The sequence below is a fragment of the Dromiciops gliroides genome, chromosome 1 (genome assembly GCF_019393635.1).
Source record: "Dromiciops gliroides isolate mDroGli1 chromosome 1, mDroGli1.pri, whole genome shotgun sequence".
Classification (NCBI taxonomy): Eukaryota; Metazoa; Chordata; class Mammalia; order Microbiotheria; family Microbiotheriidae; genus Dromiciops; species Dromiciops gliroides.
Window position 1 is genome coordinate 327,603,294 of NC_057861.1, and position 144,179 is coordinate 327,747,472.

At 35.5% G+C, this 144,179-nt stretch overlaps 1 protein-coding gene and 1 pseudogene across 1 annotated transcript; one reads left to right on the plus strand and one right to left on the minus strand.

Moving 5' to 3' along the window:
• Nucleotides 1-26,576: 26,576 nt before the first annotated feature.
• LOC122748828 lies at nucleotides 26,577-77,984 on the minus strand (annotated as a pseudogene).
• A 7,406-nt stretch (nucleotides 77,985-85,390) lies between these two features.
• LOC122735885 (60S ribosomal protein L28-like) lies at nucleotides 85,391-85,708 on the plus strand. The gene has a single exon (XM_043977733.1). It carries the CDS (start codon nucleotides 85,391-85,393, stop codon nucleotides 85,706-85,708), a length of 318 nt encoding a protein of 105 aa, XP_043833668.1.
• The last annotated feature ends 58,471 nt before the right edge of the window (nucleotides 85,709-144,179 follow it).

Sequence of the window (144,179 nt, forward strand, 5' to 3'; positions counted from 1 at the left end):
CATTCTCATTCATACCATATGCAATCAAATATCTAATATTTTTGCTTCTATCTTTATAAGATCCCTCATATATACCCTTTTGATTATGTTAAAACAGGTAGTACAGTCAGTCATCATCTCTCCCCTAGATGATTACCATAGTTTCCTAGATGGCTTCTATTCCTCAAATTCTCTCCACTTTAATCTATCCTCCACACTTAGTCATCAAATTAATATTCTTATAGCACTACCATGACCCTATCATCACTCCCATTCAACAAAACCCAGCATTTCCCTATTGTCTTGTAGATCAAACATAAACTCTTATTTGTTATTTATCAATTCAAAACCTGGCCTCTTCCTACTTTTCCATTTTTCTCACACATTATTATTTCACATACATTCTGCAGTTCAACCATAGTAGTCCAGGTATAGTTTCTCACATCTCCATGTCCATCTCTTATCTATATGCTTTTTAAATTGTCCATCCCCAAGTCTAGAATGTTCTCTCTCCTAACCTCTGCCTGCTAGAAACCTTATCTTCCTGTAAGACTCAGCTCCAGTGCCATATTCTACCTGAATCTTTTTTATCCTCTAACAGTGTTTCCTTTTCTTAACCACTTTGAATTAATTGAAAAATATTATATAACATATGAATTCATTTTTCTCCACTATTAGAATACAATCTCCTTAAGAACATGAATAGTTTCATTGTTGTATTTGTATCTTATTCTTCACCCTGGGACCTGTCAAATACAAAGTGTTTAACAAATGTTCGCTGACTGAATAATGTACACATGGAAAATACCACTAAATATGATAATGCCAAAAAACTGACATGAAACAGCATCTTTGGGGGGATATAGTTAAGATCTGCTATGCTGCTTTCAGGCTTTCAATCCATTATAATCACTTCTGAATAGAACTAGGTATTATTTCCAAGTCAAAGAGGGATTAAAACCAAAACATCTTGTTAATCATTTAATGTACATAGATGATATCAAAGTGTAGGAAATACTGAAAATGCATTAAACTGGCAGGCTATTTGGGGGAATCTTTCTGCAAAATATCAATGTATCATTTGGAATCAATAACTATAAACATTTCAGTGTATACCAAAGGAAATTCAGAGGTAATATTATAAACAGTGGATGAAGGCATTACCTTTAAGTACCCTGATCTTCCCCAGGCAACATACAATATTAATAAATCTATCAAAGAAAAAAGTTGTGTCTATGAAGGACAACAGAATTACTGGAATTTTGAAATCAAAGCTGAATGGGAAGAATACATTTAAAGTAATTGAAAGTTAAGCAGTACCATTCTAACTGCATAGTTTCATATTTGTTAAATGAACCATAACAAATTTGGAAAACATCCTCAACAGAAACTATTAAATATTAACAACACTCAAAGTCCATTAACCTAAGGTGGCTATAGAAAAATTCATACTTCTTCAAGAAAAAGAGGAAGTGTGCTTACAAACCTATATAAAAATTTTTGCAACCAGCAGATGTCACTTACTGAACAGTTAATAAGGAGTGAAAAATAGGTATATGATATTACCTTTTCCAATGTACCTGAAAGTCATCTTTCTTTAGATTGACCTTATGAAATAATTGAAACTCAAAAATTGAATCTCAAGGTTCTGTATAGACAATATCTATATGAACTCAGCCAACACTATATCACTAAAAAAGATAAATAAGTACTTTGAATTTATTTGCTGAAGTGTGCTTTATGCTGGCATTTCAGGACAAATTTATTGCAATAAAAATGACAACAACCTAGAATTAGTGGCCATTGTATCTTGTGCAAGGGAATGGTAGATATTATACAAAATATAATTTTGGCCTATAAAAATTAGCATTTAATGAATATCTTGTATAAAAAATAACCAAGTGGGGCAGCTAGGTGGCGCAGTGGATAGAGCAACGCCCCTGGAATCAGGAGTACCTGAGTTCAAATCCGGCCTCAGACACTTAACACTTACTAGCTGTGTGACCTTGGGCAAGTCACTTAACCCCATTTGCCTTACTAAAAAAAAAGAAGAAAGGGAAAAAAATAACTGAGTGAAAAGATTTACACATCAAAAATGCATGATTTTCTTGCACAGCCGTATAAAAATATACTATAAATAGAAATTAGAAAGTATCATATGGACTTTAGGTAATAAACTATATTTCTTTTTTTTAAAGTGAGGCAGTTGGTTTTAAGTGACTTCCCCAGGGTCACACAGCTAGTAAGTGTTAAGTGTCTGAGGCCAGATTTGAACTCAGGTACTCCTGACTCCAGGGCTGGTGCTCTATCCACTGCACCACCTAGCTGCCCAATAAACTATATTTCAAATGGATCATTTTCATAGAGTTTATTGTTGCTTATAATAATGAAGCATGTCCTTTTCATCTGGGGTATGCTTTTGGGCCGCCGAAGCATTTGAAGTACCCCATGGGTGTTCACCAACCAGAAAATATTGTTGACAAAAGTGATAATGAGGAAAGGTTTCCATTTTTGTTAACTCCTTCAAGTGAAAGGGTATTTTCTAAGTCTAAGTGCATTAGTTCAGTTGACTAAAGCATCATGATAAAGAGACCAAGGTCACATATCAATCCCACCTTTAATTCAGTAAACTCAATACAGAAAAAAGTTCTGTTGTTAACCATGTCAAACTTTTGACATACTATACACACAGACACAGACACACTCATGCAGGTGTAAAAAAACACTTGAGAGTATATAAACCATCTTGAAAATATGTTCCTCTCATCACAAGAGGGTGGGGCAAGTAAGAGTGATATGTATCAAAGTTTTTCATCAGCACTACTGGCAAAACATGATTCTAATACAAAGCGTTGTACCCCATAGAATACTGAATGCATAGTGGAAATTGCATTATTAGACATCTTGAATTGAACTCATCAGGAACTTAGAGAGAAGCTGGTGTTCTGGGAGTCTTGACTTTGCCCTGAAAACTAAGTGGAAAAATCAAAGACTTCAGCAAACTAAGTATATTCCTATTGTTTCCCCTGAGAGACTATAAGCCCCTTTAAGGAAAGTATTGTTTTTAGTAATGTATCCCCTCTTCATTGATTAATTGTTGTATCAAAGCACTTGGCTCTTTCCTTCATGCTAGTGGCCTACCTACTTTTGGACACCATATTCAATTATACATTTCCCCTCTCTTTTTATTTACCTAGTCTAGTTAAGTGACATTTCTCCACGTTTTGGGCATAATCTATAGCCTGTGCATTAGAAGTAGAGAACTGAGGGAAGAAATGAAGGGACATTATAGTAGAGAGAAACAGTATTCACAATGTCAATCCTGTAGCCTGAATGACAAGAATTGTATTGGCCTCAAAACCTAAATCTTAACAATGAATTTTTATTATACAACCCAGCTCATCAGCCCCTGAATTTCTATCCTTTGTTTCAGAGATATCCTTTTAGCCATCATTCCTAACTGTGCTGAGGTAGATAATTTCCTGTATCATGTATGGTTAATAAACCAAACTATTTGGCCTTTTATATTTACTGCTAGTCTTCCAGTGTTTACAAACTGATATCTGTCTTGAGGATTCACTGGGTCCACGGCAGGGTTACTTCCAAGGAGACGTGTTGGCAGCATTTCTCTTCATTATGGTTCTAAATGATGTCATTTGCAAGTCTGAAAGTGACTTTGGTGGCAGTCTCCTATCCTAGGCAGCCCCATTGTCACCTCTGCTGATGAGAACACTCTCTCCAGGAGCCCGACTTCAGCTCTCATTCCCAGCCAAGATAACTGATGAGCATCTGAAGACCCAAGATGTGATGAATCATGAATAGTGGCAATGAGGAGAGCAGCCTGTGGAAGTGGGAAGACAACGAAATTGGACAAGCAGGTGCTTTTGATCCAGGTGGCATAAGAATTGCCTCTTTAACTACTAAGGGAAAGCCATCCTTCTGTTTATGGCACTAGCAATGAGCATGCTGTTATGAGGAGAGGAGTTATAAGGCTCCCTGGGAGCAGTACCTAGAAATCCTAGGATAAAAGGATGACAATTTTTTTAAGGAGTAAATGTTCTTTTTCCCCACCAATGTCAATGTTTCTGGAAAATTCATTTGAGAAGAATTATCGCTATCTCTTGTCCCTAAGCTTATAAACTTCATCAGAAGAATGTTGGCCTCTTGGGCAGAGACAACAGAATGAAGGGGGACATTTTACAAGAAAGGTCTCTGCTCTATAATCCAAAATACTGCAGGTATTACTATTTAATATTTCCCATTTTGGAACCAATAAAGAAACTTCCTAGTCCCTGTCAGTAAAGTCTGCTCACATGGGGCCAGGCCTAAACCTGTGTGTGTGGCCTTGTTTGGAAACATATGGACATGTTAGCTAAGGCTCTATGTATCAATGTCTAACTTTGCAGCTTGAGCTAACAGTACATGTTATTTAAAAACAAACAAACTAAAACAGCAACCATGCAAACCCATATGTGCTCAGCTGATTTTTTTTTTTTGCATTTTTCTCTCTGGATCTGAGCTGTTTTTGTCATAATCAGAGCCTATATGAATATAGCCGATCTGGAGAAATTGAAAGATAATCAAAAGCTATTGCCTTACTATTCCAGGGCTTCAGAAATTCTGTCAGATAAACAGAGAATACAGAAGTATAGAATTTTGGAACTAGAAGAATCTCAGAAGGTCATCTTGACTATCCTGTTTCCTTTTGAGCTGTGACTCATGTTTGTACATTTTCTTGTTAAAAATCTCCTGAAGAGGGGCAGATAGGTGGCACAGTGGATAGAGCACTGGCCCTGGAGTCAGGAGGACCTGAGTTCAAATCCAGCCTCAGACACTTGACACTTAGTAGCTATGTGACCTTGGGCAAGTCACTTAACCCTCATTGCCCAACGAAAAAACAAAAAAACAAACAAAAATCTCCTGAAGTGATGTCTCTATAGATCCTTTCTATACTCAATGTGTGTATGTATATATATATATATAATATATACACATACATATATATATATATATAATACATACACAGACATGCACACTATAATCTACTTTAAAAATTTTTTATTTAGAATTTTATTTTTTTCCAAATTATATGCAAAAACAAATTTTGATATCAATTAAAAAAAAACTTTGTGTTACAACATCTTATTCTCCTTCCCTCCCCACCTCACCCCCTGAAAGAAGCAGGAAAGGGTTTAAGGAGTGGGGGAAGAGATGGGGGAGGAATGGGGAAGTGACTGAACCTTACACTCATAACACTTAGCTCAAAGACCTTAATCTCATCAGAGTTGGCTCAAGGAAGGAATAACATACATACTCATTGGGTAGAGTAATCTATCCAACCCTGCAGGAAAGTAGGAGGGGAAGTAGATAAGGAGGTGTGATGTTTAAAAGCTAAATTGTGGTCGCCTTAAATTAGAAGCTTTAGCACCAGTCTTTGGGCATTAAACATTTATTAAAGCATACAGGTATTAACATGGAGTTCAGAAAGTTAAGAAAGGGCCTATCTTGCATAGAGTTCCAGCCTGGTTGGGTTCTTCCTCAAGTCCTCCTCCATGAGCCTGCTTTAATCAGGAACTCCCCAGCAAGCTGATTGTGGAAGCTTTTTATAGGTCTGGAACAGAGGCAGTCCTTACTCACTGCTTCAAGCTGATTGGTTGGTGTCATCAAAATCCATTGCCTTTTTTTTTTAATTAATAAAGTATTTTTTCCCTTTATGTATAAAGATAGTTCTCAACTTTTGTTTATACAAGCTTTCCAATTTCAGATTTTTCTCCCTCCCTCCCCCTCCCCTAGACAGCAGGTAATCTGATATAAGTTACATATATATATATATATATATATATATATATATATATATATATATATATATATATACACACACACACACAAATACATACATATATATATTAAAATTAAACATATTTCTGCATTAGTCATGCTATAAGAGAAAAATCAGAGCAATGATGAAAAACCTCAAGATAGAAAAACATCAGCACCAAAATCAAAAGAAATAGTATGGTTCCTTCAACATCTACACCATAGTTCTTTTTTTTTCTGGATTTGGAGATCCTCTTTTATCATGAGTTCCCTGGAATTCTTCTGTACCATTGCATTAGTGAGAAGAATATAGTCCATCACAGTAGAACAACACTCAATGTTGATGATACTGTGTACAATGTTCTTCTGGTTCTGCTCATCTCACTCATCATCAGCCCATTCAAGACCCTCCAGGTTTCTCTGAACTCCTCTTGCTCATCATTTCTTACAGCACAATAGTACTCCATTGTATACATATACCACAACTTGTCCAGCCATTCCCCAATTGATGGGCACCCCCTCAACTTCCAATTCCTTGCCACCACGTAAAGAGCAGCTATAAATATTTTTGTACATGTGGGTCCCTTTCCCCTTTCCATGATTTCTTTAGACAAAAGACCCAAAAGTGGTATTGCTGGGTCAAAGGGTATACACAGCTTTCTCACACTTTGGGCATAATTCCAAATTGTTCTCCAGAATGGTTGGATCAGTTCACAGCTCCACCAACAATGCATTAGTGTTCCAATTTTTCCACAGCTTCTCCAACATTTATTATTTTCCTTTTTTGTCATTTTAGCCAATCTGATAGGTGTCAGGTGGTACCTCAGAGTTGTTTTAATTTGCATCTCTCTAATCATTAGAGATTTAGAGCATTTTTTCACATGGGAATAGATAGCTTTGGTTTCTTCATCAGAAAACTGCCTGTTCATATCCTTCGACCATTTCTCAATTGGGGAATGACTTGGATTCTTATAAATTTGATTTAGTTCCCTATATATTTTAGAGATGAGGCCTTTATCAGAAGTACTGGCCACAAAAATTGTTTCCCAGCTTTCTGCCTCCCTTCTAATTTTGGATGCGTTGTTTCTGTTTGTACAAAAAATTTTTTAATTTAATGTAATCAAAATCATCCATTTTACATTTTATAATATACTCTATCTCTTGTTTGGTCATAAACTGTTTTCCTTTCCAAAGATCTGATAGGTATACTATTCCTTTCTCTCCTAATTTACCTAGGGTATCACCTCTTATGTCTAAATCATGTGTCCATTTTGACCTTATTTTAGTATAAGGTGTAAGATGTTGGTCTATGCCTAATTTCTGCCATACTATCTTCCAGTTTTCCTAGCAGTTTTTGTCAAATACTGAGTTCCTATCCCAGAAGCTGGAGTCTTTGGGTTTATCAAACACTACATTACTAGTGTCATTTACTACTGCATTTCCTGTGCCTAGCCTATTCCATTGATCTACCACTCTATTTTTTAGCCAGTACCAGATAGTTTTGATGACTGCCGCTTTATAGTAAAGCTCCAGGTTTGGTACCGCTAACCCACCTTCCTGTGAATTTTTTTTCATGATTTCCCCGGATATTCTTGACTTTTTGTTTTTCCAGATGAATTTTGTTATTATTTTTTCTAGCTATATAAAATAATTTTTAGGTAATCTGATAGGTATGGCACTGAATAAGTAAATTAATTTGGGCAGTATTTTCATTTTTACTATATTAGCTCTGCGTATCCATGAGCAATTGATATCTTTCCAATTATTTAGATCTGATTTGATTTGTGTGAAGAGTGTTTGGTAGTTGTATTCATAGAGTTCCTGGGTTTGTCTTGGCAAGTAGACTCCCAAGTATTTTATATTATCTACCGTTACTTTAAATAGAATCTCTTTCTATCTCTTGCTGCTGGACTTTGTTGGTCATGTATAGAAATGCTGATTATTTCTGTGGATTTATTTTATATCCTGCTACTTTGCTCAGGTTAATTTTTCAAGTAATTTTTGAGTTGATTCTCTAGAATTCTTTAAATATACCATCATATCTTCTGCAAAGAGTGATAGTTTTGTTTCCTTCTTGCCTATTCTAATTCCCGTTCGTGGCCCTACAGCTGTCACCCTGCCCTCCTGGCCAGTGCAGGTAGAGTTTTCCACTGTCCTTCTTAGCCACCAGATTTTTGAGCCAGGTTCCAGGGGCCTCAGTTGTTCAGCTGTGGTCTGCAGCTCCTGCTGACTTCCTCTGATCCCCTTGGCGCTGGGCTACTGTCCTGCGCTGGGCCTCCCTTTTGCCCAAGTCAGACCGACCTTTTCCTGAAGTCTTCTAAATTATCTCTGGTTGGAAGACTGTGTCTCTCTGTCTCTTTGCAGGTTCTGTAGTTTCAGAATCCATCCAGAGACTTGATTTAATGTTCTTTTTGAGGGAACAGAAGGAGAGCTCAGACAGCTTGCTGCTTCCTCTCTGCCATCTTGGCTCTGCCCCCCAATCCATTGGTTTTGAAGTTGTTCTTAAATTGAGTTCACAGTCTAGCTTCTGAGGACACCTTCTTAAGGGATAGCCAGGTGTGATTACAATCCAATTAACGTGAAGTAGGCTAATCAGCAGCCAATCACCCTCACTTGATTCAATCAGTCTAGATTAATCCCCAGGTGGGTCTTTGAGTATCTGCAAAATCCCATTATTTCATCACAGAGGGAAGGGAGAAAGAAGGAAGGGCAGGGTGGGGAAGGGGCAGTCAGAAGCAAAACACTTTTGAGGAGGGATAAGGTGAAAGACTATAGAAAATAGAGTAAATATCATGGGAAGGTAATAGGATAGAGGGAAACAGTTAACAATAATAATTGTGAAAATATTTTTGAAGCAGAGGCAAGAGTAACGTAAGATGGTGATGATTATGGATGGATTGATGATGATTGGAGGCAAATAAGAATTGATTGATGATGAGGACTGATTGATAATGAGGAATATTTTATGAAGAAGAGACATTGATTGATAATGAGGATTGGCTGAGTCTAATGATGAAGATCAATGGATGATACTTGATGATTGATTGATGATGATTATGATTATATGACTATGATGATGGCAAAATGTATAGTACTTATTTTGCTGGGCTATTGTGAAGAAAATTCTTTGTCAAATTTAAGGTACCATTTAAAAGTCATCTATTACTGTTGTTGCAATGATCAACCTTAAGGGTTCATTTTAAGGAAATCTCTCTTTAAAGTACTATATAAATGTAGTGTACTATTTAAAAAATCATGAGCTATACTATCAGAAAGACCTGGAGGGACCTGTACGAGCTGATTAAAAGTGAAATCTACTGTATACAAAATAACAGTAATATCGTGAGATGTTCTGCTGTGAATGACTTGGTTATTTTCAGCAACGTGATGATCCAAGACAATTCAGAAGGTCTTATGAAAAATGAAATCCATCTACAGAGAGAGAAGTGATGGTATTTGAATACAGAATGAAGCATAACTATTTTTGTTAGTTACTTTATTGGAAACAAACAAAAAATGATGTGTAGGATGCTATCAGAAAAACCTGGAAAGACCTGCATGAACTGATGGAAAGTGAAATGTACTGTATACAAAATAACAGCAATAGCATAAGATGAACTGCTGTGAATGATTTGGTTATTTGCAGCAATGCAATGATCCAAGATAACTCTGAATAACTTGTGAAAATTGCAATCCATCTACATAGAAAGAACCAATGATATCTGAAAACAGATTGAAGCATAATTTTTTGATAGTTCCTTAACCTGAAGTTTTGGTTTTGCCTGTTTTCTTTCTCAACTTGGTTAACATAATCTACTTCTATATTATAAACACTCTAGGTTTAGGCAATCCCTGAATTCCAGGCGAATGGGAGCATTTTAAAGAGGAATTGGCTCTCATTTTTATCCTATCCTCAGTGTCTCAAGCAGTCCACCACATGGAATTCAATAAATACTTGCTGAATTAAATTTAATTGAATTCTTACAAATGTTTTCCTATGTCAAAATAAAAGGGGAGGTAGCATAATGTAGTAGAATCAAAATAGGACTAGCAATTGGTTTTAGCTTTGTTGTAATTTATCACTATTACTAACAATTTCTGTCTTTGTACAAGTTTACATCTGTCTGGGCCTCAGTTTTCTTAAAAACAAAACCAGGTCAGTGAATTATAGGACCTCTAAGGTCTTTTCCTCTATTAAATTCAATAAAATCTCTTCTTATTAAACATAGTATATTATTTGTGTGTATGTGCTTATGAATTTTTAAGTTTAAGAATATCCTTAGTAAAGAAAACCCCCTCTACTGTTAAGCAATTTCTTCAGGTTAAATAGTCAGATTATATCAGAGCAGAGGCTTGAACACAGACATCCTAACTCTTAGGCTGGTTTGCTATTTGCTATATCACTACACTATTTTTATTTTCTTTCTGCTTGTCTCTGACTGTCACATGCATATATATACACAGAGAGTTTAAAGAAAATCAGCATAACTAGATTTACTCTTATTTTTTAAAAATCACTTTTAGTTAAAATTACTGATCTAGCCACAGTTACTCTGATGTTTGGGTGCATTTATCTCAACCATTTTTCTCAACCATTTGCTGTATTATACTACTGTCTTTTTTCAATATGCCCTGTTCCACACCTAGACTGTAAGATTCTTGAGACTAACTACTATCTTCTACTTCTTATAGAGAGATAATTTAGCAGTGCCTTGCACATATTCAGAGCCCCAAAATATTCGAATATGATGAAGTCACATCTTAGCTTCCTTTACTCCAGCTGAAACAACCCTACTCTATAATCTAGACTCTTAGAGAAGATAACTTTAAACTCACTCACTCACACACACACACACACACACACACACACACACACACAGAATGTACCTGTGACTTTTCCTTTCCATTTTAAAATTTATTCTTCAATAAAAGCCTTCCTTAAAGATGAGCATACCTTTGACTATCTAAGGCCAAGCCTGTCTTTACTTCCTTCTGAACCCCAATCTCCCAGTCTGGATGAAATAATCATAAAATGTTCATTCTGTTTCCATGCAGCTTTAAAATGGATGTACAATGTGGTGACCACATAGTGCAGATAAAATAATGATGTTATGGAAACTCACTTTCTACATCTACAGAGAAACATTTTGGGGTGTTTTAATTTTTTTTTTTTGAGTTGGAGTTTCCTTCAGATGCTTTCTGGCAATGTTGCAGAATCTCTGTTTTTGTGCTTTGCTTTTATTCTACAAATAGGACAGGGTTCAGAGGAGGTCAGGGTCTTATTTGCTCCCAAAGAATTCTGCCCATTCTAAATATCTTTCTTATCCTGGTTTGTTATGGGTCAAACATGCCATACAATTTCTTGATACTATGTATCTGATAAACAAGACACTCGGGACAAAAAGAAAATCTATAAAATATGAAAATGAAGATTCTGGCAAGCTTTTTTTGTTTTTGCCATACAGAAAATAAAACAATATTTTTCTCACTGACTCTTCTTTACTTAGGCTTGAGTAATTATGATGGTTATGTTATGGTAGAGAAAAAGAGGAAAAAATAATAATGTTTTAATAAAAGTAGATTACAGGGAGGAAAAGAAATATGTTTTCTTAGGATTACTGTAAATACCAGTATTGTGAAATGTATAGAATAGGACAGAAGTTTAAAAGCAGGCTCTATCATCCAGCTGGAAAAAATGCAGATAAATTAATAAAGTAAATTAGAATATTTAAATGCATATATACAAACCAGATTTGATTATTTAAAAAGAAAAAAAAAAGATAGCCAATCTAAAAGTTTCAGGAAGGCAAGGAATGATCTCTTGTCTTGGAGCAAAGGGTAGCTTATAGTTTGGCAACACCAGAATGAACTAATAGAGTTAAAAGTTAGCCAAAAAATGAAATGATTACAGAAAATGAATATGGTAAGATTGGGAAAATATTCATGTAAATAATGAAAATTAAAAAAAAAACAAAATGGAAAAAATAAAGGAAATTGTGCAAGGGAATGTAAGAGATGGGAAACATGACGGCTTAGTGTGTGTGAGAGAGAGAGAGAGAGAGAGAGAGAGAGAGAGAGAGAGAGAGAGAGAGAGAGAGAGAGAGAGAGGGAGGGAGAAATAGAGAGGAAGGAAGGATCACTGGTTAATTAATTCATACTTTTATCATGCAATAAGAATCTTCCATTTAAATTTTTGTTCATTTTTATTTCTTTGAGGGGAAGGGGCTAAGTATATAAAGTGCCAGAATCAAGAAGATCCAAATTAAAATCCTGCCCCAGACAAATACTTGCTCTGTGACTTGGGCAAATCACTTAACATCTCTCAACCTCAGTTTCCTTATCTGTGAAATGCAGATAACAATAGCACCTACTTCTCAGGAGTTTTGTGAATATGAAAGGAGATAATATCTCTAAAGCACATTACAAATTTTATATAAATGTAAACTCATTATTGTTTAACATGATAGCCCTTCAAATATTTAAATACAGGAAAATGTATCTGTATTTTTTATACACTCTTTCTCTGTCCATATCTTTTCCTGTCCTCTTTTTTACATGCTAACTTTTCTGGCCTTCCTAATAGGTGGTTCCCGGATCTAAATACATCATCTAAGATGTTGTCAAGGCAGACAGTATCAGATCTATTACTTTCTTCTTTCTGGACACTGTCTTTCTTAATATAATCTAGATTAATATTAGGTTATTTTTTTTTTGCTTGTTTGGTTTGATTTGGTTCTATTTTTACCTTCCCTATCACACTGTTGATTAAATTGAGATTGCAAGCCACTAAAACCCCCAAATCCTTTCAGAAGAATTATATTCTACCTGTGTCTTTCTCATTTGCCTCCAGAGACACTATTCTGCTGAGGCCCTGATAGATTTTAATGCTCATTGTTTCCCTTTCTAGAAAGACCTAAGTTCAAATCCTTCCTCAGATACTTACAAGTTAGGCAAGTCACTTAACATTTTTCAACATTAGTCTCTCTATCCATAAGATAGGAATAATGATAGCACCTAATTGTCAAGGTTGCTGTAAGGATGAAATGAGATTCTTTGTGCTTTGAAAAACTTAAAATCACTATATAAATGCTAACTATGTTAAAGCTCATGAATCTGATGATGATGGAGGTAGTGATGTATTCTAGAATTTTGCGAACAAGATAATTCAAGCTCATCAATTTCTAGTTTGCAGAATCTACTTTCCATATTTGCAAAATTTGAATGACACTTGTCTTCTCTAAGGCCAGTGCCTCTCTTGATACTATAATTTCAGTAAGTTAATAAGCATTTATCAAGTGGCCATTATGTGTCATACTCTGTGCTAATGTTAGAAATACAAAGAAAGGCATAATAAATTTTCTGCTCTCAAGAAGCTCATAATTTAATAGGGGGGGGAAATAAACACACCTATACATACCTATATGCATGTGTACATACATACATATATATATACACATATAAACAAGCTATATACAGAATTAATACACAATAATAAACAGAGGGAAGGCACTAAAATTAAGAGGAAATGAAAAAAGGCTTCCTAGAGAAGATGTTTTTTGCTGATACTTGAAGGAATACAGAGAAACCAAGAGGCAGACATGAGAAGAAAGAACATTCCAGGCACAGAAAGCTGACAGAGAAATATGTCTGGAGAAGAGAGATGAATTATTTTATTTATGAGACAATATAGAGGCCAGTAAGGCAGCTAGGTATAGCAGTAGATAAAGCACTGGATATGGAATCAGGAAGATTTATTCTGAGTTCAAATCTGGCATGAGACACTTTCTAGATGTGTGACTCTGTGCAAGTCACTTAACCCTATTTGCCTCAGTTCCTCATCTGTAAAAGGAACTGGGGAAGGAAATGGCAAGCTACTCTAGTATCTTTGCCAAGAAAATTACAAGGGAATTCACAAAGAGTCAGTCATGACTGAAATTACTGAATACCCTCCCACACACCAAACATCACCACTACCAAAAGAGTCCAGTGTCATTGGATGGAATCATACATGGCAAAGGTGAGGGTGTATGCTCCAAAGATACTTGAATACTTATTAGAAGATTTTTTAATTGATCTTGGAGGTGATAGGGAGATAGATACCAGAGTTTATTGAGTAGTGGCATGATATGGTTGGACAGGTACTTCAGGAACACCAGTTTTGTTGCTGAATGGAGTATGGACTAGACTGGAGAGACACCTGTGGAAGGCAGACTCACCAGGAGGCTATTGCAATAACACAGGTAACAGAGAATAAGGACCTGCACCAGCGTGATGCAAGAATCAGAGGAGAGGACAAGATATATTCAAGTGATGTTACAAAGATAAAATCATCAGTAATTCACAACGAATTGAATATGGGGATTGAGAAATAGCGGGCAAGCCTGGGGGACTGGAAAATCCCCTGTAACTAATGGGAAAACTTAGAAAGGGAGAGGACATTGGGGGGAAGGTAATGAGTTCAGTTTTCAAAATGTTGAGTTTAAGATGATTATTGGAAATCTAGTTTGAGATTGGCAACTGGAGATGTGAGACTGGGGGTCGGCAGAGTCGTTTGGGCTGGAAAAGTAAGTTTGAGAATCATCAGCATAGGAATCATAAATTACTCCATGGGAACTGATGAGATCATCAAGGTCGGTATCATAGAAGGAAAAGAGAAGAGGACTAGGGGCAGAGACTGCTGAGAGTTTGAAAAAAAATGAGGACTGAGAAAAGGCTACTGGATTTGGATTTCACAGAAATGGACAATGGCTCAGCAAGCATAGATAACAGTTCTTTCATAACTCTAGGATGTCATTTCTACTGCCATTGTGAATCACTGTTGAGAAAGTGTAAGTGTTGTCTGAAAATTCCTTTATATCATACATGAGGAACCTGAGAACCAGACAGGTTCAATGATTTGCCTATACACATAGCTAATAAATGGCAGAGCTGAAATTTAAACACAGGTGTGAGGGCCAAAATTTGATATATGGAGTGTTAATTGGGTGACTCACCAAAATATTGGGGTCCCAGAAATATGAGGGACATTTAGGTTCACCCTCCCCTTTGAACTGCCCTTTTAGATATTTATCTAGTATGAAAATAGCAGACACTTAAAGTGATAATCAATTTATCAAAAAGAAATAAAACTTCAGTCACCAAAGCTCAGTAATTGATATGTTCATTGATAAATCAAGCAATAGGTTTCAATAACCCTTTTAAAAAAAATCCCATAAACAACTCATCAAACCCATGGTTCTTTAAAAAAATCGTGATAGCTTCTGAGGTCCAATGGCCGCACAACATATACTTAAAATGATTGAAAATACAGTTTTTTCCTATTTCACCATGATAACTAGGTTCATCCCTATACTTCCTAAACAGAGACTTATAACTAATATTTGTATTTGTAGTAAGTTTTATTGGGAATTGACCAACTACCAGTCAGTTTAGTCAAATAAATGAATGACAAAAAGTTATTAAGTATTTATTACATGCCAAGAACCCTGTTAAATGCTGGGGATATAAATACAAAAACAAAGTCAGGCCTGACTTCAAGGAGTATACAGGATCAGTGTCAAAAACAGTGTTTGTTTATATATGTGTATATGTACATGTATCACATACACATAGGTCTGTACCTTCACATATATAAATAAACATGCGTATGTGTACATGCACATAAACTCACATGTGTACATATACACACATGTTTGTGTGTATAAATATACACATGTTTATATGTGTGTATGCATATGCATATTTTTGCTTCTTCTTTTTCTGGGATAGGCAAGAGCTAGCATGTTTTCTTTGTCAACATCTAGGAGTGAAATAGAAAGAGCAGTAAACCAAGATAGCCACAAATCCATAACCAGATTAAAGAGATTTGTGTGAAGGTTGGGACATTGGCCAGAGAGAGGATTACATATGATAATTACCCAGGACACAGCAGGTACAGCTATTATAGAAGTGATTCATAAGTTTCATCATGGTAATGATGAATCAGAGGCATTTCTAGCACAAAGCAGATAATATCACATGAGTTGTTTATTATCTTTCCTAGGTGGCTGAAAGGATATCTGCCTCATGTCATGTATCTGGTTTCATAAATGATGGATGTCCTATTGCTATGTTATAGAGGTAGAAGAAACTGGTAAATGAAAGCAATGGTCTTCCTTTTCCCTTAATCCTATCCCTCAAAAGGGGGGGGGGCATAGGAATTACTAAATGGAAAGGAAATTATACGCAATCCTAGAATCAGGAAAAAATTTGATTGTAAATCATGGAGATCACCATTGACTTATAGAAGACTGTTTCCTGGGAAGGGTGATAAGAAATGATCAAAAGGTGGAAATAATATAGGAAATGTTTATTAAGGTACATTTTAAAAGTACATGAAACATGATAATTTGTGTATAATTTAAAACTTACTTTGCAGTAAATTTAAAAGTTGAAATGACTTTTATATGCAGAATATCTCTCATTTGTAGTTCATTTGGGGAAGAGTGCTCAGAACAAGCAGAGGAAACCACACAATGCAGGATATGTAACATTATTCATTAAAAATGCTGAATGTGTAATATTGGGGGCAATTTGCAGATGATAGGGGTCCAACAGTATGTGAACGTCAGCATTCCTCTCATACTGGAATGTGTTTGACTATCCACCAATCAGTAGATATCACATTGACTTTGGCAGGTCTATCTTATTACACATATCCAACCTAAATAGGACACTTAAATGAATAGGTGAAGGGATGAAATGTGAGAAAAAGATGCATTCAAATAAAACTACATCAAGTCAAGTTGTTTAAGTAATGGTTTTCATGAATACAAACTGAATTCAGTAGTAATACCTGTTTGGACCTATTAGGATTATACTTTCCTAGCTAACACATTCCATTGTAGTTCCAGGACAGTCTAAAACCTCAATCAATATTTTAACCTGAAGTGCTGTTGTTGGGAGAAATAAAGACAATAAAGTCTAGCTAAATTAGGATGGAAATGATGGGACCTTTTGATTGATGTGGTTTCCAGGAAGTGAATGAATGTCTTTTTTTTCACTGATTATTGACTATTTTGATTTGTCCAAGCTGCTTAGCTTGCTCATTTATAAATGGCACAGACCTACTTGTTTTGTTTTGTTTTTGTTTTGTTTTTTTGGACTTTAATAAATCTTAACTACCAAATGTTCTATTTCAGACACACTGGCCTATAATAGCTTGCTTTTTGAGTATTCCCTTAGACTTGCTGTTTCTAAGACTTTTTTTTTTTAGTAGTCTTACCCTTTAATACTGTATTTTGTAAATATCTTACCATATACAATCACTCTAACATAAAAAAGAAATACAGCACAACAATAACAAAAATAATAAAGATCCAACATCAATGATCAATGAAATCTCTCTGGAAATGCACTTAAATGATATTACCAGGCTGCAAAGTGTCAACCTAACACAAAGGTTTTCAAAGCCAATTTGTAATCCTCTGAAAACAGACTTACAAAATATTCATTAATGGCTTTGACAGTGTTTAGTCAGGGTTTATTGTAGCTTTTTTTACACTAATGATATAGTGGGAGGGGGGAACATAAGTGGTTCCAGTTTCCTTCAATGTTTCTAAGACTTTTATTCATGACTCCCATTCTATATTCTTCATGACCTTATCAAAAACTGAACCATGCTTTGGAGCCCATGGAAAATATTCTTGCTTTATAACAAAGATGGTTAACAATGGGTCCATGAATTTGCTTTGCTTTTAATGTTTTGATAACTGTATTTCAATATAATTGGTTTCCTTTGTAATCATGCATTTTATTGGACACATTGAAATACATGCACTTGTTCACTGCACTCCCCGCCCCAGCCCCTGGACTCCATAGGGTTCAGCAGAATACCAAAGAGATCCATGATAAAACAAATTTTAGGAACCTCTGATATATGAGCACCTATTCTCCAGTAATTTATCCCACTTCTGAACTCTTGCTATACTAGATCACTAGCCAAAATACTCATTTGGTTCCATTCTATTGAACCAACACTCATTAAGTTCCTAACATAAGCAAAGCACTATGTGAGGAGCATTAGACACAAAGACAAAATGATAATAGCATCTTCCTTCAAGGAGATTGTATTCTACTGAACAACTGAAAGCATATTACGTGTATAGATGTAATTTTTCTTTAGGTGCAACAAACATTTATTTTATTTTTCCCGTTATATGTAAGGGTAGTTTTCAACATTTTCATAAGATTTAGAGTTCCAAATTTTTCTCCCTCCCTCACTTTCCTCCCCCTTCACAAGACAGCAACCAATCTGATATGTTATATATGTAAAATCCACAAGTGCTCTTTTTATCAGTTCTTTCTATGGGGTTGCATAGTATGCTTCATCATTAGTCCCTTGGGATTGTCTTGGATTGTATTGCTGAGAATAGTTAAGTCATTCACAATTGCTCATAGAACAATACTGCTGTCACTATGCACAATGTCCTCCCAGTTCTGCTCACTTCACTATACATCAGTTCATATGAGTCTTTCCAGGTTTTTTCTGGGATCATCCTGTTTGTCATTTCCTATAGCACAATACCATTCCACTACAATCATATACCACAGCTTCTTCAGTCATTCCTCAATTGATGGGCATTCCCTTGATTCCCAATTCTTAGCCACCACAAAGAGTTGCTATAAATATTTTTATACAATTTTCCCCCATTTTTATTTTTCTTGATTACTATTGTTAAATGTTTCCCTCAATCCTATTCCCTTCTCCATGATATTTACTCTATTATCTATCTTCTTTCATCCTATCCCTCTTCAAAAAGGATTTGCTTCTGCTTGTCCTCTTTCCCAATCTGCCCTCCTTTCATTTGCCCATCTCTCTTTATCCCCTTCCCCTCCTATTTTCCTGCAGGGTTAGAGAGATTACCCAATTGAGTGTGTATGTTATTCCCTCATTGAGCCAATTCTGGTGAGATTGAGGTCTTTGAGCCAATTATGATGAGTATTAGGCTCATTTGCTGCCCAGATTAAATATTCCCCTCACCCCTCAGTTTAACCCTAAAGATGTCATCATGTGGCAGCTAGGTGACACAGTGGACAAAGCATCCACCCTGGACCCAGGAGGATCCCAGCCAAAACCCAGCCTCAGACACAAGACAGTCACCCCCTTATAGATATAAATGAAAAGGAGTTTAAGGAGTGGTGGTGGTGAGGGCAGGGGAGGGGGGAAGGAAGAGATTAGGCAAGTTGGTCCACAATAAACTTGATTGTAGATCATGTGCTGCTTTGTATTATTCCTTTTCTTGAAAAAAAAAACAATGAGTTCTGCAATATCACTGCTAAATTATTACAGAGCAAAATATGCAATCATCTTTTGTTGTTTTTCATTTCTTTTCCTTCAGTGTGTCTGACAAATTTGTTATGTGAAAGTGACTCAGAAATACTTCTCCTTTAATTGGGACATTTTTCATCATGACCCCAGTGGAACTGGACTGGTGGACTATTCAACTTTTTTTTTTTTGCTTGCCTTTAAATGAGGCAAACTGGCTGGGTCTCCTTCTTTCTTCATTATTCCCCCTCCCAAAACATAGACACTCAAATGCCATCTTGGTACATAGAGAGAGCGACATTTCATTCTCCCCACCCCTTCTCAATTCTTTCCTCAAGCCAGGTTTTCACTTTATTTCAGCGGGGAAAAATTGCTCCCATAAGGCCCACAACCCCCATGGTTGCAAGTTTCCCACATGGATCTAAAAGCTCATCGACTTTCATTGTCTCCTGGGTCCTTTTCAGCTGATGTGTATGTTGTGTTGTTGTGTGTGTGTGTGTGTTTTTTTTTTTTTTTACCAGCTCTGGGGAAAATAGGATTTCCTCACAGTTAAAGGCAAGAACATCTGCAGTATTACTTATAGAAACTAAAGACGGCATGGCATTAGGCAGCTAAGAAATATGACATGACAATAAAGAAAGAAAAAATTCTTTTGGAAAGAGAAGTAACTAGTGAAAATAAGACAAAGCTGAATTTTTGATTATGAAGATTAAGATGAGGATGAGGTTGATGCAATTTTAAAATCTTTTAAGACTTCAAAAACTGAATAGTAATAAAGGATGTGAAAAATATGGAAACTCAGCTTTTTTTTTTCATTTTAGCCCAAGCAACTTAGGAGAAAAGAAGGGCAAATTACATATGTAATATGACTTCTATGTTCTTTTAAAATATTCCACTCTACTTTAATTTTTCCCAGTGGGGTTTTGGAGAGGTTCTATTGGAGGTGTGATGTTTTCAAATAACATTAGATTTAAATATCAGTTTCTTTTAATATTCTTTGCTAAGATTGTTATTTTCAATATTGTATCAAAGAAGATAATTCTGCATGTCACATTCTTGGATGAACTGAGGCCATTAAATGAATCATCTTACTCCTATTCTGAGTCATTAGGGAGGCAGGTTGATGAGAAGAAGCAGCACACTCCATTCCAATCATTTTAGTAAGGCTGCTAGACACCTAAGCCATTAGCCAATTAAAATCAGCACCCAACAGATACTTCCTCTAAATTTTCTGAAAGTTCTGTTTTGTTTCTTTTTTCTTTTTTTTTGGGGGGGGGGCGTGGAGTAATGCAGTTGATATGCTAAAAAAGAACCCCAAACCATAGGAATAAGTAGTGCTGGGTTAGGGTCGGGGATTAGGGAACATATGAGAAGTAAAATAATTTCAGAACAATATTTTCAGGGAAATCCAGATATTGATAGACACATCTCTCTCCAGAAGGAAGTTATTATTATTTGATGTTATCACTTTATTTTCTTCAGGCATAGGATGTAGCTTGATAAGAGGAGTGAGCTACTGTGAGTTTTAGTCTCATTCCTCTTCTACTGTATGCTCTCAGCTTCATTGAGGTTCCGCACTAGTTGTCCACCAGATGTTCAATATTCTATCTCTACTGAAGGTTGTGACAAAACCCCAGAGAGTAAAATGACAGCAATCTGTCAGCTAGTCGTCATTGCCTTTTTTTCTATTTTCCATTATTCTGCACCTTATGTCACTGTTTTCAGTGTGTAAATTGCTCATTGTTTATTTCTGCTCATTTCTTCCATCAGTATTTTTAATTTTAATGACATTCAACTGCTGAGTGAATTCTTTGGGGCAAAGACACCCTTGCCCCAGTGCAGAGAAAGACAACAAGGACATATCCATTACTTCAAGAGAAGAGGAGTTGCAAGATGTGAAAACACCAACAGCATGATTTATAATAAATGTCCCGATTTACATTTTTCCCATTGGACTATTTCTGAAAATTATGATAGAATGATTATTTATCCCCCCACACACACACACACACTCACACAGAGTTCACAATTTAGTGGAATAAGATGGAAACTTGATCATTCAGAAATATGACAGCTCAGTAGCAGTGACTAGAATGGCAGCCTAGAGTCAGGAAGACCTGAGTAGCAATCCTTAAATATTTATCCATGTGGCCCTGGACAAGTCACTTAATCTCTCTCTTCCTCACTTTTTTAATCTATAAAATATGAGGATAATAATAGCACCTACTCCCCAAAGTTATTGGGAGGATCAAATGAGACAGTAATTTTAAGGTACTTATACTCACTTAAAATCTCTGGATTTTCTTTCAAGTAATGAGGTTTGATGTGATGGTACAAAAGAAGTGGAATGTATAGACAGAGAAGTTACTAAGGTAGTAATTAATAGCACCACAAAATGTTTCTTCAAAACATTTTAAATTCTAAAGTTCTAGTATTCTTCCATTTCTTCTTTGTCTTCCTCCTTACTTTGTCTTCCTTAGCTACTCTGTCAAAAAAGTGTGATCATTAATTTAGTCACCTTATAAACTATAATTCTGTTTTATTAGGGAGATAAGTTGGAAGGGCTATATTCCAAATGGATCATTATCATAATGCTTCTAGCCTTGCATGCATGACAGGCTTGAAAAACCACATACTAAATGTGATAGTGAAGGAAGAAAGTAGAATGAAATCTTGAGGAATGCTCTTTAGAAAGAGAAAGATCAGTTATAGGAAAACAACAAAACAAATGCACAACATATATACAGATATATAGCATTTACATGTGCAGCAAAATACAATGCATATATACATATATACATATGCAATACATATATATGTGCAGGCACAATCCATACACATATATATGTAGATCCACATACATGTACATGCATACAGGCATGTGTGCATATACACCAATATCTTTGTATACATATATGCATACATGTGCATGTGTCCCAAATCATTCTTATCCCTTCACCTATCTATTTGGTCCGACTTCTGATTTACCAGAATAGACAATCTCACAATTGTGGAAACTTCCTCTAATGTTGCAAGTCATAAAGATGTTCATAACATATTCTTAGAGTCTTTCCTGAAGCTGTGACTGACAAGTTAAATGATGAGCCCAAAGTCCTAGAAAAGTATGTGTCAGAGGCATGGTTGAAATTGAAGTTGTTTGGCTAAGAGGTTGGTTTTCTATTCATTACATCATTTTTTTTTTTTTTGGTGAAATATGAGGCAAAGTCCTCAACTTAGGGGCTAGGAAGAGGAGGTATTGTAGGATACTTGAGGATAGAAGAAAAAGATTTGGAATAGCTGTTGTGGTGCATGAAATAATTAAATAATTAAAAAGTATAAAAAGATTGCCAATTTATATCATGTCTAACTTTGAGAGACAAACTACTATTAATGAATAGCAGAGCATTTAGAGTAATGGAACCTGACAGAGCTAGAGCTCTGGCACTAGCTGATGTGGATATTGGGCAGATTATTTAACCCCTCAGGGACTCATTTAGTTCATCTACAAAATAAGGATAATTGCACTGTCAATACCTACTTTACAAGGTTACTAGAAGGAAAGCATATTTCAAGGTAAATGTGAACTATTTCTCTATCTTCCCCTTCTTGATTCCTATTGGCTCTACTGTCCTGACAAAGCCCATTAGAGCCACTTGGAAAACAATCCCTTAAAAGGTCTTCCTGTCTACATCCAATTCACTCCTATTCAAAAAGTTATTACCAAATTTATATTCTGTAAGCATAGATCTTTGTATGTTAATCCTTACTCAACATTCAAGAATTTCCACAATTTCTCACCATACTCCTTTTTTTGTTTTGTTTTGTTTTTAGGGCAATGAGGGTTAAGTGACTTGCCCAGGGTCACACAGCTAGTATGTATCAAATGTCTGAGGCCACATTTGAACTCAGGTCTTCCTCAATCCAGGGCTGATGCTTTATCCACTACACCACCTAGCTGCCTCCACCACACTACTTTTGTTCATTAATGTCAAACAACTCCTTATCATGTGGTTTACATTACAGAAAAATGGAACTACTCGACTACTTTTTTTTTTTTTTGGCAGGGCAATGGGGGTTAAGTGACTTGCCCAGATTCACACAGCTAGTAAGTGTCAAGTGTCTGAGGCCGGATTTGAACTCAGGTATTCCTGAATCCAAGGCCAGTGCTCTATCCACTGCGCCACCTAGCTGCCCCCATTCATCTACTTTGAACATTCCTTCTACTTCTACTTCTACACATATGTACATCATCCATGACTCTTTTGATTCACTTATTGATATTTTACATCATGGTTATGTATGTATCATGCCCTCCTACTAATTTATAAGTACATGTATGTATCATGTAAGTTTTCTATCCACTCAAATTCCTCTACTGTGAAATATTGGTTATGCACATATATAGGGGATTTTTTTTAAAGAAGCCCTTGTCTTTCAGAGGACATTCCAATCAAAACAAAAGAAAATTTAAACTAAACTCAAAACCAACAGTATACATTTATAGGCAAAAATAAGTAGAATGTTTATAGAAAATTACAGACAATTATTTAGGAAAAACTTATGACAGTTTAAAAAATATTTTTATAAAAGATATTTGAACCTGGTGTATCTAATCTAATATCAAGAGCTCAAGCTTTTCTTTCTTTTGCAAACAGAACATGATTAGTGAAACAAAGAGCATAGAAGCATGTTGGTCATCAGATTGTTTCCTCCTTTGCCAAAGAGAAAGCCATAATATTTAGATTTTTCATGTTGATCCAGTTGACCTATTTCCTCCATGTTCTAGAATTTGTGCACAGCTTCATTCTTCTGGTCTTTTAGCCACTTCAGGCAAAGAGGAGCAAATATGAAATGCAGAAGATGAACATTTTCATGGATATAATAAAATTTTGTCTGAGTATATCCAAATCAATGTACCAAATCAATGACATTTTTTTCTGATTCTTTTGAGTTACTTTACTATCAGCTTTCTAAGGTACCTGGATGTTGAACAATAGAGCCTGAGTCAATGTCAATAAACAAGAAACAGGCCTGTAAGACATTGAACAAATCAATCATTCAGCAACTATTTGTGGAATCCCTATAGGTGTGGTAATGTGTGATAGCAACAAAGACATTGTCATTGTCAGATATTTGGGATCCCAATCCAAGCTCCAATGTTTTCTCCTGCTAGGCCTCAGATTGTTGGTATTGATAAAGTACTTTTGTGTGTTGTTGTTCATACCTGAAAACAGTATATAATTATGAGGTATTATTAATATTATGTGCATAAGCAATTATATGGGGATATAAAAGTCAAATATTTTTATCTTTTCTCAAGGAACTTCCAAAATAGTTGGCAAGAAGAGATATACATTAATAAAAATATAAAATGATTGTACAAGATGAAAACAATGCTGTTTTTGTTTTAGATTTTAGCAATACCTCTTAAAAGTCTATGTTGCTCTTTTACCATGGTGGGTAGGTAATCCTATGTACTAAAAGGATCTACCAGTGGAGGCCAAGTTCTATCAGGTCCCACCAAAGCAATGTATCTCTGATCCAAGGACTAACATAGCCATTGTGTTGAGTCGCTCATCACTGCAAGGGATATCTACTAGTTGACAATAGTTTATGGATAAAGTGACTGAAGAAACCTGGTCACTAAAACATAGGGGTGGTAAGTTTTAATCTGTGATGGTAGAGGTAGTGCCTACACACACACACACACACACACACACACACACACACACACACACACATACACCCCATACATTTATTAATGCTATAAAGTAATGAAGTAAAAGATAAGAGGCAAAGAAGGCTGAAAATTAGTTAATATCTAATTTATACCCTTTAGAGAAATGATAAAAACACATTTAAATTACAAGGATTTGGGAAAAGGAACTCCATTATACCACTGGTAGTGTTGAGAATTCATACATTCAACTACAAAATAATTTGAAAAGATTCAAAGAAAGTGACTAAAATGTCCATAGTCCTAGCCTAAGAGATTCCCATCATTAGGAAAATGCTCTAAAATGTCAAATGCAGAAAGAAAACTTATGTAGACACCAATATATTCCTAGTAATGCTTTTCTAATTTTTTAGGAGCAAAGAATAGGAAGAAAGTATATGACCATTAATTGGAAAATAGCTAAACAAATTGATGTATTTGAAAGTAATAGACTATCACTACAATGTGCACAAGTCACTTCAGAAAATCATGGAACCACTTGGATGAATTGATGCAGTTTGAATGCAAGAGAACCAAAAAAAACCAAAACAAACAAACAAAAATCCACATACCAACTACAACTACAACAATGTAAATGGTAAAAGAAACAAAAAAAGTCACACCATATGATTATAATGACCAAAGAAGAAGTGAAAAAAATGAAATCTACCCTTTTTTCTGCAGAGATTGGAGAAAATGCATATATTACAGCAATCAGTTTAAGTTAATTTAGTTGTTTCTTTTTATATCTTTATTTTGTTATTATCACTTCCAAAGTAGTTTCATTTGGTAGGGGAAGGGGAATACAACTGACAAAAGATATAATTTATAATTTTAAGGGTAAATTGACAGATGAATCATATAGTCATATAAACATAAACGATAACTAGTACAGGGCAATTGGACCTTGGTCACGGACACCAATATTTAAAGAACACAGCAATTTAAAATAGAAATTTAAAATTGCATGTTTCCATTTTGATAGCACTTTCACTCAGTAAAATGTTTTGGTTTTTTGTGTTTTTTTTTAAAGGTCCCCCCAAAACATGTATTTTTACTCCAACTGTTCTGCAATCACAGCAGTGAGAGAGAAGCTGGGAAGGGGCTGGAGGTCCAAGCTCACAGCTTGAGTGGGGCCTACCAGAGCTGGTCCCCTTCCCAATCCCCCAGTGCTTTGGGGACCACCTGCTGCCCCAGGGCCCAAACCTACAATTCAGCCTCCCAGGAGGTGGCCGCCCGACCCGGAACTCAGGCTAGGCAACCCCCAGTTCTCCATCTGCTCAGGCCTGGGAGGCAGGGGACCACAACAGAAGTGCTTCAACTGTGAGGTGAAGCTTCATCTTCAGGAGTGAAGTGAGGCCCAGGACGCTGACCCTGGGGGAGGTGGTTTCTCTCCCAAGGACTAACTCAAGACAGTGCTCCTTCTGCTTTCAGCATGGCTCCCCAATGGCCAGAGGACAGACATAAATGCTCAGGTCCTTGTTTACCTGGGAGTGTGGGGACTGGGGGTCAGGGGAGGAAGCCTTCATCATGGAAGACTCAGACAAGACCAGAGTGGTGGGTGATGAGGACAGGGGCCTCCAGTGGCCCTATGAAGTGGTGGGTGGGCATCTTTAGGGCTTGAGGGGACAAGTGGTTTCTCTGGACCTTTCCCTCTACATTCTTCTGAATGAAGCCCCCACCTCTACCCAAACCCCCTCCGCCCCACCCCACCCCCAGCGGAGAGGCGAGGGAGAGCTTGAGCCAGGAAATAGGTGGTCAGCAGCCCTTGGTGAAGTCCACGCGGTTGTTGACTGGGTCAAATGTGGTGCAGTACTGCCCAATGAAGATATCACCCAGTATCCAGAGAGGCTCCGTGGATGGGGGGATGTGCATACCTATGATGCTGCTCAGGCATACAGTCTGGCCAGCCTGACTCACATTAAGGATGTACTGCTTGCCTGTGAGCTCAAAAGCCTTGTTCTCCGGAACAAAGGAGACAGATGGGAGGCTGGTCACCTTCTCACAGGGGAACATGTACTTCCCCTGTATCAGCATCACAGCCCCCAGAGCTTTGTGCAGGCTCTTGATCTCTTCTTTGGGGCTGGTGATGAGGGAGGTGCCTCACAGCCATCCTTGCACAGGGTTAGGTCACTTTTCACCTTCACCATCTCCATGTGGACCTGACATTAGGCCTGGTGGGTGATGTTGAGGTAGGTGAAGTCACCCTTATAGGACTTGCTGTACCTGCCTCTGAACATCAGCTCTCCTCCAGGCTGGGTTGTAGGGTCCCTGTTCAGGTAGAAGGAGACCACATTCTTCTCCGCCAGCTTCTGATTCATGAGGTTGTCAAAGACCTGTACAACAGGAGGCCACCATGATGCTGGAGAAGGCCATGCCCAGGATGCTGTCAGACTTCGTGGTGATGAAGGTGACACCCCACTGCTTTTAGGCTTTCCCAAAGATCTGCTTCTTCACCATCAGACTTTCCTGAACCTTAGTCCTCTGTCTCTCAGGAAAATGTATAGAAAAATGAGGTTAATACATAATTCTCTAAATTAATTGGTTAATATTAAAACTCCCACATCACTACCTCTTTTTCACCTCCTTGCAGGCACATATCAAGTAAGCACCTCTCCTCAATCCAATTTCCCTAGGATGTGTTCACCCTCACATCACTGCCCTCAATGATAATGTTGTGTTCTTGTGTCCCACGACCCATATAGGGGTTCTTATTCCAAGGTTTCTCCCTTTACCCAGCAGAAATCTTAGGGTTTCTCTAGTGCCCTAGTATTACAGGATCTCTCACATCTTCTATCATGCCCCAATTTGTCCCATCTCCTCATATTATTTTTTTATCAAACTATAAAGTCAACTTTTGGGCACATTTTGCACTACTTGCCCTAGGAACTAAAATTGCTAGTTGGGAGTTTTTCAATAAGTGCTATGAGTCGCAATAAGTTTTTCTGAAGTGTCTTTACAAATTATGTCAGAATATATTAAAGAAGGAAGGAAATGACAAGGATCTTGCTCATAATTTATCCAAATATCTAATCCTTAGACTGGAATTCCACTATCATTTAAATGAAAATGAGTATGTTTTCTACTCCAAGATTTGGAGCTCCACAGGAGTCCAATGGATTTGTGTTGATAATGAAATAATGCTAATACAATGTATATATTACTATAATGATGCTTTGAGGTATTATTAGCAACATTAATATCAAGTATTCATCAGTGGCCTCTGTTGAAATAATGCCCTAGGCTTTGCCCAGGACATTTGCATGAGATCGAATTCCTGCCTATCTTGTTCTCACTTCATTTCTTGAGACTCTATGAAAATCAGAGCCATGCTGTAATTTCTGCTGTGGTTGGAAACTCTAAAGTAGCATATTGAATGTAGATGCAAATTGAGTCTGCCACTGAAATTCTTCTGCTTACCCATTCACTGCAGACAGGATTTCTCTTGAGCGTGCATTACAGCGCTAAAAATGGGAAGTGTAAATTTAGACCTGCTGTACTGTTGTCTGTGATCATTATAAATAAGAACACCAGAAACCCTGGAAATCAGAATAAAAAGTCCCCACTGGGCCCATTATCCCTGCTCCTTTTGTTTGCCTCTTCTCCAATTCCCCATTATTCGCTCACCTGCGATTACATATCATAGCTCTTCCCAACCCTTAGCTGACCTCTCCAGTTAGAGAGTAGATAAGGTAAACTGCCAAAAGACAAACTAAATATGTAGATTTTTTCTTTAACACAGAGAGAGTTTTATCTCTAAAAACCAGTCAGCTGTGAAAGGCCCAGAGTAATGATGGGTTCCAGACCACTCCACAGAGGTCAGGTATTGGATCTGGTCTGCCTCCTATCTTTTCTTCAGTGAAAGTTATTGCTTCTCTTCCCTAGATATTTCTCTTAACCATGATAATGAGGTTGCATTAATTTTATTCCAAGATCAACTAGGGAAAGGACATGCGGTGTTAGGTTTTGGCACTGGACTCTTCTTCATATTCATCCGCATGCATTAACCTTCATCTTATTTGTGGAGTTATTTGGCTCTTGGTGAGTCATGAATAATTTCATTACACATTAAGAATTTACCCACATTGTATCTTTGTGCATTTTTGCTAATATTTACAGTTTGTAAATGGTGAATAAATATGTAATAGGTGGGGCAGGGTTTCTAAGGTTTTAATAATGGTTAAGCCTGTCATGTACTATCACCTTTGTGGGCTTATATAATATTCAGCTCTTCAATTCAGCATCAGAGCTCTTATCATATGTTGATGGGAAAATAACAACCATGTTGGGGCTATCCAGTCACTAATAATTTCTATTTTGATTTGATTAGCATATAAATGTTCTTGGATTTATGCAGAGTCGGGGGAAAATATATATTAAAAGTTCTTTTCAGTGTTTTCTCCAGTCTCTTTTTTAAATAGGGAAGGGGGAGAAGAAAAAGGGAGAGAGGGAGGGCAGGGGAGATAGAAACAGAGACAGAGAGAGAAAAAGAGAAAGGAGGGAATGAGTGGTAGGGGAGGAGATAGAAGAAGAGAGTCAAAACATGGGGAAATTTTTCACTTAATTCAGTTGTCATAGGTTATGTGCAAATACTGTTAATTAGGGAAGTGGGTGGTATAGTCCTTCTCAGTGTCTGCTGAAAGGGTTTTCAGTACATTTATAAAAACTGGTAAGGTGACCTAGATTCTGAGCACCTATACCTAAATTCTGATCAGACTAGGCACCCTCCCTCATTTATTAGATCAAATTAAGCAGAAGTTATTCCTGGAGCTGTCTAGACACTGAGAACTAAATCAAGAAGTGTTATAAAACAGAGTTCTCTTTTCTACACTATACCAAACTGAAAACATCAGTTTTGTAGTCTTGTAACCTTGTTCATAATCATTTATAATTCCTGGGCCTGTTTCTTTCTTTTTTTAAAAAGGACTTTGCACTACATGGACTCTGAATTTCCCTTCAGCACTAAAGATCTTAAAACAACTCCTGAAAAATACATGTTTGTGTTTTTGTAATTTATTTGTTATAGTAATAATAACACAGGCTCTGAAAAAAAATATTGTATATGGTAGAATGACAGAATGGAATGTCCATGCTTGATAGTGGTAGGAAATTGGGTTTTAAAAGTAGGTGAGACCATATCCCATAGGATCTTGATTTCCAGAAAAAAGTTGGACTTTATCATGAAGGGAGCAGCTAAGAAATGCAATGAATAGCACTGGGTCTGGAGTCAGGAAATCTTGAGTTCAAATTTGACTCCAGACAATTATTGACTATGTGACCTGGAGCAAATCACTTATAACAGTACCTAGCTCTTGGACTTGTGACAATAAAATGAGATAATAATTTTCAAACACTAAGCATGGTGCCTGGCACATAGTAAGTACTATAAAAATGCTAGCTATTTTATTGTTATGATTATGATTGTGATTATTTGCTAATCTTCTTATTAAATTTTGAATAGTTATAATTTGTGTTACAAAATATTCTGAGTTTCTCCTTTATTGCTCTGTATACATCTTGTTTATATGTGTGTTTTGTCTTTTGATCCTCTAAATTCTAAGAAGGAGACAACTGAATCATTATGCTCAGAAATGGAATGGACCCATTCAACAATAACAGTTTATAAAGCATGCTAAGCGTAGCATACTGAAGCAAATTCATAAATAGCTAAACTATAAATAATTTTCAGAGCTTGTCTATAGTCACCACCATCTTAGTTAAGTCTTGATGGCAATTTAAAGTTTTCAAATTCTCTCTCTATCTTTATCTCTTTCTATCTACCTATCTGTCTACCTACCTATCAATCATCTATTTATCATCCACTCTTATTATTTAGCAATACAATAGAACGTATAGACAGAAAAATATAATGCCACATATAAAAAATGCATAAAAGAAATACAAAATACCATGAGATCAGAGGAGAGATAAGATTTCTCAAGTGGAGGAAATAATAATGATAGCTGACATTTATATAGCAATGTAAGGTTGACAAAGTGTTGTATTTACTATTTGTCTTATTTGATCCTATCAGCAACTCTGACACAGGTATTATTGCTCCCTTTCAAAAAGCTGGAGGTGGTAAAGATAGAATTAAAATCCAATTTTATTTACTGTAATCCAATGTTCCTAGTGTAAACATTTTGAAACTAACAGAATTTTCTAATTGGATGGTAAGTAACCAACATATTTTAAACTATCTAAGGTAATGACCTTGTCCTATGTGTATGCATCCCTTTGTGTAGAGGAGATTCCTGTACAGTAATGGATTGGATTAATCCATGTCATATGGAATGAAATATGAATTTGTAAATCTCTCTCCTCTCTCTCTTCTTTCTCTCTTCTTTCTCTCTCTCATTTCATTGTTCATCTATTTTGCTTATTTATTTTGGATTTCATATCTTTATAGGATCTATGATCTTATTTGCCTTAAGAACATGCTTTAATCAACTAAACTTACTATGCCAGCCTCCCTTATATTTTTTTGCTTCTTTTTAAAAGAACAAGTAGAAATATGGAACAGTGTGTGTAGGCCTCCATCAGTCCCGGACAACCATGGATCAGCGCCTTGAAGAGCCACAGGCCACAGTGTGGCTGTGCAGTCAGATATGGGAGCTGCAGCTCATGAGTGACTTATAACCAGTAACTGCCGAATTCCGTGTTGTATCTACCCCATGAGGAATAGCTGGAGTGTCCTCTCCAGGATGCTGGCCTGGGTGGATCAATATGGAAAACAAGCTGTTGCCCATGCAGCAGGTTTTCCCTCTCCGCAACACTGGTGGATCCAAAGGAGAGGCAGGGCCAATATAGTTTGGAACCAGTGCCACTGCAGGAGTTGCCAGAGGGATGTGATATCCAACATCCAACTGCCTAAGGGACTCCGAATCCTGATTTTTCTTTGGGTTAACTCCAGAAGCCTTTCCCATATATGGGTATAGCTGCAAGGCAGCAGAGGTTTAAAATCAGGGTTCCTTCCCCTAGGTGGGTTGCCTGCCAAGGCTAACGAGCCCCACCTGACTGAAGCAACTGGTTTTTAAGGTGCCAGTGACTCGCCTTCGCCCCTTCTCTTGTTAGTGGAAACAGTTCTGCCAAGAGAAGGCCAGTAGTTGGGCTTCGGTTGTCAGAGGCTATTTTAGATGCAGGCTATTGGAGCATTTTATAGAGAGTGGGAGCTTATCCCCACTCCCACCCCTGCATGACAAACCTTTGCAACCTGAACAGTGGAACTGGCTTTCCAGATCAGTGGGCATGAAGTATATAGCACTGGGGATATTCAGCAGAGTCAGGATCATCATCTGTCAAGGATTCCCCAATTTGGTGGGTAGTTCATATACATAACTACTTAAAACCTATTCTAAGATCTAGAATCCCTTGGTCATTTTCTCTGTGGCCTCCAAAGAGGAATGCAAATACTACAGGGAAAACAGAATAGCCTCTTTTTTTATTAAGTTCCTCATATACTGTCTTTCATAGGGCAATCCTTTATAGAATTCTGCTTGAGACATGAGAAAGCTAAGCATTCCAACTCTGTGAACAACTTGTTGTTGTTTTATCTATGCCTCATAAAAAATCTACCAAAGACAATGAGAAGAGGACACTATTTACAGGTAAGCTGGTAATAATATAGATATTCAAATCTAATAATTCATTGGGGAAAAAATTCCTCTTGCCTGCCCAATGTCTGTTGTTATTTTAAAAAAGCAAATACAGATGGATCTTCATACACCCACAACCTACAAGGGTGTGAAAATTATGACAACCTCCATTTGCTTTGAAGAACAGAAAAGCAGGAATTTTCTTAGGCTGCTAATTGTACATCAATTTGACAAGAACATAAGTTCCTAGATTTGGTGTTAAGACCACAGAATAACAGACTGGGAATCACAGCTTGTAAATTTGGGATGGCAAGCAAAACTTTCAGCACAGGAGAGCAGTGGGTCCCAGGGTCAGTAAAACTGCTACTCCCATCCTTCTGGAATCCCTCAGGTCAATCTATTGCAATTAATCAACAGGTTTTTATTGGTTGTCCTTACATATATACAGCCTTGAGAAATCAAGATATGGGAATCATAGAAGTTATATTGTTACATTCTGTCTTGCCATATATAGCTATATAAAATAGACATACTTTTGCAAAATTTTTCATGATACCCACATTCATTTATGTGATTCCATAAGGGTTCATAACCAAGTTTTTAAGAAACTTTGCCCTAGACAAATAATGTTATCCAAAAAATAGATACAAGTTTGATAAAAACAATCTAAGAGAAGTATTGTGAAAGATAGAGGGGTGGGGTAAGAGTATTTTCACTCCCCTCCATACACAAACACACACACACACACACTCCAAGGAGTATAACTGTAACTAAAGATGTTTTTGTGCTTGATGTAAATTGTTTATCATGTTTCCCTTTCCTCACAATAAGAATTGTTCATCTCAACTATAGTTATAATAAAAGATGTGGTGGCCTATTTCCTAGAGGCAAAACTCCAATAGTAACAACACTACCATGACAAGATTGATCCCCTAACACGGGACTTGGCAAGTGGCAGACTAGGTGGTAGTATAAGAAGACAGAACCCAGGAGAGGAGTACCATAGTAATAGCACTGTGGTCTGTAGCTTAGTGCCAGAAGGGAGAGTAGATGTCTCTGGTCAGAGGATTTCTCAGAGAAAGAATCTTCACTACACAGATAAAAGTGCTTTAGGAAAAAGCCCCAATCAGCCTATACTAGTGATGGTTCAGCCATGGTTCAGTGATGTTTGTGAAAATTTAACCAATGAGTTTGTTGACCTGTTTCTCCATATATAGAGACAGTGTTGTACACTGGATTCATTTTCCATTTTCCATTTGCTACCTCTTTGACCATGGGTAGGTAATTTCTCTCTGGATACACATACACACATACACACATATGTACACACACATGTCAAATGAGGGAAGTTAGACAAGATGACCTCAAAAAAATCATTTACATTCTATGATTCTGATAATATATTCAGGGACTACCTAACACAATGGGGGCAGCTTGGTGGAACAGTATATAGAGTGTCAGATATCAAATCAGGAAGACACATCTTCCTGAGTTTAAATCTGATTTCAGACACTTTCTAGTTGTGTGACCCTGGGCAAGTCCCTTAACCTTGTTTGCCTCAGTTTCCTTATCTTTGAAATGACCTAGAGAAGGAAATGACAAACCACTCCAATATCTTTACCAAGAAACCCTAATTGGGGTCACAGAGTATCAGACATGATTAAAAATTACTGAAATCAATCTATTTCTAGTCCAGTATTACCTGTCTCTGAGAAGAGCAGAGTGGCCTATAGGACTGAACTTCCTACTTCCTCTCCTGATAGGAATGAAAGTTTCCCTTTGAGAAGGGTAATAGGAAAGAAGCAAGAGATGTCTATTATGGGTCCCTTTGAGACTTGGGAGGACAGCCCTTCCCTCAGCTGGGCTCCCCCTTACTTGTGGGGATATTCCTCATACAAATAATCACTGACATGTACTTGGTTAGAGACAGGAGGAAGGAGAGATTTGAGGAAAGGAGACTACTAATTTCCTTCACCTCTATTCATCAGTTCTTATGTAGAAGCAAAAGAGTGGGGCTAATCAAAGGTTGGGGTCTGATTAGTGATAGACAGGGGCCAAATGATTTGAAAGTTAAGGATGATGTAGTGTTAAATTCATTTATCCAGGGTCAATTATAAGGAGAATGTAGCTAGGTAGGACAAGGGTGGTGGTTTAGGAATATAATGAATGATGGGGGGAATTGGAGATAATATTAAGAATAAAGAATAAGTTTAGAAGTAGCAAGGCATAGGGCACAATGAGAAAATTAAAGATTATGATAATTTAAAGGCATGATGCATCCTCATTGTGAAAAAAATGATTTACATATATGAATCAGTTCCTTTTTGATTATTTCTAAATTTGAATCAATTCTCCAAGCTTAGTTATCCTTGATTGAACTAATAAAAAACAAACAAACAAAAAACATGGAGTCCCTAAACCCAAACCTAAGGACCAAGTCTTGGGCCTGGCATCATCCTCACAATATACCTACAGATCCATGTTTTGAACAGATAGAAAGCTGCTACCCATCAGTAGTTTACCCACTATGCCTCAAATATTTTACTTCATTCAGGCCAGCCTTTTTAAAGTTCTTTCTGAACCCCATTCCTAATTCTACCTCAACACTATTTCTCATGTTATTCCTCATTCTTGTTCTCCCTACTATTCACCTTTACCATAACTCCTCCTCTTTGAGTATTCACAAGTTCTACAAAATAGATGAAAACTATCCTATTTTCCCAAGACTGTTAGACATGTCTCCTTTTAAACCTCCTGTGACACTCAGGGTTTTGCCACACTTGAGAATCACTGGATTATAGAATTAGTCCTGGACAGAAACTTGGGAATGTTCTTGTTCACATTTGATGATCTAGGTATTGTACTATTCTCCAGTTGTTTTGTCTGTTAGTCTTCTCTTCCTCACATTATTATAAGCTTCTTGAGAGCAGACTAGTTTATTTTCTGACATTTTCCTTGTATCTCCCACAGTGTCTAATTGAGCACCTTGTGTCATGGGAAGCACTCAGCAGAGACTGCTTGACGAAGTAGTTGATCCTACTTCTACTTTCTAATGACTTGGGACTGAGAGGCCAGGCTGAGACTTTGGTAGGGAATAAACTCTACAGGTAAATCTCAGAGTCCACGATGGTACTTTTGTGTCTATCAAAGCAATTTGTTCCCTAGTTCTAACACTTATCCATCACAATTAGACTTTCCTTTTGTGTACAAAGCTTGTGATCCCAGCTCCTTGAGTTGTTTCAAATCCACACAGCAAATATTGAACTCTGTGCACAGTTTGCTATTAGGAACTGAAATGGTTATTCTTGTTTCTGTTCACATATTGATATGGCAGCATATATTGATTTGTATGCTCTGCTTATCACAATCAATGACATTAATCCTTATTAATACTAATGCGGCTTACCATAAGTCTAATTAAGATTCACCAGGATAAAAATGAGATTGGGACAATTCTTATTTTGGCCCAAACCAGATTGTCCATTCCCATTTGTCGGTCATTTCCATACTTACCTTTCGGAACTGTGGCTTTTCATTAACCTTGCATAATAATGTAGCTGTGTGATAGAACAGTACCTAAGAAATCAGATAACATTTTAAAAGTTGCATTTGTTAAAAATAGAGAAAAATGAGCATGTATAATAAGTCAAATAATATTATTAATGATATTAATAATGATGATTAAAATAATGCATTTGTATTTTATGTACTTCACATCAATGGATCACAAACTACAACCGTGCTGGCTCTAATTCTAATGGGACTAGTGCTAAATCATCTCCATTTGAACTTTTATATAAAGTCAAATGACATATTGTGATATCATGCTGAATAAATAGATGACAGACCTGGAAATTAATAACAAGGTAAAGTTTACATGAGAACACTATGCCAGATATTTGTTTTTATGTATCAAACCTTACTCACAATGTAAACTATGTATTTCTGTAGAAGCAGCCCAAGAATTTGAGTTCCTAAAATGAGTTCCCTTAGTATAAATCAAAAAAGTTACAGTCTTAGGAGAAACTTTTATGGACAACCAAATGTACCTCTCTGCTTTGGGTATAATCCTATTTAGAATGCTTCCAGAAAAGTGAGTGTTTCTATATAGGGGTGCAGAGCTTTCTAGAGGAAGAAACAGACCTCTCAAAGAACCAAGGGACAGAAGAAAAATCCCACTTAACTGTGGATCAGGTCCCTATGCACTTGATTCATACTCAATAAAGTCAGTGAAACTGCTTTGTATCATGCCTGTAAAAAATGGGATTCTCTTGAGAGGTCTTGACTTCAGGAGATTGTCAATCAAGATATAAGAGGCAAGAAATAGAAGCAAGTTTGAAAAAACCACTGGACTGGGTACCAAACTTTCTGTGGTTCATTCAAACTGCATCTATCTAGCCTCCCCCGAACCATTAGTCATTCTTAGAGAGGCTGCTTGCTTTAAAAGATGAATGAGAGATAAATGTTCTAGATATTAATCCTCCACTGACCTCAGGACCATTCAGCAGCACGTTAACCAAAGTTTCTCCAATATTTTATTGTTAAAACAATGTATTTATATCATTCCTGTAATAAAGTAGGTGATCAGCCTTTTGATAAAAGGAAATAAAATTAGTGTTGTGAGAAGTGCATAATTTTCTGACTTTACAAAATTGTCTGTGATTCCCAGAACTCTAGAAAACATTATTACATGTTGAATAGTCAAAATCCTCAGCCTATAGTTTGAAGAATCCACTGTCATCTATGAAAACTAAAGCAAGATCTAGTCATATCTTGAATTTTACATTCCATACCATCATCCTTGATTTTTCATAGACTGAAAAGCTCAGCTGAGCAAGCTCAGAAATTATCTCTATACATTCTTTCTGTCACAAAGTTATTAAGGACTGCTAAGTGCTCCCTTATCTCTTCATTTATTCTGAATTTCCATTTCTAAGAAATAATTTTATTTTATATTTATTATTTTGAAAATGATTCTGCTTGATATAAAAAAAGGAAAGAAAACAAGAGTCGAGGAATTAATCATTATTTTTCTTCATAATGTATTTTTATCTTATCTATCCAAAGAAATTGCTAGATTCTGTGATCTCTTCTTTGGTCATCCCCTTACTCTCAAAATAGCTTCAAATAAATTTTGCTATGTTTATCATTCATCATATGCCTTAACTCATTATGGATTTTATTGTTCATGACATTATTTTTATGACTGGATCATAATTATTTTAAAAATTATTTTATTTATCATTACTTGTTTTATCTTTTTAAAAAAATCAAGTTTTGGGATTGATATGTTCCATGTTCTTCTAAGTCAGTACACTGCTTCCCATTTTCTATGTCATCAGAATAATTTGTGTTGGATTGTCAAAATATAGTTGCATTTCTATGGTCTAGCTGAATCCTTAGGAATTATGTTTCTATCCTACTGACATGGAAATTGTTTTCAAGGATTACTAAGAGACTATAGCCATTGAGTTCTCTGTTGTCATTAACTGCAGAACCCAAGTGTTGCAGAAAGGAGAATTGGTGAAATGCAATGCTAGTAAAAATGCATCATTTTGGCAGCAGCTAGGTGGCGCAGTGGATAAAGAACTAGTCCTGGATTCAAGAGTATTTGAGTTCAAATCCGGCCTCAGACACTTGACACCAGCTCTGTTACCCTGAGCAAGTCACTTAACCTTCATTGCCCTGACCCCCCCCCAAAAAAAATGCATCAGCTTCCTAGAGTACTAAATTGCACAAGATCTTTTTCTTTTTTTAGTATTTTGTATCTATTTAATCTAGAGCCAAAGAAATAAAAGAAAGGGTGAGAGAAGATAGACAGGAGAGATATAGAGAAAAGCATGTGAATCTAGTCTTTGCTGAGCTTGAGGCATTAACCTAACAACATTAGCCCTGAAAGTCCATGGGATTTGCATCCAGCTTTCTGCCTGGCCCTGAGCTTTAATGCTGTGTTTTGTTATCATTGGCACAAGAGAAATGAAGCAACATTCTTCAATAGGGAGCCATAGCTTTAGAACACAATACTAGGTGATTTCAAACATAAACTGCAAACACATGGACTTTTGCCTCTCACCAGGTCATTGGAGACAGTATACCATTTGGACTGATCACTTACTTATTAGTTCTAATGACCAGAAAATAAAAATGTAGGAATCTCCTTTGGAAAATGAACGTCCATTTTCCTTCAATTCTAGGAAATCCCATTGTTGTTATCTTAATCCCTTCAAAATTTCCCTCATTATTATGTCAATATTTCTATACTTGAGAAGAAAAGACACAACTGCATTGGATAGTAAACATTTTTACCTCAACATAGTACTCTTACACTATTCACAGGATCCATAGGATCATAGATTTATAGTTGAAAGTTACTTTAGAGTTTGCTGAAAACAGCATATCCAACTTTATAATTTCATGAATGAAGAACTGAGACCCAAAGAAATTAAATCACTTGTCCAAGGTCACAAATGTCAAAAGTAGCAGATCTTTTCTGAATTCAATACAATTACTGTTTAATACATTATATACAATTATTCAATAAAAGAATTCAATACAAAGTCCTTTGATTCTAAGGCAAGCTCCTTTTCCTTTGTACCATGTTTAAAATCTCCTTAAATTAAAACCTCATTTGTAAACTCATTTAAAAAATACAAATAATGTAAAATGATCCCTTTCAAAGGGTGGGGGGGGTAGTGGAAATAAAAAAATCAAATGACCTAAAATGATTTCTAAAAGTCATATAATCAGTTCTTCACCATTATCATGAGATAGTTGTTTTTTATATATAAAAAATGATGCAGTTGACAACTACTCAGTAGCTATCTATTGGCCATTATTATTTTTTGGTTTTGTTTTTTTTGTTTGTTTTTGTTTTTGTTTTTTTTGTGGGGCAATGGGGGTTAAGTGACTTGCCCAGGGTCACACAGCTAGTAAGTGTCAAGTGTCTGAGGCCGGATTTGAACTCAGGTCCTCCTGAATCCAGGGCCTGTGCTTTATCCACTGCGCCACCTAGCTTCCCCTTATTGGCCATTATTATTACAATAATTTCATCCACAATTGATAGCGCTGTGATCATATAAAATATTCCCTCCAAAAGAGGACCTCTAAGTCCTCACTGACATTGATCATTAAGTATATTTTGAACACATTTTAAAATCAACCTAGACCTCATCTAATTTTGAACCAAAGTTTTTAGTCCAAAAGTGAGTATATTACACTTTCTGATTTCTTTCCTTCACAGTGAAAATAAAACTGGGCAAAACAAAAGATAGTGGTGGTATAAACTGCTAGGGCAAAAACATTATATTTCTAGCAATGTAGTATATGATTTCATTAATAAATTTTCTTTGCAGGGACAACTAGGTGGCACAGTCGATAAAGCATCAGCCTTGGATTCCAGAGGACCTAAGTTCAAATCTGAATTCACATTTGACACTTACATGCTGTATGACCCTGGGCAAGTCACTTAACCCTCATTGACCCACAGAAAAAAAATGAAATATGTACATTTTCTTTGTTTTACTAATGAGGATTTTGGAATAATTTTATTTTTTAGTAAATAATTTTGTCTTGTGATGATGATCATTATCTGTGTAATCACTCAAAATGAATTACATAATATTTCATTTTAGATTTTTCAATAAAATGATATAGCATTCACAACTTAGAACATATCTATCTACTTTTAGAACATTTTAGAAAGAATTTTTTTTTCTTTGTTGCTTATCTTAATCAGCTAATGGTTTAGGAAGATTTTAATTTCAAAAACTTATTTTTAGATTTATCATAAAAAAACTTTTAATATCCAAGGTACTTTACTACATCTCCTCTGACATCCACTTTTTTCTTTTGAATTTGTTCTAGAGCTATTAATTTTTCAGTCATTTTAATTACATACTAAATTCTGGATTTTTTTCTATTTTGTTAATATAAGTTTACAGGTATATAGATTGTTCTTTGGGAATGATTTTATTTGTGTCTCATCTTTTTGTATTTCATTTTATTGGTATCACTATCTTTTAAATACATATTTGTTATTATTATGAATTTTTTCCTTTTGCCAACTCATTCATCAGGGTATCATTACTAGCATCCATTTTGGTCTGCCTTCTTATTTGTATTTACTTTATTCCTTTAAATTTTTATTGTGCAATTGTGTGTACATGATATCTTTTACATTCTATTGGTTGTTATGTTTCCTTTACGACCTGGTCCATGATAATTTTAAATCATGTGTATTTAATAAATAGCATTAGTTTGTATTTTTAGCATGAAAATTCCTGCAAGAATATTATATGATTAAAAGTCATAATCTTGAAATATTCAAAGTAAAACAGAAAGATGCATGATGGGTGGAGTTGTACCTCAACATTACAAACATTATATATTACATTGCAAATGAAAATTGCATAAGAATAATTGTCTAAAATATATAAAAAGAAAAATTGGGTCAAAATATTTTGTGTGTCAGCCATGTAATGAAATCTAGAAAAAATGAAGGGCAGAGTGTATGGTCCTGGTAACCATGAAATATAAAAAAGAGCAAAATGAAATTCTGCATTGGTATACATAAATGCCTTCCTTTCCCACCACAGTGGAAGATCCATGAGAGGAACAAAACTCTAAATTTTATAGAAAAAGAAAAGATTTATTGATGTTTCACAGGAAGATAGAAACACTGAATCATAGCGTATAACCTGAACTAGATAATTTTAGAATTTATTTTGTCTAATTACAATATGAACCTTAAGAAGTCATCCACCAGCCACTACTGAGAGATTTTCAGTGATGAGGAACTCACCAGCTATCAAAGACAACACATTCCATATTGGCCAGCCCTAATTATTAGAGTTTTCTTTTTTTCCCCTTAGATTGAATTTAAATATTCTTTTCTTTAGATACTTCACCTTCCTTTCTATTACTTTTCTCATTCTATTAATTCCACCATTCCTCCAGCCCTCTCTAATCAGAAGATCTCTGCCTGGGACCATCATTTCACAAAATACTCAGATCATTCATGCTTACTTCTCCCCAAAGTCCCAATGCTCTGAATGTTTCCACTTCTGCCCCATCCCCCCTGCCCCACCCAAATCCCTGTTCTGAGTTCTTCCCCCCCCCCATTAAAGAAAATCCTTGAGGGTAGGCACCATCTTTTGCTTGTATTTTATATTTGTATTCCCAATTTAGCATACTATGTCTAGAGCATGTTAAGTGCTTAATAAATTCTCATTCCCCCTCCCCACCTTCTTCTTTCTTATTGTTTCTATTCGTCTGTCTTTTCTGTTTCTTTGTCTCTCATCCTCCCTGTTTCCCTCTCTCTCTTACTATCTCTGTCCCTCTAAATCTCTATTCTGTCTCTTTCCCTGTTGCTCTATTTCTCTGTCTCTCTCAGTCTCTTACCTTCTGCCTATTCTATTCCTTTTGTTTCTGCCATATGGGGCCACGAAGAAACAATTTGAATCCCATAGACCACATAAAAATCCTATGAATACTAAAAGATAGCTATTGTCCCCAGTTTCAACTCTGTGCAGATTCTTTATATAATGTTATAATTTTTATTATATTGGTATGACCCACCCATGAGCATTATTTATCCCTTAAATTAATTTGATTTCTCTTTATATCTTTAATTTGATGTGGCAATGATACACATTTACATAAGTACTCTTAGTAGGTCAATTTCTAGTTATTTTATGTTTTCTACAGTTTTAAAAATGAAGTCTCTGTCTTTTATTCCTGAGGCTTTTTTTTTTTAGTAATATATAAAAATGCTGAAGATTTTTGTAAGGAAGCCAGGGAATATATTGTTTCAGCCTCAATATTTTCAGCATTTTGAACATAAATTATTTTTATATTTTATTGAGGGATTTTTCTACATATTTTGAAATTACATAGTTTTCAGAATATTTATCATTACAAAGGATCATTTATTATTGAAATATATTATTATAAAGTATCTTCACAATAGATGAAATAATTACATCTGAATATTGGTCCTATCTATAGGGGACTTTCCAGGGGTCCTAGAAAGCATTTATCTCTGTCTCTGATATGTTCCACCTGTGTGATGATGGGCAATTCACTTAACCCTGTGTCTTAGTGAAGCAATAATTTAAAAATAAGTTGCATGATTAAATTGAATTTCATATTAGGAATTCCATAAACCAGGTATAGAAGAAATAGGATTAATTTCACTAATTTTAGGTTCATAGCTTTATCATTAAAAGGAATCTTAAAAGTCTTCCCATCTAGTCAAAACTCTTCATAATAAAGATGAGGAAAATTAAGTTTGGCAACATTAAGAATTTTATCTGGTATCATTCAGCTAGTTATTGTCTGAGGTAGTATATGAACAGAGGCCATCCTTGCTGTTACATCCAGAATTCTCTTAAGTGTGTGACATTGTCTCATTGAACATGGGGTATACTCACTGTATCCTTGATATTAATTAGATTGTGAGTTTCTTGAGGGCATGGACTATGTTTTAACCTTTGTGTCCCCAAAACTTAACACAGTTCCTAGCAAGTGCTTAATAAATGCATGATGATTATGATGAAAATAAATCCAACTTTATTGTCATGAAAAATTAGGACATATTTTATACTCTTTGAAAGAAGTTAATAGAAACATTTTGCATCACTATGTATTTAGAATATTTAAATACTTTATTTTTTCTTTCTCTGATTTATATTCTGCTCGTTTGGGTGAAAAAAGGGGTTTTAGAGATTACTTTGCTTCTCTATTTTAAAAACAATTATGTAGCATAAATCTGTGTCTTTTCTTATTAAGTAATCTCTCCATCTCTGTCTCTCTCTTTTGCTAATGCTAGAAAAGAATATGATTGAGGGTGCACTCCATCTTCATCATCCCATCATCATTTGTAATGTCTTCATCTTTTGAAAAATGTTAATTCAGTTCTACCTTATACCCTTTTATCTTCTAGGATCAGATCCCCATATCTGTACTTTTCCTATAATTTTCCCCTCTTTTTAAAATTTCTTTCAGTCAATGTGAACCTTTTAAAATGCAATATCATAGTACCATCACCCTTTACTTAACTGAGATAAGAAAATCATCCTGAAAAATCATCTCTTTCTTTCTTTGAAAGGCCTTCATCTTTGGAAATCTCTTCCTAGATATAATAATTTAATAATATAATATTAAATACATTGGAAACAACTTTCTCACAAGACATATTAAGGATTTTAACCAAAATCTGCTTTCTTCCACTAACCACTTACATGGCCTAGAATAAGTCAATTCTCTCATCTTCAAAATAAAAGACCATATGATATTGAATGACCTCCCTTCCCCAATTCTGTGGTCAGCATAATTCAGATTGTTTCACTTATATATGAAGGAACCAATCCTGGTTAGCAACAAGATTATATCTTTTTTTTGGGGGGGGAGGGGGGAGGCAATTGGAGTTAAGTGACTTGCCCAGGGTCACACAGCTAGTAAGTGTTAAGTGTCTGAGGCTGGATTTGAACTCAGGTCCTCCTGAATCCAGGGCTAGTGCTCTATCCACTGCACCAACTAGATGCCCCTAAGATTATATCCTTAATGCTATTACTCTGGCACTTGTCTGTTATATATCTAAGAAAACTGAATATTTATTTCTGTCAGTGTTAGGTCGATTCTAATTCTCGATTGTTTGCCAATTGTACCTGGTGCTTCTAGGCAAATTTCACAAAACAGAAAAATTTGAGAACTGGAATGGAATTCTAAAAATGAATCCCACTATAACATACCCAACCAGTATTCATACATCTTCTGCTTGAAGCCATGAAAGAAGGGGAAACTTATTACCTCTTAAGTAATTCATTCCATTTTTTACAAATGATTTTTTTGGAACATTTTCCTAATATCAAACCAAAATTTATCTATTCAAAACTTTTTCCCATTAATGTTGCCTTCTAGGACTAAGCATAAAAATTTAATTCCTTCTCTATACAACAGCCCTTCAAATATACAAAGACAGCTAAATCTTTTCTCCAGTCTAAATTATCTCTGTTCCTTCACTTTATCTTTGCATGTTATGGACTCAAGGCCCTCCACTAACGTCAATTCCTTCCTCTGGATACTCTATGGTTTTTCCAATTCTTTCTTAAATCATGGTGTCCAAAAGTGAAAGCCATGCTTTTGATGAGATGTAATGAGAAGACAGTAAAATGAAACCTAGAAGGTTTCGATATTTGACATGGCATCCAGAAAGAACTTTGAGCCTGTAACCCAGAGTCAGATGCTTTAAAAAATTAGTGGTCATTATGTAGATACTACATGTCAATACATAACAATTCAATAAAGGTGTGTGCATATTTTGTCATATGGGAATATTATTTTATTCTTAGTTATAAATAAATGTATATGGAGAAGCAATAACCACTATATACAACTACTTTATTGGGATTGCCTTTTAAGGTTCTTAGAAATACTTAAGCCCCTCTTTTGACCTTTAATCTAGAAATATTAGGTGGCTCTACATGCAGTACCTGACTTGAGAATAATCTAAATCCTGAAGAATGGAAAATGTCTATAATTTTTTCAACGTCTACTTGCAGAGTCTCCAAGTGTCAAATTTATATTCCCTGTTTTTTCTTAAGTTTTGGATATTATCTGTGAAGATAAGGAATCAGCTTTTACTTTGGTGTACTTCTAGGACAGTCACGTACAATATTTATAATATTCAAGAAGCCAGGTTTACAGAGAGCCAGTCCATTCATATTATTTATTAATATAAACACTTCTCTTCTATGTTCACCAACCAGCCTAGGTATTAGGTTTATTTTTATAAATGAACAAGATAAATAATTGAATATGAAACTCCCCCTGCTGTTCTGTCCTTAGCCTCCTGCTGCATTAAGAATTCATGTTTTTCTTGACCCACAAGTTTCCAGTCCTATTCAAGCAGCCCTGAATGGTGTCTGTGCAGACTTGTCACTTGGGTGGAATTGTATAGTGCTTTTCTGATGTGCAAAATGTTGACCCATAGGATGCCTCCAGACTCATTTTCATTAGTGACCTAAACACATTTTGAGAAAGTGGTGGGGAGCAGGGGAGCAGATTATTTGCCTCTCAGCATGGCAATGGGACCCTTTATTGTCACTGCCCACTGGCTTTGAAGAAATCAGCCTTTTAACAGTTTTGGATGCTCTGCATTGCAATGGGCCAATTTATGCTGCAATCAGGTCCCTCATTACCATCCTTCTGTGCCAGTTTTCAAATGATTAATCAGCCAGGACAGAGCACAGAATCACTGTTGTGTTCTTTCCTCACTTCCCTTCTTTCTGGACTCTGTTCATTCTCTGAGAGTACCTGCCTAGTCCTACTTCAGGGTATGTGCTGGGCATGCATGGTCAGTCAGTTTCTAATATCCAACAAGAAATTCTTTTTTGTGGATTTTCAAATTTGTGTTTTATTATTTATTTATAATGGTTAGGGGTTAGTAACAATACATGTTTACAGTTTGTTTTGTAGGGATCAAATTTATTATGGGAAGAATTAATTGGGTGGCTCGCCATAAGTTTGGGGTTTCAGAAAATAATGAGGGATCTCTAGGTCCAAAGTTTCTTCCCTTCCAAACTGCCTTTTAAGTTATTTTTCCCAGGCTAATAAGAAAGGAGATTATCAGCCTCTTTTCTACAAACAACCCAGATTTTATTAATGGGAATAAAATTTACAACAAAGGTAAAGTTAATAAAGCCAGGGACAAGGGAGATAAAGACAGATAAGCTCCCTAGCTTTAGCAAAGACTGACTCAAACCCCAAACTTGCTTCCAATTCAGCTAGTTCAAAGAGATGGCCTTGCTTCTAAAATCTCACCACCTGTGGTCCATAGTTTCAATGGTAGGCAGCTGTGCAGTCCCTCTCCAGGTATGCTCCCAAAGCTCACCAAAGGGAAAGAGAGCTTCTCAGCCTCAGTGTTTTCCTTTCTACTTTTTCTCTCCCTCACCCAAAGGGAAGGTCCTTCAAGCTGGATTGACTGAGAGTGGTCCCCTCCTGACATCAGCATTACACCAACATGTCACTCAGGGCCGGCCAGGTGTGACTACAATCTAATCATCCCCAAGTAGGTACTTAATCAGTTTCTCATTCTCACCCAGTTCAAACAATACTAAATCAATCAGATGGGAACCCTGGACATCTGCTAAATTCAATTATTTTATTGCAGTTTCTTTCCTTCCTGTGCTGGTGAGTTATTTTTCTTTTCTCCAAACCTACCTTGAAAATGTGGGTTTACATGGAGTCAATGTGGGTACAATTTACCTCTTTGCAATTTGAAACACAGTTTTTCTTTGTTTTTGGCAATGTTCTTGGTGACTATAACTAGTAGAGTGACTAGAAGATGTATGCAATTTATGGCCAACAAACTTGGACTCTGGGATTTAGCTAATGTTTCAATCTTAGGAGAATTTAGCAAAAATAACTCTCCTTAACTTTTTATTATCTTTACAAATTTTCTTTTTGGAACCTTCAGATTTTATAGCTCATTTTAAGGTTTTTATCAATCTTGAGGAAAGGGGTCAGTTTCCATCTTTGCACTCAAGTTAAAAATGCATAAGAGGAACAAGGTAATCTAATTTCACTTCAGTTGAAATGTAAATATAAGGAACTTAGAGTATCCCATAAACAGTTAATGCAATTTTCCTCCCCTTTTTCATGAGCCTCATATTCCATCCCAGGGACCTATAAAGGAGCAACTCACCTTTACCCAAAATACTCCAACTGTCTTTGAATAGCCATTCTAGGGTCTTGTACTGTATAGAGTCCCAACTTCTTCATTTTATAGATAATAAAGGCTCGTATGGGAAGCAATCTTCACAAAGTCACATAGCTAGTAGTAGAACTCAAACACCAAAGCCAGTACTCTTTCCATTATACTAAGGTATCTATATTAGATTATTAATCCATTTAGTGGTATACATTTGCTTTAGAGAGACTTTTTATGTGGTATGAAACTCCTGGAAGTATTACAACATAGTATAACAAGTTCCAAGGTAGGAAGAACAAAAGAAAACAGAATTCTGCAGTGAAATGAAATACTAAAACAAATATTAAATCTAATTAGAAGCACCCAACAAACAATATATGAACCTGAATAACTCAATTAGTGAGACAGACTACAGTACCATTTATTTGCTGGAGGAGTTTTTATATATAATGTTAATGAAAATAATAGCAAGAATATGCAAAATGTGTGTATGGAATGTGTACCACATATGCAAGTATGTATATAATAGTTGTATGAATGTACAAGTAAATGTATATATACACACACACAAAGAGAGAATTTTTAATCTCTTCTATATTCTACATTCTTTGTGAGGGAGATTTATTTCATTATTTGTGCCAGGTAGGTTTTAGATTATAAATAAATATTTTTTGACGATCACTCTGTCCTTTAATAGCCCTATGCTAATGGACAATTCCTATAGGAATTAAACTCTATTGGTATTAGTTTTCTCATCTGTAAAATATGGAAATTAATATCTATACCCTTTACCTTTCCGGTTTATTATGGGAAAGATCAATAAGTAAATTTTTGTGATATCAAATTGAGAGATAATATTAAAAATAATTTCTGATAAGGTGCTTGAAAAATCTATACATGGGGCAGCTAGGTGGCACAGTGTATAAAGTACTGGCCCGGATTCAGGAGGACCTGAGTTAAAATCCAGCCCTTGACACTTACTAGCCATGTGACCCTGAGCAAGTCACGTAACCCTCATTACCCCTGACCCCCCAAAAGAAAAACTTCAAAACAGAAAAAAAAAAAGAAAAATCTATACATGTTTGTAAAATAGTATTCCAATGGAGGATAAAAAACATGGGTCAATATACCCCAGGGTGATAAGGGCACCTCATTATCAACTCAGTCATTATCAAAGAGGCCTACCGCCAAACATTGTCATATTCATGATGCCTTTCCTAATTGCAGCAAAACCTTTTGTGTCAATTTTGTAGTGCAAGGCTTAATTACTATAAATGTATAACATAGATTTATGTTTAATGAGGACAGGAGAGTATTTGATGTTCACATGAAACTAATTTCTTTTTAAAACATTATACTAACATCATATATGGTTCTGTCTAGCTTTAATTCGGCATTGTTTATTTTAAATATGACTCCATATGGCTTTAAATTATAGAGTCAAACTAATGTGTTTTTTTAATTAATCACTTATGTACAATTAATGATATCAAGGTATATGGCAACCATAAAAACACATGGAGCAGCACCTTTATCTCAGTAGAATCTTTTTTCAATGATAAAACTTACCCTGGGGTCTTGATAAATGTCAAATCCTTAACATGCCAAGGAATGATAAAGACTCAAAGCTTTAAGCTTGTTTCTATAGGGAAGATTTTAAAATATGGATCAAGGAGATACTTATAAATACATTGGTCTTCAGCAGGCAAAATTCATTGCACATATAGAGGAAAGCCATAACTTTAATATTTCAGTGACTTATTGGCATCTTGAAATCAAAGCTTAATAGCAATTTACATTTAAGGCAATTGAAACCAATGAATATCAGTCTTGATAGACATTTTCCCAACTACAAAATGAATTAGAACAAATTTTGAAAGGGCGCTACTAAAAATACCCAAAATATAAATGAATCCCATTGACTATTATTCTAAGCAGCTACAGGGAAAAACTAATATAAAAGGAGAAAGAATCTTTTAAGACATTGTCAGAGAAGATGATAAATACATCAAAATTTTATAGAAATTTTTTTTTGGAATAAGGAGACTTCACTGAGTAATAGGAATGTTGATTACATTTATATAGCTTTGGATTTTAGCAAAATAAATGAAAGATTTTTATATTTAGATGGAATTTATGAAATGACCAATATCAATTAAAGGAATCATATGGGCTTCCAACAGCATGGTTACTAATATAAATTCAGCCAATAATGTGCTGACAAAAAAGTGTAGGACAATTGACAGTCAAATTTCTTCATGAAAAGTCAGAGTTAATTTAAGGCAATTCAGAGCCATGTTATAAACCCGCAAAATTCCAGAATAATTATTATTTAGGAGCACCATTTAATTAATGATGCACACTGTTTAATATGACTCTATCTCACCTACTTCAGTGGCTATACTGGACATTTTGTTTTCTGCCCAAGGCCTTCACTGTCTCCCATTTTAGTACATATTCTCACACTTTAAGGAGCATATGGAGGCTACTACCATGAACTGATTCTTCTCCCTTTACCTTTTCTCACTATCTTTGGGCATCATCTACTACTTTCTACTTTACTTTGATCTCTCATTAATCCATCCTTCTAAAAGTCAGTTTTTTCTAAGTAAGTATATCCCTTAATTCCATCCTCTGTGTTCTTCAGCAGATTGGGCCTACTAACATCCCCATCCATACTTTCTTTGATACTCAGCCTCCCTCTATCTACTAATTACTTCCCTACTGCCAACAAATACACATACATCTTTCCATCCTTTATAAAAAATAAATTCACTAGATTCTAATGTCCCTTCTAGCTACCATCTTATGACAGTCTTCCTTTTTCTTAGCAAAACCCTAAAGAAAATTACCTATAATCATTTCCCCTCTTCTTTAGACTCTGCAACATGGCTTCTGACCCTCATCTATATCAACTGCTTTTCATAATATTCCCAATGATTTCTTATTGTCAAATTGTACAATGTGTATATACATGTATGTGTGTACACATATAGATATACATGTATGTGTGTACACATGTATGTATGCATGCAGGCATCTATTTCTCAGTCTCTATCCTGACCTCTCTACCATATTTCACTACTTTCTGTTCTTGAATTTTCCTTTCTCTCTGGCTTTTCATGCTGCTGCTCTCTCTTGGCTCTTCTTCAATTGTCTAACCAGGCTTTGGTCTCCATAGCTGATCCATATTACACTAACTATGGATATACACATATAGATATATAGATACCTAGGTTAATTAGGGTCCTGTACCTGAACTCATGATAATCTGAGATTAAATTTATACCTCAGATACTTACTTTGTGTGTGACCCTGAGTAATCCATTTAACCTATGCTCAGTTTTCTCTTCTCTAAAATGGAGATAGCAATAGTACTTATTTTCTAGGAGCTTTTGTGAATATTGAAGGAAGAAAAGAAGGAAGAAGGAGAGTGAGGGAAGGAAGGAAGGAAGGAAGGGAGAGGAAGAAAAAAGTTTTTATTTAACACCTTCTCTGTATCAGGCATTGCGGTAAGAGCTTTAGAAATATTATCTCATTTGAACCTCACAGCAATCAAGAGAGGTCATTGCCATTATTATCCCTTTTAGAATTGAGAAAAACGAGACAAACAGGGGTTAAGTGACTTGCAGTATCCCACAGCTAGTAAGTGTCTAAACACCTTCTAAACCTTAAAGCATTTCATAAATTCTAGCTATTAGTATTAGCTAGTATTACTTCAAGGTTCTGTCCTAAACCTATGTAAGCAAAGATGTGAAAATTGAGAGTCTGAGGTCTTAAGTGGCCTGTTCAGGGCACCACAGAACCAGGATTTAATTTCGGTTATCCTAACTCTAGAGTCAGTGAATGATATTAAAGCATACCAAGGTAAGGACTTTTTATGTGGCCATTCTTGATTGTATGTAAATTTTGTCATTCTGTCTCCTGACAGTAATTTTGTGTTGGTGGGTAACTATTAGTGCCAGGGGCCTAATCACATTCTTTGAAGGAGTATATTTTCTAAGCTTGAATACTCCTTTAGGACCTGGGGGGGGTGGGCAGTAAGTCACTTTAACTAGGGCTAAACTCCACAGACAGGACCAAATAGGTTCAGGAAAATGATGGGAAGGGACTTGACAGAGGGATCTTTCCTCATATAAAAGGAAGGAGGCAGCAGATACCCTTGAATCTGCAACAGTTGTATTTTGTCTTCTCTTTTCATCCATTAACCACCCCCAATTAAAAAAAAATAGAAAACAACGTAAATAAAATGTTCAAAGTCCATTTGAACACAGAATGCTATAATTTCTAAATTGTCAAAGATGCAGCTTCAGCAATGAATGGGCTATCTTGCAAGGGAGCTGCAGAACACCACCATTAATCTGGTCTATAGATACTGTGGGGAGAATTTATCAGGACAAAGATGGCCTGCTGAGCTCCCTCACCCTACTTCCCTACTGTCTTTCTTCTTTCCTGGGCCTTAAAAGGAGCTTCACTTCACCTGAGGTTTCCCTTTGCTTGGGCAAACAGAGAATCTACCCATAATCTGGTGGCAATTGGGTCACAGAACACAATTCAATTTGTGAAGATGTTACCAAGTTCTAGCACTCCAGCATCCCAGGACAAGGAGGTTTTACTCTTTCCCTGATGTCCCTATATGTCAAGAAGAAGGTGGTTGACTCTATTTTTTGTCAGTTCCACCAGTGGTTGGTTTAAACATCATTTGCCTTTTTGGGGCCTGGTAAAATTCATGGAAACCATAAGGGATGGGTTTCTGTATGAACAAGAAGTCGTTCAATGGCTTTGAGGACAGAGCTCAGAGAAGAAAAAGAAGGGATTTAGCCACCACATAGGTAGGGGGTAGGAATAGGCTGTTTAGTTTATAACTCTCTCAGCACCTCATTTATAAACTCTGGTCTCTTTTCTTTGACAGGGAGAATATTGCAGTAATTTGGGAATTTTTAGCTTGGCATTCCAGACCTCAGAAGAAATTTAGAAAGTGTATATACTTTTATTATATGCAATGTAACACGTAAGGAGCTAGGAAAGGTACAATGATGACTTCAGAAATTTTGGATCATTAATTTAATTCTGTAAGTGATCTGAAAAGGCAACAAATATAACCCCTCCTTTATACAGAATAGGAAACTGAGCTCCAGAAAGAATAATGTTTTATCTTATTACCTAATTATAATATTGCCTTTTAATTTCATATGCATATATGGCTCATGAATTATACTATATGTTCCATTACATATCACTGGTCTAGGGGACATAATTTTTCACTTCAAGTTGCTCTCCTGATCAATATCCTCTTTATTGGGGAGGGTGTATCCCAAGCTATATATGTCCAATGGCTTTACTATCTCCTACCAGATTTTAGTTCTTTAAAGAACACACATAGTAAAGACTGAATAAACCTATTCATCAGCGTGCATAACAACAAAAAATAAGATATAGTATACAAAGGAGGTTATCTAGTACTTACTATGTTCCAGGTAATTTCAATTTATTATGTAATATAATCACAACAATTTTGTGAGATAGATGCAATTCTTATTATTTCCAATTTTTGCAGGTGAGAAAACTGAATAAAATAGAAGTTAGTTATTTGCTCAGGGTCATATATCAAATAAGTATAAGAGGAGAGATTTGAAATTTTATGTTTCCATCACTACAGGTCCAGTGCTTATCAGTATTCCACCTGACTGTCCATGATCCTGTTACATATGGAGTATAAGGGTGTTTCACAAACAATATTATTGTGCCTTAGCAGGTATACATGGTTATTTTAAATGGAGATTACTAATTTCCTCATGGATTTTTGGGGGGCAATATACAAAAATGCTTATCATTAATATGATTACAGATTTGCTTAATATTCTACAATTATGGGTAGGTATTGTTTCTATTATTATATTATATTTTATTTTTATATATTATATAGTTTTCACTTAGTTAGCTGAGGTAAACCATTATATCATCAACAAAAGTGATAATTTAATTCTCTTTGATTATTCTAATTTCTTCAGTTTCTCGTGATTCTTTTTTATTTAGTATTTCTAGCAAAATATCAAATAGTTTCGATAATGGGACCACCATTTCGTTTATCTCTGATGTTATTAGAAAGACCTCAAATGTATCAAACTTACAAATAAGTACTGGTTCTTGATTTTAATTAAATATTATTTCTCATATTGGGAAATGGTCAATTAATTCCTGTATTTTCTAGTCATTAAAAAAAACTATGTGTGTTTTATCTTCTCAAAAGTTTTTGGGTTTTTTTAAAAATAGATTTCATTATTTAATCATATGATATTTTGTTCTTTTTTTTGTTTTAACATAGTGTGCTTATAATATTGTTAGTAATGAACCAATCTCACATTCCTGGCACAAATTAAAAATTATTATAGTGTATTATGTTTTAAATATTTGTTGTAGTCTCTGTAAATATTTTTCCCATATTTTCATGTTTCAATGTTGATTAAGAATATTGTTGTTTACTTTTCTTTCTCCTTTTTAAACTCTGATTTAGGTATCAACACCATATTTGTATCCTAGAAAGATATCTTCTTTATAGAAAGAATCCTTTGTAATTTTTTAAACTGCTAATGTAATAATGAAATTAATCATTTTTGAAAGATTGATACAATTCATTTGTAAATTAATTGATCATGGATTGAGTTTCTTTATGGCTTGTAATTTTTCTGGTAGATATAGTTATTTGATTGTGGTCCTTCTTATTCTGTTATTTCAGGGCACTTTATATTTTTTCTAAATATCTATCTACTTACTCTAGATTTTTATTTTATTTTCAAGTAATTGGGCAAATTTAAAATTAGTTCCCTTTATTTACTAATTGACTGTGATGTTCTCATTTTGAAATTTAACTCGTTGATATATGTTCTGGTACATGCCTTATTTCTCAAATATATAAGAAACTAAGCCAAATTTATAAAAAAATAATAATCTTTCCTAAACTGATAAATGATTCAAAGGTTATGAACAGGCAGTTTTCAAAAGAAGAAACCAAAGTTATCAATGGTCATCTGAAATTGCTCTCTAAATTGCTACTGATTAAAGAAATGAAAATTAAAACTACTCTGTGATTTCATTTTATACTTATCAGATTGACTAACATGCCAGAAAAGGAACATGAATAAATGCTGTAGGGATTATGGAAAAAAAAAAATGAGACACTAATGAACTATTGGTGGAGTTGTGAAATGGTCGAACCATTCTGGAGAATAATTTGAAAGTATTACCAAAGAAATGTAAAACTCTGCATTTCCTTTGACCCAGCAAAAAACACTACTAGGTCCTGTAGCTCAAAAAGATAAGACAAAGGGGAAAAGACCTTTTCATGTAAAAGTATTTATAATAACCCTTTTTGTGTTATCAAAGAAATGGAAATTGAGAGGATGCCCATCAATTGAAAAAAGTTGTGGTATATGATTGTGATGGAAAACATTTCTCTATAAGAAATGATGTGGGGGTAGGAGCCAAGATGGAGGAGAGAAACAGCAAGGCTGCCTGAGCTCTTCTTCTGTTCCCTCAAAAAGAACATTAAATCAAGCCTCTGGACAGATTCTGAAACTACAGAACCTGCAAAGAGACAGAGAGACTCAGTCTTCCAATGAGAGATAATTTAGAAGACTTCAGGAAAAGGTCGGTCTGACTCGGGCAAAAAGGGAGGCACAGCACAGGGCAGCAGCCAGTGCCGAGGGGGTTGGGCAAGTCAACAGGAGCTGTGGGCCACAGCCAAACAACTGAGGCCCCTGAACCTGGCTCAAAAAAATCTGGTGGCCAAGAAGGACAGTGGAAAAACCTACCTGCACCAGCCAAGAGGGCAAGTCGCCAGTGACAGGGCCAAGAACAGAATAGGCTGAGTGACCAGCAACACAGAGGCAGCGCACTTAGACAGGAAGTGCGGGGGGGCAACTGCACACACTATAAAGGCCTCAGAGTAAAAAGCTGGTCACACAGCACCTATACCCTGGCACAAGAAGCCCAAAACAGGGACCCTGGTGCCCTCAGAGCAGACCTTAACTTAAAAAATAAATAAATAAGATGCAATAATGAGTAAGAAGCAAAAAAGAGCCCTCTCCATTGAGAGCTTCTGTATCATATGGGAAGAAGGCCAACCCAAACTCAGATGAGGACAATACCCTCAAATTTACTACATGTGAAGCCTCACGAGGGAAGGTGAATTGGTCTCAAGAACAAAAAGCTTTCCTGGAAGAGCTCAAAAAGGATTTAAAAAAACCAATTGAGAGAGGTGGAAGAAAAAATGGGGAGAGAAATGAAAGAAAAACAAGAAAACTATGAAAAAAGAATCAGCAGCTTGGAAAAGGAAGCACAAAGATTGACTGCAGAAAACAATTCCTAAAAAATTCATCAGGCCAAATGGAAAAAAAAGGTGCATAATCTCATTGAAGAAAACAATGCCTTGAAAAAATTCATTTGGCCAAATGGAAAAAAAGGTGCATAATCTCATTGAAGAAAACCATGCCTTAAAATTAAAATTGGACAGTTGAAAGATAAGGAATCTATGAGACCCCAGGAATCAGTCAAGCAGAATCAAAAGAATGAAAAAATAGAAGAAAATGTGAAACACCTCATTGGAAAGACAACTGATCTGGAAAACAGATCAAAGAGAGACAATCTGAGAGTCATTGGACTGCCTGAAAGCCATGACTGGAAAAATAATCTAGACACCATATTCCAGGAAATTATGAAGAAGAACTGCCCTGATATCATAGAATCAGAGGATAAAATCATCATTGAAAGAATCCACCAATCACCTCCTAAAAGAGACGCCAAAAGGAAAAATTCTGAGGAATATTGTAGCCAAATTCCAGAATTATCAGGTGAAGAGAAAATACTCCAAACAGCCAGAAAGAAGCAATTTAAAATATCATGGAGCCACAGTCAGGATTGCTCAGGACCTGGCAGCCTTCAACATTAAAGGACCGCAAGGCTTGGAATATGATATTCCAGAAGGCAAGGGAGCTTGAATTGCAGCCAAGAATCTATTACCCAGTAAAAATGTTCATTCTCTTTCAGGGGAAAAGATGGACATTTAAGGACATTGGAGACTTTCAATCTTTCCTGACTAAAAGACCAGAACTGAATAGAAAATTCGATCTTAACATACAAAACTCAAGAGAAGTTTAAAAAGGTAAACGGAAGGGGGGAAAAAAAAAAAGGTTACTCAATTAGGTTGAACTGTTTATATCCCTACATGGGAAGATAATTCTCATAAGTCTTAAGAATTGTAAATGTATTTGGGCAAAGAGAAGGACTTTACACAGAGGGTATAAATATAAATTGTCTTTGATGCGATGATACAAAGAAAACTAAGGGGTTAAAAAGGGAGTCTATGGGGAGGAGAGGAAAGGGGAGGTGGAATGGGGTGAATTATATCATATGAAGAGGTGAAAAAACCTATTACAGTAGAGGGAAAGAAAGGAGGGTTGAACATTGTTTCAATCCTACTCTCATTAGATTTGATTCAAAGAGGGAATAACATAATACCGTTCATTGGGATAAAGAAACTTAGTGCAATTCTTAGGGAAGCAAAAGGGGAAGGGAAAGGGGGGATTGATAGAAGGGAGGACAAAAGCAGGGAGAAAAGGGTAAAGAAAAGAGAGGGGGGTGATAAAAAGGGAGGGCAGATTGGGGGAGGCAGGGGTAAGAAGTAAAACATCGGTGAGGAGGAATAGGGTGAAAGAAGGGAAGAAAAGTACAAAGGGGGTAAATAGAATGGAAGGGAATAGACGGTCATTAATAATAGCTGTGAATGTGATGGGATGAACTCTGCTATAAAATGGAAGCAAATTGCAGAATGGATTAAAAACCAGAAATCCTGCATATGCTATTTCAAGGAAACACATTTGAAGCAGAGAGATACACACAGAGTAAAGGTAAAAGGCTGGAGCAGAATATATTGTGCTTCAGCTGAAGTAAAAAAAAAGCAGGGGTAGTAATCCTTATCTCAGACAAAGTGCAGGCAGAAATAGATCTCATTAAAAGAGATAAGGAAGGAAATTACATCTTGCTAAAAGGTACTATAGATAATGAAGTAATATCAATATTAAATATGTACGCACCAAGTGGTATAGCATCCAAATTCTTAGAGGAGAAGTTAAATGAGTTACAAGAGGAATTAGACAATAATACTATACTAATGGGGGATCTGAATCTCCCCCTCTCAGAATTAGATAAATCCAGCCAAAAAATAAATAAGAAAGAAGTGAAAGAAGTGAATAGATTACTAGAAAAGTTAGACATGATAGATGTCTGGAGAAAATTGAATGGGGATAGAAAGGATATACCTTTTTCTCAGGCAGTACATGGCCATTTTCAAAAATTGACCATGTATTAGGGCACAAAAACATCATAGTCAAATGCAGAAAGGCAGAAATAGTAAATGCATCCTTCTCAGATCATGATGCAATAAAAATTACATGTAAGAAAGAGCCAGGGAAAAGTAGAATGAAAATCAATTGGAAACTAAATAATTTCATTCTAAAGAATGAATGGGCCAAACAACAAATCATAGAAACAATCAATAACTATATCCAAGAGAATGACAATAATGAGACAACATACCAAAATCTATGGGATGCAGCCAAAATACAGTACTTAGGGGTAAATTTATAGCTCTAAATGCTGACATGAATAAAAAAGAGAAAGAGGAGATTAATGAATTGGGCATGCAACTTAAAAAAGCTAGAAAAGAACAAATTAGAAATCCCCCAATTAGATACTAAACTAGAGATCCTGAAATTAAAGGCGAAATAATAAGATTGAAAGCAAAAAAAAAAAAAAACATCGAATTAATCAATAAAACTAAGAGCTGGTTTTATGAAAAAACCAATAAAATAGATAAAATATTGGTTAATTTGATTAAAAAAAGAAAGAAGAAAAAACCAAATTTACCAGTATCAAAAATGAAAAGGGTGATGTCACCACCAATGAAGTGGAAATTAAATCAATAATTAGGAATTATTTTGCCCAATTGTATCTCAATAAATTTGACAATCTAAATTAAATGGATGAACATTTACAAAAATATAAACTGCCCAAGTTAACTGAAGAAAAAATAAAATCCTTAAATAAATCCACATTAGAAAAAGAAATTGAACAAGCCATTAATGAACTCCCTAAGAAAAAATCCCCAAGACCAGATGGGTTTACGGGTGAATTTTACCAAACATTTAAAGAACAATTAATTCCAATATTATACAAATTATTTGGAAAATAGGAGAAGAAGGAGTTCTAGCAAATTTGTTTATGACGCAAATATGGTGGTGATACCAAAAGCAGGCAAAGCAAAAACAGAGAGAGAAAATTATAGACCAATCTCCCTAATAAACATTGACGGTAAAATCTTAAATAAGATATTAGCAAGGAGATTACAGCAAATGATCACCAAGATAATACATTATGACCAGGTGGGATTTATACCAGAAATCCAGGACTGGTCCAACATTAGGAATAACTATTAACATAATTAACCACATCAATAAGAAAACTGACCAAAATCATATGATTATCTCAATAGATGCAGAGAAAGCTTTTAACAAAGTACAGCACCCATTCCTAATAAAAACACTAGAGAGTTTAGGAATAGGGGGAGCTTTCCTTAGAATAATAAACAGTATCTACTTAAAGCCATCAGCAAGTATTATATGCAATGGAGATAAATTAGAGGCCTTCCCAATAAGATCAGGGGAGAAACAGGGATGTCCATTATCACCCCTATTATTTAATATTGTCCTAGAAATGTTACCTTTAGCAATCAGAGAAGAAAAAGCAATTAAAGGAATTAGATAGGCAAGGAGGAAACAAAACTATCACTCTTTGCAGATGATATGATGGTATACTTAAAGAATTCTAGAGAATCAACTCAAAAATTACTTGAAACAATTAACAACTTTAGCAAAGTAGCAGGATATAAATAAATCCACATAAATCATCAGCATTTCTATACATGACCAACAAAGTTCAGCAGCAAGAGATAGAAAGAGAAATTCCATTTAAAGTAACAGTAGATAATATAAAATACTTGGGAGTCTACTTGCCAAGACAAACCCAGGAACTCTATGAACACAACTACCAAACACTCTTCACACAAATCAAATCAGATCTAAATAATTGGAAAGATATCAATTGCTCATGGATAGGCAGAGCTAATATAGTAAAAATGACAATACTGCCTAAATTAATTTACTTATTCAGTGCCATACCAATTAGACTACCTAAAAATTATTTTATAGAGCTAGAAAGAATAATAACAAAATTCATCTGGAAAAACAAAAAATCAAGAATATCCGGGGAAATCATGAAAAAAATTCAGAGGAAGGTGGGTTAGCAGTACCAAACCTGGAGCTCTACTATAAAGTGGCAGTCATCAAAACTATCTGGTACTGGCTAAAAAATAGAGTGGTAGATCAATGGAATAAGCTAGGCTCAGGAAATGCAGTAGTAAATGACACTAGTAATGTAGTGTTTGATAAACCCAAAGACTCCAGCTTCTGGGATAGGAACTCAGTATTTGACAAAAACTGCTGGGAAAACTGGAAGATAGTATGGCAGAAATTAGGCATAGACCAACATCTTACACCTTATACTAAAATAAGGTCAAAATGGATACACAATTTAGAAATAAGAGTGATACCATAGGTAAATTAGGAGAGAAAGGAATAGTCTACCTATCATATCTTTGGAAAGGAAAACAGTTTATGACCAAACAAGAGATAGAGTATGTTATAAAATGCAAAGTGGATGATTTTGATTACATTAAATTAAAATTTTTCTTTTACAAAGAGAAGCAATGCATCCATAATTAGAAGGGAGGCAGAAAGCTGGGAAACAATTTTTGTGGCCAGTACTTCTGATAAAGGCCTCATCTCTAAAATATACAGGGAACTAAATCAAATTTATAAGAATCCAAGTCATTCCCCAATTGAGAAATGGTCAAGGGATATGAACAGGCAGTTTTCTGATGAAGAAACCAAAGCTATCTATTCCCATGTGAAAAAATGCTCTAAATCTCTAATGATTAGAGAGATGCAAATTAAAACAACTCTGAGGTACCACCTGACACCTATCAGATTGGCTAAAATGACAAAAAAGGAAAATAATAAATGTTGGAGAAGCTGTGGAAAAATTGGAACACTAATGCATTGTTGGTGGAGCTGTGAACTGATCCAACCATTCTGGAGAGCAATTTGGAATTATGCCCAAAGGATGATAAAGCTGTGCATACCCTTTGACCCAGCAATACCACTTTTAGGTCTTTTTCCCAAAGAGATCATGGAAAGGGGAAAGGGACCCACATGTACAAAAAATATTTATAGCTGCTCTTTACGTGGTGGCAAAGAATTGGAAGTTGAGGGGGTGCCCATCAATTGGGGAATGACTGGACAAGTTGTGGTATATGTATACAATGGAATACTATTGTGCTATAAGAAACGATGAGCAGGAGGAGTTCAGAGAAACCTGGAGGGTCTTGCATGGGCTGATGATGTGAGATGAGCAGAACTAGAAGAACATTGTACACAGTAACATCAACATTGAGTGCTGATCTACTGTGATGGACTATATTCTTCTCACCAATGCAATGGCACAGAAGAGTTCCAGGGAACTCGTGATGGAAGAGGATCTCCAAATCCAGGAAAAAAAAAAAGAACTGAGGAGTATAGATGCTAAATGAACCATACTATTTCTTTTGTTTTTGATGCTGTTGTTTTTTTTTTCTATTTTGAGGTTTTCCATCATTTCTCTGATTTTTTTCCTCTTATAACATGACTAATGCAGAAATAGGATTAATGTTATTATGTGTGTGTGTGTGTGTGTATATATATATATATATATATATATATATATATATATATATATATATATATAACCTATAACATGACTAATGCAGAAATAGGATTGATGTTATTATGCGTGTGTATATATATATATATATATATATATATATATATATATATATATATATATATATATATATATATATATAAAATCTATATCAGATTACCTGCTGTCTAGAGGAGGGGGGAGGGAGGGAGAAAAATTTGAAATTGTAAAGCTTGTATAAACAAAAGTTGAGAACTATCTTTACACGTAATGGGAAAAAATAAATACTTTATTAATTTAAAAAAAAGAAATGATGTGAAAATGGTTTCAGAAAAACTGGGAATTTACTGAACTCATTCAGAGTGAAGTGAGCAGAACCAAGAGAACATTGCACATAGTATAACAGTATTTTAAGGATGATCAGCTGTGAAAGTTAGTTACTCTGGGGTAGCTGGGTGGTACAGTAACTGGCCCTGGATTCAGGAGTACCTGAGTTCACATCCGACCTAGACACTTCATACTTATTAGCTGTGTTATCCTGGGCAAGTTACTTAACCCTCATTGCCCTGAAAAAAAAAAAAAAAAGAAAAAGGAAAAGAAAGAAAAGAAAAGAAAAAAGAGAAAGAAGTTAGTTCTTTTTATTAACATGATGATCTATGACAATTCCAAAGGACACATGATAAAACAATGCTATCAACCTTGAAGCATGCTTTTTATAGTTTAATTTTCTTGTGTGTGTATTTCTTTTACAACATGGCTAATACGTAAACATATTTTACGTGACTTCATATATACATATTGTGTAATTTAAGATTCTAAATGTGGATTCTAATGTGTTCCCCCAGTTTTGGGGAAACTGACTAAAAATCATTGATAAAACGAGTTTAGGTTTTTAAGGGTTTATTGGAAAATAGAAAGAAAAGGATTGAGAACAGAATTCTAACAGCCTGGCATTCCTATCTTTCCTCAAATTTCCTGTGAAGTCCTCTGCCCCCACCACCATCAAGTCCGGAAGCCAAAAAGGCCAGTGTTCTCTGCGCAGGCTCCCTTTCCTCCTTCCTGTCTCCTCCCAGACCATAGGAGGCTCGTCCAGTTGATTGGCTGGTAGACTTGATAGACAGCACTTGATAGACAGCAAACGTCATTTCCTGACGCCAAGGAAAAGTCACAATGCCTCTGAGGCATTTTCCTCATGGTGGAGCTCTCCACAGCAAGTCTCCAGCAGGTGGCGTCATTCCAATCATTACAATATATATATATAAAATTTATATTTCATTACTTTGCTTCTCACATAGTTCTTATCTTGTTCAGTTGTTTGCTTTTGTTTTAACATTTATTTTTGTCTCATAAACTCATTATCTTCTGTTTGGTCCTTTATATTTTCCAAAGTTCCCATGGCTTGAATAAGGTTGTGTACATCTTGTGCTAAGCTTTTGATTTTCTTTTCAAGTCTTCTCTCTAGGATTCTGACTTCTTTTCTGGTTCTTTCTTCTTGTGATTTTATTTCATTTATAAAATCGTTTTTCTTGATTTATTTCTTCTAATCTGTGTCCAAACAATATATTTTCTTTGATGTTTTAATTGTAAATGTTTTTGAATAATTTTCTATTTCTAGGTTTATGTTTTGGGTGACATTTTCACCATAATAGCTTTTTATATGAGTTAATTTATGTTCATTCTTATATGTTACTTTACAAAATTGGATTTTTATATTAGGCACTGCAAACTCCTGGAATGTATGTCTGGGTCTTATTTGATCCCAATTTGTAATTTCTGTTACCTTGTTTTGGCTTTCTCTGAGAATTTATTGGTATATTCTTTTAAAATTTGAGGAACACACACACAAAAAAACCTGGACCCAATGCAGCATGATTTATGATGATGTCTAATTGCTTCTCTCTTGGTCTGAGCTATTTCATACTATTGACTGTGGATTAGGTATGGGCAACCCTACTTAAGTCTCTCTTCCATTTGAAGGTCTAATAATTTGCTGCTTGTTTCTAGTTCCATGCCAACTAGTTGGGAGACTCTGCAGGTCCAGAAAAACAAAATTGCAAGCTCCTCTTAGGGCTGAACTTCCTACCCTGATCAGTTATCTATAAAGCTCAGGGTTGACTAAATGTTGAATTTCAGATCCCACCCAAAAAACAGAGCCACACACCTGATGCTTATTTCTATTCTACCTCCTTATCCAGTACAGTACACAAACCACAAACACTCCTATTTTTTTGCTTTATGTAGTCTGCCATTTCAAGTTCCAGGTCTCATCCTCAATTCATTTTGTATCTATGACACATCCTGTGTATAAGGGAAAATGGCATCAGATGATTCCTGTCCCTGTGTCTTCAGTCTGGTAACTGTGGCATAGATGACTTTGTTCCCTAATTCACAACTGCTGTTATCAGTTTTGTTCTTTCACTGGAAGGCTGGTAACATCCTGGCTATAACCTTCCCTAGTGTTCAAAGATCTTTGTCTCCCTATTAATCTGGGCTAGGATAATGATTCTGTGTCATTTTGCTTTGGATTTACCAATAATGACCAAGTCTCATGTTGGAATAGTTTGGACAGAAGCTGGACTCTACTTCTTTCTCCTATCTCCTAATATATTTGTTCATACAAAATTTGGAATGTATGTATGTATATGGGTGTGCATGTGTAAATATGTATATACTGTGGAAATTTATTTTGATTTGGGGACCCTACCTTTGGGCTGAGATTGGAAAGCCTTAGGCCCTCAGGGTCTCTTCTGTGTGGGAGGGGCTAGTGCCCCTCCCCCTCTGCTTCAGCTGAGCCCAAAAGCCCGGTGGGCTATACAAGTGGCCAGGTCAGACAGCTGGGGGAAGAAAAAGGCCCCAGCTCCCTCCGACCTGAGCGGAGCTATCCGAGAGATCCTGGATACCCTGTGCTGAGGGACGAGCTGCTAGAGCACACCCCACCCCCCCAGCAGCAGCCCTGGCTAGCAGATTAGCTTGGTCTGTTGGGGCGCAGGAAGCCCCGAGATTTGAGTGGAGATAAGAAAGGTATATAAAGACCTGGATTCCCACATTCTTCAAATAGCAGTTTTCAAAATCATTTTTTCCCATGAAAAATTCATTTCTAAAATTTCCATGCTGTGCAAATGTTACTTAAGGAGGGGGACACCTAGGTAGTGCAGTGGATAAAGCAGGAGCCCTGGATTCAAGAGGACCTAAATTCAAATCTGGCCTCAGACACTTGACACTTAATAGCTGTGTGACCCTGGGCAAGTCACTTAATCCTCATTGCCCTGAAAAAAAGGAATGAAGGTCAAATGAGAAACACACACACATATATACATTTATACACATAAATCAACTTCTGTAGTCATTGGTGTGAATTTTGCTCAGAGAGGATACAAGCTCTGTGCACTAAATGAAACTCAGGATGTTTTGGACTCTCTTTTTTGAATTTTCACCTTTCCCCCTCATTTTTTCTAAAAAAATACTCTTAATGTTGTCAACAATTTGCATTTCTGCCATGCTTTGCAATTTATGAAACACTTTCTTCCCAAAACTCCCATTGAGGTAGATAGTATGCACATTATTATTTCTCCTTGACAACTCAGAAAACAGAGGTTCATAGAAGTCCATTGACTCTGTTAAAGACAGCTACATGGTGCAATACAACACGCAATGAATAGAACACTGGGCCTCAGATTGAAAGCACCAAGTTCAAATCCAACCTGAAACACTGATTAACTATTTGACCCTGGACAAGTCAATTCCCCTTTGTTTTTGTTTCCTTACTGAAGAGGGGCTAATAGAAGTACCTCTGTCCCTGGATTTTTGTGAAGACCACATGAGATATTTGTAAAGATCTTAACAGGGAGTCTAATACATAATAGGTACTTAATAAATGCAGTTTTCCTTCCTTCTAAAACACTCTTATAAAGCATCTAATGCATTCTAAGTGATAAAGAATGATAGATTTAGGTGGCAGCTAGGTGGCGCAGTGGATAAAGCACTGGTCCTGAATTCAGGAGGACCTGAGTTCAAATTTGACTTCAGACACTTGACACTTCCTAGCTGTGTGAGCCTGGACAAGTCACTTAACCCCAATTGCCCCATTCAAAAAAAAAGAAGAAGAAGAAGAAGGAGGAGGAGGAGGAGGAGGAGGAGGAGGAGGATAGATTTTAGATAATGTACATGCCATGCCTTCAAGGAACTATCTAGTATTAGACCCAAGATTCCAAACAGGGTCTTCTGTTCCCTGGGGCAGTGTGTTTTCTATTATATCATGCTACCTGCAACAGGCCCCTAAGATTCATATATACACTCATACAAAGACGATAACAAATAAGCTCAGGCACAAATAATGGGAATAAGAGCATATGGTTGGCTAGAAATATTTTATATAGACCTATGCCTACTTGGAGCCCTGGGGAATTAATTGGTATGAAATGACATTACTTATGCTATTGTATTAATGTGTTTTCTACAGTAGTTACTGAATTAGTTTTAGATGGAAGTTGTATCACAAAAAAGACAAAAGTTATTTAGCTTGTTTATTCACACCTTTCTATGTATCATTATTCAGCCCATAAACTACTTGAAGGAAGGTAGATTGTGTACCCTGGACAAGAGAAGGTAGTAGGCAATAGAAGAATCAAGTGCATAAGCACACACACAACACATAACACACACACACACACATACATACATGTATATGTAAACTCATGCATACATATATATACATGCATGCGTATATGAATACCAACTCATACATACACATACATATTTGTATATTTATGTATGTGGTTTAAAACTAGTCTTGTTTGCTAACTTTTTTTGGAATATTAGATGCCAATGTGTTCACCATTTCCTTTAGCACTTTTTTTCCTAGTTATATTTTGAAGCTAGAGAACATTTCATTTTTATTCTTCTATATATAATGGCATTTGGAAATTTACCTCTTTCCTGTTGTAACAAATACTTTTCTTTAAAAAATTGGAATGCTAAACAGCATTAAGTTTTAAAAGAAACGTACCATTTTTTTTCTTTTTGTTTGTTACATTTTTGGACTACCACAAAATCTATAAAAAGAAATGTGAGAAGAGTTCTGGATAATATTAATCATGGACACCCCTTGGGAGTGTTTCTGCCTAAAGCAAGTTTTGAGACTTAGTAAAGGAATGGTGGATTTCCCCCTCTCCTTTCCTGTTTCCCCCATGAGGGAAGAGGAATCATTCTCTTTTCAGTTGTAGCAGGTCTAACCCAGAGAAATGAATCAGGAAAATTGGGGAGAGGGCTATTATCATTTTATTGTTGTTACTGTTTTATTTTTTATGCTTTCCCCTTGCTTTTATTATGATATGAACTCTAAATAGTACTCAAAAATAATTCAGCATTTGTACCTATTTTCTCACTCACCAACCAATTCACCTTACTCACTGCATTTACTCACTCATTTTTTTCATTTATGAAACATTTACTATAGCACTGGGTTACTATTTTGGGAAGAAAAATGTAGCTAATTACAAGGATACTCATAAGGGTTAGAATCTTAATCCCTGACAAATTAATTCTCTTCTATCGTTACCCTTCCAGGTCTTTCACTTGACCTTGTCTTTCTATCTCTTTTCACCACAGGCTCTCCACTCCAGCTAATTCAGCATAATCACAAAATCTCATAAGGAAAGGGGCTTCCTTTGTCATTTCTCCCAATGCCCATATGACCAGGAACTTAAATATCCCAAAAAAGTGGTCATCTAGCCAACTCCTAAGAACCTGTAGGAATGGAATCTCTCCCCTTTGCAGGTGAATCTGATTACTAGGAAGTTGTTCTAATTATTAGAATTAGAATCTAATTCTAATGGTTTCTAACAAATCATCTTAATTTTATCCTTGGAACCCAAATACATACATTCAATTTCTCTTCCACTTGATAGTCACATATATACTTGATGGCAACAGTTGTGTTACCTGAAGTCTTCTGGTACCCAGAGTTAAACATCTAAAATCCTTCAATTGATACTTGCAGGTCATGGTTTCACACCCCTTGCCATACAGGACTGTCTCCTTTGAGCATGCCCTATTTTGTTGATATTATTATAGCAGCAATTATTGAATGCTATACTGGTCAGATGATTTTGGTTTTTGCTAAACAGGTGGAACTCCATTTTATTTCTTAATATGTTTTTTTTGTAATAAATCCCAGTAGTGCCAAAAGTGGCCCTACCAAGGTAAAGTGCAGTGGGATTACTGCCTCCATCATTTAGCCTATTCATTTTTTATTACTCATGATTACATTAGCTTTCCTGCCTGCCATGTGTCATTGTTGATATAGAACTTGTAGTCATTATGATATTCAGGTCATTTTCATAATAAGAAGTAACATTTACATGGCAATTTAATGTTCTAAAAGCACTCTATATGTTATCTCATTTTATCCTTGCAACAACCCTATGTGGTTTATACTATTTTTATCCCGTTTTTGAAGGTGAGGAAACTGAGGTTGATAGATGTTCAGTAACTTGCCCAGTTTCACAGAGTTATTTTATTGCAGCATCAGGATTTGAATTCAGGTCTCAATTACAAGCTTAAGACTGTATCTATTTTACATTATATCTAGCTGCAATTTTGGTACAAAATGTTAATATAACTTACTTTGGAGTCAGAGGACACAAGTTTGAATCCTGTCCTATTACTCCTTGCATAATCTTGAGAAAGTGACATGAACTCACTAGATATCATTATCCACATCTATAAAATGAGAGAACTTGACTAGATAGTCCCTAAAAGTCTCTGTTGGCTCTCTAACTGTGATCCTCCAATTCCATGATACCTCTACATGATTTTTTCAATTGATTTTTAAAAATGTGCTTCTAGTTTCCTTTTCAAAAAAATTAAATTCATATAAATATACCTCCATAATATTTTTTAAAAGTCCTTTTCTTTTAGCAACTTTGAGATAGAAGTAACAGAAATATTATTCTATTTTAAAAAAAAAATTTTGCAGGTCAATGAGGGTTATATGACTTGCCCAGGGTCACACAGCTAGTAAGTGTCAAGTGTCTGAGACCAAATTTGAACTCAGGTACTCCTGAATCCAGGGCTAGAGCTTTAACCATTGCACCACCTAGCTGCCCCCTATTCTATTTTACAGAAGAAAAAATTTAGAAACAAAGAGGTTAAATTATTTGCCCAAAATCACAAAGCAAATAAGTGGAGGATTCAGGACTAGAAATGAAATCTGCCATGCACTGCTCATTTCAACCTTTTTAATATCAAGTAATAAGAAGGCTTTTTTTCTCAGAAGCAAACTAAAATATGTGTAGTCAAATGTTAAGAATAATAATTCCTTTTTAGGGTCCTGCAATTCTTAGTTTATGTTCATTTGCATTATTTGACAAAATCTGCACAACAACTCTACAAAATAGGTATGGAGATAATTTTATCCTCATTTTAAAAATGAGGAAATTAAAATTTCTAGAGATTTAGAAACTCATCCAAAGTCAAGTATTTAAGAAGGGAAGGAACTAGACTTAGAACCCAGGAGTCTGTTTATAAAACACATGGAAAATCAAATTCATATGTTTAGGCTTATTTTATATAAAGCTGAACATATTTTATTGCTTTAATCAGCTACATTATTCACTAGAATTGGTTTGACATTACTGCTGATTGTTTCCAAAATTAAAATTCCACCTCAAATGACTTATAATTCATTTTTCCTTCCTTCCTTCCTTCCTTCCTTCCTTCCTTCCTTTATTTTTCCTTTCTTCCTCTCTCTTTTCCTTTCTTATCATCATCATTATAATTGTTATCATTTTATCATCATTATCAATAATAAAAATACCCAGGTGCCAAGGGCAATTTCTGAAGAGGAGTTTCAACAATATTTTGATAAATGATAGAACCATTAGGCAAGTATCTTGCTTCCCAAGGTTACTACAGGGTGAGTCAAAAGTCATGAAGTCATGAAGGAGTTTCAATATTTAATAACTCCTTAATTTTTTGTTTTCATTTTAAAATGCCATGGCATCATATACAGTACATAGGAACCAAATATATCTATACATATTTATGTCCATATAAATGTATGTATGTATATAAAAGAAAATAATTTTCAAAAAGTTATTAAAATATCAGGCCCCTTTATGACTTTTGACCCATCCAATATTTTGAGGAATTAACCCTCATTTTGATTGGTGAACTATGCAATAGTCCTAGTAGTGATGGTAATGAGTATCAGTAATGACAAGGTTCTCTGGTGGAGGTAAAAGCAGCAACAGTAGTCACAGTGGTCTTAGTAGTGGTGATGGTATTAGTACTTATTATTGTTGTGATGATAGTAGTTGACGTCCCTTTGGTAGTGGTGATGATAAGGCTCACATTTTTATATAGAATTTTAAGATCTTGAAAGGCATTTTTATAGGTAAACTTCTTTGAAAAATATCTACCTCACCTTTATCACTCCTTTACATTATGTCTCTTAAATAGTTTCCATAAAACATAAGCACATGAAAACTGCAAGGGGAGACTTTTTCTATTTCACGTTCAAAGATGTTGCATCTCCATTGAAATCTGTTGGCCTGAGCTAAAGGTATTTCAGTCAACTGATCACTCCTACTACTGTCCAAAAGCATAGCTGTGCTGGCCTTCAGCCAGTTTGGAGAAAGGCACAGTTAGTTCAAGAGGATTCCCTCAGACAGACTAACCTCTACAGACACTGAGTTCTTCCCTCTGCCTGACAATATGATAATGAAGTTACAAAGGTCATGGTGTCAGTACTGAACTGAAAATGTGAGTACTTGGAATCCAAACCATCTCATCCCAGTATGTAAATATAATTATGCATCATAAAATTTCCTAGCCCCTTTTTCAATACAGTTCTGCAGGATTTAACTCTATGACCTGTTCTCATAGTGAATACTAGGAGTTAAGTACACACGAGTGAAGAAATGACTTCCTTTTATTTGTTCTGAATTACACAGACATTAACCTCTTGTAGTAACCCTTTGTCTCTCATGAACGGGAACATTATCAAAGCAGAATAATGCATCAGTCATTACTGCACCCTTTCTAGTGGTGAGAAATTTCCTGAGGGAGAAAAATCCTCTGGAGACACTGCCTGAAAGAAGTTTAAGGGTGAAATGCCAAAACCAGGGACTTCATCAGATCTCTCTGAATTGTATAATACACTTAGCTTCTAAAAGCCTCCATATTGTCCATCCAGGAAATCATGGAATGATACTGGGGGTTTCTGGAAAGTACAGGCCCTGTAACTGCATTGGGGACTATAGGTAGCATTATTTTCTGTTGACTCAATTTTCCATAATAAAGTAGGAGGGCAGTTTTTTCCAAGAGGAATAGAAAAAAATTCAGTTCTAATAAGTCAAGTAAAATGCTGGCTGCCATCTCAAATGCAGTTCAGTCAAGTTCTCAGGCTGAAGTTCTTGTTCTTCTGTCATCTTTTTAGTGATTTTAGACTCTTTGTGACCTGATTTTGGATTCTCTTGGCAAAAATATTAGAGTGGTTTGCCATGTCCTTCTCAAGTTCATTTTGCAGATAAGAAGACTGAGGCAAACAGGAGTAAGTGACTTGCCAAGAGTTACATAGCTAATAATTGTCTGAGGTTGGATTTGAACTCACATCTTACTGACTCCAGGAATGATACTCTATCCACTGTGCCACCTACATGCCCCAGGCAAAATACTGAATGGGAAATAATATCAAGTTTTCTATAACACACTACAGCATAATTTACATATTGTTCACCATACCAGAAAGGCCATTTTCTTAGACATCAGAACAGTCAGTCAATTCTGTAGGGTTGGCAGGTCCTCCCTGGAATTAATAAAAATGCAAAAGAAATGTTTTTAACTTATTCGTGTGCAGGCCAGACTTCCTACTTCCCTTTTGAACAATCTTTGGAATTTTACTACCTATTACTGTACTATCCTTATAATTGCAAGAGCTCCAGTGTGCGTTCAAGTCTAAGATCTTCCTCTAATGAGCCATGTGTCCTTGGGTTAGATTCCATTTCTCTGTGCCTCAGATTTCTCATCTACATAATGAAGATCTTGGCTAGGTAATATCTAAGATACTTTTCATCCCTTGGACTCTACTCTTTTCTATATCTATTCTTTTATAATCTTGTAAGATAGATTCTACTAAATTGTGAAGTAGCCATGTTCATTTAAAGATATCTATTATCTTTTCTCTAGGATTCCTGTCTTTGCCCTAAAATCCATAATTTTCAGTATTCCTGACTTCATATCCTGACTGTCTATCCAGTGTTAAACTAATGGTGAGACCTACCAGCCTCTTCAAATCTTTGCATGTTTACTAACAAATCTGAAAGCCCACAGCACTTTTAAGATAGCAATGAATTTTTATGGGGAGATTTCAGATTCCAGGGAAAATCAGTGGGAGGGATTAGTAGGGTGATTGGAATCTTCACAGTCCCCCTCAAATTACACCAGATAGTTGGCTGCCTACTTTTCTTATTTGTAAAGAGAGATTTCATCCTATTTTTTTTTAAACTACTACTGTACACTTCCTGGAGTTTGCCTGGGTAATTAATTACCAGGTTTTAGGCCCTGGGGTCTCCAAAACATTCTTCTTATTTTTCTCTGGGGCTCTAGAAACCATCTGGCCACATTGAACTAAGGAGTCACGTTCTCAGGGCTAAAGTTAAAGGTATTTTAGGGTAGAAAGACCTTCATATCTGAGGTAGGTAGGTTTGTTTTTCTTGGTTTGGAATAGCCGAAATTAATCTCTCTTCCTTTCCCTTGTTGCTTAGGGGATAATGCCTTAAAAAAACAAACTGTCATTTGAGTGGGGCGGATGGTTAATTCATCTCAGAAAAAAGAAATGGATCTGCAATATATTAATTACCTGAAGATGGCTATTGCAAGTTCTAATTTATTTTCAGGTGTTCAAAGATTTGCTAATATGCCCTTTTTGTAAAACCTCCCTACCATGACCCCTTAGTCAGAAACAACATCTGTATCCACACATCTCTCATAGCATCTGGAAGAGGAAGTCTCTCATCTATGGTAAATTCCAAATTTTTGATATTCATCCTCTTGTCGCCCTCACTGTAGAAGTTCTTGGCTCCCTCCAACAATTCCCTAAATCCCCATGGTAGTTATTACAAACCTTCTTTTCCTTCCTCAAGCCTCCTGCCCTTCTGCATATCCTCTATTTTTCAGTTAAACTTTACTTTTCTGTGAAAACTACCCTCATTCTCTTTATCTTAAGAATTCTTTGATGTCATCTCCCATTGTCTCTCCCTGTGCCCAAGTCTCTGAAAAACAGGTGGCTCTTCTCCTTACTAAGGTCAAAGTTACTAAATGAATGCTTTATCCTATTCATTCCTATTTTATCCCAAAAAATAGCATGCTAAAATGATCCCTCCTCTTTTTGTCCCTACAATTTCTGCCATTCAGTGGGTTCCTTTAAAAAATGTTGAAATATTTTACTCTTAAAAACAACACAAACAAGCAAACAAAAACCCTTCACTAGATGATACCATCTATTTAAGAAATTGACTTTAATCTTTCTTCCCTTTCTCAGTCAGACTCTGAAAAAGGTTCTACATTTGCTACTGCCACTTTCTTTCCTTTCATTCTCACCTCAACACTTTGAAATTTGGTTTCCAACTACATCACTCAACTAAATGCACTCTCCAAATTAAACAATGGGCTTTGAATTGTCAAAACTTATTCTCAATCCTCATCCTTCTTAACCTATCAACTGCAATTAATTCTTGACCACACTCTCCTCCTGGAAACTCATCTTTGGGTTCCCCTATTCTCTCCTAGTTCCCTTCCTATCTGTTTGACCTTTGTTTTACATCTTCTTTGTTGACTCACCTTTCATATTATCATCTCCAATAAATATGAATGTTTTTCTAGTTTCATTTCTATCCAACTTCGCTTTCACTTTTCTATTTTCTTTCCTAATAATGGATTATAATTACATTTATATCCAGATGACTCCCAGATCTATATATCCAATTCCACTAACTCAACTGAATATGAATTCCATGATTCCAATTGAATATAGGACATGTCAAACTAGAGGGTCTAGAGATATCTCAAACTAAATATGTCCCAAAGAAAGCTCATTATCTTTTCCCAGAACCCCTTTTTTTCTTCTAATTTTACCTCTTCTTCCAGGGCGCCAGGTTTCATAATTTTGGCATTATCTAAACTCCTCTATCTCATCCCACATGTTATATTGGTTGCCGGAATTTGCCATTCCTATCTCCCCAGTATCACTTGCATCTGACTCCTTTTCTCTACTCATACAGCTACCACTTTAGTTTCAGATCTCATCATCTTTCACCCCTCTCATTATGATAACCTCTAAATTTGCTTTTTCTCCCTGGACTTTCTTTTCTCCAGTCCATTTTATACACTGTTTGATAAAAAGCATTAAGCAGATCTGATCACCTGACTCTCCTATGCAGTTGCCTCCAGGGGCTTCCTATTGCTTCTGTGATAAAACATGGACATCTCGGATTAGCTTTAAAAGCCTTACACATCCTGCACACACCCTATCTTTCTAGCCTCATTACACATTATTCTTCCTTGCACACACACTTCAATATAGCAAAAATTTCCTTCTTTTTTCCCTCACACACTTCACTCCAAATCCAGAGTCTAAGACTTTTCACTAGCTTTTCTACAAGCCTGGAATGCTCTCCTTCCTCATTTAGCTCTTATATAATAAGTAGTTCAAGTATGATATACTTGAAAACTCTTTTGATCTCCTCTATTGCTAATGCCCTTCTTTCCCAACCACCTTATATATAACTACTTTGTAAATAACTGTAAATGAACACCCTTAAACACAGAATGTGTATATAGATAGATATGATTTATATATTTATAGAAAGAATACGTGTAGCAAGTATACATACGCACATATACATAGATGCAGAAATGCATATATACATACATACCTGCTCTCTCCACCAGTAGAATATATACTCTTTGAAAGCAGAGATGCTCTTATTCTTTGTACTTTTATCTTCAACATCTAACAGGGCCTGACACATTTTAAATGATAAACAATTGCTTGACGATTTGTGTATGCCTTTGTTTCATATGTATTATGTGTACTTTCTTCATTGAAAATCTCTGTGATTTCATTGGTATATGGAACACCAAGTGAGAAATGCTGATTCTATCATTGATGATGCTTCAGCAAATTAGAGCCTTACAGTGTCTAGGGTACTTCTAATTTATGTCATAGTTATTTATTCTTTTTGATGAGCAGTTAGATGGTAAAATGGATATAGTGCCAGGATGGGAGTCAGGAAAATATCTTCTTGAGTTCAAATCTCGTCTCAGTTCCTTACTAAATGTGTGACTCTGGTCAAGCCATTTAACCCCATTTGCCTCAGTTTCTCCTTTGTAAAATGAGCTGGATAAGGAAATGGCAAACCACTCTGGTTTCTCTGCCAAGAAAAACCTAAATGGTGCCACAAAGAGTTGGACACAAAACTGAAACAATTGAACAATGACAAAAATTCTCTATCATATTAGATTGTGAACTCTTTCAGAATAAGAATTCTGGCTCACTCATCTTTATAATCTTATTGTATAGCAGAGTGTTTAGAATATAACTGTCTAATAAATGTTTGCTGAAATTTTAAATGGAAACTCCAGACAATTAAAATGTCTTGTACTAAAATAACAAATTATAAACAGATGAGAGGCACTGTAGCTTATTATAAGAAATATTTTTGAGCAACTATGTTTTTGTTAACAAACAAATCATCTGATCTCAAGAGCCATCCTCCACTCTCATTAGTGGATAACATCAACCATCATTAGGTAACTCCCAAAAGATGTTAATCATACCAATCACCAGGATAGCAATTTGAAAGGACAGTGAAAGAAATGCCAAGATGTGGTGATAAACATGGGCTTATAATAATGAGATAGTGATACTTCACACTTGAATCACAAGCATATTTGTAACGTGATTTACATATGTAGTTGCGAAGAATTGGTTCTTATTCTAGGTCCTAGTGATACTATCTTCAAAACAAAAGATTGAAGAATTAGTAATGTGCTAGGGTTTTAGATGAAGTTTTCTTTTTAACTTTCTATATCCTGTTGTTCCTTTATAAAATATGAAGATATTTCGCTGATAAAATTAGAAGGGTAGCTTACAACTTTCTACAATTCTAGTGACTTTTAAATAGCTAAATTTCCCACCTCTGGAGACATTTGATATAACAAAGAAGTAGGAAACAGCTTTGTGGAAAGTGAACACATTTCAAATAAAAAATGTATCTGTACCAGAGGAGAAAGAAAGAGGGGATTACTATTTTCTCTATGCCCACACCCAAGGACAGTTATGGTATTTTTCAAAAAGACTTTATTCCAGCCTATAGTGGATTTAGGGAGCAGCAGAGACACATTTTGACACAGTGAATGACGGGAAAGAAGAAGCTTCAAGGAACATGACCTCTGGTTGTAGAGGAGAGACTCACCTATTGATTTAAGAGAGCATTGACCATGGAAGTTGGGAGTTAAACTGTAGAAAAGGATAGACTGAGAAACTTGCTTGGAAGAGATGCTGTAACCAAGGGGGAGCTGAATGAGAATGGCATGAAAAGAGAAATGATATTGCAACCCTTTAGTAGCATGAGTGTGAGTTGCTTTGCTACTAATGCATTCTAAGTTTGTGTCCTCTTCCTACAGGTGCTATGTGTATTGGGAAAAAAAAAACTTAACCCCAGACTTATGGAAGGGGTATTTTGTAGCTCTTATAATCCCTTTGTAGTAATTGCTTTTGCTTCAAGTTATGTCTACTTGGTGAACAATTAAAGGAAATCTGCACTGGGTGGGACTCATGAGTTATAATTTTAGTAGTTTAGGAGTTTAATTCACAGATTACCTTCAAACATGGGGTGGTAGCAGTTGCTTTCTTCATATAGATTCCCAATCCATCATTAAAATGCAAGTTTATGAGGTCACTCTTTGAAGGGATGCTACATGCATTATTTCATTTGATCCAAGAGTGCCATAGGGTACAGAGGAGGGCTTGGAGTGCAATGGCAAAAATGTTCCATTTGAAGCCATGGGATTTGTGTTCTGAGGCCAGCTCTGGAATTAATAGTACTACCTATTTGAATTGGGATATGCTATTTAATTTCTCTGCTCTTCATTTTCCTCATCTGATAAGTGAGGAGACTAGATTAGATAGAGAAAGCCCCTACCAACTTTAAATCTATGATTCTAGGATGCTATGGAGATGATATATCCTGAATGATGGCTGAGAGCCCTTGCCCACCAAAGCCTGGTCGGCTACATGTTTCACAGAAACAAAAACAAAACTCATTAACTTGGAGTAACCTTCTTACGGCATTCAGAGTGAACAAAAACAAGGACAGCCTTAGCAACCTCTGTTGTAAAATATCCTGGCTGATTTTCCCCCTCCCCCCTTTTTTTTCTCCCATTTCCTATAGCTATAAAAGTGGAGGACAAATCTGTCATTAAGTATTTGCAAATGATCAGTTACCCACTGCAGCTGTTTGCTAACCAGATTGCCATGCCAAGCACAGCTGCTCAGAAATGCTGCCATACCAGTTTGCCTGTGCCTCTCTCCGCCCCACGCAACTGCCAGTGGGGAAGACTGAACCCCCAACATGGCAAGGACACGTTTAATTGTATCATCATTTCTCCCTTTCCCCCAAACCCTTGGATTTCAAGATTGTTAGCTTGCAGACCTCACCTCCAGGGGGCATCCTGCTATCTGTACAATTGGGAAGTTGAGTTACTCATAAGGCCACATCTCTTAGCCAATTCTTAAGGAAACCAGCCTCCCTATTATTGTGGTCCTCGGGCTGGAGCATTTTTAAACAAACAGCTTTGTGCTTTCTCTTATTAATTTTCACTAGCTTCCAAAAGGTCAACGACCTGGTAAGCCATGATTCACAAATAACAGGTGCAGCAACTCTGCTGTCTGCCTCCATGGGACACCGCTCTGTCACTTTTATTTACAGAATCAATCCACCAGTGTCCAGCAGGAGAACAACAGCTAAATGGCCATTAATTGTAGGCTGATGTGCAGATGAAACAAATCTCCAAAGGGACCATAAACCTTTGTTCTCTCTTCTCCTCAAGCTCCTGCTATGGGATTAGCAGTAAATCACTCAGTAGCTTCATCTCCTTATTATAAATTTACCATGCTGATCATCCCAGGTGAGTTACTTTTAAGCTACCCTGGTTTCTCTTCCTCCCCTGCTTTCCTCTTTTCCCTTTTGCTATACTCTCTCTCCATTCTTTCCTTCTTTCTGTCTATCTTTACTCTTATGTTTCTCCATTTTTCCTTCTGTCTTTGCTTTCCTTTATCCTCTCCCCCCCATTTTGGTTTTTAAATCAAATAGTAAAGCTCAGTAATAATTGCTGACCCTTGAACATCCCATCCTATTTCTTTCCTTTTGCATATATTGAGAGTTGGAGTATGTAGCTGGGTTTGCTTAGGAAGAAAAATAAATAAATATCCCTTCCCTGAAAGAGATTTCCTCCTCATCTCCTTTTTGTTATATTTTTAAAAGGCTTTTTGTACAATCAAAGTCCAAAAGGCATTTAACTAAAGTGCAAAGAGAAAATTCAAAATGTGATGGAAAACAAAAAAAAGAAAAGAAAAGAAAGGAATGAAGGAATTTACTGGGCATGAGGCAAAAACTAAGGCTGAGAAATGAAATGCAAAATTTCATGGGATTTGAGCAGAGCTGGAGAGTGCTAATAATAAATTGTACTCTAAAAATATAAGGATGACCCTTGAATAAAAATATTGCAACCACCTGACCAGACAACTGGGCCTAAAGTTTTAGCATCATAGTTTGATTCCTTTGGTGTAAACACTGCCCTTCCTATTAATAATTTCTTTTAAAATGCACTTACCCCTCCAGGTGTTAAGATACTAACTGCAATTCATACCTTGTAGATGGGTCGAACAACTTTGGAGCGAGTGGTAGGAGATGGAGTTGGTAGGACCATCCAGTAGCAGCACCCCATACCTCACATCTACAGGGACTGAAAATACAGTGACTTTCAGGACACAGACAATAAATTCCCACCCCTTCTGATTTATGAGAATAGAGGCCTTTTTGTTTTAGAACAATGCTACTCCAGAAATTAGAGAAGCAGAGAAGTTTCAGAAAAAGTATAGACATGGGGGAGAAGCTGCTACCTTCTCCAAAGACAAATTGGAGCAAGATTGCTCAGGCCTTCATGTTCTTTCCTTGGATGGGGTCAGCATGTAAAAATCCTTCTTTAATTGCTTTGGGGATTATTTGAAAAATCTTAGGTATTTGTTATGATTTCCTTATAATCAGTTATTTCAAAATATTCAGGGTAAAAACAAAATAAACATGCCTGGGCTAAGTTTGTATGATGCCAATGGTCATGGTAATGAGTGGAAAAGATAAGCAAGTGTAGAAGATTTTTAGACCTCTCCCCTCTTCTCAAGATCACCACTTGGAGTGGTCAGACCTGATTGAAATAATTAGTTAAAATAAGAAGGTTTCCTCATCTATCATTCATTTCAGAACCAAGCTCCTAAGGAAAAAAAAAACAAAAAACAAAAACATTTGAACTTTTACAACCACTTTCTATGCTCTTATTCACCGTTCATCTCCTTGGAATATGGCTTCTTATCTCATTACTCAACTAAATATATCATCTTCAAGGTTACTAACATGAAATACCACGTAAGTTTATTAGCCACTATCCTAGTCCTATTCAATAAAAAAAGTTCAGGATTTGAGCAAGTCTCACATTACCTTGGTTATTGTCCACTCTACTCAATTGATAGACAAGACTGGTGAAGTGATAAACTCTCTAAGATCCTCAATTAGTTTATGACCTTCTGTCATCCACCACAACCTTTCTTTGTGTGACTGTGTTGCTAGCTAAATGTGTGTGATTGGTGCAGATTGGCCAACCAGAACAATTCTTGAGTTCCCAACTAATCGAAAACCTGCCTCTGTATTTCATCAAACCCTAGTCATGTGACCTTGGTATAATGTAGTCATGCCTCTAGCCCCACATTGGAATATGCAAACATACTTGGGTATTATACACAGTATTTTATTCTTTTTTCCCCCTATAGAAGCAATGAAAAACAATAAACTATTCAAATAGAGAATCAACCAAGTGACTGTGTCTAAAATTTCTCCTAGGTTCAGACATCAACAACCAGCACATAGTTTTGCTACAGGAAATTCATAGCTCAGCTATCTTAACCCTCACCATGGTTTCTCCACTTTGAGCAAGCAGAGAAATACAAGAAAGCTAACATAGTCCCCAATTGATATTTCACACATGGCATAAGTTAGGCCTAGTAATTAGATGAAACATTGTTCTGTTTTGACAGGAACTTCTGTTTCTCTCTCTAGGTATCTCATTCCTTGTGAAACAGGGAAGTCCTATCAAAGTCAAGAAAGGCCTGCATTCATTTAAAATTCTTATTTCTGACCTACACTTGATGTTTTGCCTCACCCAGAAGTACATTGCATTCTCCTCCTGTCTGTTTAGCCCCCCTAGTTTTATGGGTGATTTTAGTAAAAGATATAAAGATTTAATCATTAAATAAAGCAGAGACATTTAATCCTCTGTTACATAATGATCTTAATTTTTAACATTTTATCTTTTTATGAGTTCTCATCCTTCTTAAACTCGCTGTAGTATGAAATACTGTTAGCCACTCCTTCCAGGATACTGTCTCTTCTTTCATGTTTTAATATGTTACTATGCCCTACTTCTTCTTTTATCTGGTTACCCCTCAGTTTTCTTTAGTGGAACTTCATCCATGCCCTGTCCCTTAATTTTAAGTATATTCCAAGACTCTGTACAGGACCCCTATATTTTTTGTTCATTCTATATACCCCCTCTCTTTGTATCTTCAAATACCATGGATTCAATTAAAGCCTATTTTTAGATTACACACAGATTTATATAATTAGCTGTAGCCTTTCTCCTGAATTACATTTCCATATTACTAAGTAATTGTTATACATTTCCAACTGGAAGTTTCATAGACATTTCATAATTCATGTGTCCAAAAAGAAACAATTGCCTTCTACTTTAAATCACTCCGTCCTCCATCCCTCCTCAGTTCTATTAAAGCAGTATCATCCTTCTAGCCACTCAGTTTTACAGTTTTTGAGTCATTCTTCACTCTTTTCCATGTATCATCCCTCAGGTCCAATTATGTGCCATATTTTGTGATTTCTGCACCCACTTTTCTTGAATCTACAAGTTTACTAATCTAGTTCAGTTCCTCAACAACATACTTCAACTACTGAAATATTTTTCTTCTTCTTTTTTAAGTATAGAAGGGATTTTTTTTTTGGTTTAGAATTTTACTTTCTAAAATGTATGTAAAAACAAATTTCAACATCAATTTTTAAAAATCTTTATGTTCCAACTTCTCTTCCTCCCTCCCTTCCCACCCCCAACCCCAAGAACTCAAGCAATTCAATATAAGTTACACATGAGTAGTCATGGAAAACATCCCCACATTAGCTAGGTTGTGAGAGAAAATAGTTAAAAAACAAAACTTCAGTTTAAGGAATTGTCAAAGAAAAATAAATGTGTTTCAATCTGTTTTCAGATACCATCAGTTCTTTCTCGGTAGATAGATTGCAATTTTCATAAGTCCTTTAGGGTTATATTGGATCATTGCCTTGCTGAAAATAACCACGTGCTTCCCAGCAGATCATCTTACACTATTACTGTTATTTTGTATACAGTACATTTCACTCTGCTTCAGTTCATATAGATCTTTCCAGGCTTTTCCTGTTCATCATAACTTTTATATAGTACCTTAAACGTGACAAAGAATTTTCTTCACAATAGCCCAGCAAAGTAGGTACCCTACATTTTGCCATTATAGTTAATCAGCATAACTATTTCCCTCCATTCCATTCCCTTACAATGATATTTACTCTATTGTCTATATTATTTTGCCCTATTCCTCCTCAAATGTATTTTGTTACTTCCTACTTTCTACCCTTCATTCACACTTCCCTCTTTATCCTCTTCCCCTCCTAATTTCCTATAGGTTTAAATAGATTACTCCTCCCATTGGGTATGAATGTTATTCCCTCCTTGAGCCCACTCTAATGAGAGTAAGGTCTTTGAGCTAACTCTATGTTCTAAATTTTTCTTCCTTCCTCCCTCCCTCCTCAAACCTCCCTATGAAATAAAGCAATTCAATATGTCATACTTGTGCAGTTATGCAGAACATCTTTTCTCTCCCCCAATCTGCCCTTCCCTCTTTTCCCTCTTCTTCCCCCCCCCCATCTCTCTCCCCTCTCACTTTCTCTCAGGGTAAAAATATGTTACTATACCCATTTGAGTATGTATGTTATTCCTTCTTTGAGCCAATTCTTTTTTTTTCAGGGGCAATTGGGGTTAAATGAGTTGTCCAGGGTCACAGAGCTAGTAAGTGTTAAGTGTCTGAGGCCGGATTTGAACTCAGGTCCTCCTGAATCCAGCGATGGTGCTGTATCCACTGTGCCACCTAGCTGCCCCACTTTGAGACAATTCTGATGATAGTAAGGTTCACTCGCTGCCCCACTCCGGTCCCCTTTTTCCCTCCCCTCCATAAGCTTTTTTCTTGTTTCCTTCATGTGAACTACCTCTCCCCAGACCACCTCTCTCCTTCCCCTTCCCCCAGTCTATTCCTCCTTCCCCTCAATCCCATTTTAAAGATGTCATCATGGGTTAGCTAGGTGGCACAATGGACAAAGCACCAGCCCTAGACCCAAGAGGCCCCAAGCCCAAATCTGGCCCCAGACATAAGACACCCCACCGTGTTTGCCTGACAAAGAACAAGGACAAACAAAAAATATATGCTTTACAGATATCATCTCTTCATATTCATTTTAGATGTGTGTCCTCTGTGAATTCCTTAGTGAAAAAGTTCTTATGAGTTCAAAGTATTATCTTCCTATATATGAATGTAAACAGTTTAATCTTTTTTTTTTTTTTTTTTTTTTTTGGTCAGGGCAATGGAGGTTAAGTGACTTGCCCAGGGTCACAGCTAGTAAGTGTCAAGTGTCTGAGGTTGGATTTGAACTAAGGTACTCCTGAATCCAGGGCCGGTGCTTTATCCACTGTGCCACCTAGTCACCCCCAACAATTTAATCTTTTAAAATCCCTTATGCTTTCTTTTTTCTGTTTACCTTTTTATGCTTCTCTAGGGTCTTGTATTTGAAAGTCAAATTTTCTATTCAGTTCATGTCTTTTCATCACAAATACCTGAAAGTCTTCTTTTTCATTCAAGTCCCATTTTTTCCTCTGACAGATTATACATAGTTTTGCTGGGTAGGTGATTCTTGGCTGTAGTCACAATTCCTTTGCCCTCTGGGATATATTACAAGCCCTCCAGTCCTTGAATGTAGATGCTATTAGGTCGTGTTTTACCCTTATTGGAGCTCCACAGTATTTCATTTCCTTTTTTCTAGCAGTTTGCAATATTTTCTCCTTGACCTGGGAGCTCTGGAATTTGGCTATAATATTCCTGGAGCTTTTCCTTTTGGGATCTCTTTCAGGAGGTGATCAGTGGATTCTTTCAATTTCTATTTTACCTTCTGCTTCTAGAATATCAGGACAAATTTCCCTATCAATCTCATGGAAGATGCTGTCTAAACTCTTATTTTGGTCATGGTTTTCAGGTAGTCCAATGCTTTCTAAATGATCTCTCCTGGATCTATTTCCCAGGTTAGCTGTTTTTCCAAGAATATGTTAAATATTGCCCTCTATTTTTTTTATTCATTTGGATTTGCTTTACTGTGTCTTGGTTTCTCATGAAGTCATTAGTTTTCATTTGTTCAATCCTAGTTCGTAGGCAATTATTTTCTTCAGAGAGCTTTTGTATCTCCTTTCCCATTTGGCTTTTCAAGCTGTTGACTTTTTTCTCATGAATCTCCTGCATTGCTCTCATTTCTCTTTCCTTTCTCTCTCAAAATCTTCCTTCTATCTCTCCTACTTTCTCTTCAAAATCCCTTTTGAGTGCTTCCATGGCTTGAGACCAATTCATATTTTTTCTTGGAAGCTTTGGATGTAGGGGCCCTGAGGTTGCTATCCTCTTCTGAGGGTACACCTCAATCTTCCTTGTAGCTAAAGAAACTTTCTGTAGTTCCCAACTTTCTTTGCTTGCTCATCTTGCAACTTTTTACTTGACTTTTACTTCCTCCTACAGTGGTGCCCTACTTCCAAGCTACACTGTCCCAAGCTTCAGAGTGTCCCAGGTGTTTAGGTTTGAGGGAGGGCAGGTTTTTCTCTGGCCTGGCCTGTTCTCTGGCCTGAAGATAAACTCAAGCCAACTTGCTGGTTAACCAGCAAGCAGAGTGCTGTGGTGGTTCTTAGCTTTGACAACCCTGTGCCCCTCCCCCATCTAGGCCTCCTGCCACGCAGGATTTCTTCCTGGTTCCCTGCTGGGGTGGGACAGCCTAATTCCTCCTTGGGTCCTGCAAACATCCATTCCCTCCTCCCCTACCCTGTCAACTGTTCAGTCCTGTCACCTGACCATAAGCTTAGTTCTAGGAGATGCTGGTTGGGCCCCTGATTCGCAGGCGTGTTGTAAGTTCCTCTTTACAGCCTGTCTGGGGACTGTGTCTGAAATATTCTTTTTAACAGACTCCTCACTTTTTGCTTCCCCCTTCTCTAATTACAATGCAGATGAAATAATCTTACTAAAACAAAAATCTTTTAATGTCACTTTTATGCTCAAGAATTTTAAGTGATGTCCTTTTTTCTTTAGCATAAAATACAAGTTCCTCGGTTTGTTTTTTAAAGCTCTCCATCTTTTAGCTGCAACCTATAATTTCAAAACTTATTGCACATTATTATTCTTCATACATTCTTCACTTTAGTCAAGAGAGTCTTCATGCTGCTTCCCTAAAACTATATTCTATCTTCTGCCTCCCCTTGCTGTGAATATATTCCATCTTTACCACTACAGCTTACAATCTTAAGTATCTGTCAAAGTTCAATTCATCTCCCCATGGAAAAGTTGGAGTTTTTGCTTTTTTTTTTTTAAATAAACCCTCCAGTTTTTCAGGTTTTTTTCACTCCACAAATTATTGTGTATATTCTTATCTATTTACATATTATATCCTCCAGGAGATTTTGAGAACAGAACTAGTTATCATTTTGTTTTTGTATCTCAAGAATCTAGCACTATGCCTTGCTCACAGCTGGAACTTAACAATTGCTTGTAGGATTATATTAGATTGAATTGTAAAATGAAAAGGTAACATGTACAGAGACAACTCTCCCCTCCCCCAATCACTGTCCTAAATATGCTGACCCATTACAATTGGAAGTGAATTTCTTTCATTTTGCCCTATACACCGAGCGTGTGTTTACACACACACACACACACACACACACACAGAATATACACAGAGTTCATACACACAAAAAAATATATACACATGTATATACACGTATACATACATATGTATAACAGTAGAGAAGAAAATATCATCTATAGTATTCTTTTATGTTTAATGTAATGTTTCTGCTTGTTTCAGATTGCTAAGCAATAAAAATCTGTTAAATACCATGTGCCAGGCACTATGCTGGGCTTTTGGCACATGGGCACGAATGAAAGCACTCTTTGCTCTCATGACCCTGCATTGTTTAAGGGGAGACAGAATGATTATAAATTTGTAAGTTATATAACATAGTAACAGTATAAGGATTAATATGATACATTGCAATGTAATTTAATAATCTAATTATGGATATATTATCATATCATATCTGACATATATTACTTACATGTAGTATGATATACTATGATTTACATATGTATTTGCAAATGGTTTTGTATTTATATACATATAAATGTGGGATATGATGATATGGGATATCCTCATGTGGGATAAATATTGGATATGAGAAAATTAGAGGAAAAATAAGAAGCTCATGGGGATCAGGAAAGGCTTTATTTAAAAGGTATACTTTGTTCATAATTTTGAAACAGCATTCGAAAAGATAGGGTGAGCTATTAAGTGCTTTTAATATTATTGAGAATACTCCATGCAAAAATACAGAAGTGAGAAATTGAATGTTATAGGGATGGAGTAGCAAGAAGTTGAGTTTGACTGGACCACAGAATTTTAGAAAGTGAGTAATGTTGAAAAAGTAGTTGGTGGTCAGATTGTTAATGTCATTAAAAACTTAATAGAGACGCTAAATTTTCCTACTAGAAGCACATCGATTGTCATTATCAAACATATACTTTAAGAATGTTACTTTGGTAGATGCATGCGGGATGAATTGTAGAAAGGAAAGACCTGAGGTAGGAAGACAAGTGAGGAGGTTGTTATGAAAGAATAAGAAGGCCCTGTCACCAGAAGTTGCCACAAGAGGAGTCTCCGCTGCCCTAAGTCGCCCTGGCAGCCATGCTGGCCGATATGCAGTGGATGGTCCTCTGGATTTGCTCCAGTTTCCTCATCAAGTGCAACAAGCAGACGGACAGCATAGGGTCTAACAACCTCAAGGCCCAAAATTCCTTCCAGTACAACAGGCTGATCCTCCAGAAGATGGTGGGCATCGAGTCGGACGCCTATGGCAAGGACATTGTGGTGGTGCTGAAGCGATGGGCAGGTAAGAGGAAGCCTGCCACTTCCTATGTGAGGACCACCATCAAAAAAATGCCTGGGCCACACTCAACATCAGCCACAAACGTCCGGAACATCATTCACAAGAACAAATACTGAAAAGATCTCAGCATGGCCACTCTACAGTATGCCAGTGCCATCCTGCAGAACCAGAAGCCAGTGGTGGTGAAAAAGAAGTGAACCTGCCCACCCAAGAGACCTGCCTTTGGCTAATAAAGTTAAACTGCCCAACCTGTCAAAAACAAACAAACAAAAATGGAGAAAAAGAAAGAAAGAAAAGCAAGCAAGCATGAAGAAGAATGGTCTACACTATGCTGTGTTCCAAATTAAAAAAAAAAAAGAGGGGGGAAGAATGGACTTCTAATTTCATTGTTAGAATATACTTCAGGGAAAGGAAATTATCTCTACAAATGAAGCTTTTCTTTTTATGCTTTCATTGAATAGCTCAGTAAAACACTTAGAGATTAAGTGACTTACTTAAGTTTAACTAAAAAGCATTTGGCAGAAGTATGATTTGAATGTATATTTTTCAGTCTTCAGTGCTGGCTCTGTATCTGCTTATATATCCATCCATCTAATCACTGAACCATCGATTCATCCATTGAATCAGTGATCCATCCATCCATCCATATATAAATACATACATCTATCCTGTATATCCATATATATATATATATATATATATATATATATATATATACATTTATCTATCATATGTGTATCTATCCTTTTTTCTATTTAGTCTCATGTAACTTAAGTTTTCTTATTATTACCAGAATAAGAAAAAAACTTAAATTATAAATAAATTAACACTTGTCTTGGCTTTGGGACTTGGAGGGGAAGGAAGAGTCAGGTAAGAGGAGAACATTTATATCAGATGAGTAAGTAGAAAAAGTGCCAAAATAAAAATTTCCGGAATCAAAGAAAATAAGTTTTCCTATTTCATGATGTTTTTAAGGATGTTCTGCTGTTTATTGTTAGGTGACAATACAATGTCATTGCTGTCCTTAGAGTTATTGTAGAAAGCATATCACTACTTGATATTAAAAAAAAATTGACACCCTTAGCAAATGTATCATACACTAAAGGAGAAGAGAGTTTGAAGGTCCTACATACTTGGCATCAATGTTTAGGTGTTTTTTTGTTTGTATGTTGTTTTTTCTCTTGAATATCACTGATCTATGAATAGAACAATTTGCTAGAGGAAGATAAAAGGAAGAACTTAACAAAAAGTAAAAAAACAAAACAAAACAAAAACAATTTCCAATATGGACAGAATGAGATAAATCAGCATTGGGTTTTTGAGAATATGCTTATAGTGGTAAGATCCACTTTTTAAAATACATGATTATAGTCCAATGAACAAAACTGAGTCTTTGATTTTGGTCAATATTTCAAGGACTTTTAAATAATTATTCATACCTTCAGAATTGTTAAAGGAAATGGTAAATGAATTGCAGAAGGAAATAGATAATAAAACTACTAGTCAGGGAACTAGTCAGGGAACATAAATAAGAATGAAGTCAAGGACATGAATTAAATCTTAGAAAAGTTAGATATGATGGGCATCTAGACAAAACTGAGTACAAATAGAAAGAATTATACCTTTTTCTCAGCTGGATAGGTCACCTTCATGAAAAATAACCATGTTATTTTATGTACTAATGTACATAAAACTCTCACAATCAAATGACAAAAAAACAAAAATAACATAAATTTTATTTCAAACTTATATTTAATAAAGTTCTATGGAAGCATAGATTAAAATTCATTGGAAAATAAATAATCTAATCCTAAAGATCAAGTGGGTGAGAAAATAAATGTTAGAAACAATAATTTCATGAAAGAGAATAATAATTGGGGGCAACTTTTTTATGGTACTGAAGAAGTAAATTAATTTAGGTGGGGCAGCTAGGTGCACAGTGGATAAAGCACTGACCCTGGATTCAAAAGGACCTGATTTCAAATCTGGCCTCAGATAATTGACACTAGCTGTGTGACCCTGGGGAAGTCACTTAACCCTCATTGTCCTGCAAAAAAAAAAATGAACGAAGGAAGGAAGAAAGAAAAAATGAAAGAAAGAAAGAGAATGTCAATAATACAGCAATATTTCAAAATTTGTTGGATGCAGTCCAAGTAATATTGGAAAATTCATATCTCTAAACACATATATCAATAAAATAGGGAAATGGGTATGCATCTAAAAAAAAAACTAGGAAAAGAAAAAAAATAATAAACGTCCTCAATTAAACACCAAAATGGAATTCCTGAAAATCAGAAAAAAATTAATAAAAGTGAAAAAAATGATTAAACTGGAAGTTGCTTTTATTTAAAAAGCCAACAAAATTGATAAATCATTGGTTATTTAAAAAAATAGAACATCAAATTATTTGTATTAAAATGAAAGTGTGAATGAACCACCAATGAAGATGAAATTAAAGAAATAATTAGGAGATATTTTCCCTAATTTTATATATATATATATATATATATATATATATATATATATATATATATATATATATATATATATATATATATATATATATATATATATATACATACATACACACACATACACACATATGGGTATATGTATATATGTATATGTATATATACAAATAAATGTATATGTGTTTGTATATAGATGTGTATGTGGGTATGGGTGGTGACATGTATATGTATATAAGTGTGTATATAAACACACATGTACATACATGCATACACAAACATACATACATACACATATAATGTTTATGTTAACAAAAAAAGGAAATAGAATACTTATACAACCCTACCCTATTTTAGAGGGGGAAAAACGAACATCATCAATGCATTCCCTAAGAAAAAATCTCCACAACGAGGACTTATAAATAAATTCTACCAAATATTTAAGGAACATACTCCTGCTGCCAAGATTAACAGGGTAAGGGAAGAACCCTCTAAAGTACTTCTAAATTCCCTTCAAAACAAATAGAAAATAACCTCAGAATTGATCTAGGAGTAGAGACTCGACTTCTCAGTCCATTAGAAAATGTCTGTCTCACTGGGGAGGGAAAGAATCAATGTCCAAGTACAGCAGAAGCAACAGCAGCAGCAGCAGCCAGACTCATAGCAGCGGGGCTGAAGCAAGGTCCCAAGCCTGAGGCAATCTTCAAGTTAGGCCCTGCTCTCCTGCAAACCCTAGGCAAGTGAGCAGTCCTTATAACACAGCAAGGTCCCAGCCATGGGACCCCTCCCTACCCCTAGGACAAGCTACCAGGGAGACCTTGACTCCACTGACCAGTAGCAAAGCCTGTCCTTAGGGGATGGCCAACAGCAAGACCCTACCCCTGAGAGATACCAGCAGAGAGGCCCTGTTTCCATAGCAACACAGAAGAAAGGCCCCACCCCTGGAGCAGGTCAGCAGCTAAACCCCAAATTCATGGGAGGCCAATGGGCAGGCCCCACCCCTTAGTACAAGCTAGAAGGTAAGCAGCTAAGTGCTAAAGTCCAGTGAAAGTCAGCTGTAAGATCAAGAGCAATAGCACAAGAACTTGGGACAGTGCAGGACCAGAGCTCAACTCTAACATTAAAACACCAAGTCTCCCCTCCCCCCCCCAAATGCTGAAAGAATGAGGAGGAAACAAAAGAGGAACTTGACTAGAGAAATTTACTATGGTCATAGGGAGGATCAATGTATAACCTTAGGAAGAGTACAATAGTGTGAAAATGGCTACATGTGAAGAGAAGAAAATGTACTTTGGCCTCAGGTTCAAAAAAGAATTACTGGAAGACCTTAAGAAGAAGAATAAAAAGCAAATTAGAGAAGTAGAAGAAAATTGGAAAAAGAAAAGAGAGTAATACAAGAGAATCATGAAAAAACATTGCCAATAGTATGGGAAAAGATATACAAAAATTGATTGGAGAAAATAACTCCCTAAAAATGGATTTGACCAAATGGAAAAGGAAGTACAAAAGTTCACTGAAGAAAATCATTCCTAAAGAATTTTTATTTAGAATTGATCAAATATAAACCAATGACTCTATGAGATATCAAAATACAATATGGCAAAATCAAAAAAAGTAAAACAAAATAGAAGAAAATGTGAAATTTCACAATGGAAAAACAACTGACATAAAAAATAAATCCAGGAGAAAAATTATTAGACTACCTGAAAGCCACAATAAAAAAATGAAATAAAAAAGAAAAAAGCTTGGATGACACTTTTCAGGAAATTATCAAAGAAAACTTCCCTTATATATTAAAACCAGAAAGCAAAAGAGAAATTAAAAGTATCTTCTGATCACCACCTGAAAGTGATCCCAAAATGAAAATTTCATGGAACATCATAGCCAAATTCTAGAGTTCATGGATGAATGAGAAAGTATTACAAGCAGACAAAAATAATCAACTCAAATATTGTGGAGCTACGGTCAGGATTACACAGAATTTGCCAGCTTCGCTATTAAATAACCCAAGGGCTTAGAAGATGATATACAGAAAGTTTACAACTAAGAATCACCTATGCAGGAAAAGTCAATATAATTTTTCATGGAAAAGTGAATATTTAATGAAATAGAGGACTTTCAGGCATTTCTAATTAAGACCAGAGCTGAATTTAAAATGTGCCCTCCAATTGCAAGAATCAAAAGAAACATAAAAAAAGAAAAAAAGAGAGAGAAAAAGATGAAGAAACAAGAAAGAGTAAACATCGGAAATCTAATAAGATTAAACTGTTACTATTTGCATATGGAAAAATATTTATTATTAAAATTTATTACTATAAGAACAATTAGAAAGATTATGTGTAGACAGAGCATGTAGATATAAGGTAACTTTGATGAGATGATATGCCCCCCAAATACAGGGGTGAGAATGAAAATAGTGCTGGAAGAAGAAGGAGGGAAGAGATTAAATGGAGGTAAATTATTTGACATAAAAAGAGGGATGAAAGAGCTATTATAATGGAGGGGGAGTTGTGGGTTTGTGGTGCGTGGTGTGTGGTTTTATTCTCATCAAAACTGGCTCAGAGCCAATACTCAGTTGGCTATAGAAATTTATCTTATATGGAAATCAAATGGGGGTGGAGATCATAGAAGGTGGAAGGGAGACTGATAAATGGGAGGCTATATTGGGAAAAGCAATGATCAAAAGTAAAACACTTATGAAGAAGCGTGAGAGGGAGAAAGAGAGAGAGAGAGAAAATGGAATAAATAGGCGAAAAATAGCATGGAGGAAAATATGCAGTTAGTTATAACTATAAATGTTAATGGAATGAACTCACCCACAAAACAGAAGTAGATAGATAGTTGAATGTATTACAACCCCAAATCCTATAATATGTTATTTTCAAGAAACACATTTGAAGCAGAGAGATATGTAAGGGGTAAATTTAAAAGTTTACAGTGGAATCTATTATGCTTCAGGTGAAGAAAAGAAATTGGGGATAGCAATGATCTCAGACAAACTAAAAACAAATTACATCTAATTAAATAAGATAAAGAAAGAACCCATATCTTACTGAAAGGTACCATAGACAATGAATTCATATAAATACTTAAAATATATGCAACAAATGGCATAACATGTACATTTTTGAAAGAGAATTTGAGGGGGGCAGCTAGGTGGTTGAGGGGGCAGCTTGGTGGTACAGTGGATAGAGCACTGGCCCTGGGGTCAGGAGGACGTGAGTTTAAATCTGGCCTCAGCCACTTAACACTTACTAGCTGTGTGACCCTTGGCAAGTCACTTAACCCCAATTGCCTCACCAAAAAAAACCCAAAAAACAAAAAAACAAAAACAAAAAAAAGAAAGAGATATTACATGAATTAAAGGAGGAAATAAATAATAAATTTATACTAGATAACTAGATACTCAGAACTAGATAAATCTAACCAAATATAAAGAAGAAAGAAGATCAGGAGCTGAATAAAATTCTGGAAAAGTTAGATATGATAGATCTCTAGAGAAAATTGAATTGGAATAGAAAGGAATATACCTTCTTCTCAGCAGTACATCTACACAAAAATTGACCATGTATTAGGAAATAAAAATCTCACAATCAAATGCAGATAAGCAGAAATAGCAAATGCATTCTTTTACCTTCAATAATGGACAATTGAAAGAGAAATTAAAAGTCAATTGAAAATTAAATTATCTGATCTTAAAAAAACAAGTGGGTCAAAGAAAAATTTTTATAAACAATTGATGATTTCATTAAAGAAAATTACAATAATGAGAAAAAATATCAAAAATCATGGGAGACAGCCAAGAGTACTCGGGGGAAAATTTCTATTTCTAATTTGTTACAACAATGAAATAGAGAAAATAAATATTACTGAATTGTGCATGCAACTTAAAAAACACTAGAAAAAGAATAAATTAAAAGTTCACAGTTAAAGACCACATTTTAATTGCTGATAATCAAAGGATAGATTAATAAAATTGAAAATAAGGAAACCATTGAACTAATAATAAAACAAGAAGCTGGTTTTATGAAGAAAAAACAAAAAATATTGTTTATATGCAAACAAAATTACTAACATCAAAAACGAAAGGGGTGAAATCACGATCAATGGAGAAGAAATTAAGAAAATTGTTAGGAGCTATTTTGCCCAATTATATTCCAATAAATTTGACAATCTAATTGAAATGGATGAATATCTACAAAAATATAAATTACCCAGAGTAGCAGAAGAAATAAAATACTTAAACCATTCTAGAAAAAGATATTGAACAAAACATCAAGGGACTTTATATGAATAAATCCCTAGGACTAGACGAATTCACAAGTGAATTCTACCAAACATTCAAAGAAAAATTAATCTGAATACTATGTAAAGTATTTGTAAAAAAAATGGTAAAAAAGAAGTGTACTAAATTCCTTGTACAATGCAAATATGCAGCTGATACTTAAAGCAGGAAGAGCCAAAATAGAGAAAGATAAGTATAGATGAATTTCTCTAATGAATACTGATGGAAAAATTTAAATAAAATACAGCAATATATCATAAGCATCATATATTATCACTGGATGAGATTTATTCCAGAAATGTAAGACTGGTTCAATATTATGAAAACTATCAACACAATTTACTATATGAATAACAAGCCCAACAAATATCATGTGATGGAAAAAAATCATTTGACAAAATACAGCACCCACTCCTACTAAAAACACTACAACATAGGAATAAATTGAGATTATCTTAAATTGATGAGTAATACTTTTAATTAATTAATTAATTAATTTTTTGTGTGAGGCAATTGGGGTTAAGGGACTTGCCCAGGGTCACACAGCTAGTAAGTGTCAAGTATCTGAGGCCGAATTTGAACTCAGGTCCTCCTGAATCCAGGACTGGTGCTCTATCCACTGAGCCACCTAGCTGCCCCCTTTAATTTATTTTAATAGTATTTTTTCCTAATTACATGTCAAGGCAATTTTTAGCATTCATTTTTACAAGATTTTGAGTTTCAAATTTTTCTCCCTCCTTTCCTCCCCTCCCCTTCTGAAAACGGGAGGCATTTTTATATGGGTTATAAATGTGGTATCACGTAAACCATATTTCCATATTAGTCATAGTTGTGAAAGAAGAAACAGATAAAAGCAAGCAAACAAACAAATACCAAAAAAAGAATGAAGTAAGTGAAAAAACATGCTTTGATGTGAATTCTGGGTCCATCAATTCTTTATCTGAATGAAGATAGCGTTTTCCCCTGTCAGTCCTTTTTACTGGTCTTAAATAATTGTGTTACTAAGAACAGCTGAGTCATTTGTAGTTGATCATCACACAATGTTGATACTGTGTACAATGTTCTCCTAGTTCTGTTCATTTCACTTTTCATCAGTTTGTACAAGTCTTTCCAGGTTTTTATGAAATTGGCCTGTTTTTCATTTCTTTCTTTCTTTCTTTTTTTGGGGGTAACAAACATTTGTATTTATAGTTTGGGGTTCCAATTTTTATCCCTCTTTTCCCCCCTCCCCTTCCCCCTATAAGAATGTTCCATTACATTCATATACCACAGCTTGTTTAGTCATTCCATAATTGATGGGCATTGCATCAGTTTCCAGTATTTTGCCACCATTAAAAGGGCTGCTGCAGATATTATTATGTTTATAGGTCCTTTTTCCCTTTTTTACGATTTCTTTGGAATACAGACTTAGCAGTGGAATTGTTGGATATAAAGGTATGTGCAGTTTGGTTACCCTTTTGGAATAGTTCCAAATTGCTTTCCAGAAGCAATATATATATATTGAGAGAGAGAGAGAATTTAGTAAAATTTATAAGTCATTTCCCAATTGATAAATGGTCAAAGGATATGAAGAGGAAGTTCTCAATGAAATCAAAGCTCTCCATAGTCATATGAAAAAATGCTCTAAATCAAACTTTCTTAAACTGTGGGTCTTGATCTCATATGAGGTTACATAACTGAATATGGGAGTTGTTAAAAATTTGGCAACAATAAAAAGTTATTCATACCTATTTAATATGCCTATATACCTGAGATCACATAGAAATTTCTCAGGTTAAAAGGGGTTGTGAGTGGAAAAAGTTTAAGAACCCCTCCTCACATCTTTCAGTTTGCCTAGAAGGTGAGAAAGAGAAAGTGACAAATGTTGAAGGGTATTTGGGAAAACTGAGATAATAATGAACTATTGTTAGAGTTTTAAACAGGTCCAACCATTCTGGAGAACAATTTGGAACTATGCCCAAAAAGCCATAAAACTGCTCCTATCTTTTAACCCAGCATTACCACTGCTAGGTTTGTATCCCAAAGAGATCAAAGAAAAGGGGATGATGAAGGACAAGAATGTAAATGTGGTCTTGATCAAGCTGTGAAATGATGCAGACATTGTGAAAACTATTTGGACCTATACCTAAAAGGTCAATAATACTATTAGGCCTATGGTCCAAAATCAAAGACAAAAAAAAATAACCTTTATGTACATACAGATGCATATATATTTATATATTGTTACATACATGTATATGTGTATATGTTATATGCATGTTAATGTGTATACATAGAAACATTTTTATGGAAGCAAAAAAACCCCCCAAAACCCTGGAAAACAAGGTGTCCATCAGTAGGGAAATGGCTGGACCAATTACGGTATATTAATGTAATAGAATATTATTGCTCCATAAGAAAAGATGAAAGAGGGGCAGCTAGGTGACACAGTGGATAAAAAACTGGCCCTGGATTCAGTAGGACCTGAGTTCAAATTTGGCCTCAGACACCTGACACTTATTAGCTGTGTGACCCTGAGCAACTCAACCCCAATTGCCTCACCAAAAAAAAAAGAAAGAAAGAAAAAAAAAGAAAAGATGAAAGAAATAAAACAAAGCTTGTGTGAACTCACACAGAGTGAAATGAGAAGAAATGGCAGAACAACCAATAGAAAGATTAAAATATTGTAAAGAAAACCATCTTTGAAAGGCCAAAGAACTATGAGCAACCCACAAAGAAATCTTTAGTTTAGTAAATCAGCATTATTTTAGACTTTGTTGATATGTCTATTTTTTCTTTGCATGATAGAACTTATTTATCATGAGAATGATTTTAAAAAAAAATTTTCCTTCTCTGTTTTGTCTTTTAGAATGATACTGTGATGATTAAAACTACTAGAGGCATGATATATGGGTAATTGAATTATTTTATTAATATGACCAGTGGGTTATTAATAAAATGAGGTCTATGGCTGTTTCTCTCAGACCAAAACCCCTAATGGTGGTGGGGCCTCAGTTTATATACCCTTAGTCTACATGCCCTTCTAACTGTAGAAGGTCCATCACACAGCAATCAAATACAATTGCTTAGCATCTTTTGGAGATGGGTTATATTAAAACAATGGTGATAAGTGACTCAAGTAAAGATAACAGGGAGAATTGTAGAGACCCTTATCCAAACTGACGCAATGGTTCCCACCTAGAACTAGTTCATGTAAGCCACAGGTCATCAATAAAGTCCTTCATCTTATCTAGACACCTTATCCACCTAAGGCTCCTTTTGGTAGCTTTCATTTGGGTTGTATTTGACCTACATGAAATTTGATGAAATCTCTCAAGGAGGCCTTGTCTTTGGTGGAGGGAAGAGAGGATTAAAAAGATCTCTGGGTCCCCCAAGATATTGATTATTTTTTTTTGGTGAGGCAATTGGGGTTAAGTGACTTGCCCAAGGTCACACAGCTAGTAAGTGTCAAGTGTCTGAGGTCAGATTTGAACTCAGGTCCTCCTGAATCCAGGGCTGGTGCTCTATCTCCTGCACCACCTAGCTGCCCCCAAGATATTGATTATTAATAATTATTTCTTACAGTAGAGAAATTTGTAGAGGAGAGAGTGTCAAGGAAAGGGATGAATAACTTTTTTTTTAAAAAATGAAGAAATGGAGGGATACTAAACACAAGAAGCAGGCCAGTTTTAAAAGTCACATGTTTAATTCATTATGTTCTTTTTTAAAAAGAGACTGGTGGATCAGTGTATAGAGGTCTGGCCCTGGTATCAGGAAGACATGAATTCAAATCTGGCCTTAGATACTTCCTTGCTATTTGACCCTGGGAAAGCCACTTAACCCTGTTTGCCTCAATTTCCTCATCCATAAAATGAGCTGGAGAAGAAAATGGCAAACCACTTCAGTATCTTTGTAAGAAAACCCCAAATAGGTTCACAAAGAGTCAGAAACAACTTGTAACAATTGGAATGCCACCACGTGCTGGAGATTTATGGTAAGAAAGCTCCAACATGAGGAGAGGGCCTCTGAGGGCAGGACCATGTGTCTTTTCTTTGGCGTCAGGAAGTGATGTTTGCTTGTGGGAGGAAGAAGTGGGAGGCTGGAGCACTGGTTCACTCTCTTTCCTGAGGACTCTGGTGGAGAAAGGAGCTACAAATGCACTCTCCCTTTAATAGATAGATGAATCTTGGCCTCTCTCTCTCTTTACCAAATTCTTATTCTCCTTAATAAATGCTTAAAAAGTCTAACTCTTGCTAAAGCTTATAATTTATTGGCGACCACTCATTAGATATTTTAGACAGTATAGCTAGAAATTGAGCCCTTACAAACTGAACAATAAAAACAGATTCTGTAGAGATTCATGGTTTCAAAAAACTGAACCTATCTCTCTTCTTTATATAAAGAAATGTTGACATTAATCATTGTTTACTAAATACAAAATCAGTTTTCTTCCTCTTTCTCTTCTTCCTCCTTGTTCAGAGTTGTTTTGTTTAGTCCCTGGATACCCAATGAGTATTAATGGGTAGAAATTGTGAAAGTACAGATTTAGATAATGTAAATTAAAAAGAAAAAAACAGTTGTTAATAATTAGGGTTTTTGTTTGGTTTTTGAAGGGCAATGAGGGTCAAGTGACTTACCCAGGGTCACACAGCTAGTAAGTGTCAAGTGTCTGAGGCTGAATTTGAACTCTGGTCCTCCTGAATCCAGGGCCAGTACTTTATCCACTGCACCACCTAGCTGCCCCCAGTAATCAGTTTTGAAAAAGTAAAATGAACTGGTTCAACATGTAGAGAGCTCCATGCCTCTCTCAGTGGAGGTTTTCAAGCAAAGACTTGATAACCAACTATTGTGCATAATATAAAGATGAGATTAATTTCAGGTACAAATTGAGAAGACTTTTTGAATACTATAATTATGCATCACCTTTTGTGAACTTGAGAAAAATTATAAAATATTCTTCTAATCCTACCTCTGTCAATAAGTGGCTATGCTGACTAAGTGCTTTGGTATTCATGGTCCTTATTTTTATAGTCAGATTGGGATCAGTGGTATACTGAAATATGTTTAACGCCCAGGTTTCTGAAAACACAACATATACTTTAGAGTTTAATATGCATTACTGACATTTTTACCTTAACTTTCATATATCTAGGCAATGAACAAAACAATAAAATAAGGCCTGGTTTGTATCATTAGCAGACCTCAGAGGTGTAAATGTTCACATTTAAAACAACAATATTCTCTGACAAGATAGTACAAGCTGACTGTTTGGTATGGACCTGGCAGTGCCTAAATTTCTGTGCACCTCTACAATTCTATGATTATTGGAGTCAATGAATAAAGATGAAAAGATGTGAGACAATAAACTGAATGTATGTGGACTCTAGGGCATGCCGTAGGAATTTCTATGTTTATTTTAATAAATCTCTGAAATTAGCTGTTACCATTGTCAATATGTCTGGGTAAAACACCCAAAAAAATATTCTTCCTAGTTGAGGCCCCTGTTAATCCTCAACTAGTAGAATTCTCCTATAGCACACAAGCTGCTTTTCTCTCAAAGGTGGCCAAAGTCTTCTTTCATTTTAAAATATGGAAGAAATGAGAGGAAATCTCAAAATGGGAGTACTTGTTTTGCAAAGAAAATAAAATGTTTTAAAATTCATTCTGCTAAAGAAATTCATAGAAAGGAAAAAGTGAGGAAGGGGTCAATCATCAAGCAACTTAGTAGATCACAGATAGAACATTCCAAGTGTTTGCCACATGAACACATGCTGGTCCTAAGAGCCTCCGTTTCACCTCTGTAGAGCTGAGCTCTGCTTTGATCAATGACAATCTTAGTTTCATTACTATTTGGAACTCTCTGAAGCTGAATCTATTTCTCATATACTTGGGTCTGAGAGACTCTTGGGACTTAAAGCAAAAAGTAGAGCTGCAATATGGAGAAAAAAATTGATAGTTTTATTTGAAATTCTTAAACTGCGATGAAATCGTTTTGTAGAATTTTTGCTCTACCAAATCCCTCTAAATGTGCCCTGAAATAATAGTGATACTACTACTAATTCTAATAATATAGTATCTCTATCTATCTATCTATCTATCTATCTATCTATCTATCTATCTATCTAATCTATTTGTGGGGCAATGAGGGTTAAGTGACGTTCCCAGGGCCACACAGCTAGAAAGTGTCAAGTGTCTGGGGTTGGATTTGAACTCAGATTCTCCTGAATCCAGGGTCGGTGCTTTATCTACTATGTCACCTAACTGCCCCCAAGTAATAATAATTTTCATAAATATTTTACAGGTGGAAAAAGAAAGTTTCTATGGGCTATCCCAAGGTACACCAGGATGTTAATATTCTTACTACAAAAGGGTGTTTGCCATCCTTTATCAGGGCTCACACATGTAGACACATTTAGTGGCTAATTCAGCTGTATCCTCATAATCCTATAACTACCAACTGGTAATTTAGTTTGGGATAGAAAGTTCCATTTCTTTAGAATCTTAAGGGCTAAGCCATCTCAAACTTTCTGGATTCAAGAACTCTGAGATATGTACCTTCCCAAGTTTTTGACAGTTAAACCTTACATAGTAGTACTTTGTTAAAATCTCCTGGGCATCTCCACATATATTTCAGTCTTGGCACCATTAAGGGATGGGACATGAATATTCTTTAAATCTTTGATCATTTCAAGAAAGTAAGACAGGATAGGAGGAGTCTTTCATGTTGGAAATTCTTATGTCATTGTCCAATGTAATACATAACACACCTGTCATCTTCACATGAGAAAGCCCAGGCTCCTTTTAAAAAATTCAGCCCTAAGGGGTTCCACTGTGATATGTGACCTAGAAGAAAGATAACAAGAAGATTTCTTTGAGTGAATGAATCCTGAGTTTTTTTTTCTATTGGATGTAACCTCCTTCAGAGCTAGAGAAGTATTTGCTATTTAATCAGGAAGACCAAGCCAGTTTTTGTTTGTTTGTTTGGTTTTTTACAGAAGAAAAGGTCTATAGCTCTAATGGAATTCTGGATGTCTGCCCAGCAGGCAGGATTGTGTCCATAAAATGGCTTCAACCATTGTTTGGATCAGATTTGAGAAGAGGCCTAGTGAGTATTCATTTATTTGTGCCCATGTGAAACTGACTAGTAGTTTATTATTAGGAGATTGTGTCAATATGCTTCAATATCCATACTGATGCCTTTTAGATGATAATGAAAAGTCTTGGAAAGAAGGGTCCTTGACTTTTAGACCAATCATTAGGGATATATCTGCTTATTTATCAGGGCTAGAGTTTTAGTGCATTTACCTACCTAGGTGTCTCAAAATCATTAGGAATATGCCTGAATATAAGCTCTGAAAGTCTATCAATAGAACATTCTCCCTTAAGCTAAAAGATTGACACTTTTTTAACTTCCAAAAAGAAGGAGTATGTTAAACTATCAGAAATTTCCCCCTGAATATTGTTCAGTTGATTAGAACCTTGATAGCTGTCATTCTCCTTGAAAGCTGCTGAGAGAAAGGAGGTAGTTTGGTAAGTACAGGGACAAGACACAACTGAGGATGGACTTCAGGCAAGGATGAAAATCTCTAAGTCATGGTAGAAAAGAAGTGAAGACAATATTTCTCCCATTTTTTAAAGTTTACTGAAAAACAGATTAACCTTGTAATTTACAGATACCATTTGATGAAGCCTTCTCTGATCCCTTCCCCAGTGCTTAGTACATTTTTCCTCCTCAATCTTCTTTGTAATATGCTTATTCCAATATGTATTTTAACCCCTCTGTTCCCTTACCCTTACTTAAATGTAAGCTACTTTAAAGAAAGGGCTATTTTGTTTTTTAGGTTTGCATCCCCAATACTTACAATGGTACATTGTAATCAAAGGTGCTTAATTAACTGCTATTGAATAAGATTGGAAAATAGTAGTGTCATAAAAGTGTGGTTCACTTTGATGATAGGAAAATTAATAATTATAGCACAAACAATAATAATAAAATTTCTCTTCTACATGAAAGTTCACAAAATATTTAATCACCTCTTCAACAGGTTAAATATTCTTAAGTCTTTGAATAGACCACTAGCTAAAGGGATCCTATTCCCATACCATTTTCATTTTTTTCCTGTGGACATACTTCAACATAAATATGTTTATTTTTTTCTAAAATTTAATGCCCTGTAGTAAATATAGTAGTCCAGGGATGGCCTAAAAATGGAAAAATATTAATAATTTTTTCAACATGAAATTTCTAAAAATGGAATTTAAAATGGCATTGACTTTTTTTGGATATAATATTATTAACGCATATTAGATTTCAAAATGAGCTGTTTTTCACAAGAACTTTTTTTCCTCTAATTACATTTAAACTGTCCTTTATTTATGTGACTGATTTTTTTAGAACCATGAAGGAATTTATAATAATTCTCATTAAATTACTTCTAATTTCTAATTAAATTTAGCCCATCCTTTTGAGCTATCAAGGTATAGGTGTGTGTATATATATATATATATATACATACATATATATATATATATATATATATATATATATATATATATATATATATATATAGGTAATACTTTTGTTATCTGGCATGTTAGTTATCTTTTGAAATTTTCTGTCATGCCCATATTAGGTTAGGTTATGTCTACATCACTGAAAAATAATGTTGAATGGAACATCTCTGAATAGAGATTCCCAGAGCATTCTGCTAGAATGTTCCTAGCAGTTTGACATCAATTTGTGATCTGTAATTGTTGGAGCCAATCATTTACCCAAATCTGAATGTACTGATTTACTACAATCTAGCTCACAACTTGCTGTCTTATCTAGAGGTAATTAACAATGAGAGAATTTGTGTCAAATACCTTGCTCAAATGTATAGATATTATGCCTATAGAGCTTTCTTATTTACCAAGATGGTAAATGCACAAAACAGAATTGAGGATTGTCTGGCATGGTCTATTTTTAATAGAAACATAATGAATTTCTTTTACTATGCTTCTTTGTTAAAGTTCTGACAAAATAGTAATACTTATATAATTACTAGAATTTTTCCAAAAGTCAAAGTCGAGATTTTGGTTTAAAGATAATATTTTCTTTTCCTTTAAAAATATAGGAGGAGGGAGCAGCTAGGTGGCACAGTGGATAGAGGACTGGTCCTGGATTCAGGTGGACCTGAGTTCAAATCCAGCCTCAGACACTTGACACTTACTAGCTGTGTGACCCTGGGCAAGTCACTTAACCCTCATTGCCCCACCCAAAATATATATAGGAAGAGGTGGGGACAAGTTGACAGAGTAAAACCAGGAAGCTTCCTGAGCTTTCTGAAATTTCCCTCAGGAACAACATTAAATTAAGCCTCTCAGCAGATTCTGGAGTGGCAAAACATGCAAAGAAGCACAGAGTGAAACAATCTTCCAACTTAAGATAACCTTGAAGATCTTCAGGAAAGGTCTGTTTCATCTAGGAAAAAGGAAAGCACAGCTCAGCAGAGAAGGTGTTTGGGCAAGCCAGCAAAAGCTCTTAGTCATAGAACAGATAAGCAGCTGAGCACCTGAAATCCTAGCTCAGCAAGTTACTGGTACAGCAGGCCAGTTGTGAGACCTCCAGCCCCAAGAATGCAATCTGCCAGCTGGGGTATTGGCTACAGCCAACTAGGTTGGGTAACTCCAGTGCAGTGAGCAAGCTACAGGCTGCTGATGCCTCAGGGCAGAAAACTATTGACCCAGCCCCTAGCACCCTGAAAAATTAGGTTTGGACAATGCACACTGTACACTAGGAGCAGAAGTCAACTGTAAAAGGCACAAAAGAGGCTAATATATGAATAAGGAATAAAAAAAGAACCATCACCATTGACAATTACTGTGGTGACGGAGGATCAAAACATAAACTCAGAGGAGGACAACAATGATAAAATGCCTACATGTGAAGTCTTAAAGAGGAAGAAGAATTGATCTTGAGACTAAAAAGCCCTCTTGAAAGAGCTCAAAAAGGATTTTATAAGCCAAATGAGAGAAGTAGAAGAAAAATTGGGGAATGAAATAAGAGTTATGCAAGAGAAAGTCATTAGCTTCAAAAAATAAAATAATGCTTTAAAAATACAATTAGACAAATGAAAAGGAAAAGTCAGCAAAAAGTGACTGGGGAAAATAATTCCTTGAGAATCAGAATTGGGCAAATGGAAGATAATGACTCAATGAGACAACAGGAATGAGTAAATCAGAATCAAAAGTATGAAATAAGTAGAAGAAAATGTAAAATACCTATTCAGAAAAACAACAGACCTCAAAAAAGATCCAGGAGTGACAACCCACATATAATTGGACTACCTAAGGACCATGATCAAAAAAATAAGCCTGGACAGCATACTTCATGAAATTATTAAGGAAAACTGCCCCAATGCCTTAAAACAAGAGGAAAAATTAGTCATTGAAAGAATTCACTGATCACCTCCTGAAAGAGATCCCAAAAGAAAAACTCCAAGGATTATCATAACTAAATTCCAAAATTATCAAGGAGAAAATACTGCAAGAAGCCAGAAAGGATTTAAATATCAAGGAATAACTATCAGAATTAGACAGGACCTAGCAGCTTCAACATTAAAGGATCAGAGGGCTTGGACTATGGTATCCCAAAGGACAAAGGAACTGGGATTACAACCAAGAATTTACTACCCAGCAAAATTAAGCATACTCTTTCAGGCAAAATATGGTATTCAATGAAATAAGGAGCTTTAAACTTTCCTAATGAAATTCCCAGAACTGAACAGAAAATTCAATGTAAAAATACAAGACCCAAGAGATTCATGAAAAGGGAAAAAGGGAAAAAAAACATGTTACTCAATAAGGTTAAAATGTTTGCATCCCTACATTGAAGGAATATACATGTAACTCTGGAGAAATGTACTTTTATTAAGGCAGATAGGAGGAGTGCACACAGACAGAAGGTGTGGTTTACATTTTATACAGATGTGATAATATTACAAAAAAAAAAACAACTTGAGGGGGAGGCTAGGTGGTACAGTGGATAAAGCACAGGCTCTGGATTCAGGAGTATCTGAGTTCAAATCCGGCCTCAGACCCTTGACACTTACTAGCTGTGTGACCCTGGGCAAGTCACTTAACCCTCATTGCCCTGCAAAAAAAAAAAGAAGGAAAAAAAACTTGAGGGATATAAAAAAGGATTATATTTGGAGAAGAGGAAAGGGAAGGCAAAATAGGGTAAATCATATTATATGAAGAGGCATAAAAGACCTATACACCCAATTGGGTGTAGAATTTGATCTTACCCTATGGGGAAGTAAAATGGGAAGTGGAAAGAAAAGGTTCTGGTGTTGATAGAAGAGAGGGTAAAACTAAGAGGAGAAAGGGAAAAGGATAAAAAAGGAGGTAGGACTGATAAAAGGGAGGGTATAATGTGGTGGTCAGAAACAAAACAGTGAAAAGGGAAAGGGGGAATGCAATGAGAAAAGTACAAATAAGGGGGGAAAGGATGAAGGGAGATATACCAATAGTAATCATAACTGAATGTGGATGGGATGAACTCTCCTATAAAATGGATACAGATAGTAAAGAGGATAAAGAACTAGAATCCTACAATATGTTGTTTACAAGAAAGACATTTGAAGCAGAGAGATACACACAAAGGTAAAAGGCTGGAGAAGAATATATAACACTTCAGCTCAAATAATAATAAAAAAAAAAGCAGGGATATCAATCCTTATCTCAGATAAAGCAAAAGCAAAAATTGACCTAATTAAAGGAGATAAGGAAGGAAACTATATCTTGCTAACAGGTACAATAGACAATGAAGTAATATTGAAACTAAACATGTATTCACCAAGTAGCACAGCATCCATATTCTTAGAGAAGTTGTTAAATGAGTTACAGGAAAAAATAGATAGCAAACCTATATTAGCGGGGGACCTCAACTTCCTGCTCTCAGAACTAGATATATCTAAACACAAAATTAATAAAGAAGTTAAGGAGGTAAATGGAATTTTAGAAAAAAAAATAAGTATGATAGACCTCTGGAGAAAACAGAATTGGAAGAGAAAAGAATATACCTTTTTCTCAGCAGTACATGACACATACACAAAAATTGACCATGTATTAGGGCATAAACAACTCACAGTCAAATGCAGAAAGGCAGAAATAGTAAATACATGCTTTTCAGGTCATATTGCAATAAAATTATGTGTAATAAAGGGCCAATGAAAGATAGAAAAAAATTATTTGGAAACTAAATAATCTCATCATAAAGAATTAGTGTGTCAAACAACAAATCATAGAAATAGTAAATAACTTCATCCAAGGGAATGACAATGATGAGACAACATACCTAAACTTATGGAATAAAGCCAAACAGTTCTTAGGGGGAATTTTATATCCCTAAATGCTTACATGAATAACATCAAGAAAGAGGAGATTAATGAATTGGGCATGTAACTAAAAAAGCTATAAAAACAATGACTTAAAAATCCCCAATTAAACACCAAATTAGAAATTCTGAAAATAAAAGGAGAGATTAATACAATTTAAAGTAAGAAAACTCTGGAATTAATAAATAAGATGAAGAGCTGGTTCTATGAAAAACAATAATAGGATAGATAAACCTTTAGTTAATTTGATAAAAAAGAAGGAAAACCAAATTAACAACTTCAAAAATGAAAAGGGTGGACTTGCCAACCACAAAGACAAAACTAATGTAATAATCAGAAGTGTTTTTTCCCAACTATATGCCAATCAGTTTGACAATCTAAATGAAATGAATGAATATTTACAAAAATATAAACTACCCAGATTAACAGAAGAGGAAATAAAATCCTTAAATAAACCTATTTTAGAAAAAAGAAATTGAACAAGCCATTAATGAACTCCCTAAGAAAAAATCTTCAGTGCCAGATGGGTTTACAGGTGAACTCTACCAAACATTAAAAAAAATTGAATGCTATACAAATTATTTCAAAAATAACTGATGTAAAAATTTTAAATAGTTTATTAGCAAAGACATTATAGCAATTTATCATCAAGATAATATACTGTGCCCAGGTGGGATTTATACCAGGAATTCAGGGCTGGTTCAATATTAGGAAATCTATCAACATAATTGACCGCATAAATAACAAGACTAACCAAAAATCATATGATTATCTCAATAGATACAAGGAAAGTTTTGACAAAATATAGTATCTATTCCTATTAAAAAACACTAGAAGGGGCAGCTAGGTGGTGCAGTGGATAGAGCACTGTCCCTGAATTCAGGAGTACCTGAGTTCAAATCCAGCCTCAGACATTTGACACCTACTAGCTGTGTGACCCTGGGAAAGTCACTTAACCCCAATTGCCTCTCTAAAACAAAAAAACAAAAACAAAAACAAACAGACAAACAAAAACAAAACAAACAAAAAAAAACACTAGAGAGAAAATAAAAATAAATGCAACTTTCCCTAAGAAGATAAACAGTATCTATATTAAATCATCAGAGTGTATTACATGCAATGGGGATAAGTTAGAGGACTTCCCAGTAATATCAGAGGGGAAAAAGGGATGTCCATTATTATCACTATTGTTCACTATTGTACTAGAAATATTAACCTTAGCAACAAGATAAAAAGAATAATGGAAGGAATTATAATAGGCAAGGAAAACACAAAACCATCATTCTTTGCAGATGATATGCTGATATACTTATAAAATCCCTAAGAATCAACCAAAAAACTATTTGAAACAATTAACAACTTTAGCAAAGTTTCAGGATAAAATATAAACCCACACAAATGATCAGCATTTCTTTATATGACAAACAAAGTCCAACAACAAGAAATAAAAAGAGAAATCCCATTTAAAAAAATTGTGGACAATATAAAATACTCTGGAGTCTAACTGCAAAGGCAAATGCAGGAACTATATGAACATAATTACAATACACTTTTCACACAGATAAATTGAAATCTAAAGAAATCAACAAATACAAATTGCTCATGAGTAGGCTGTGCTGATATAATAAAAATGACAATTCTACCTAAATTAATTAAAAAAAAATTTTTTTGGTGGGGCAGTGAGGGTCAAGTGACTTGCCCGGGGTCATACAGCTAGAAACTGTTACATGTTTGAGGCTGGATTTAAACTCAGGTCCTCCTGAATCCAGGGCCAGTGCTTTATCCACTGCCCCACCTAAATTAGTTTAATTATTCTGTACCATAAAAATTAAACTACCAAAAATTATTTCATAGAACTAGAAAAAATAATAATGAAATTCACATGAAAGAACAAAAGGTCAACAATGTCAAAGGAATTAATGAAGAAATGCAAAGGAGACAGAGCCAAGATGGTGGCAAGAAGCAAAGAAGTTGCCTGAGCTCTCCTGAGTTACCCTCAAAAGCAACATTAAATCAACCCTGTAAACAGATTCTGGAATTGTAGAACATACAAAAAGATGGAGAGACATAATCGTCAAACTTAAGATAATTTAGACTTCAGGAAAGGTGTATTTCACTTGGTTGAAAGGGGAGGGCAGCTCAGTTCATCTCAGTTTGGAAGTGTCTGGGAAAGTCAGCAGGAAACTCCTGTCTACAACACAAATAAGTAGCTGAGGCCCCTTGGTCCTAGCTCTGCAGGATGGTGGCACAGCAGGCCATTTGTGAGACCTGCCAGCTCTGGGTGAGAGGCCAAACTGACAACTAGAGAACCACCCAAATGAAAGGCACAACTTAGCCAAGCCATCCCAGCACAGGAAGGAAGCCCAGGGTGATGAGGAATCCAAAAGCCACAGAGGCTGTAGAGCAGAAAGTCAGTTACCAGACCCCTATCCCCCAGCACAAGAAGCTTGCAATAGTGCATCAAGAGTAGACCTCAACTTTATAAGTTTAAAAATAAGTTACAATATGAATGTGACAGGGAAGAAAAAAACCTCTCAGATAAGGGCAATACTATCAAAATGCCTACATATGAAGCCTCAAGGGAGAAGATGATTTGGTCTCAAGACCAAAAAGTGTTTTTGGAAAAGCTCAAAAAGGCTTTTAAAAAATCAAATGAGAGATAGAAGAAAAATGGAAAAAGAAATGAGCAATGAGAATTACACAAGAAAATGATGGGGGGGGAAGTGTCAACAGCTTGAAAAAGGAAGAATAAAAATTGACAGAAGAAAACAATTCCTTAAAAAATACAATTAGCCAAATGCCAAATATATATATATATATATATATATATATATATATATATATATATATATATATATATATATTGGCCAAATGGAAAAGGAGCTATAAAAACTTACTGAGGAAAAAATACTTTAAAAATTAGAATTGGACAGATGGAAGTTAATGACTCCATGAGAATCCGAGAATCCCTCAATCAGAATCAAAAGACTGAAAAAATAGAAGAAAATGTGAAATACCTCATTGGAAAGATAACTGACCTGGAAAATGGATGCAGGAGAGATAATCTTAGAATTATTGCTACATGAAATCCATTATCAAAAATAGAGAGTAGTCCCTAAATTGCAGGAAATTATCCAGGAAAACTGCACTAATATTCAAGAATCAGAGAATAAAATCATCATTGAAAGAATCAACCAATCACCTCCTGAAAGAGACCCCAAAAGTAAAACTCCAGGGAATATTTTACCCAAATTCTGGAATTATCAGGTGAAGGAGAAAATACTACAAGCAGCCAGAAAGAAACAATTTCAATATGATGAAGCCACAGACTAGGATTACACAGTACCTCATAGCTTCAACATTAAAGTACCTCAAGGCTTGGAATATGATATCCCAGAAGGCAAAGGAGGTTGGATTATAACCAAAAATCAACTACCCAGAAAAATTGAGCATTATCTTTCAGGAGAAAAGATGGACATTCAGTAAAATAAGAGATTTCCAAGGTTTCTTGAAGAAAAGACCAGAACAGAAAAGAAAATTTGATCTTCAAATACAAGACTCAAGAGAAGTATAAAAAGGTAAATAGGTTAAAAAATTTATTCAATAAGATTAAATTGCTTACATCCCTATGAGGGAAGATAATAGTTTTAACTCTTGAGAGCTGTATCTCTATTAGGGTATAGTTACTAAATAGACTTTGATGTGATGATATAAAGAAACTTATATGAAGAAAAAATCTCCAGGGCCAGATGGCTTTACAAGTGAATTCTACCAAACATTTAAAGAACAATTAATTCCAATACTATACAAATTCTTTGGAAAAATAGGTGAAGAAGGATTTGTACCAAATTCCTTTTATGACACAAATATGGTGTTGATACCTAAACAAGGTAGAGCCAAAACAGAGAAAGAAAATCACAGATAAATTTCCCTAATGAATATCGATACAAAAATCTTAAATAAAAAATATTAACAAGGAGATTACAGTGATTCATCACTATGAAAATACACTATAACCAGGTAGGATTTATACCAGACATATAAGGCTGATTCAACATTAGGAAAACTATCAGCATAATGAACCACATGAATCACAAAACTAACCAAAATCATATGATTATCTCAATAGATGAAGAGAAAGCATTTGACAAAATAAAACACTCATTCCTAAAAAACAAAACAAAACAAAACAAAAAAACACTAGAGAACATAGTTATAGGTGGAGCTTTCCTTAAAATAATAAGCAGTATCTACCTAAAACCATCAGCAAGCAGTATATGCAATGAGGATAAGTTAGAGGTATTTCCAACAAGATCAGGGGTGAAACAGTGATGTCTATTATCACCTCTATTATTTAATATTGTACAAAAAATGTTAGCTTTAGCAATAAGAGAAGAATAAGGAATTAAGGGAATTAGAATAGGCAAGGAGGAAACAAAATTTTCAATCTTTGCTAATGATATGATAGTATACTTACAGAATCCTAAAGAATCATCTAAAAAACCACTTGAAACAATTAACTTTAGCAAAGTTGCAGGATATGAAATAAACCCACATAAATCATCAGCATTTCTTTACATTACTAACAAAGCTCAGCAGGAAGAGATAGAAAGACAAATTCCATTTAAAGTAACTGTAGACAATATAAAATACCAGGGAATGTACCTGCCAATAAAAACCTAGAAACTCTATGAAAACAATTACAAAACACTTTTCACACAATTAAAATCAGATTTATATAATTGGAAAACAATTAATTGCTCATGGATAGGCTGAGCTAATATAATAAAAATGACAATTCTACCTAAATTAATTTATTTATTCAGTGCCATACCAATCAAATACCTAAAATTATTTTATAGAGCTAGAAAAAAATAATAACAAAATTTGTCTGGAAGAACAAAAAGTCAAGAATATTAAGGGAGATAATTAAAAAAAGCATGGGAAGGTGGGCTAGGCATACCAAACTTGAAGCTATAATATAAAGCAGCAGTGATCAAAACTATTTTGTATTGGCTAAGAAATAGAGTGGTGGATCAATGGAATAGCTTAAGCCCAACAGACAGAGTAGTAAATGACTGTAGAATACAGCTTCTGGGATAGAAACATAGTATTTGACAAAAACTGCTGGGAAAACTGGAAGACAGTAAGGCAGAAACTAGGCATAGACCAACATCTTACACCTTATACAAAAACAAGGTCAAAATGGGTACAAGATTTAGACATAAAGGGTGATACCATATATAAATTAGGAGAAGACAGAGTAGTTTACCTTTAAGAACTATGGAGAGGAAAACAAAACAATTCTGAGTTATCACCTCATACCTCTCAGATTGGCTAATAATTACAAAAAAGGAAAATAATAAATGCCAGAGAAGCTGTGGGAAAATTAAAATACTAATGAATTGTTGGTGGAGCTCTGAACTGATCCAACCATTGAGGAAAGCAATTTAGAACTAGGCCCAAAGGGCTATGGGACTGTTCATACCTTTTTACCCAGTAATACCACTATTAGGTCTGTATCCCAAAGACATCATAAAGGAGGAAAAAGGACCCACATATACAAAATATTTATAGCACCTCTCTTTGTGGTGGCAAAGAATTGGAAATCAAGGGAATGCCTATCACTTAGGGAATGGATAAACAAGTTGTGGTGTATGAATGTCATGGAATACTATTGTGCTGTAAGAAACAATGAGCAGGAGTTCAGAGAAACCTGGAAGGATTTACATGAAGTGATGCTGACTGAGAGGAGCAGAACCAGGAGAATATTTTAAACAGTAACAGCACCGTTGTGTGATGAACAATGTTGATAGACTTGGCTCTTTTCAGCAGTGCAATAATCCAAAACAATTTCAAAGAATTCATGATAGAAAATGTTCTCAATATCCAGAAGAAAAGAACTTTGCATTATGATTTCACATTGGACCATATTGTTACTACTTTGGGGCTGTTTTTTCCCTTCTTTTTTGAGATTTTTTTCTTGTACTCTGATTCTTCTTTCACATTATGACTAATGCAGAAATATGTTTAATGTGATCGTACATATATATCCTATATCAGATTGCTTTCCATCGTGGGTAGGAGGGAGGGAAGGGAGGATGGGAGAAATATTTGGAACCAAAAATCCTATGAAAACAAATGTTGAAAACTATCCTTACATGTAAGTGGAAAATAATAAAATACTTTTATTAAAAATGTAATTGGAAAAATAAAAAAGAAATTAATAAAATAAACATTAACCTGGTAACAACAAAGAAATAAAAAGTAGGTCATTTACCCATCTTCATTCCTCTATTCTCACATTTCCATGGTTTTATCAAAGGACACTGGCAAAGATTCATTAACCAAACCTACCAAGTGGTTAAGTGCCCTGATATCTTAGGTACCTCTTCCTGGTGACTCAAATTCATTGAGGACAACTAGAGGGTGTATTTTCATCTCTTTATGCTTCAGGATGGAAGTCAGACTAGATGATGTCTAAAAATAGAGATGTACTCCCATAGGGGGTCTAACTTTCTTTTGTCATCTAGTTTAAACAGTTTTTAGTATAATATTGTAGAAATAATACTATACTCAAGTTTAACTCTTGGCTCAAATATATCCATGACTTTGTAGAAGATCCTTAAAGCTATCTGCCTCAGTTTTCCTATATCAATAATACAGTTAGTAACAATAGTTATATACTATGCTACATACACTGTAAGCATTGAAGCACTGTGGAAATGTTAGTTTGGGGAATATTCAATTTATACTTTAGGGATATTCAAATCTTATAATGTAAGCTTCACCTAGTGATCTTAGGGGGAAAAAAACTTAAAGTAACTTTCATGTACTTAGGTTACACAAACACCATTTGTCTTTAAGTGATGAATTTTTCTTAAACAAGTTTAGTGTAAGGGGCTAAAATTCTAGCTAGTCTGTCTAAAATATCTAATGAGTGGTGTCCAATAAATTATAAGATTTAGCAAGACTTTAGACTTTTAAGAATTTATTAAAGAGAATAAGAATTTGGTGAAGAGAAAGAGAAAGGTCTACATTCATCTATCTATTAAAAGGAAAACACATTTCTAGCTCCATTCTCCACCAGCATCCTGAGGAAAGAGAGTGAGAGAGCCAGCCTCATCCCCTCTTCCTCCCACAAGCAAATGTCACTTCCTGGTGCCAAAGAAAAGCCGCATGGCTTACCCTCAGAGACCTTCTCCTGATGGTAGAGCTTTCCTACAGTAAGTCTCCAGCAGGTGGCAACATTCCAATTGTTACATTACCTAGGCTAATCTTGAACATCCTGGCCCAATAGTATAGCTAATAAGCAAGTGTATTTAGGAAGTATTTGTCACCTGTATTGTTTTATTCAGCACTTCACTTTCCAGGGGAGTAATTTTCTGGAGAACAAGAATTGATCCTTTTACACATTTGTACCTGCCAGAACCATTGAGGGGAAAAAATTCAGTTTAGTTACAAAGATGAGGTTTCTCTAAAATAATAACCTTAGAATATAAGAGCTAGAAGAAACTGTTGAAAGTAAGAAAGCTACAGCTCAAAGAGACACTAAAATAAAAGAGGAAAACAGGGCCAGAGGGGTGCTGTGATTTTCCCAAGGTGACTTAGGAACGAAGTAAGAGTCATAGCTAAGATTCAATTTCAAGTATAAAACTCAGTCTGCAGTTAACTTTCTCCTAGATCATGCTTTCTTTCAACTTCCTCATGCAAAAAACTGAAAATGTCCTTCAATAATCTAGGGAAGAGAAATCATTTACTCTTTTCTTCATTTCATGACTGATTTTTTTTTTTATTCTAGGTTGCTCAGATACTCCATATAAAACAATTCATTCCTCATCCATTTAGGTAAAAGAGGAAATGATACATTTTCAATTATTTTGAATTGCTTCTTAATTACTGTTTGATTTTGTAAAAAATTATCCTCAGCAAGGTATAGGTTGGATTAGGAAATATCTGGGGGCTCTTTAAATATCAAATACAGAGAAGTATTGCCTTCATTTAATAGGGGAGTTAAACATTGTTGTTGTTGTTGTTGATCCTTCATTTTCAAAGAGGATGAATGACAACACCATGGAAATGGATTTAGTTGAGGCACACTTGGACAAAATCACAGTATCACTCTCTCTCGTTCAGAGTCATTGATGTCCAATGAAAAGACAAAATTCAAAACAACTGGCCATGATACAGAATGCAGTGATGACCTTGTGGTTTTCAGTCTGACTACTCTCTAAGTAATCCATAGTGCCTTCAGCCATCTTCATGGCCTGTGAAACAAATTGTTCTCATCTACCCATTCTGTCAGGGGAAATCTTCCCATGCTTGGGTTGCTATTCCCACTAACTCACTGGCAGTTTGAGGCTTTTTTGGTTATGCTAAACAAGCAACTATGAGTTCTAAATTAGTCATTGATTTTTGTATGGCTAACAATGTGTTTTTATTTGGTTTGCTTTTTTTTTGAGGAAACTTTCATAAAAAGCATTCCCTATGGCAATAGAATTACAAGTTTGGTTCAAGAAAACACTATCAATAAATTTTATACGCTTGATGCTGAATTAAAATGTTTCTCAATGAAGGAGATCAATGGGAGGCCTGTTGGCATAGGTATAAAAACTTTGAAATGAAGCTGGAGCAACCAATGTTTAGTTGTTTTCTACTGTCATTGATTGCACCAAATAGAGTAACAGCATCTTTTCAGTTTTTCTTGTCCTAGTTGTATTATTTGTTTACTCATTATTTTGTGAGAGATTTGGGTAGGTAAATAGTGGGTGTGAGGGGGAGATTGCAGTGCTGCTGCTGCTGGTGGTGATGTCCTGAAAGCATTTCTGAACAGCTTATTGTTGGACTTTGAGGATAAACATTTATACTTGGAAATCAGTCACCATTTGAATTCCCAGCTTAATTTACTGTTTTGTTTATTATCTAGAGTTTAAAAATCAATGAAGAAGATGCTAATAAGGCAGATTAAAGTTAAAAGTGTGTCATGTGTACATTTTTCTTTTTCCACCAAAAAGATCTTGTTGTTACAAACTAACCATTATACCTGTGATAGTAGACTTCTATTGCTTGAAAGTAATGATAATTTTTAACCTGATGAAAGAATAGCTGCTGAGGAAGTACAAAAATGATCAATGCAATAATGTTATCTTATTAACTGCCACATCCAGGCTCTTTGCAACACATTTTGAGTGGAAGATGGAAAGAAGAAAATAAATACAATTCACTCTTAATATACCCTTTAACTCTCACTTTTATTTTGATAGACCTCCCCCTCCTCTTCTCCAAGAATCTGGTCTCCGCTGGTTGCTTGGAGATTCAAACAGACAGGTCTAAATCACTTTTGTCCCCATATAATAGCCCAAATCAACAACTTTTTCTTCTGTCCTTAACAAAACTAACCTTTCTGTGCTTTTAGGATCCTATCTGAACTCTGGCAACTAATCTAATAATTTTATTCAAGAAAGGAGTATTAGAAAGGCTAACTATTCCTCTCCTCCCATACTATGTTTTTACACTTTAACATGGAGATTCAAAGGAAAGAATGATGGGAATTCTAGATAGTATCAGAATCACCTGGAAGAGATCAAACTCATCATATTTTAGAATTGGGAAGGGCTATACCTGTGGAACTTCCTGCCTAGTTCAATTATTCATTCTAAAGCCTGAGATATAGATGAGAATCTGCCTTCTTTTATCATCAAACTTTTGCAGTGACAAGGGCTCTTTTTCCCAACACACACACACACAGACACACACTTACTTTAATGGACAATGCTAGATGTTAGAACAATCTTCCTAAATGAAAATCTGAGATCTGCTGTCTCCCATAATTAATACACACTGGCACTGCACCTAGTTCAATATTCTGGCTATGTAGATCAGTTTTGATTGAGAGAGAATTCTTAGCTTTTACTTTTCTTTTCCCAAGCTAATTTAGTAGACCTACAGGGAAACTCTGAAGGATGGATAGAGGGGACTGTGTTTAGAAGAAACCCACAAAGGAGTCTGTGGATACACTTCGAAACATCTGTGGATTTGAATTGTAAAGGGAAAAACTTTATTTTTTACTTAGGTTTTTATTTCCTTTATAACCCTATGTATTTTAATTTTTTTTTTGTTTTGGTTTTTTTTTGCGGGGCAATGGGGGTTAAGTGATTTTCCCAGGGTCACACAGCTAGTAAGTGTCAAGTGTCTGAGGCCGGATTTGAACTCAGGTACTCCTGAATCCAGGGCCGGTTCTTTATCCACTGCACCACCTAGCCACCCCTACCCTATGTATTTTTATTCATTTAAAACCATTATTCCAAGAAGGAGATCTATGCTTCACCAAATTGACAAAGGAGTCCATAAAAGACATACAGACATACAAACACAATCACATACACATTAAGTATTTCCTTCTTGTAAAGATGCTATATACATAATTTAAACATAAAGAGCAATACCATTAATAAATGAGGAGAACAAACAATAGTTTACCTGTAAGCTTTATGTAGAAGAATTTATGACCAGACAAGAGATAGAGAGCACTACAAAGTACAAAAATTGATCATTTTGATTATATTAAATTAAACATTTTTATTCAAGTAAAACCAATGCAGCCAAGATTAAAATTAAAAAAAAATAGAGAGCTGGGAAACAATAGCAGATATCTCTTTTGAAGTTTTCATTTCTCAAACATATAAAGAACTGAGTCAAATTCAGAAGAACATGTCATTCCTCAATTGATAAATGGTTAAAGGATATGAGCAGTATGTTTATTTGTAATCATATAAAAATGCTCTAAATAATTACTGATTAGGAAAATGCAAATTAAAACAACTCTGAGGTACTACCTCACACCTATCAGATTGTCTAAAATAAGAGAAAAGGAAAATGATAAATTTTGGAGATGTGGGAAAATTGGGATACTAATATGTTGTTGATGGAATTGTAAACTGATCTAACCATTCTGGAGAGCAATTTGAAACTATGAGCAAAGAGCAACCAAACTATGCATACCTTTTGATCCAGCAATACCACTGCTATGTCTGTATCCCACAGAGCTCATAAAAAATGGGAAAGGACCTACATGTACAAAATTACATATAGCAACTCTTTTTGTTTGGTGGTAAAATAGTGGAAATCGAGGGGATACCCATCAATTGGGGAATAGCTGAATAAGTTGTAATATATATATATATATATATATATATATATATATATATATATATATATATTTAATGGAATATTATTGTGCTATAAGAAATGGTGATCAGGCAGACTTCCAAAAAATTGAGAAAGACTTACCTGAACTATTCTGAGTGAAGTGAGTAGAACCAAGAAACCACTGTACACAGTAACAGCTACATTGTGTTATGATCAAGTATAATTGATTTAGCTCTTCTTAGCAATACAATAATCCCAGACAATTTCAAAAGACTTATAATGGAAAATGTTATCCACATCCTGGGGAGAAAGAACTGATAGAATCTGAATGCAGATCAAACCATATAATTTTTATGTTTCTTTTTCATAGGTTTTTTTTTTCCCCTTTTGTTCTAGTTCTTCTTTCACAATACGACTAATATGAAAATGTTTTACATGGTTTCACATATATAATCTATATGAATTTGCTCACTATATTGGAGGGAGAAAAATTTGGAATTCAAAATATAATAAAAATTAATGTGAAAAATCATCTTTACATGTAATTGGGAAAAATTAAAATACCATTTAAAAAGATATGTTACAACTTTTGACCTGGGTTAAGATAAGGACAATTTAACTAATGTCTCCAAAAAGCCTCAGACAGAAACAACACAGGGAGCTTTTTAGCTTCTTGATCAGTGGGGAGTTGTTCTTTGGGAAAGGGACACTTGGGCTTCACAGCTTATAATGAAATGGGTTTGGTCATTATATTTGTCTACTTTCTGGCTCTAAACAGAAGGTAGAAGCTGAGTAAATATAATTGATCTCCAACTGTATATCCCACAGCTATCTCAAACTGAACACATACAAAATCTACTTTGCAACTATATGTGTCTTTCAAATGAACAACTACTACAAATTTTCTTATTTCTGTTGAGGATACCACCATGTTTTTTTTTTCAATTCTTATGCATTGTTTTGTTCAGAATCATGAAAATACATTTTTATGTCATTTAATATTAAGAATATCTTTGAGGAAATGTCTATTTTTCAAACTATGAGGTTATAGTAATGATGACTTTTTCTTTTTTTTTTTTAGTGAGGCAATTGGGGTTAAGTGACTTGCCCAGGGTCACACAGCTAGTAAGTGTTAAGTGTCTGAGGCCAGATTTGAACTCAGGTACTCCTGACTCCAGGGCCGGTGCTCTATCCACTGCGCCACCTAGCTGCCCCTCAATATTTCTTTTAAGAGAATGTAAAATAAATAATAAGTTCATCCTTTAAAAAGTCATGTATTATACATGTGAAAATATACAAACTTATGCATATCAACTGTGTTTAAAAAAAACAAGAAAAAGTGAATAAAATACTTTAATTTGAACTCAGAGTTCAGCATTTATCTCTCTGGATGGGGATAACATTTTTCATCATGAGGCCTTTGTAATTTTCTTGGATCATTTCTTCAGCAGAGTAGCTAAGTCAATCACAGTTGATCATTCTTACATTATTGTTGTTTCTCTGTACAATGATCCCCTAGTTCTGCTCACTTGACTCTGAATCAATTCATATAGTTTTTCTCGGGTGTGTTTTTAGAAATTATTCTCTTCATCATTTCTTATAAGCACCTTGTTTTCTGTTACAATAATATATCAAAACTTGTTGAACCATTCACCAATTGATGACCATTATTTCCATTTCCCAATTTTTTTTGCTACCACAAAAAAGCTGCTCTAAATATTTTTGTACAAATGGGTCCTCTTCCTTTTCCTTTGATTTCCTTGTGGTGCAGACCTAGAACTGGTATTGCCTGGTGAAAAGGTATGCACAGTTTTATAACCCTTTTGACATAGTTCCAAATGGTTCTCCATAAAGGTTGGACCACTTCACAACTCTACGAACTGTATTAGAGTACAACTTTCCCATATCTCCTTCAAAATTTGTAATTTTCTTTTTCTGACATGTTTGATAATCTTATAGGCATGAGCTAGTGCCTCAGAATAATTTTAATTTACATTTCTCAATTCAATAGTGATTTAGATAATTTTTCATGTAATTATAGATAGCTTTAATTTTTGTCTTCTGAAAACTGCATATATTCTATGACCATTTGTTAATTGGGGTATGTTTCCTTTTGTATATTTGACTCAATTCCTTATGTATTTGACAAATGATGCCTTAATCAGAGAAACTCATTTTTAAAAATTACTTCCTTGTCTTTGGTACCTATCCCCAAAATGTTGTTTCCCTGATTATCTCTTTTAATTAGGTGTACTTTGCTTTTGCTTTGTCTGAGATCGTGATTGATATTCCCATTGTTTTTTTATCTCAGCTGAAGCATAATAGATATTGTCCAACCCTGTATTTTAACTGTGTCTTACTATTTCAAATTTATTTATTTTAAGCAACATATTGTTAGATTCTGATTTTTAAATATATTCGTCTATCCATTTTCATTTTAGGAGAGAATTCATACAATTCGCATTTATAGTTATGATTCTACTGTGCATTTTCCTCCATTTTATTTTATTTTTTTTTTGGTTTGTTTATCCTGTTCTCTCTTTTTTTTTAACCTGTCTCTTCTCAAAAGTATTTTTCTTCTGACCAATGCCTCTTTTAAGCAATAGTGGAGGCAAACAGGACCCTATTCTATGCCCAGTGTCAGCTGAGGGTCCCCTGTAATCATTTTGTGACCAGTAGACCAATCCCTTTACTGATTCTGGTATGAGAGCTCCTATAGCCAGTGCTGCTGGTGGTACAGTTGCTTCTAAGACCCACTGCTGATTTTGCTCCTCCTACTGTCACAGACTCCTCTCTTGATAACCTTCATTGTTGGATTTGGCTCGAAAAATTATGCATCCTGGTCTGGTTTTGGCTATAACACTCTAGATTTCAATTTGACACATTATTTTTAGGTTAATTGAAGTAGAATATTGGGAGAGTTCCACTGGGTTGATGCTTCTCTATCATCTTGGCTTCACCCTTGCCATTCTTTAAGTTACTGAAGTATAAAAACATAAAATCAGCCTCAACACTTCATTTTTTCATCCATTTTACCAGTTGTTGTCTTAACAATTCTGCTTCCATAAAATGCTTTTCATTCATTACCTTTTGTTCACTAACATGGCTATGATCTTAACTGGTGTCCTCATAACATCTTTCCTAAACTATTGTATCAATTTTTCATTGAAATCCTAGTTTCTACTCTCTCCTCTCTCAACTTCCTCTCAACTTCTAAAGCACAAGCTGACAATGCTACTCTACTTCCAATGAATCCTTCTGTACTGGAGGTCCCTATCATATTTAAGACCTTCATAAACTAGTTCCATTTCCTTTACTCCATGTTCCAGACAGAATGAAAGACTTTATTCTCCAGACTCAGTCCTCCATCCACTGCTTCTTTGATTTTACACAAACTGTCTCCTATGTCTACAATGACCATGACCCTCAAGTCTACATCTTAGAAGACTTAGCTTCCTTAGTGTGCTTGGCTTATACCTCATTTCCTACGTAAATATCTTTCCTGGTCCCCCTAAATATCAAACATGCATTTATTTGTGATGTTTAAAACCTAAATGTGTGGTTGCCTTAAATTAGAAGCATTAGCACCAGTCTTTGGGCATTAAGCATTTATTAAAGGATACTAGGTATTAGGAAAAAAAAAAGAACACATGGACTTAAGAAAAGGCCTATCTAGCCTAGAGTTCCAGCCTGGTCTGGTTCTTCCTCGAGTCCTCTACCATGAACCTGCTTCAACCATGAACTGCCCTCCAACTGAGTGTGGAAGCTTTTAATAGGTCTGAAGCAGAGGCAGTCCTTACACATTGCTTCAAGCTCATTGGTAGCATCATTCAAATCCATTGGTTCACTGGACTTGAAGGTGGTCTCAAGGAGTTGAATTCAAGGTTGTTAGCTTCCAAGAACAACATTTCCTTAAGGGTCAGCCAGGTGTGGTTGCAATCTAATTAACTTGAAGAAGACTAATCAGCAAAGTCAATCACTCTCACTTAATTCAATCAGTTTAGATTAATCTCCAGGTGGGCTTTTGAGTATCTGCCAAATCCCATTATTTTCTCACAACTTACCAGTTTAGATGTTTCCTACTTCAGGTATAATGGAAATGTTTTGAGGGCAGTAATCATAGGATTATGGACTTGGAGCTAGAAGCAAACTCAGAGACCATTTACTGAAACCCCAGCATTTTAGAGATGATAAAAATCTGAGGTGTTATTTAATGATGATGTTAAGCACCCAGCTAGTGATAGATCCAAGTTTTGAAACCAAATCTTAATGGTATAGAGATTAACATTTGACCTATAATACCAAACTGACTCACAAGACACCTCTCAAGGATTTGCTTTTTATGTTCTCTGTATATCCCCACAACATAGCGTAATACTTTACACAGAAGACACTAATGGATATTGGTTTGATTATATTGGTGTTATTAAACTTTACCTCCATTTAAATTCATTTCTATGTCTTTACAACTCTACTTTCACTATATCTCTAATTCTATCTACCTCTCTTCTTACAAAGCTGCCGCTCTAGTCTAGGTCTTAATCAAAGTTCACCTGGACTACTGTAATAGCCCACTTAATGTGTGGAAGTGGTTTTAGTCAGTAATATTTAAAAAATACTATTATAAACTGACTGTATAAATAAAGTCATATTATCTATATTAAAGTAGGTAAGAGCAACACTATACTTTAACCTGGTCATCTGTGATATTGAATTCAAATATGAGCGAAGCATTTATAGGAAGTGTATTGATGAATTAAGTACTCCATTGCCATCTCTGAAGTGTGAGCAACACATATTTTCCAATACTGACCAGAATAAATATGTTTTCCAGTTACAAACACAACTTAAACCTTATAGATCCTAATCAATCTTGCTAGAATAATTTCCTCTTTCTTTTCTGTTTATTGTAATACTATGCATCAGAGTTAGATCCAAAATGGTGGAGAAAAGGCAGGAGGTTGTCTGAGGTCTCCCCAACTTCCCTCAAAAGAAATTTAAATTACACCTGACAATGAATTATAGAGTCAAAGAACCCACAAAATAATGGGATGAAACACATTTTCAGCCCAAGATTACTTAGAAGGAGTATAGGAAATGTCTGTCTCAGTTGTGTAAAAAGGAAACATAGACCAATTCATGGGGTGGCTGGGCAAGCTAGCCCCAGCACAGATCATCAATGGATGCCCCATTTTCCCTGCTCAACAGATCAGCAACACAGTGGGCCAGCTTCTAGGGTTCCAGCACTGACTGAGCAGGATAGAGATGAAACCTGGCAGGCTGTGCAGCCATTAGACAAGAGTGGGCACTTCAATTGCAGCAGGTGAATTGCTAGCTCTGGAAAGCCAATAACTGGCACAGAAAGGCAATGATTCTATCCCCCTCAGCCTATGAAACAAAAGCCTGGGACAATGTCCCCTGTACCCCAGAAGTAGAGCTCAACTTTAAAAGTAATTAAATAGTCTGAAAAAATGGACAAGCAAACAACCGCAAACAAACAAACAACAACAACAACAAAAAACAACAACAGCAACAAAAGCCCTGACAGTAGAAAACTACTATGACAAGGAAGATCAAAACAAAAACTCAAAAAAGGACAATGTCAAAATGTTTATATGAAAAGCCTCAAAGATAAATATGAAATGGTCTTAGTTCTTCTGGAAAAGCTCAAAAAGGGTTGTAAAAATTAAATAAGAGAGGTAGAAGAAAATTTGGGAAAATAGTAATTCAAAAGAATCATTAAAAAAAAGAGTGACCTCGGGAAAAGAAGCATTAAGAAAAAAGAACTCCTTAAAAAGTAGAGTTTGTCAAATGCAAAAGGGGATGCAAAAATCCACTGAAAGAATCAACTTCTTAAAAAGCAGAACTGACCTAAAAAAGGGGGTTAAAAAAAAGCAAACTGAAGAAAATAATTCCTTCAAAATTACAATTGGGAAAGTGGAAACTAATTACTCTAGGAGACATCAAGAATAAATGAAACAGGGGGCAGCTAGGTGGCGCAGTGGATAAAGCACCAGCCCTGGATTCAGAAGGATCTGAGTTCATATCTGACCTTAGACACTTGATACTTGCTAGCCATGTGACTCTGTGCAAGTCACTTAACCCTCATTGCCCCTCCCCCCTCAAAAAATCAAAAGAATGAAAAAGTAGAAGAAAATGCAAAATACATGATTATAGAAACAACTGACCTGGAAAATACATCCAAGAAAGATAATTTAAGATATATTGGTACTACATGAAAGCCAAGATCAAAGACATAGAGAGAGAGAGAGAGAGAGAGAGAGTAAAAGAGTAATTGAAAGGATCTACGCATGACCTTCTGAAAGAGATTCTGAATTAAAATATCATAGGAATAGTATATCCAAATATCATAAATCTCAGGTTGGGACAGCTAGGTGGCCCAGTAGATAAAGCACTGGCCCTGAATTCAAGAGGACCTGACTTCAAATCTGGCCTCAGACACTTGACACTGTGTTGTTTAAAAATCTAAATCTGCGTTCCAATCTCTCCCCCCACCCAGTTTTGGGGGGAAACTGGCTAAAATCACTGATAAACTCACCAAGAGTTTGGGTTTTTAAGGGTTTATTAAAAGATATAAGATAGTAAAGAGATAGAGATATTGAGAACAGATTTCTTATAGCATGGAAATCCTAGCCTTCCTAAACTCCCACATGAAGTCCTGCAACCAAACCAATGTCTCTAACCCAAAAAGGAAGAAGTTCGCAGCCAGCGTCCACTTCCTCCTTCTTTTCTTCCTCCCAGAAATGGGAGGTTCTTCAAGCTGATTGGCTAGCATCATTCAAATCCATTGGTTCACTGGACTTGAAGGTGGTCTCGAGTTAAGTTCAAAGTTTTTAGCTTCGGAGAACAATACCTTCTTAAGGGCTAGCCAGATGTGCTTACAATCTAGTTAATAATCAGTTTACATTAATCTCCAGGTGGGCCTTTTAATATCTGCTAAATCCCCTTATCCACCACATTCCGTTATCTTGACACAATACTTACTAGCTGTGTGACCCTGGGAAAGTCACTTAACCCTCACTGCCCTGTAAAAAAACAAAACAAAACAAAACAAAATTCTCAGGTCGAGGAGAGAATACTGCAACCAACAAGAAAGAGACAATTCAAATACCGGGGACTCACAGGCAGTATTACACAGGATTTAGCAGCTCCTATTTTAAAATATCAGAGGGCTTAGAGTGTAATATTCTAAGAGGCACAGCCAAGATGGCAGAGAGAAGCCAGTAAGCTACGTGAGCTCTAACAAATTTCCCTTAAAAACAACATTAAATAAAGACTTTAAATAGATTCTGAAACTACAGAACCTACAAAAAGAAAGAGGGTCACAATCTTTCAAATGGAAGATAATTTAAAAGACTTGAGGAAAGGTCAGTCTCACTTGGGCAGGGGGGAGCACAGTGTACCTCAGCATAGCACAGCGTGAAGGCAGTCAGGACAAGTCAACAGGAAGCAACTGAGGACCCTTGATCCTGTCTTGGCAGACTAGTGGAGCAGCAGGCCACTGGTGAGATCCACTAGCCCCAGCTGAAAGGGCAGGCTGCCAGCTAGGGGGCCACCCACAGAATGGGTGCAACCAGGCCTGATGATCCCAGTAGCTGCTGGGAGCAAGCCCAAGGCAGTGAGAAATCTGCAAGCCATAGAGGCCTCAGAGCAGAAAGCCAGTGATACAGCCCCTATGCCTCAGCATAAGAAGCTTGAAACAGTGACCCTGGTGCCCAAGGAGTGGACCTCAACTTAAAAAAAAAAAATAAGATGCAATATGAGCAAAAAACAAAAAGAGAGCTCTCACCATTGAGAGCTTCTGTGTTGCAAAGGAAGAGACTGACACAAACTCAGATGATGATGGTACTATCAAATTGCCTACATGAGAAGCCTCAAGAGGGAAGATAAATTGGTCTCAAAAACAAAAAAGCCTTTTTGGAAGAGCTCAAAAAGGATTTTAAAAATCAATTGAGAGATGTAGAAGAAAAAATGGGGAGAGAAATGAAAGCAATGCAAGAAAATTATGACAAAAGAATCAGCAGCTTGGAATAGGAAGCAAAAAGATTGACGGAAGAAAACAATTCCTTAAAGAAATCATTTGGCCAAATGGAAAAGGAGGTGCATAATCTGATTGAAGAAAATAATGTCTTAAAAATTAAAATTAGACAGTTGGAAGCTAAGGACTCCATGACACACCAGGAATCATTCAAACAAACTCACAAGAATGAAAAAATAGAAGAAAATGTGTAATGCCTCATTGGAGAGACAACTGACCTGGAAAACAAATCCAGGAGAGCCAACTTGAGAATCATTGAACTGATTGAAAGCCATGATCAGAAAGAGTCTAGACATGATATTCCAGGAATTATCAAGGAGAACTTCCCTGATATTATAGAATTAGAGGATAAAATCATCATTGAAAGAATCCACTAGTCACCTCCAGAAAGAGACCCCAAAAGGAAAACTCCAAGGAATATTGTAGTCAAATTCCAGAATGACCAGGTGAAAGAGAAAATACACCAAGCAGACAGAAAGAAGCAATTTAAATGTCATGGAGCCACAGTCAGGATTGCTCAGGACCTGGCAGCTTCAACATTAAAGGATCATAATGCATGGAATATGATATAAAGAAAGGCAAAAGATCTTGGATAGCAGTCAAGAATCTATTACCCAGCACAACTGATCATTCTCTTTCAGCGGAAAAGAAGGACATTCAATGAAATTGAGTACTTTCAAGGTTTCCTGATGAAAAGACCAGAACTGAATAGATAATTAGATCTTAACATACAAGACACAAGAGAAGTTTAAAAAAGTAAACAAGGGGGGAAAAGGTATTCAATAAGGTTAAACTGTTTACATTCCTACACAGGAAAATAATACCTATAACTCTTGAGAACTGTGTGTGTGTGTGTGTGTGTGTGTGTGTGTGTGTGTGTGTGTATTTGGGCAGAGAGAAGGACTATACACAGAGGGTATAAACATACATTTTCTTTGAAAGGATGATATAAAGAAAATTAAGGGGTTAAAAAGTAGTTTATGGGGAGAAGAGGAAAGGGGAGGTAGAATGGGGTTATATCATGTGAAGAGGCGCAAAAACCTATTACAATAGAGGGAAACAAGGGAGGGGGGAACATTGTTTCAACCTTACTCTCACTAGATTTGATCAAAGGATGGAATAACATATACATTTATTTGGGTAAAGAAATTTAGCATATTCTTTAGGGAAGTAAAAGGGAAAGGGGAAAAGGGGTGCTAACAGACAGAAGAGCAGAAGCAGGGAAGAAAAGGGTAAAGAAAAGGGATGGGGGCTGATAAAAGGGAGGGCAATGGGGGAGCCAGGGGTAAGAAGCAAAACATTGGTGAGGAGGAATAGGGAGAAAGAAGGTGGGGGAGAGTACAAAGATGATAAATAGAATGGAGGGAAATAGGCAGCTAGTAATAAAAACTGTGAATGTGAATGGGATGAACTCTGCCATAAAACAGAAGCGAATAGCAGAGTGGATTAAAAAACAGAATCCTACAATATGCTGTTTACAACACATTTGAAGAGGAGACATAACATGTAGTAAAGGTAAAAGGATGGAGCAGAATATATTATGCTTCAGCTGAAGTAAAAAAAAAAAAGCAGAGGTAGCAATCCTTATCTCAGTCAAAGCAAAGGAAAAAATAGATCTAATTAAAAGAGATAAGGAAGGAAACTACATCTTCCTAAAAGGTACCATAGAAAGTGAAGAAATTCCAATAATAAACATATATGCCAAGTTGTATAGCATACACATTCTTAGAGGAAAAATTAAATGAGTTACAAGAGGAAATAGACAACAAAACTATACTGGTGGGGCATCTGAATCTTCCCTTCTCAGAATTAGATAAATCTAGCCACAAAATCAATAAGAAAGAAGTTAAAGGTGTAAATAGAAGGTTAGAAAAGTTAGATATGATAGATGTCTGGAGAAAACTGAATGGGGATAGAAAGGAATATAACTTTTTCTCAGCAGGAGTACATGTCACATATTCAAAAATTGACCATGTATTAAGGCACAAAAACCTCATAGTGAAATGTAGAAAGGCAGAAATAGTAAATGCTTCCTTCTCAGATCATGATAAAATAAAAATTACATGTAATAAAGAGCCATGGAAAGGTAGACTGAAACTTAATTGTGTGGTAACAATTATTTATGGTATAGATTAATGTCGCAAGTTTTTAGCTGAATCATACTCATGCTACTGAGCAGCTTTTGAAGGACCTCCCTTTTTGGGGGAGGAAAAACTGAACACCATACCTCCCCTTTTGGGGAGGAAAAACTGAATGCCATCAGAAGGGAAGCAGCTTCTGGTAGGTAGGGCGTGTTAAAAAGTTCACTCCCTTTTGCCTGGGGAGCAGTCTGGTGTCATCCTGGACCTGGTGGTGGCCCGAGGTTTACTCTGTTTTGGGTGACTGCTGCTCTGACAAGTAACTGTAGACTGACCCGGGTTGGTGAGTTTAATTACAGAAAACCTTAAATTCCTTTGAACTTAATTAGTTGGGAATGCTCTGGGATTGCATTGGCTAAGCTTAGAGTTAAGACTATTGTTAAGGGCTAAAATTCTAGCTAGTCTGTCTAAAATATCTAATGAGTGGTCGCCAATAAATTATAAGCTTTAGCAAGAGTTAGGCTTTTAAGCATTTATTAAGGAAAACAAGAATTTGGTAAAGAGAGAGAGAAAGGCCTAGATTTCTATCTATTAAAGGGAGAGCACATTTTTAGCTCCCTTCTCCGCCAGTGTCCCCAGGAAAGAGAGCGAGCCTGAGCGCCAGTCTCTTCCTTCCTCCTCCCACTAGCCCGCGTCACTTCCTGACTCCTGGTCTTGCCCTCAAAGACCTTCCCTTCATGGGCAGAACTCTTCTACAGTAAGTATCCAGCAGGTGGCGTTATTCCAATCGTTACACTATCTATCAGTATTTCTACTTCTTTATTTCCTTAATTGGTTTCATCTTTGTGGTTTAATTAGTTCCCAAGTAATAAAATCTGATCTTTTATGAACTAATGCTCAGAGGCTTCTTTTCTTATTGGCCTTGGAGGAATATATAAAAACGAAAGTTCAAAGGGGAGATTAAACCTAAAAGAGTCCCTCATATTTCTGGGACCCTAATATTAAGGTGAGTCACCCAAATAACCCTCCATATATGAAATTTTGGCCCTCAGAATTGGAAACTAAATCATTTCATTCCAAAGAATGAGTGAGTCAACCAACAAATCATAGAAACAATCAATAATTTCATACAAGACAATGACAATAATGAGACAAAATACCAAAATCTATGAGATGCAGCCAAAGCAGTGCTTAGGGGAAATTTTATATCTCGAAATGCTTACATCAATAAAAAAGAGAAAGAAGAGATAAATAAATTGGGCATGCAACTTAAAAAGCTAGAAAAAGAATAAATTAAAAATCCCCAATTAAATACTAAATTAGAAATTCTGAAAATTAGAGGAGAAATTAATAAAATTGAAAGCAAGAAAACTATAGAATTAATCCATAAAACTAAGAGCTGGTTTTATGAGAAAACCAATAAAATAGATAAACCACTGGTTAATTTGATTTAAAAAAAAGAAGAAAATAAAATTACAAGTATCAAAAATGAAAGGGGTGATTTCACCACCAATGAGGTGGAAATTAAAACAATCATTAGGAACTATTTTGCCCAAATATATGCCAATAAATTTGACAATCTAATTGAAATGGATATATATTTACAAAAATACAAACTGCCCAAGTTAAATGAAGAGGAAAAAAATCCTTACATAATTCCATATTAGGAAAAGCAATTGAACATGCCATTAATGAACTCCCTAAGAAAAAATCTCCAGGGCCAGATGGGTTTTCAAGTGAATTCTACCAAACATTTAAAGAAAAATTAGTTCCAATATTATTCAAATTATTTGGAAAAATAGGTGAAGAAGGAGTTCTACCAAATTCCTTTTATGACACAAATATGGTGGTGATACAAACCAGGCAGAGCAAAAACAGAGAAAGAAAATTATAGCCCAATTTCTCTAATAAAATATTGATGTAAAAATCTTAAATAAGATATTAGCAAGGAGATTACACCAAGTGATCACCATAATAATACACTATGACCAGGTGGGATTTATACCAGGAATGTAGGGCTGGTTCAACATTAGGAAAACTATTAACATAATCAACCACACCAATAAGAAAACTAACCAAAATTATATGATTATCTTAATAGATGCAGAGAAAGCATTTGATAAAATACAGCACCCATTCCTAATAAAAACACTAGGAAGCTAAGGAATAGGTTGTGCTTTCCTTAAAATAATATGCAGTATCTACCTGAAACCATCAGCAAGTATTATATGTAATGGAGATAAGTTAGAGGCATTCCCAATAAGATTGGGGTGAAACAGGGATGTCCATTATCACCCCTATTATTTAATATTGTACATTATCACCTCTATCATTTAATATTTTACTATGGTGAAGCTTTCCTATATTAAGTCTCCAGCAGGTGTGGAAGCATTTCCCAGCCCCCGAGCCACAGCTGCCTTTGTGGCCAAGACTCTTCTTAAAGAAATAATTTCTCACTTTGGCCCACTAGCTCGCATTGATTCTGACAAAGGCACACATTTTACTGATTTGGTTTTATCCCAAATCGACTCTTTCTTGAGAGTAACTCCAATTATCCATACACCCTACCACCCACAAAGTTCAAGCCAGGATGAACGTATGAATAAAGAGCTTAAGAGCATGATTGGCAAATTATGTACTGAAACCCATTTGAAATGGCCTGATGTTCTACCATTGGTATTATTCTATCTATGCAGTAGACCAAGAGGACAACATCATATATCTCCTTATGAGATGCTTTTTGGTCACCCTCCTATCCAAGCTGAAACTTTTTCCCCAGTTTGTCCATCACTGGTGGGAGGTGATACTACTGTTTCCTCCTATATAAAGGAATTACAAACTAGGCTAAGTGAACTCCATGAGGCAGGAGTTGCCGTACAAGCTGGTCCTTTAGATTTTTCCTTGCATGATTTAAGTCCTGGAGACAATGTATATATCAAGAATTTTCAGTGAACCAGTGGAACCCAGCCCACTTGGGAGGGACCTTTTCAGGTATTATTGACAACTTCTAGTGCTATTAAAATTGGAGAAAAGAATCCTGGATTCATTGTTCTCATGTAAAGCCTGCACCATGTATAGGTAAAGAAATTTCAAGTAAAACTCAAGTAGATGCCAAAGAGCAAAAAAGCCTAATAATAGCATCTGTTAAAGAACAGTGAACCCTAACAGAGCCCAGGGACAATAGACAGTTCCCATTTGATAATCCTACTAATCAGTTACATGCTTTGGGATTCAGTCTTCGTAAAGTATTGGGAGATGGAAATTGCCTTTTTAGGGTCCTGGGGGATCAGCTGGAAGCCCACCCTAGAAATCATCTCAGACATAGAGAAGAAACTGCTGCTTATATGCTTAAGCATATGTGAGATTTAAAATTGGATATAAGAGCATTGAACTCCCCTTTAACCTTTCTCTTATATATCTCCCAGACCAGCAAGAGAAAAAAACCTCTGAGCTTTAGTTAGAAATGGATTACTTAGCTTTTATTGTTTGGGAATTAATTAGCCAACAAACAAGGCGATGTTGATTAGAGAAATAGGAAAGTAGAACTATAGTCTTAGATCTAAGCTTAGTCTATATTCTGTATAGAACTCACCAAAACCCAAGGCCACCTCTGAGGCTGAGAACTGCATCAAACACGTGCTATTACGGAGGACCAGGCCGATCACCAAGGACCATGCTGTCCAACCTGAGTCATTGTGTGTGTGTGTGTGTGTGTGTGTGTGTGTGTGTGTGTGTGTGCAGAGCGAGCGGGCGAGGAGAGAAAAAGGCACCACTTCTGTTCTCTCCTTGCTTTTAAGCTCGCACCCTGGAAGTAGAGTGCTTAGCAGATGCACAGCTGTTCGTCACGGTCTCCTCCCCAAAAGGGAGGTCCTTCAAATACTGGCATCCTTCAGTTATCGCTAACCAACTCTAAAAGCTTTCACTTTTTACCACACATAGAAGTGATTTTAAGTCTTTTAGGGTGAATGACCCTCCTTTAGGAGAATATGTTGCTGAATTGAAATAACAGGGTATGTGGGGTGACAATGATATGATTGTAGCTTTTGCTAAACTCAACCAGCTGAACATAATCATTCATCAGTTGAATAGGCTCCTATGGCAAATCCGTGGCCTCGACAAAGCTGATGCTAAAGAACTCCACATTTTCTACCATAGAGAACATTATGACAGCATTAGAAAAATCAATGACAATTTGGAACCCCTGCCACTTTGGCGTGCAGAGAAATGGGGAACCAGTTAAAATGATGTGCTATACCCCAAAATTCTAGCAGCATAATGACTTAACTTTAACAAGCTTTTCCTTCTGGAGGTAAACCAGTGAAGCACATGACCCTGGTTTCTGGCCTACCTCAATCTCCCCCACCCCTTTCCCTTCTCCCTACTTAACCCTTGTTATTTAAAACCATTCTTCTTTTGTTTTTTGAAAGGCTTTGAAAAGGCCTGGAATTCACCACATCTTTGAGTTTCCTCATGAACACAAAAGGGTGCTCAGCAAATCTTTTGCTTTTTTGTTTTTGTTTTTGTTTTTGGTTTTGGTTTTGTTTTTGACTTTTGTTTCTTTTGCTTTCTTTTAAACTTAATTTTGTAAACTAAGTGAATTTTCAAAGACATTTTAAGTATATACTGTGGGGCCTCAGAAGCTATCACAATTTTTATTTGAAAGAACCATGGGTTTAATGAGTTTGTTTATGGGATTATGTTATTAAAAAAGGGTTATTGAAAGTTATTGCTTGATTTATCAATGAACATATTGAATATTGAGTCTTGCTGATTGAAGTCTTATTTCTTTTTGATAAATTGATAATCACTTCAAGTATCTGTTCTTGTCATACCAGATAGAGAATTCATGTATAAGATAATGTGTTTACTTGCTCAAAGAAGATTATGTAATAATGTCTAATATTATCAGCTATCTACATTCATTTATCATTTATATGTCATTACACTCTGGATATGGTTTGGAAGTATTATATATATTACAAGGATATCCTCAGTTATGCAGCATAACAGGCATTTTTAAGATCATACTGTCTTTTGTGAAATTAATATAAGATTTATGAATTATGGAAACTTATCATTCAGAGACTAATTGCTCTTACAATAAGCTTGATGCAGGCCCTGGAGAGAATATATGTACAACAGGAGGAGAGATGGGTACTTGTAAGTCCATGTTTTGCTTATGACGGTGACTATGTAGATGACAATTGCTGGACACAGTCCAGTTTCTTCCTCTCTCTCTCCTAAAATAACCTAGTTTAAGTTAACTTGTTTTCTTTTTCTTTAACTCAGTCTGATGGCATGGTCAGAATCCATCCACCTGTGGCCTAGCACAATTGATGGATGTCTCAGAACCATGAGGTGTATGGTAACCTTTCCATAACATTTTCAGGTGTCATGGACACATTATTAAATTTGGCTTTAATCCAGACACATGGTAGTAAGAAGTGTTAATAGATTGTATAACTGCCTCAACTCTGTATTATATGGGTATAAATCCTCCAAAAGGGGGGAATGTAATATTATATATATATGTTGAGTATGAGTTATATTTTGAAAAACTTTCACTGTTTAATTTGATCATTGACAATGCTATGCTAAGGATTAGTAAAGATTCAGCAGTTCAACAGCTAAAGAAGTGAGTCCAAGGAAAACCAGAGTCCAGATCAGAGTCCAGCTTTCCAGACCAGAGTCTAGCATTTCAGACCAGAGTTCATACCAGAGTCTAGTATTTTTTTTTTCTGATGACCACTCCAAGAATACAAGAACTCAGAGACTTTAAATGAACATTTTGGTTTTGTGGTTGTTGCTTTTTTCTTTTTTCCTTTCTGTTATTATATACTACATTTGTAACATGTATTCTCTGCAGAGGCCCTCCCTCTGCAGGCCAGTATCAAAGTGCCAGTTCATGAGGGACCACCCCCTGGACAAAATTTCCTTTCTCCTTTTTTCTATATTGTTATTAACATATTGTTTGCTAGCATAGGGTATTATATTCTATTATTTTTGACTGTTTCTTCAAGGAAACACCCCATGTTTCTTGAAGAAACAAAGGGGGGAGTGTAAGAATTGGAATGATGCCACGTGCTGGACACTTACTGAAGAAAAGCTCCACCATGAGGAGAAGTCCTCTGAGGGCAAGGCCATGTAGCTTTTCTTTGGCATCAGGAAGTGTCGTTTGCTTGTGGGAGGAAGAGAGGACAAGGCTGGCTCTCTCGCTTTTTTCCCTCAGTATTCAGGTGGAGAAGGGAGCTAGAAATGTGCTCTTCCTTTAATAGATATATTAATCTAGGCCTCTATCTCTCTCTTTACCAAACTTTTATTCTCCTTAATAGATGCTTAAAAGTCTAACTCTTGCTAAAGGTTATAATTTATTGGTGACCACTCGTTAGATATTTTAGACAGACTTGCTAGAATTTTAGCCCCTTATGACTAGAAATGTTAGCTTTAGCAATCAGAGAAGAAAAAGGAATTAAAGGAATTAGAATAGGCAAGGAGGAAACAAAACTATCCTGTTTTGCAGATGATATGATGGTATACTTAGATAATCCTAGAAAATCAACTCAAAAATTACTTGAAACAATTAACAACTTTAGCAAAGTAGCAGGATATAAAATAAATCCACACAAATCATCAGCATTTCTATACATGACCAACAAAGTCCAGCGGCAAGAGATAGAAAGAGAAATTCCATTTAAAGTAACAGTAGATATTATAAAATACTTGGGAGCCTACTTGCCAAGACAAACCCAGGATCTCTAAGAACACAATTACAAAACACTTTTCACACAAATCAAATCAGATCTAAATAATTAGAAAAATATCAATTTCTCATTGATAGGCTGAGTTAATATAATAAAACTGACAATTCTACCTAAATTAATTTATTTATTCAGTGCCATACCAATCAGACTACCTAAAAATTATTTTACAGAGCTAGAAAAAAATAACAACAACATTCATCTGGAAAAACAAAAGGTCAAGAATATCATGGGAAATAATGAAAAAAAAATGCATAAGAATGTGGGCTAGCTGTACCAAAACTGAAGCTTTACTATAAAGCAGCAGTCTTCAGAACTATCTACTACTGGCTAAGAAATAGAGTGGAGGATCAATGGAATAGGTTAGGCACAGGAGATACAATAATAAATGACTTTAGTAATGTACTGTTTGATGAACCCAAAGACTATAGCTTCTGTGATAGGAATTCAGTATTTGACAAAAACTACTGGAAAAACTGGAAGAGAGTATGGCAGAAACTAGGCATACCACAACATATTACACCTTATACTAAAATAAGGTCAAAATTAGTACATGATTTAGACATAAAATGTGATGCCATAGGTAAATTAGGAGAGGAAGGAATAGTTAACCTCTCAGATCTTTGGAAAGGAGCACAGTTCATGACCAAACAAGAGATAGAGAATATTATGAAATGTAAAATGGATGATTTTGATTCCATTAAATTTAAAAAGTTTTTGTACAAACAGAAGCAATGCATCCAAAATTAGAAGGGAGACAGAAAACTGGGAAATAATTTTCATAGACAGTACTTCTGATAAAGGCCTCATTTCTAAAATATATTGGGAATTAAATCAAATTTATAAGAATCCAAGTCATTCCCCAATTGAGAAGTGATCAAAGGATATGAACAGGCAGTTTTCTGATGAAGAAATCGAAGCTATTTATTACCATATGAAAAAATAACCTAAATTACTATGATTCGAGAGATGCAAATTTAAACAACTCTGAGATACCACCTGACACCTATCAAATTGGCTAATATGACAATAAAAGAAAATAACAAATGTTAGAGATGCTGTGGAAAAATTGGAACACTAATGCATTCTTGGTGGATCTGTAACCTGATCCAACCATTCTGGAGAGCAGTTTGGAACTAAGCCCAAAGGGCTATAAAGCTTTGCATACCCTTTAACCCAGCAATACTACTATTAGGACTTTTTCCCAAAGAGATCATAAAAAAGGGAAAAGGACCCACATGTACAAAAATATTTATAGCTGTTCTTTTTGTGTTGGCAAGGAATTGGAAAATGAGGGGATGCTCATCAATTTGGGAATGGCTAAACAAGTTGTGGTATATGAATGTAATGGAATACTATTGTGCTATAAGAATTGATGAGCAGGCTATTTTCAGAGAAACCTGGAAGGACTTGCATGAACTGATGATGAGTGAGATGAGCAGAACCAGGAGAACATTGTGCATGGTATCAACAACATTGTTTGTTGATTGACTGTGATGGACTTGATACTTCTCAGCAATACAATGATACAAGATAGTTCCAAAGGACTCATGATAGAAAATGTTCTCCAAATCCTTAAAAACAAAAGAACTGTTGAATCTGGGTAAAGATAAAACCATACTATTTCTATTGTTTTGGTTGTTGTTGTTTTTCTTTTTTGAGGTTTTTCCTTTTTGCTCTGATTCTTCTCTTATTACATGACTAATGCAGAAATATGTTTAATGTGATTGTATATATATATATAACCTATATCAGATTAATAGCTGTCTTGGGGACAGGAGAGGGAAGGGATGGAAAAATAAAAATTTGGAACTAGAAATATAATAAAAGAAAATGTTGAAAACTATCTCTACATGTAACTAGAGAATAATAAATATTTATATGAAAAAAGAATATAATATTCTAGAGGGCAAAAGACATAGATTTACAACCAAGAATCACCTACCCAGAAAAAGTAGAGTATAATCCTTCAGAGGTAAGAAAAGATATTTAATGAAATAGAGAACTTTCAAGCATTCATAATGAGAAGACCTGAACTGAATAGAAAATTTGATTTTCAAATAACGGACTCAAGAGAAGCATAAAATGGCAAGCAAGAAAGAAAAAAATGTTATTCAATAAAAAATAAACTGTTTACATCCCTATATGGGAAGCTGAGACTTGTAACTATTCAAAACTGTATCTTTGTTAATGAAGTTAGAAGTATACATAGAGGGTGAAGATATAAATTGACCTCAGTGGGATGATGTAAAAAATTAAGGGGTGAAAAAGAGGATTACACTGGGAGAAGAGGGAAGGGAGAGGGTGACTAGGGTCAATGATATCACAAAAAGAAGCATGAGAGACCTATTTATAGTGGAGAGAAATTAGGACAGTAGTGAGCATTGCTTGAAACTAATTCTCATAAAATCTTACTTAAAGAGGAAAAAAGATACCAACACTCGGTTGGGTTTAGAAATCCATCACCATATAGAGAAATAGGAGAAGAGGTGGGCAGTAAAGAAAAAAAAAAGAATGAGCTAATAGAAGGGGGGATAGTTTGAGGGTGGCAATGATCAAAAGCTAAACATTGGTTAGGAGTGATATGGTGAAAAGAGACAGAGAAAATATAAACAGGAAAATAAATTAGAGGGAAATACACAATTAATATCACAACTATGAATGTGAATGGGATGAACTTTCATATAAAATGGAGGCAGATAGCAGAGTAAAAGAAAACAGAATCCTACATTATGTTCTGTACAAGAAACACATTTGAAAAACACACACACACAGACATACATACACACACTTAGAGTAAAGGTAAGGGAATGGAGAAGAATCTATTATGCTTCAGCTGAAAAAGCAGGGGTAGCAATCATTATCTCAGACAAAGCAAAAATAAGAATTGATTGAATTAAGAGAGAAGGAAGGAAGCTACATCTTGCTAAAAGTTCCCATAATGGTATAATTTCCTAAATTCCAAAGAAGTTAAATGAGGTATAAGAAGAAATAGATAGAAAAACAATATTAATGGGGGACCTCAACTTTCCTTGATCAGAACTAGATAAAACTAGCCAAAAAATAAATAAGAAAAATGTTAAATATAATTGTAGAATTAAAGGGAGATATGTATAGCTCTAGAGCAAATAAATTGGGGATAGAAAATAATGTGCATTTTTTTTTCTCAGTGGTACATGGTACTTCCATAAAATTTGATCACATATTAGGGTATAAAAACCTTATATTCAAATGCAGAAAGGCAGAAATATGACATGAATCCTTTTCATATTATGATGCATAAAAAGAGAGGCATGGAAATGCATTAAAATATTGGAACCTAAATAATCTAATCCTAAAGAATTAGTGAGTCAAAGAACAAGTATTAAACACAATTCAAAATTTCATTAAAGAGAATGAGACAACATACCAAAAATTATGGGATGCAGCTGAAGCAGTACTTAGGAGAAAATTTATAGTTTTTAATGCTTACCTCAATAAAATTGAGATAGGGCAGGTCGATCAATGAATTAGGCAAGCAAATTTTAAAAAGCTGGACAAACAACAAATTAAAGATACCAATTAGACACCAAATTGAAAATACTGAAAAATGAAGGAGTAATTAATACAATTTAAAGTAAGAAACCATTAAACTAATAAATAAATATAAGCTGGTTTTATGAAAAAATAGTTAAACCATTGGTTAATTCTTTAAAAAAAAAGAAAAGAAAACCAAATTACTAGTTATCAAAAATGAAAAGGGTGAATTCACTAATAATAAAGAGGAAATTAAAGCAGAAATTAAAAGTTATTTTACTCCATTATATATCAATGAATCTAACAATCTAAGTGAATTGGTTAAATATTTATAAAAATATAAATTGCCCATATTAACAGAAGCAGAAATAGAATACTTTAATAATACTTTTTTATTTTTTTAAAATAATAAACATTTTTATTTATAGTTTTGAATTCCAATTTTATCCCTCCTTCCCTCCTTTCCCAATCCGATATGGATTATACATGTGTAATTATGTAAAACGTCACCATATTAGTCATTTTGTACAAGAAAACTTGAATAAAAGAAAAAAATGAAACAAAGTGAAAAATAGCATGCTTCAATCTGTGTCCAATCAATATGCATTCTTTCTTTGTATATAGTATCAATAGACTTTGGGGATTGTCTTGGATAATTGTACAGTTAAGAATAAGTAAGTCTTTCACAGTTCTTCATCAAACAATATTGCTGTCTCTTTGCAAATATTCTCTTTCTTTTGGTTACTTCACTATATATCAGTTCATAGAATTGTTTTCTGGCCTTTCTGAAATGATCCTGCTTGTCATTTCTTTCTTTTTTTTTTCTTTTTTTTTGTGAGGCAATTGGGGTTAAGTGACTTGCCCAGGGTCACACAGCTAGTAAGTGTCAAGTGTCTGAGGCAAGATTTAAACTCAGGTCCTCCCAAATCCAAGGCTGGTGCTCTATCCACTGTGCCATCTAGCTGACCCCATTTCTTTTTTACAAAAACAAATTTAACAAGCCATCAATGACCTCCCTAAGAAAAAAATCTCCATGTCCAGTTGGGTTAATAAGGCAATTTTACCAAACATTTAAAGAACAATTAATTCCAATACTATATAAACTATTTGGGAAAATAGGTGAAGGAGGAGTCTTACCAAATTCCTTTTATGATATAAACATGATGCTGATACCTAAACCAAGAAAAGCAGAAACAGAGAAAGAAACCTATAGACCAATTTCCCCACTTAATATTGATGGAAAAATCTTTAAATAAGGAGATTACAGAAATATATAACAAAGATCATATACTATGAGCAGTTGGGAAATATATCTGGAATGCAGGGCTGGTTTAATATTAGTCTAATTATCAGCATAATTAACCATATGACTCATAAAGCTAATGGAAATCAAATAATTATCTCAATAAATGAAGAAAAAGAACTTTTTTCCAAAATATAGCATGCATACCTATTTAAAAAATAGAACATGGGAATAAATAGAGCTTTCCTTATAATAATAAGTAGAATTTATCTCAGCCTATCAGCAAGCATTATCTATAATGAGGATAAGCAAGAAGTCTTCCTAATAAGATCAGGGTGAAGCAAAGATGCCCATTATCATCACTCTTATTCAATATTATACTAGAAATACTAGCTATAGAAATGAGAAGAAAAATAAATTGAAGGAATTAGAATAGGGAATGAGAAAACAAAACTTTCAGTCTTTGCAGATGATATGATGACATACTTTAAGAATCCTAGGGAATCAGCTAAAAATACTTGAAATAACAACTTTAGCAAAGTTGTAGGATATAAAATAAACCCACATAAACCATGAGCATTCCTATATGTTGCCAATAAACTCCAGCAGCAAGAGCTAGAAAGAGAAATTCCAATTAAAATAAATGTAAACAATATACATACCTGAGAATCTACTTGCCAAGACAAGCTCAGGAACTATATGAATACAATTACAAAACACTTTTTACCCAAGTAAAATCACATGTAAACAATTGGAAAAATATTAATTGCTCATGAGTAGCCTGAGCTATTATAATAAAAATGACAATTACACCTAAATTATTTTAGTTATCCAGTGCATAACAATCAAAACACCAAGAAACTATGTGATAGAGTCAGCAAAAATAACAATTCATCTGGAAGAGCAAAAATTAAATATATCAAGTGAATTTCTTTGCCTTGATACTGGTGACCTTGATACTGTTGTGCTCTGCTCCATCACATCTACCTCCTTGTTTCCCTGGCTTCCTTCAAGATCCACCTAAAATTATACCTTTTTCAGGAAGTCTTTTCTGGTTATCCCCAACATTAGTACCTTTATCTTTGATATTGTTGTGGTTATTCAGTTGTTTCAGTTGTGTCCAGATTTTCATGACGCCATTTGATATTTCTTGGCAAAGGTACTGGAGGATTTTGCAATTTCCTTTTCTAGTTCATTTTACAGATATAGATGCAGAGCCAAACAGATTTAAATGATTTTTCTAGGGTCAGACAGCTAGTAAGTGTTTGAGGCCCAGTGTGAACTCAGGAAGATGAGTCTTCTTAAGTTCAAGCCAGGCACACTATCTACTGTACCATATATCCATGCTACTTTTGGTATTATAACCCATCTATTCTGTATATATTTACCTGGTTATTTCTATGTTATATCCTACATTTGAATTTAATGTCATTGAGGGCATTGTATCTCTGACACCTATCACAGTGTTGGTAGATAAGAATGAGTTAATAAATGCTTGTTTTCTGACTGATTGTACTATGTTAGTTGAGTCATGTAATTGCTATCCAATTCCTTTATAAAGTTCTTGAGAACAGGGAGCATAATATCTACTTCCCCTTCATCATATAAAATGTTATTTGGGTTTATATTGTGATTTTAAGAAAGAGTTATTCATTGATTGATAGGAAATTCATGTGCATGGAGACAGAGTTTAGCTATGCTGACAGCAGCATCTTCATTTATAAAGTATATACTCTTATTCTTCAATTGATGATTTCTGGTTTTCCTAAAATCCTCCAGAGCCTTTTCTGATGCCTCATTGGGATATGCCAGTAATCCTAGGTTTTTCCAGGCTATGTCAATGAAACATAATCTCTAGAAGATCCTACCAGGACAAAAACCTTCAATATAGGTCAAATGGAAGTCTTCTGTCATGTGAGCACCATAAGAGCAATATTCAAAAAAACACCAGGTGGTAAATAGATAAATCCATTAAAAATATATAAGCCATCTACTAATGCAGGAGTCCTAAGATATTTTGTGTACCTTGGCCCTCATGAAGGTCTGGTAAAACCTATAGACCCCTTTCAGAAAAGTTTTTTTAACAGTATTTAAATGCATAAAATAAAATGCATAGAGATACAAAATAAACCAACTACACTGAAATCATTATTAACATATTGTGGGGAGTTCATAGACCCCAAATTAAGAATCCCTTCATTGAGCTCTGTAGTAAAGTTTGTGAAACAACAGAAAAATGTAAATTATGAATTGCTGAAGTCATCATTAAAAACTTTTTTGAATGAGGTAATCATTGGATCTATTCTTTTTGGCCTAAAAAGAAAATATTGCTTGGAGAGGGCAATTTTGACACTAGAAATTTTCATCAAGCAGATAGCAGAGCTCTAGTGAATAATTAGTAGCCAACACTGTGCAAAGAAAATAATTGAGCAGTAAGATATAAATGATGCAGGGAAAATTATTGCTTTTCCAGAGCTTACAGTTTAGTCAGAAAGACAAGAATTATAAAACACCTATCATGAAGTGTACAATGTCATGATAGAGCCTATAGGTAATAGAATGAGGAAAGTGTCTATAAAGCTCTTATGCTGTGCAAAGCACTGTGTAAGAAGAGTTTGGTGAAGGAAAAGAACAGAGTAGGCTATAATATATAAACTATAACTACTATTAAATGGATAATTAAAAAAGCAAATATTCCAGAATATGCATATCCCAATAAGGGTAAACACCAAAGGAATCCATGCATTTATTCCAAAATGCTGCAATTATTCAAAACCATTTAAAGTATATGCATATATACACCCATACTCGGTAAAGAGTTTAGGGAGAAAATTACCATGGCATTCACTTTTCCATGAGAAAATAAAGCAATTCTCATAGCTTTATAGTCACACCTCATTTTTTATCACTAGCATGATTACTAAGCTTGATCAACCACCTCATTAAGCAGACTTGACTCTAAAAGGATTTTGCTTATTTCAAAAATAAAATAAAATAAAACCTACCATTAGAAGACAGATATTTATCACCACTGAGAATATTCAGAATATCCAAGTTCCTCAAGGCTCTGTCCTGGGCCCTTTTCTCATTTTATTATATATTATTTCACTTGATTATCTCATCATCTCTGATGGATTCAGTTATTTTTCACTATGCAGATTATTCTCAGATCTATTTATCCAGCCCCAACTTCTCTCCTGACCTCCAATCTCTTATCTCTAATTGCCTATTGGAAATCTTGAACTGGATTTCAACTTAACTCAACATTTACACAATTAAACTCATTAACCTTCCCCCCAAAACTCTCTATCTTCCTAAATTCTAACTTCAAGGGTGCCATTGTCCTCCCAATCTTCCAAGTTCACAATTTAATAATCATCATGATTTCCTTGCTTTCCTTCACTTCCCATATCCAATCTGTTGCCAAGTCCTATTTCTTCTGCCTTCATATCTCTGTTATAATCTCCCTTCCCTCCTCTATCACTGTGATGACGCTGGTACAGACCCTCATCACTTCCTGCCTGGATGAATTTAATAGTCTGTTGGTTGACTTTTCTGCCTCTTAATCTTTCCACAATCCAATATATCTTCCACACAAGTACAAAAGTGATCATCTTAAAACATAGGTCTTACCATTTCCTAACCAACCCCCCATAAAAAAAAAAAAACACGAACAAACAAACTTCAGTGTCTTTCTATTACTTCCAAGGTCAAATATGAAATTCTTGGTTTTTCACTTAAAACTTTTACAATATGGACCCCTAATACCTTCTAGTCTTTTTATACCTTACTTTTCTCTACATACTCTGTGATCCAGTATCACTGATCTCATTGCTATTCCTTGTGCAAGGCATTTCATCTCTCAACTCTATTCATTTTCCATAGTTTTCCCTATGGATACAGTTGTTACTGTCCTGTCCTCCCCTCAGCTTCTTGCACCTGGCTTTATTCAATTTTTCAGCGAAAATTTCACATTCTTCAAAAAGCTTTTTCCAGTCCTCCTTAATGTTATTGCCTTACATTTAATATTATTTTTAATAGATCCTATAAATCTTGATTGGATAGAGTTGCTTTGCATGCTGCTTTCCCCATTAAGTACCTACTATGTGGTAGGTATTATGCTAAGCATTGGGTATTCAAAAAATAATAGCTGTAATAATAATAGCTAATATTTTGATAGATTAAAAGTTTTATAAAACACCTTACAAATAATATCTCATTTCCTCTCACCACAAACCTTTGATAAAAGTTTTAATATTATTCCCATTTTATAGATGAGATGAGGCAACTGAGACAGACAGAAGTTAAATGACACATCCAGGTAAAGACAGCTAAAAATGACTAAGGTCAGATTTGAATATGTCTCCATGGTTTCAGATCAAGACCTCTATCCACTGCAACATGCACATACCTAGATGTAATAAAGGCACAAACAGTCCCTACACTCAAAGATCAACCCCAATAGTGCATAAAGCTCAGTATGATTGGTTTTCATATTTGTGAGTACTTACTTGCTTTTAAGTCAGAGCATATGTCATTTTCCAAATGTCTAGCTGCTTTGGGAGGCCTTTCTTTGGTTACCTCATAACTGACCTAAATGGAGGGCAATTGCATTGGGACCCCAGGGTGGTCAGCAAAATTATGAAGCATTGAATAGAAATTGAATTTTTATCATAATTGGAGAGGCAAAACAGTTGAGATATGTAGACAGTAGCTGCTGTCAGTTGTAAAAACTGGGACTTTAGTCTCTCTCAGACTCTGAGGAATCCTAAGGGATAAGATAAAAAGAGAGAGGCTATAAACTTTGAGCTGGTGTCCCTAATTTTTTCCTTAAGAAGACCACAAAGCTAATTGTGTCAACAGCTAGGAAGGATGAATGCCATGTAAAACCTTTTCCTGTGGTAGGGTAATGAAATTCAAGGTAGGGTTTGGTGTTCCTAGCTGGCTTTCCTTATGTTTTTATGATCCTCTGTTTCTGTATCCCTGGGATAGTAGCTCAGGGCTAAGCAACCTGAATATGTAGAAACAGGAAAGGCCCACACAGTGCTGATCTTGTGCCATAAGGTATTCAAGAGAGATAGCATTGATTACATCTTTTGTATCTGTGGGCCTAATTGTTTCATATTTTGTGGAATCTGGGCAGTCAATTGTTGCAGGACCCTTATTTCATATTCCATTCCCACATCTCATAGAAAGAGGCAATTCCATTTTTTTTAATCTTTCTTTATGATAGGATATGTAGGTAACATTTTGATAGATGGGACAGAAATCAAACAAAGGATAGTTGAAGACTGGCCTGATCGTAATATACATGGGAGAGAGTAGAGAAACTAATCTTACTGAAGCAGATGGTGTATCTATTGGTCAAATGTTAGAGGAAGAATTGAGTTAGGAATCTTAATCACATACCAACGGAGGAGCTATTATAGAATATGGAGAATAGTTCAGCATGCTAGAAATTATGTTTTAGAAAGTTTCAATCACTACATGACCACAATGCTCTTTGAAGTAGTCTCCAAACAAGTTTCCAGCAAAACCTTATAGGTATATTTACATACATATGAGGTATGTATATGTATTTATGTGTGTATATTTTTATATGTATATATACATGCGTGTATATATAGAATATATACACATATATGTATGTGTGTATATACATATGCATATATGCATGCACTCAACACACACATATAGAGAGAGAGATCTCATGTATATGTGTGTGTGTGTGTGTGTGTGTGTGTGTGTGTATGTATAAGACTATCCTGATTCCTTAAAGCCATTCAGGAATTGCTTTGCTACTTTTGGCTCTCTTGAACCACACAAAATGTCTAATTTATTCTCTCTGAGTACCTGTCTTGCCTGTAGAATCTGGGCCACTAGCATATTTCCTTTCCCTAGTATTTTTAGTTAAGCAACATTTACCCTGGACCCATTGTGTATACAGCCCGGTTCCAGGCACAATGACAACATAAAAAAGATGCAGTGGAAGTTATGGTTTATGCTTTCATCGCACTTACATTGAAATTCAGGGGAAAATAACCTTTCTTCTTCTTTCTCCTCCACTCTCCTCCCCCCACTCTCTCTGTTCCCCTCTGTCTGTCTGTCTCTGTGTCTCTCCCCCCCCCAACCTTTCATTCATGAGCTTTGTAGACATGTAGTGAACTATTATGACACATTACCAAGTGAGGAAGACTGGGCTTTCATTAATGGACATTGATTCCTTATGTCTTGAAGGTTTTAGTCAGGTTTTGAACTCCTGCTACCAAGGAGGTGCCTCCTAACACTACTATCTATATTAGCTACTATTAATCAATACTCTTCCCTTTCCTCTTTTTAGTTATGATTCCTTGAATCTATTTAGAAAGTAAGTGGGCAGCTGAACTGAGATAAGAACATTGGCATCCCTGAATCTCATCCCTACTGCCTTACATCCATCCCTGCCTCCAGCCCCCTCACCATTCTGAGAGAGCCTTCTCTGCTTCCTGCTGCTTTGTCTTTCCTTTCCAATGTTCTTTTCCTCATTGTCTGAAATGCAAAGACTTTTATAGCTTGTTTGTTTTCCTACAAAGGAAAAAAATATCTCTCACTCAGACACTATGAGACCACTGGACCAAAGCACTCCCAAGAAGGAAAGTTATTCAGACTTTTAAAAAACCTAAACAAATGCTCT

Excerpts from the sequence above, each read along its gene's own strand:
- LOC122735885 (XM_043977733.1), top strand. The coding sequence starts at position 85,391 with ATGCTGGCCGATATGCAGTGGATGGTCCTCTGGATTTGCTCCAGTTTC.